This window comes from Cavia porcellus, unplaced genomic scaffold (genome assembly GCF_034190915.1).
Source record: "Cavia porcellus strain 051 isolate PalLab524CR breed Dunkin Hartley unplaced genomic scaffold, mCavPor4.1 scaffold_30, whole genome shotgun sequence".
NCBI classification, from domain to species: Eukaryota; Metazoa; Chordata; class Mammalia; order Rodentia; family Caviidae; genus Cavia; species Cavia porcellus.
The window spans coordinates 10,762,503-10,906,681 of record NW_026947513.1 but is presented as its reverse complement, the minus strand read 5'-3'; the positions used below and the strand labels follow the sequence as shown (position 1 = coordinate 10,906,681).

The 144,179-nt window shown below is 33.5% G+C and overlaps 1 non-coding gene across 1 annotated transcript; it reads right to left on the bottom strand.

Annotated features, from left to right (window-relative positions):
• Positions 1 to 71,222: 71,222 nt before the first annotated feature.
• Positions 71,223 to 71,404, bottom strand: LOC111756038 (U2 spliceosomal RNA). The gene has a single exon (XR_002790542.1). It is a non-coding gene; the product is annotated as a U2 spliceosomal RNA (small nuclear RNA).
• Positions 71,405 to 144,179: the final 72,775 nt, after the last annotated feature.

The window sequence follows — 144,179 nt, the reverse complement described above, 5'->3', positions numbered from 1 at the left end:
AAAGTACAAAAGCCTGAGCTAGATTACCCCTCTCATCTAGCCCGCCTGTGTGGCACCTGTTTCTTATCACCCCACTAAGTTCCCGCCTCACAGGGTAGTCTGCCTAGCTATTAATCCTATATATAGCCAGTGCCTCCACCCCCGAGAGAGAGACTGAAGCACGGAAGGAGCCGCGGGGAGCGGACCGGTAGAGGCTTCGGGAGAGACTGAAGCACGGAAGGAGCCGCGGAGAGCGGACCAGTAGAGGCTTCGGGGCAGACTGTATAAGGAGAGAATAAAGAAAAGCCTGACCACCGCCAGACCTTGTCGTGTGTCTTTCCTGCCGGCCGGGAGCGACATCGACATTTGGAGGCCCGCACGGGGATTGATCAACCCCGAGACGCGGCGGTGGACTGCATTCTCCTACACAGTGCTGCAGCTGCAGGACAGGAATCAGGACGAGAACCAATGTGGGTCCCAGAGAGGTTGACGCGACAAGTCCCTCGACTGAAGATCAGGCCTGTTCCACCAGAGGCCAACCGCAGACCCAACAACAAGATGAGCCCTAAAAGAACTGCAGGACAATCCCCTTTTTGGGGGCCTGGAACGGCTTGCTCCCCTATGTGCTACCCTTGTATACGCATGGCTCGCTCGCATGGCCTACGACCGCGTTTAAAAGTGACAGGCTTCCCACATTCTGCTCCCTAGACAACAACATGTAGCAGGGTGGGTGAGTCAATGACGGGTAAGAGCGTGCCTCCCCAGCACGACTCAACCTAAGCCAGGCCCTACCCCGTTCCGCTCGAAAGCCGCTGGATTGTTAGATAAATTTCTCTCCGAGGGGATTCGTGGAGAGAAATGAGTGCATGCCTATGTGCAACCAGGTTCCGTCCGGTTCATTCCTGGCCCTAGAAAAAAGGACGAGGGCCTCAGGGCCTTGGTGGACCCTGGGACGGCCGACCAGGGTCTACGCTAAGGACCTACGGTGGGCCTCAGTTCGGGGCATAGGCCTCTGCACTCTATCCAGGACGGGCTGCGATGCGCGTAGCCATCATTTAAAATAAAATAGGGGGAGATGTTGGGAGCCGTGGCACTGTCAAGTCATCAGACGCGGTGATTGCGAGGCCTGTGGGAAAGTACAAAAGCCTGAGCTAGATTACCCCTCTCATCGAGCCCGCCTGTGTGGCACCTGTTTCTTATCACCCCACTAAGTTCCCGCCTCACAGGGTAGTCTGCCTAGCTATTAATCCTATATATAGCCAGTGCCTCCACCCCCGAGAGAGAGACTGAAGCGCGGAAGGAGCCGCGGGGAGCGGACCGGTAGAGGCTTCGGGAGAGACTGAAGCACGGAAGGAGCCGCGGGGAGCGGACCGGTAGAGGCTTCGGGGGAGACTGAAGCACAAAAGGAGCCGCGGGGAGCGGACTGGTAGAGGCTTCGGGGCAGACTGAAGCACGGAAGGAGCCGCGGAGAGCGGACCGGTAGAGGCTTCGGGGCAGACTGTATAAGGAGAGAATAAAGAAAAGCCTGACCACCGCCAGACCTTGTCGTGTGTCTTTCCTGCCGGCCGGGAGCGACATCGACAGGACACATCTATATTAACTATTCAGTTTTCTTTTCACTATAGGTGTCCTTTTAAGTGAATTATTTTTCAGTAGACACAAAAAGTATAAAAGTGATATAATTTCTGGATTGAAAGGTAGATGGGGCATGTTTAAAACTCTGATGTGTTGATGCTGGGAATTTAGCTCAGCAGCATAAGTGCCTGCCTTCCAAGCACATGGTCGTGAGTTTAATCCCTGGTGCCGATAAAAAAAATAAAATTCTGATGTGTCTATCTCTGTTTCCTCCTACTCCCACAATCATGCACAGACAAAATTACTGTTTCCTTTATAACCATGGGAATCCTCCATTGAATCACATTCTAAAGTTGTAATTCACTGCATTCACTTACTGGGAACAGGTATCTTAGTTTAATATCTTCTACTCACAGGATGAATCCATGTACATCATTCACATATTTTGGCAACAAACTTATTATACATGTCAGTGGTAGGCTCTAAAGAATGATGGAATACCTACCTTGTATACTTTGAAGAACATCAAAAATAATCAAAGTTTTCCTAAACCATATAATTTTCCATAGTTCTGTAGCATTCTACATAGAGTATCCTTTTGCTTTTGTTGAGATTTGGAAAACATACTTGAGAACTTTTATATCCCTTTATTACTACTTGCTTAAATTTAACACATGATTAAAATTCACCAAGTATCATCATAACAGGAGCATAGTTATTGATGATAACATTCAGAAATTAATGATATGGATGACAGTTACAATCTTCACACTCTTTTACACAAAATTTGGTTAAATATTGATACAGATTTTAAAAATCAGAAGAATAATATGAAAAGATACCACGTACAATCAGCAACAAATAGGGATAAGAAAATATAGTTATTAGTGTATAATGTTATTGTGAAGATGCTTTCTTATTAATCAGTCTGGGAAAAATGATCCATGTGGTGTGAGTCTTCTCCTAAGAATTTATATTTGGTCAAATGCATACAAGTGTAAATGCTGGAACCTAAGCTACTCTGAGTCCCGTTATTGTCCCCCACAGTAATCCTAACAGATTTTCCCACATATTCTGTATGGACAGTAGGATAAATGAATGAAACCACCATTTGAGTCACCGTGAGTCTGTAACATCCTTCTCGTGCTACTATTTTTTTCTCTGGTCTCGGTTGAATTTCTCTGGCAATGCCATGCCCTCTTAGTTAGCAGCCCATTTACTTACTGAAGATTTGAATCCTCTATCTCAGAAAACAGTCTCTACTTCACTCCCAGATAAACAGTAGCCTCAGCCTATTTTTCATGTTTCTGGAGTTGTAACATATGTTAATTCTCTTTTCCACCAGAAAGGAAGCGTTATTGCTTATTTTCACTATCTGACACTAACAGTATGAAAGTATTTCCCTTAAAGGTGCTGGAATGAGATCAGTTTTTGTCTCTCCCTCCTTCCTCTTACCTCTTTATCTTTATATCTTCAGCTCTGCCTCTCCTCCATCTTTCCCACATACTCACACACATGAGTGTTTATTTGGTTTCCTAGAGTTTTGCGGCAAAAATAGACTGTCTATATTATCATACATTATCAGTTAATCCACAAAACATGAATTGAATGTTTATGGGAATATACTCCATATGTCAAAATTAAATCACTCGATCATTATGTTGTATAAGAACTTGTTCTGCCCAAGGAGTAGATAACTTAAAGAAAAATAGAAATAGACACAATTTTAGTTTTCAAAGATTAAAGGATTTGAATCACTACCTGTTAATAGGTTATTGAAGGAAATTTGGTTTTGGCAAAGCAGTACTGGAATGTTAACCTGGTTTTGCTTAAATCTTGATGAACTGGTAAGATCTGGTAAACAAAGAGAAAAGGTCATTGAAATGCATTGAGATAAGGCATGAATTCCATGGGAAGTAAAGTCCCCACTTTAGACAGCTGAGGTAAACAGAGGAAAAATAGATTTTATCTTTAATGCAAGACAGCAAGAATAAAATGCTGATCGTGCTGTTTATCTGAGCAAAGTTTTGACCAGTGTCTTTTTTTTATATGTCTCTTCTTTGTCTTACTTCTAATTTGTGAACAGTTTCTGAAGTATTATCTAAAAGCTCTTGAGCTACATAATTATCATAGGTTGTCCTAATTATTTTAGAATAGTAAAAGCATGATTTAAAAAAAAATTGTCATTGTTATTGTCTTGGATTTAACAAGATAAGAGTGCAGGAAGAGAGGAGCCAGACTGCTGAGCACAGTGTGAAATTTTTGCTATGAGGAAGCAACTTCCAAATTGCTTCACTCACCAGTTTTCAGTTCCTCTTGTGTTTAAAAATCATGCTGGTCAACAGGCAAACATTTTTCTTCTATCTGGACAGAGAGTCTATATGTAAGGTGAAGAGGAGCAAATGGAAAATGACGTGGTGGATCCCATCCAAAGCCCTCTTTTACTTACATGTCTTCTCAATTGTGAGTCACAACTTTTTTCTACATTTCTTTCTCTTCTGCCTTACTTCCCTTCTCCTTTCCTCTCTTTTTCTTTCTCCTACTTATTTGATTACTTCCAATATGACACTGAATTTCTTAATATTTAATATAAATACAATAATAAGGATTTAAAAATAAATGACTATAAAACAAATTGAAGAGTGTCGTATACCATACCTCCCTCTTTTATCTGGTCTTATTTTAATACAAAAAAGGAAACAACTGGTCTTTTTTCTCATTCAGTGATTTCTCTTTAACTGTTGAGATGATACCCTTGTTTATAGAGACAAAATTCTTATCTGAAACTCAACTAATTGTCACAATTATTTTTAGTCCCTTCTAAAGCTTGTGCATATTGCTTTTTATTTTTGTTCCCAATGTTTTTACCAATGTCTTGAAAACTTTTTTTTTTTTTTTTTAAGGATTTCAGCTAACGTGCAGCTGTGTTCTGTGAGTTACAAATTATTCCATCTCTATTTGGACCATCCTTAGAGTCTTCCCAGGGTCAGGACCACAAGCCGTTCTACCTGTTGCTCACGTTGGTACTTCAAAGGATGAGACCTAGGCTCCATTACTGTGGATCCCACAGGAACATAGAAATACTGATTCTGACTACTTGAAGACCGACATAGTATCTTCAACCCCTCGGGTGTCTGTGGAAACTGTTCCACAGCCATGTAACATCTGGTACTCCAAGCTGAAGCTTGTGCTCATGGAGGAGCTGCTCTGCTCATGGAGAGTGGATATGGCATCTGCATGAGGCCTGCACAGATCAAAAGCACACATACCCAAGTGTTCTTGAATTGGGTCAATGTACACTACATGTGCACCTGAAACTATTCCAAACTGGAGAAATCCAGCTATTTCATGTTCAGTATGTGCCTAACATCCTCCTCAAGCTTGCTTCTGGCACTGCCATTGAAATAAATTTGTGGGCTGGAGCGTCACTAGCATTATATTCAAACCTACACTTTCATTTATTTTACCAAATGTGATGCAATTTTTCTTTCTTTCTTTAGTGTTGCCATGGGGCTCAAAAGCTATGGGCTAAAAAAACGCAAAGTGTCTTCCACCAACAATGATGATGGATAGATCTCATGGGGTTCATGTATAGAATACCAAAATTAAACTAGTTGCGGTTAGTGTTTAAAAATATCGTATATGATGGTGAGGGGAAATCTGAGATTGAGTCTTATGGAGTTTGAAAATTTCATTTTGTTTTAATAAATTCAATTAAAACATCTTATTATCATCTTCAGTTAATTACGTGAATTCATCTTAACTCAACTCCAAAACTGAAATAATTCAGCAATAAGATAGTGTTTAAAAACTTTTTTTCCCTTTGTCATTACAAATTTTGCACCTGCTACTATAATACACCCTCAGTAAATCAATATGTAATATCTCTCAATATATAGGGCTAGACTAACAATTATTATTATTATTATTATTATTATTATACTTTTTGGGGGTACCAGGGGTACCTCACATTTGTGAAGCAGGCACTTTATGCCACTGAGCCAGCTCCCTGTCCCATAAAAATTAATTTTCAATGTCAGTACATAATTAAAGTTTATCCAAAGTATCATAACATGTTATCATGATTTTCTATAAAATACCAGAGAAATTGTTATTCCACAGGCATTCAGAAATGAACTGGGACAGCTTTCCATTCAAAACTGAATCAGTACATTCAAAGCCACACTCATTGACTACTTAGTACTCAGTTACATCCTACATACTGGATATGTAATACTTAATTAAGATTAAGGAAATAAAATGTGTTATTAGAATTTCCTTTCCCCATCAACATAAGTATATTTGACTACTCATTGTAGCACTAAACTGGACTATTCAACTATTTACAGTTCTATGCTTGGTTTTTCCTTAGTGTATTTTGAGTCTATCTCCATATGTCTATTTCATAAATTACATACATAAAAATATTGGCAAGAAGTGGAAGATACCCTTGGCATCTTCTACAAAAAAAAAATGGAAACACAAGACATTTTCTAGAGAAGATGTAAGAGAAAGTTGATAAAAATTGTTAACATTGACATTCTCTTAGAATGCTGAAATCCCACTAATTATAAAACAATTCATCAACCATTTCTGCTTAAAACATCTGGTTAATTGCATTCATCATTGCACTGGGACAGTAAACAAAGTTAAAAGAAACTATATAAAGTAAACCTTTCATTGAGATACTTAAAAGTGAATACTGACAGCATGATACATATTTAGTAATTAATCACATTTGTAAAACTTTGAGTGGTTCAACATGATTTTGAAGAAGATAGTCATCAACAGACTAAGGCAGTTTTCTGAAAAGATAACTATTGCTATATGGAATATGGACTGGTGGCAGAGAGATTACTTGAAAAGATACTTACTTGTAAAAGAAACCACAGATCAATTCCAGCAAATACATAATAAAGATCTGAGTTAAAGCACTATCAGTGGAAATGGAGAAGCAAAGTCTGATTCAAGAGATATTTATAAGGAAGGATTAATAAGTAAAAGATTGATTGTGCAAGATGTGGAGACCTCAGGCGTCAAGGCTGGCTCTGAAATTTCTATCCTGGGATAACAAATGTCTGTGATGCTATCTGAGATAGAAATACCAATCGAGATAGAAACATCTGCAAGATTTCAATGATGGCATGTTCACAGGTAGCTGTACTGTCCTCAAAGTGAGAATTCATCCTGCTAGTCCAATAAATTGAATCAGGGTGTGTCACTTATCGCAAAATGGTGGAAATGGTGCCAGTTTTTCCTCCTAAAGGAGGCAGAGTGATTTCATGCTTCTGAAGCATGAAGAAATCATAGAAGAGAAATTTTTCACAATCAGTTGATTTGAATCTTTTATAACTTATTTCTCTTACTTCCTTACACTGAGTGACTATATCTGCATTCTGAATTCCTAGAACCACCTACTTAGATTTACACATTCCTTTTTTTATAACTGTATGTGCTGATTAAGTCAACTCTATAGTGGTACAGTTATATGATTGTAATTATATAACAATTTCTTCAGAAAAGAACTTATTCATTTGAAGGATTGCTGACAAAAATAACAGAATAATTTATTAAATCATGATAGTAAAATAACCGAAATTATTAGAATATAAGAATAAAATAAAGCCTGGCTGCCCTCAAAGTACTGTGGAATTTCAGGAAGGCAGGTGGGCGCACACTGTCCCCAGAACCCAGCCTGTTTGGGACTCTCCCATCGTCTGGGTGCAGAGAAAGGGCTGGGTGGATCTGGGGCGCCTGCGTCAGCCTTCCCATGTGTCTGGAGGACTGTGGAATTCTAAGCAAGCAGGCCAGCATCACCAGTTCCAGAGGCCCTGCGGCCTGTGGTAAGTGCCCAGGGCACTCTGCCCCAAGCCCACCCTGTTCGGGACCCTTGAGCCTTCCAGGTGCAGTGAAGTGGCTAAGTGGGTCCAAGGTGCCTACATTCACCTCCTCATTTGGGCTGTGCTCGGAGAACTGTGGAATTTCAGGCAGGCAGGTGGGTGCACACTGTTGCTAGAGCCCAGGCTATCTAGAAATATGGAGTTCTAAGCAGGTAGAAGACTGCCACTGGTTCCGGAGGCCCAATGGCCTGGGGGAACTGGGTGCCAGTGTCCAGGAGCTACGAACATAGAAGTGGATTTCCAACAGACCCCGAGGAAGCATTCGAATAACACTTGAAACACAGAAATATAGGAAAATGATAAAACGAAAGACCAAATTAAAACTTCAAAACTCCAGCCCATCTCAAGAAACCCTAGGAACAATGCATATAGAGAAAATATATGCACTACACCTCAAATATCAGACATAATAGCTACTGAAATAAATAAGCAACTCTGGGAAGCTTTAAAGGAATTCAAAATTGAAACAATCTCCCAGGTAAAAGAAGAAATGAAAGAGATTCTGAATATATTTAAAGAAAACACAGTTTAAATATTGGAGAAACTAAACAAAAAGATAGAATCTCTAGATGAGCAAAATAAAAAACAAACAGAATACATAAAGCAGATGCACAGAGATATAAAGAAAATCAAAAACTCCACTGAAAGCCATAAATACTGCCTCAATGAAAGTGAAGATAGAATTTCAGACCTTGAGGACAGGATTGCAGCCAGTGAACAGGAAAGATCTTTTAAAAAAAACAAGGACTTAGGAAATAACAATTCAACAACTGCAAGATGGTGCAAAGAAAAAGAGCATAAGATTGATAGGGATTAATGAAAAAGAAGGGGACAACACTAAGGATGTCAAGAGGATATGTAGAGAAATAATAGCTGAAAATTTCCCAAGCATGAGATGAGAAACTGACATCAGGTTCATTGAACACTATAGAACCCCAAATGGTCATAAGCAAAATAAAATTACACCCAAACATACAATAATCACCATCCCAGAAATCCAACACAAGAATAGATTATTAAAAGCTGTCAGAGAGAAAAGACAGATCACTTATAAAGGAAAACCTATCAGAATCACAGCAGACTTCTCAGCACAAACAATAAGTCAAGAAGGGCATGCAATGAAGTATTCCAGATCTTAAAGCAAAATGATTTCCAACCTAGACTGACGTACCCTGCAAAACTATCATTCAAAATCAATGGTGAAAAACAATACTTCCATGACAAAGAACAGCTGAAGAACTTCATGAACACCAAGCCAACCCTGCAAAAAATATTGAAAGGCAGTTTAGATACACAAAGGAAAAAAAAAACACTAAGCAAAGTAGATAATTAAACAGAAAAGAAAGATGAAGATGCAACAGCAGAAAGATAACATGTCAACAATAAATCAGCATATAACAGTTATAACCATTAATGTAAATGGCCTCAATGCACCAATCAAAAGAAACAGACTGGCAGAATGGATCAAGAAACAAAATCCAACCATATGCTGTTTACAGAAAACCCATCTAACCCAGAAGGATCCTCACAGACTGAAAGTCAAAGGATAGAAAACAATACTTCATGCAACAGGAATCAAAAAAAAAAAAAAAAAAAAAAACACAGGAGTAGCCATTCTGTTTGCAGACAATGTGAACTTTAAACCAACAATGATCAGAAAGGACAAAGAAGGTCACTACATACTCGCTAGGGGAAAACTACAAGAGGAAGAGATAACTATCTTAAATATATATTCACCAAACTCCAGAGCACCCAGTTATATAAAACAACTATTAACAGAAATGAAAAATCAAATTATCAGTAATACAATTCTAACAGGAGACCTTAACACACCATTGACACCAAGAGACAGATCAACCAGACAGAAAATGAGCAAAGAATAAATAGAACTAAATCACACCTGTGAACAAATGGACTTGATAGACATATATAGAATGTTCCACCCAACAACATCAGAATACACATTCTTCTCAGCAGTACGTGGGTCATTCTCTAATATAGACCATATATTAGCTCACAGAACATATTTAAATAAATGCAAAAGAGTTGAAATCATGCCTTGCATGTTATCAAATCATACTGCATTGAAATAAGAAATTAGTGATAAAAGATATTGCAAAAATCCCACAAGCACATGGAAACTGAATAACACTATATAACACTTTGCTGCTTATTGGGAGGGTCACGGAGGAAATTAAAGAAGAAATTAAACAATACCTACAAGAAAATGAAAATACAGGTACAACTTACCGGAATCTGTGGGATGCAAAGAAAGCCGTCCTCAGAAGAAAATTAATTGCACTGAGTTCCACATCAGGAAAACAGAACGAATACAAATAAATAACCTGATGCTACACCTCAAACAGCTAAAAAAAGAAGAGCAAGTCAAGCCAAAGCCAAAAAAGAGAGGAAATTAATGCAATAGAGAGCAGAAATCAATGCAATAGACTAATAAAACAATCCAAAGAATCACCGAATCAAAGAGTTGGTTCTTTGAAAGAATAAATAAAATCGATAAGCCCCTAGCCAACCTTATTTTAAAAAGGGAAGAAAAGCTCAAATGCATGCATTAAAAAATAAAAAACGTGGAGCTGGGGATTTAGCTCAGTGGCATAAGCGCCTGAGTTGCAAGCAGGCAGTCGTGGGTTCGATCCCCAGTACCGATAAAAAGGAAAAAAAAAAAAAAACAAAGAAATAAAAAAGGTGAAATCACTACAGACTCTACAGAAATACAGAAGATCATCAACACCTATTTTGAAAACCTCTACTCTCAAAGGTTTGATAACACAGAAGAAACAGACAGATTCCTAGAAATATATGAAGTACCAAAGCTAGATCAAGAGGATGTAATCTGCTGAATAATCCAATCTCTATTAATGAAATTGAAAATGTAATTAAGTCCTTATCTACAAAGAAGAGCCCAGGCCCAGATGGATTCACTACAGAATTCTACAAGAAATACAAAGGAGACCTAATGCCGAAACTCCTCAAACTATTCAATGAAATTGAAAGGGAAGTAATCCTTCCTAAGTCATTTCTGGAAGCAAATATTGCTCTAGTACCAAAACCTGAGGAAGACCCAACTAAAAAAGAGAACTACAGACTAATCTCCCTAATGAACACAGATGCAAAAATCCTCAATAAATATTGGCAAATAGGAGGCAGCAAATCGTCAAGAAGATTTTACAAAGATGATTTTACACCAGGACCAAGTGGGATTCATCCCAGGCATGCAGGGTTGGTTCAACATATGTAAATCAATAAATGTAACCCACCATATCAATAGAGCCAAAAGTAAGAATCATATGATCATTTCTATAGATGCAGAAAAAGCCGTCGATAAGGTCCAACATTCATTTATGATAAGAACTGTACAGAAAATTGGAATTGGTCTTTACCTCAATATAATAAAAGACATCTATGACAAACCAACAGCCAGTATCATACTAAATGGCCAAAAATTGAAAGACTTTACTTTAAAATCAGGCACAAGACAAGAATTTCCTTTATCACCACTCCTATTTACTATAGTACTGGAAGTACTAGCCAGAGCAATTAGACAAGAGAGAGAAATAAAAGGGATAAAGATAGGAAAAGAAGATGTTAAATTATCATTGTTTGCAGATGACATGATACTCTATATAGAAGACCCCCTAAACTCCATTGAAAGACTGATATAATAAATAAATTCAGTAATATATCTGGATACATAATCAATACTCAGAAATCAATAGCATTCCTATACACTAACAACAAAAACTAGAGAGAGAAATAAGAGAAGCCACACTCTTCACACTAGCAACCAAAAAAAAAAATGAAATATTTAGGAATTACTCTTAAGAAAGAAGTGAAAGACCTATGCAGGGAAAATTATAATGCACTGAAAAAAGAAATTGAAGATGATCTCAGAAAATGGAAAGACATCCCTTGGTCATGAATAGGAAGAACAAACATTGTGAAAATGGGCATTCTCCCAAAACTGTTATACAGATTCAATGCAATCCCAATAAAAATACCATCAACATACCTTATAGATCAAGAAAAATCACTCCTAAAACTCATCTGGAACCAGAAGAGACCTAGAATAGCAAAGGCAATTCTAAGCAGCAAAGGCAAGGCAGGAGGCATCACAATCCCTAAAGCAACAGTAGTAAAATCAACATGGTACTGGAATCAAAACAGAGCCAAAGACCAATGGAATAGATTAGAAGATATCACCACAACTACAAATACACTCAACCACCTTATCTTTGATAAAGGAGCCAAGCAGGTTCACTGGAAGAATGACAGTCTCTTTAATAAATGGCGTTGGAAAAACTGGCACTCCACACTTGCCGAAAACGAAAACTAGACCCATGCCTATCACCATGTACTAAACTAAAATCTAAGTGGATCAAAGATCTGAATATTGAAACAGAAACACTAAAACTATTGGAAGACAAATTGGATAGAAACCTTAAAGACATAGGGGTAGGTAGAGAATTCATGAACAAGACTCAAACCACATGGGAAATACTTCCCAGAATCAATAACTGGGACCACTTCTTATTAAACCGTTTCTGCATGTCAAAAGAAATCTCCAGCATAGTGAAAAGAAAACCCACAAGCTGGGAAAAGAACTTAGTGAACTCACCCTCAGATAAGGGACTTTTGTCTAAATCATATAAAGAATTTAAAAAACTCAGACCCCCAAAATTCAAAGGTCCAATCCAGTGGGCATCTGAGATGAATACACGCCTCTCAGATGTTGAAATACAAATGGCAAATAAATACATGAAAAAATGTTCAGCATCATTGGTCATTAGAGAAATGCAAATTAAAACCACACTGAGTTTCCATCTCGCTCCTGAAAGAATGGCCGGGATCAAGAAAACCAACAACAACAAGTGCTGGAGAGGCTGTGTGGAAAAAGGAACTCTCTTACACTGTTGATGGGAGTGTAGACTGTACAACCTTTGTGGAGGTCAGTCTAGAGATTTCTCAAAAAGCTGGGATTGGAAGTCCCATTTGTTCCAGCTATTCCACTTCTAGGCATATTCCCAGAAGAACTGAAAGCATCATACCACAGTGATATATGTGCACCTATGTTTATAGCAGCACAATTTGTAATCGCCAGATCTTGGAAACAACCCAAGTGTCCATCAACTGAGGAATGGATAAAAAAAGTTGTGGTATTTCTATACAATGGAGTACTATTCAGCTATAAAGAAGGATCACATTGAGATATTTATCAATAAATGGATGCAGCTTGAGACCATACTCATAAGTGAAATAAATCAATCTCACATGTGTGAATACTAAATAGTTTCCCTAATATAAGAAATTATTCAACTATATAAAACTATGTGGTAATCATGATTCCCCAGTATGTGGCCTTGAAGCCTTATAAAGTTTTCACTTACCAATTGGAATGGCTTTATTGTGGGCTGCTTGATATTATGGCCTGTGATGAAATAAACAGCTATTTTAAAGAAAACAAGTCATCATAATAGCTAGTGCTGATTTACTATCATCTTATTTTGAACCCCTACCTAACTATGGCTCCATCGAATTTGTCATGATGTATCTTGCTGGATTTCATTATATGTGATAGTATAAACAAAAACTGTTATAGGCAAAGAGATAATATAGAAATCATTGTACGTTTTCTCTTAGCTGGTTCTAAATACCGTACAATGATTACTTGAATGGTTTTACACTGACTTGATATGTTTGATGCTATAGTATATGAATTTATATTGAAATATTTCAAGGAAAAAGACACTATGGTAACTACGATTAAGTCAGGTTATTTGGTGGTGAAGCACTAGGTTGCTGAAACAGTCAGTTTTGACCTGCGTTGTAACATTGTTATGTCCTCTTTTATCTCAATCTCTCCCTTATTCATTAAAAAATTATTTAGTTATTTTTATGATTTTTTTAACTAAGGGGAAAATTTGGAAACTTAGCAGGATATATTATAGTAACTTTTTTGATTTCCTATTAACTTGATTTGAAGTCCTGTAATACTCCCACTATCTTGTTTTGACTGATTAGACTCTGTTCTGTTCTGTATGATAGTATCAAGTTTGAGGGTATAGGCAACTACTTTGAAGGCAATAAGATTCACTATGATGCACATTCTGGTTTGACTATTATCTTCTTTGCAAGTCCTGTAATGTTTACAAGGTTTATGTTTTATTGATCTTGTTTTCTACGGTTTTATTCAACTTTATAATACCTAATGAGATAGACAATTCTTTTTAAGGAAGCAAGAGGAATTATGGTAAGCATTGCCGATAACCTTATACTCTGTTTTTACATCATGTGCTATGTCTATCCTTGGTTTTGACTGACAGCTTTGTTTTGCCATATTTGACTTTATTCTCTTCCAAAAAAAAGTAATAAGAACTAAGGAATAATAAAACCCAAAATGTGTAAATTTTGTTGTAAATAAGAGAGGGAAAAAAAGTGCTCTAAAGGATACAACTGCAAGTGTGTTTAGGGGTGTTAAATAGATGACCATATTAATTGTTTTGGTTGGATCATTGAACACAACTGTTTGTAGTCTCACTGTTTGAAAGTCCACTTTGTATGCTTTGATCCTGTGATTTGAGCAACTATCTCTAGGATGATAATATGTAATCTATTAACTGGTGATTTCTTATTTTTTTTTTGTAGTTCTGTATTACTTGTACCCTTACACTGTATTTTTTTTACTCTTTTTCCTTTTAAATAAAAAATTGTTAAAAAAGAATAAAATAAAGATATTTATGTACCTTTGTCACATATTTTACAACCTATGCTCTAGGTTTCAGAATTTACTGATATCAACTACAGTTTCAACATCTTGAACAGTTTCCTCATTATAAGTGAAACCTAATTTTCTCAGAAGCTGTAACACGTGGTGTTTTGGGTTATAACAAGTTGTTCCTCCAAAGCCTATGTGCTCATAGATGGAACTATTTGGAACCTACTAATCTAGAGTGTGCGATATAAGGATTAGGTATGTGACATTAAATTAGTTCACTATTGGAATCAGAATGATTTTGGTGTGGGCAAATATATTTACTGAAGATAGAGTCCCACTTTAGACAAGGATGACACCAGCCAAAATATTTGTAGCCTGTTTGGGATAAACGGAAAGGCAGTCTGATTTGGCTGCTTCTAATTTCTGTTTGCTGATCATCACTGCTTGCCACACCACGGATTGTTTCTCCAGAGATGCTGCTCTGCCGTGCCTCTCTACCTGGATCCATCTGACTGCAAATGAAACCTCTTCAAATTGCAAGTCAAAATAAACTTTTGCTGGTTTAGCTGTACTTTTTTTTTTCTCAATAACAAGAAGAGTAACTAAAATTGATGGAGTCTATTATATATCTAGGTTTTGGATTGGAAAGGTTTGTCTATTCCTCTTTTCCACTTTTAAATAATCCTTCCCTTCACCTTATCACTCTACAACTTTAAATTTATATCACAAGTTAAACATTTCACTTTGTGGAGTCATCTATCATCAATATCTGTACCTGTGATTGACAGTTTACTTATCTGAAAGATTTTTCTTTTAAACTCTAGGAGTCATTCCTAACTTCACACCACAGATTTTGTCCTAAGTAATAAAATCAGCTATGGCTGCTAGTCTTGCTGGTCAACTTCACTGGATTAAGAAATACATAATAGAAAAGTAAAACATATTTTGGGTGTCTTCAACAAGTGTTTGTACAGATGACTGGCCTATAGACAAGCAATCTGAATGGCAACCGTATTTCGGATGATACCATACAATAAGATTTACCCAGAGTGGAATAAAGGGAAAAGAAGGAGAAAGCTGGGGCACTTTTAAGAGCCCCAGTTCGCTTGAACGGGTGCATCTTTTGTTGCAGTTGCCTGTGAATCTAAGCCTTCCAGTGCAGATCCATACCAGACACCTTTCAGGAAGCTTCCAGGAAAAGGTCTCAGACTGGTGATGCATCTTGTTTAGCATCATTCAGCTTCATGAACTTGGCAGCTATCAGATCCTCGGCCTCTGTAGAGCACAGAAGGCTGCTATAGAAAACTCCATATATATGATATATATCATATTAGATTGATTCTGTCCCTTGAGAGAAGTCTAACCAATAATAACAAGACCAATAAAATTTTATGCTACTGGGAATATTTCTATCTGACCTGATTATATGGGGGGAAGATTGACAGAAGGTAAAATTGGAATCTGAAAGCTAATTCTAAAAGTATTTTCATTATCTCAAAGACTAAAAAAGTTATATAGCTATCACTTGTGCAGTGTTTTCTATAAACCAGGAACTATATTTTACATATATTAACTTATACTAACTTACTTTCAATTATAGCAAACCTATGGTTGCCTGCCTGGCAACCATGAGATCGTGAGTTTGATTCCTGGTACCAAAGGGGGGAAAAATCAATGAGGTGGCTGTTATCACAAAATGAGGACTTTTGTGTTCAGAGAGGTTGATCAGATCAACAAAGGCTATGTACATTTTTATATATTTGTTTGTGTGTTTTCTTTTTGAAGCAGGGGCTTACTATGCAGTTCAGGCTAGGCTTGAACTCATTTTGAAGCTCAGGTAGACCTCAAACTCACACTGAAGCTCTTGCCTCAGCCTCCCAAGTGCAGGGATTACAAGTGCACACCACCGTGTCAATGTAACTTTTAAATACTGCAAAGAAATGGATACTAGAATATATGCGTGTGGTGTTGCCTCTTTGTATTTGGGATGATAAAAATGCCTTTAGAATCAGCGTTCAGAAATAAGTTTTACCTTCTGTTATCCAGTCAGATTAAGACATTCCCACTAACATAAAATTATAGCAGTCTTCAGTACAAAATCTTATTTACTAATGGTTTACCATGTTACATAAGTAAAAACAAACACTATAAACTGGCCTTGAGTAACCATTAGTTACTCTAATGGTTTACTGCCTCACAGTTAAATTTAACCTCTTCCACATTCACTTACACTTTCCCTTTCGCTTACTCTGATCTAGTCTGCCAAATTGTTTGATTGTTGAATGCACTAGAGAGGCTTTTATTTTGGGATCTAGATTCATAGACTTCATGAAATTTCCTATCGCATAGAGCCACACAGCCCCATCTTTAAGTTTTTGTTGACAAGACATTTTCTCAGTGAGTCCATTATTGATATCTTATAGCACTATGGATGTTCCATGCAGAAAACACAATCTGATTTAAATGTTCAGGCAAAAAGGGAATTTTATCAGGAAAATAGTTTAGGGGGAAAAGACAGGGTTAATATCAGGAAATAAGCTTAGGCGAAATAATTGAAAGGCTAAGGAAAAACATTATAAGCTGTATTTCCAGAAATGGCTCCTAGATTTCAGCTGTCACTGGAGCTACCTGTAGACATGGATAGATCATAATTTTGATACATACAACTCCAGAATCATAATTGTCCTGAAAAGAACAAAATCCTCAGGAACACTATCCTCACTTCTTTCCATCCTAAAAAGCTTATTACTCATATTTATTTTGTTTTTGTATCCTGAATCATTTTCAAAGATGTTTATGAAATACAGTTTTAGACTTTTCAGATGCTAATGTATGATGGGACACAAATGAAGATGAAAATGCATGCTGTGTACAGTGGATTCAAGCAGTGGCAATACTTTAAAAATTAACCACTACCATCACTTTCACATTTGGTTTCCTAAAATATTTATTAAATATTATAGATTATATTTCTTATTTTAATTTTATTTATTTTCTATTTTTTCCCAATTGAGGTGTTTATTTTTATATATGATCAGAAACTTTCAATAATTACTTTCAAATAAAAAAACATAAGAAATACTTGTTGACTGCACACAAGTTACTTCCTAAATGTAAATCCAAAGGCCATTATAGTTCAAACCATAATAATGTGGTTTCCAAATCACAAGAGAATGTGACTCATAATATTAAATATTTATTCAGAGTATTATCTGAAATGCATACATTTACATTTATCAAAAATGTTTGTAAACTTTACTTGTTTTCTCTTATTCTATACCAAAAATATTATGGGAAAATTTATTCCACATTTACATTGGCATTCATGCAACTAACCCTGGCAGAACATCTCATTCTTGACCTACAACAAATCACATCGATTTTCCATTCATTAATCTTCAGAAAAGGTCTGCTTAAACTCCTTTGACTCTAGTTCCTAAAATTTATTATTGCCTCTTAAGCCTTTGGATACATATTTCAATCCTTTCAGAAGATCAAAGTACAGAGCGTCAATACAGCAAAATCATATGCCATGTTTGTAACAAGTCCAGGTCAGAAAACTTGAAATGCAGTCAACATGTGGAATGCAGTGTTGCATGAATTGAGCCTCATTTAAGTTTTTAAATACTGTAGAGCCACAAATAAAGGTGAAAATAACAGCTCCATATTGATGGTAGCATCCCACGCTGTAAAAATTATATGCACCTTTGATTTAATTTTTATTTAAGCAGTAGTCAGTACATTTATATTAATATTTGCAAGGGCCAGTGGAAAGGAAGTGGCAAGAATTTTTGTTTATTTGTTTCAAATTTTACATTGTTTTAGCAAAACATTAATATTTTTTTCAGAAGTATGAGCCTGTCTTTGAAGGTGGTGGTAAGGTTGACTACTAGTCTGGGACTGAAGAAAAGAAACACCTTGATCTATTTTGAGCCAAGAGACAAGAGACAGTGACTAAGATATTTTTTAAATTGTTAGTGTAACAGTACATTTCCTGTTACTATAATGAAGAATTTGAAACTGGGTATTTTACACAGAAAGTGATTTATTTTGCTGATATTTGTGGAAAGCAAAATCTGATTTGCAAGCATCAGCTCAGTTCCTGTGAAGCCCTCATGGCATTCAGGGCAGAGGCACATGAGACAGGGAGAAAACTTACAGTAAGATAAGAAAACAAAGATCAGGGATCCCAGAAAAACAGTGTTCATCACTTGTAAGGCTGATTCTGCAGTGATCTAATAAACCTTGACCAAACCCCACCTCTTTGAGGTCACACAGCCTACTAACATCATATCAAGGAAGACTAGGATTCCTGCACAGGAACCTTTGGGGGACGAAGCACCTTACAACAATAGCAGTCAGTAAACCAGCCATGGAAAATAAAATGTAATTTTAAAAAAATGAAATAGCAACTCAATTGCATTGCATTTCTAGTTTTAGCCAGGAAATTCTCAGAGAAATAAACGTCACTCAGAAAACCAATGAGATGCTACTTCTCAGTGAGTCTTCCTTTCCATATTGAAAAGTTGGAAGACTATCCCCTTCCTACTCACATTTGAATTTTTTTTCACTCAGTTAAGATGATTCTCAGTAATAAGCCAAGATAGGGTGTATTTCAGTATATGAAAGGATATATTCGTGGTTTATTTTGTATTTCACTTTCCACGATCATTTCTATGTGTTAACTTAGTTTATATAATAAATTAATTTTTTGTAAATAAACATCTATCTTTTAATACTTAAAAATAGTTTCCCTTGTTTATAGGATAACTTACTTTGATATACTTTGACATAATTTTTTTAACTCTAGTGGATTCTTCTTAAATAACTTTTAAATAGCCTTCACATTTTGACTTTTAAAAATTTCCAGGAATTTTACTTTTTACATAACATTTTAAAATATGTATGACTTAAGACTCAGAGACATGTAACTGGACATCAATTCACTAATTTTACTTTAGTAAGACTCAAGAATAAATGTAAAATTTTAATGCATCTTTTAACTTTACTAATTGTAAATTCATGCACTGTGATATAAATTAGTTTGAATATCAGAGCTTTGCAAGAAAAGATTTTATTATTTCCTTACAACAAATTTTAATGTAGCATTAGCCTTGAAAATTATATTTTTATTACTTTAGGACAACAATTTTTCAGGATGTATTTGCTATAAAAACAGACAATAATTTTGAGGCCCATACAATATCTGATGTATGCTTCTGTTAAATCTCAATGGTCAAGAGGATATTTTAAAATTCTCCTAGGCTAAACTCATAATAGGTTTCCAAGGTTTTCACTCATTGGCTTAAGTATACAATACCTGCAGACAGATACCAGCACACTGGCGCATACAGTTTATTTTGCTGCAGCTTACAAATGCTGATGCATTAAGTGGAGTTAGAAGCCACTCGGTTTCCAAAACTAAGGTTTTCCTATTTTTTTCTCCATTTTAAGTTCCTACATTTTAAACATTTTTTTCATTTTATTATCTTTTCTAAATGATTTGTTGGTACAATTTAGATAGACATAATGATCACATTCACATAGGCATTTTGTACATGGTATATCACACTGCCTCTTTTTCCCATTCTTCCTTTTCTCTCTCTTCCTTTCCTTATTTACAAAGATTTGTTTCCATTTAATCTTTTTTCTCATTTTTTTCTTCTCCTTTCACCTCCCCATTTCCTTTCCTTTGAGCAATTATTTCCTATTTCACAATATCTATTATACATTTTGGTTTTTATTCATATTTTGATTTTTATTTATACTTTCAGTTTCTCTCACAACAGAGAGACAATGTGACATATATATGTCTGTGTATATATATTTATATATATATATATGTGTGTGTGTGTGTGTGTGTGTGTACATATATATAGAATATATATATTCTTTATATAAAGAATTATATATATATAATTCTTTGTGGCTGATTAGTGTTCTATTGAATAAAAAAAAACACATCACTTTATCTATTCATTGGTTGAAGGGCATTTCAGTTGTTTCCAAGATTTATTTATTACAAACTCTGCTGCTACATACTTGGATATGCATATATCGATGTGTTGTGACGCTTTTAAATTACTGTGAGGTATCGTAAGTGAGCTGTTATCAGCCAGAAATGAGCTAGTATAGGATAGTATATGACAGGTAACCCTCATGGTTATCACAAGGAAAAACATACAAAAGATGCACAAAGCATAAACAATAAAAGCTTCCATAAAGCAACCAAAGAATAGCTATCAAAATACAATAAACCCTTATTTAATAAACACCTTGGCCATAAATGATGAAATTGTCATTTAAGAATATATAAAGCAAGTGATTAGATTTTAAAAGAATCATTTAATATGCTTCCTTAAAGAGCCTCATTTTACTTTTAAGGGAGTATATATACTGCAAATGGGAACGGAAGAAAACTACCAAGAAAATTTGAAATTGAAACAGTAGAAACAAGCAATACCCACCCTTCCTGTACTTTAAAACTCGACTAAATCAGAGTTTGACAGTGTACGATGTCCAATGAAAACTCAATAGGTTTCCAAGTGCCCAAAGAACTGTAAGTGCTGTAAGTCTCTAGGAACTTCCTTGCTCTGTCTGGAAATAAATTGCTTTCTAATCATAAAAATAAGACCATGTTCAATCTTCTGCATAGACAAACATGGAGTCAAACTGGTAAGCAAATGGCTTGAGCAGTTAAAGACAGCATAAAACATTCACAATATATACAAAAATGGCAAAACTCAAAATATCACTAGCAAAAGTGCATTTTTCATAAGGATTCCAAACTCGTTTCCCAGTAACCTTTATTTTTTGATAAGCACTAAAATGTTATTTTCTACAATTTTGCCTATTCTTGGTTCTTATCCCTGATTCCTCTACCTTCCCTCGTATCCTTCCATTTTTCTGAAAGATATAGCAGGTGAGATGGGGTAGTATTCTTCTCCGGATCTAACGATAGAAGCCTGTATCACTCGAAGTAGGAGACTACAACAGAAAGTCAGAGACTTTCTTTTTCCACATATTTTGCTGTTCACTCATTCAGAGATTTTTTTTCTGTCTTTGGAGAATTATCTCAAAGCTCTCTAGCAGCTATACACAATTAAAATTCCAATTTTGTTTTATCTCCAATTTTTTTTGACTCCTTTTACACTCAGAGCATGAACCACTATAATAACATAAAAAAATCTCAACAGGCTAAGATAAAATCTCACTTTTGGGCTTTACATCTATCTTTTCCCAGGAATAACATTCAAGGGAATGGTTGATCCACTGGTCCTTCCGAGAAAAGATGCGATTCATGCAGACTATGCCAAACATAACATAGCCAGGACCAAAATGAATTAGCAGTTCTTCAGGGAATTTTCATTTACTTTTTTTCCCTGAGAGGTTTAACTAACCAATGGATATAAATATCAAAATATTAGTTACTTTGTGTTTTGTTTAAAAGAGTAATGGAGAAAAATGCTGAAACTCCTAAAAAGAATGACAGATTCCACCTTATAAACTCAAATGCCCCGTGCTGGGAAGCAGTAGAAACTATCAAGTCTCAGGTAACCTTGTTATATGAGATCAATCTCCCTCTAGTGAAAAAATTCACTGTACAAATATGGGGTTTGGGAAATTGAATTTCAAAAGCTGCAGCATCCTTCATCATTTGGCTTTCTGATAGTGTCAGTAATGTGAAAGAGAGAATGTCCCATTTCCCTCAAGCTAAATATGTTTCTGAGTGAAAAAGCATGAGTATGAAATCTGATGTCACTGCAGACATTTCCAGAATAATGCAATAGGAAACCAAAACATCTTAGCATCATCCTTTGAATTTCAAAGGCATATTGCTACCTCCAACAACAGAGTGTTTCTTCTAAGGATAAAGCTATATGGTAGAAAATCTGTCAAGTCAACGAACAAGAACACAGAGCCAGGTGAGGTGGCGGGGCATGTTGCTATCTCAGCACTTGGGAGACTGAGGCAGGGGAATTGCAAGAGTTCAAAGACAATGTGAGTATACAGTGAGTTCAAAGTCATCCTAACCTATATAATAAGACCTTGTCTCAAAAAAATACCAGAACAAAACAAAAAATATCAGACCAAAACAAAACAAACAAACAAAAAAGACACAAACAAAAAACCCAGATTCATTAACTATGATGATCTCATAATGTAAGGTGACTTTAAATATGTTCAAAATGAATATGAAGCAGAGTAAGTTTGTTTTCAATTTTTTATTTCCTTTTTAACTGTATCGGTACCTCCCTTTTAGAGTTCATATAGAAATTACAATACAGAAAATTAGACCAATGTGGCTGATAGAAATTTGTGACTTCCTGTGAAGATTCTAACCTTCGGATTTTGTGAATTTTAAGGATATTATATCATTATTTACATATTAATAAACTGTGATAGACAAAATAATGATTCTCTAAAATGTCTACAATTTATTGCAGTAACATACCTTAAAAGGCAAAGAGGAATTAAATATTTAGAACGAATTAATTTGCTGGTGGGGTGAGCTAACAATAGCGAGGTTGTTGATCTCATGTAATCTAAAACTGAACAGAAGAGAAGAGAAGAAAGAAATGATGTCAAAAAGATTCTAACTCCTTTTTCTGGTTTTGGGATTACAAAAAAATCCAAAAGCCAAGGAATGCAGGTGGCCTCTGGAAACTAAAAAAGACATGACATCCAATTTGCATCATCAGTTTGTAGAAGGAACACATCTCTGTTGAAGCCTCGATTTTAATTCAAGCTGACTAATGTCCACATTTTGAATGACAATACTTTAAAACTGTAAATCTGTGTTATTTTAGGATAACGCTTTATGGTGTTTATTTTCTGTAATTGATATAGCAATGAGGTACTAACACATAATATTTATATTGACATATTGTTGTGTGTGATTATAAAGATAAATGACACCCAGGATCAATAAAAAGTAAATCCATTTATAGTAGGCTTGGATCACTTTTACTTGATCAAATGAACCCTTTTTAGATATTCACCTTTTTAGTCTACATGTAAATTCACAGATTCATAATGAGTTTACTGAATATTCATTGTGTGCCAGAAATCTGTGAAAGTACTTTAGATATTGAGATAAACAAGTATGTGACTAACCTGCTTTCTTAGAGGTTAATTTGTATCTGTTTTTTCAATCAGTGACAAAATGTTCTCATAATTCCACACAAAAATATGCAGACTTACCAAATCCAAGTTAATGCCTTACACCTGTAAACCACGGTATCAATTGGAAAACCCTCCTAGCTGGTTCACTTTGAAGATTTCGGCTCATGACTCAGGCCCCTTCTTGCTGGTCTCTTCACTTGAAATACTTTCAAATGTGGTTATAGGAGTAAGAGAAAGGAGGCATCGAAGATCCGGTGATGGATTTTCAGAGTCAGAGATAAAAGTGACACACAACTCCAGGAAGTCCCACTGATACTATCTCAGTAGTAGAGTAACAACTAACAGCAGGAAAGTAGAAAAAAATAATCATCCTGTAGACCTAAAAACATGAAATGAACTGGCCTGCCTATTATTGGTATTAGTTACAGAATTATTTCTGGGTTAGAGTCTCTCTGCTTCTCATATATAAAATGTGCTCATTCCTTCCCAAAATGGAAAACTCTGTGTACCTGCACTTATCATGAGCAAGTTAAATCTAGGATTTGCACTAATTCTCCATTCTTTCATCTTAGCTAATCATTCTAAAGCATAAAACAAATGTATATACTCAATTTGTTTTTCAAATAATGGAAGAAAGTACTGCATAAGTATCAGAAATTTATGGAGATGGAAAAGAAAACAAGACAAATATTTCCACTTCTGAATTATTTGGTCTTTGGCAAGGTTTTTATGTAAAAGTTTTAGTTAAAGCAACAGATGTAACTAAAATTAACCTATATCAAATGATATCAAGTATCACAGTTATTTTAACAAATATGGTTATAAATGCTTAGAGAGATTCTGGAAAGCCTCAGAGAAATACAGTTTATTTTTAATTTATTTTAATTAGTATTGTATTAGTATATCTAGTAGTATAAGGTCGATAATACACATATAGAAACATAACTAAGCACAAAATTTGTTAATAAAAAACTGCATATCAGGTCTGATTTGAAATTGGCCTGGATAGATGAGATCAATGCAAATTGAGGTAGTTAAATATCACCTGTCTGAAATTTACAAGATAATGTCTAAAAGGGAAGCCTGATTCAAAACCTAGCCTCATTATGGCCTTTTATAAAGGCCATGTGAGCAGAGAGAATTTGCTAAATCTGTTTTATTCAGTTCAGTGATCATATTAATTTCTACCGACATGTCTCTTACATGGAGGATCTCCTACAAGATGAGGATAATGAGTTGTTTTGTTTTGTTTTGTTTTGTTTTTTAATTCTAGGTTATATTAGGGTTTTACAGTAACCCACGATTAAATCTCACGTATATGTTTAATATACCTGTTATAGGTTGTATTTTAACCTCTGTGTTTTATAAAGTGACTGTAATGAGGTATGACCTGGAGAAGAAGATAAGACTGTGAAGGTGTTTTAAAGAGGGATGAGGTCTGCCTGAGGATGCCAGGAAGATCCAAATCACATGTTTAGTATCAGAGAAAATAGTGGCTAGGTTTTATCTTTGCTTGTGAATTTTTTTCAAGTTTCCAAATTGCCACTGTAAAACATTTAAACACAGAGTCTTGTAACATGAAAGAGCACTCTAATTAAAAAACAATATTTCCATGCTATTTTTTTTTCTTTTTTTTTTTTTAATTTTATTTAAGGAGAAAAGAAAAAAAAAGCAGGGAAAGGGTACAAGTTATACAGATTTACAGAAAAAAAAATGAACAGTAGGAAATCACTAGTTAATGGATTACATCTTGTCATCTTAGAAATAATTGTTCAAGTCACAAAATTAAAGCTTGTAAAGTGGACATTCCATCAATGATACTGCAAACAGTTCTGTTCATTGATCCAATAAAACTCTGTGATATCATTTTCTATCTTATATACTTAAATATACATGCAGTTATATAGTTTGGAGCACTTTCTTTTCCTCTCTTTTGTACCATGACTATTACACATTTTGGGTTTTATTGCTCCCACGGTTCTTATTACTTTTTTGGAAGAGAGTAAAACCAAATGTGACATAACAGAACAGAATCGGTCAAGTCAAAAGGGTGGACATAATAGATAATGTAAAAACATAATACAAGGTGATCAACAATGGTTACCATAATGCCTCCCGCTATCTCTAATAGAATTGCCTATATCGTTAGTTATAATACAATTGAACAAAACAGTAAAGAATAAAACTGACAAAACCAAAACATTGGAGACATTGTAGGTCTTCAAAAGTAGATAAAAGTCAACAAGAATGGGCGTCATAATGAATCTCATTATCTTTACAGCTGATGCCTAAACTTTCGAACCTGATACTATCCAACAAAACAGAATAGGGGGACATCAGTTAAAACCCAGATGGTGAGAGTAATACTGGGCTTTAAATCAAGGTAATGAAAAGTCAAAGTGGGTTACTATAATATATCCTGCTATTTTTTTCCTTTAATTAAAAGGATAAAGATAAAAAAGTAAATAATGGAGTGGAGATTGAGATAAAAGAGGGCATAACACCGAAACAGCGCAGATCAAAACATATCCATTTAAGCAGAATAGTGTTTCACCACCAGATAATCCTAACCTAAAAGTAGTTACCATATTGTCTCTTTCTTTGAAATCCTTGAGTACAACTTCGTATACTGTAGCATTAAGTATATCAAAACAATGTAAAACCATTCAAGAGAATGACAGCATTACAGAGTATTTAGAATCGACTAACAGAAAATGAACAATGGTTTCTGTATAATCTCCTTGTCTTTAAAAGGTTTTTGCTTATACTATCGTACATAATAAAATCCAATAAGATACAGCCTATTTAGACCATTGGAGACAGAAGGACAAAAGCTAGATGAGACTTCAAAACAAGATGATACTAAATCAGTATTACCTATTAAGATGTCATTTTCTCCAAAATAGCTGTTCCTATCATCCAATCTTCTCTGCCTCATTTCTGTTGAGCTCTTTTTCTGTCAGTAGCTGTCAGTTTGTCTTCTTCATTTTGTTCTCTGCTCCATTCGTTGTGGCCTCTCTGCTATTATTTCTGGATTCTTTGTATTTTTCTTTTTTTAGAATATCCTGCAATACTCTCTTTAGAGTTGAATTGGTGGTTGCAAATTCCCCCAGTTCCTCTTTATCCTGGAAGCACCTTGTTTTTCCATCAATTTCCAGGGACAGTTGTGCAGGATATCTCAATTTTGGCTGGAGATTATTATCTTTCAAAGCTTGAATTATTTCCCCCCACGCTCTTCGTGATTTGATGGTTTGTGCAGAGAAATCTGCTGTAATTCTGATGGGTATTCCCTTGTAAGTGGTCTGTTTCTTGTCTCTTACAGCTTTTAATATTCTGTTCTTGTATTGAATTTCTGGAATTTTTATTATTATATGCCTGGGTGTTGCTCTGTTTGGGTTGTAGGTAGCTGGGGTCCTGTATGCCTCATACATCTGAGTATCTTTACCTTTTGCTAAATTAGGAAAATTCTCCTGGATTATTTCTGTGAGTAGCTTTTGTAGTTCACTTGTTTGTGTCCCTACTTCTTCTTTTATGTTCTTAATCCTTAAGTTATGGATCCTCTTATCATCTTCTTGTCTTTGTATTATTGCTGTTTGTTTCTTTGTTATTTTTAAGAAGTTTTTCATTTCATTCTCCCATATTACAAGTCTGCCCTCCAGTTCAGATAGTCTGTCCTTAGTTTCTTTCAAGCTGTTATGCCAGTCTTCTATAGACTTCTTAGTATCGTGGTAGTGCCTTTGAACCTGCTTCACGTATTCTATGCTTTCTCTGTTTTCTCCATCAAACAATTCTCCCCTTTTTTTTCTGTTCTTCCATTCCACCACCTGTTTTTTCTTGGGTGGTACTTAGCATTTCTCTAACTATTCTGCCTACTTCTAGCTTCAGGTCGTTGATAACTTCATTCCTGAATTGGTCTATGAGGCTCTCTATATGGTGCCTTATGTATATTGGTGCGGTGTCTGCTATTGCCTGTTTCTCGGAATTGGGGGCCAAGGAGCCTTTCTTGTTGCTGCCTTTTCCCATGCTGCCTCTTCTTCTCTGTTCCTTATATATGCAAGCTTATATAAGAGGCCCAGCTTCTCTCCCAGTCAGCCACAGCCTGATCGAATTGTGCCAGTTAGGTGTTCCCGCTCACCGCTGCACACCAGGGAGTTACGGACCAGGCAGCCTACGCGTCTCCCCTCCCGGACACTGTCAGGCTTTGGGATCTGGGTTGGGACAGCCTACCAGGTCCGCCGGCAGCGTCACGCAGGCCAGGCACTTTTCACCAATCCCGCCCGAGAGGGGGATGTGTGGCTGGAGTCGCCACAGCGCCGTGCTCCCGCAGGACTGCTCGGGCCCAGAAAGTCCACTGCTGGAGTCAAACTGTGGTAGAGTGTCAGTTTCTCTCAGCTACCTCACCACAAGTCAGTGCACGCCTCCCTGCCGTTTGCAGGTTGCCGTTCTCAGAGCTTCTGCGTGTCTCTCTCCTTGCCGAGCCACTGTAGAGGCAGCCAGCCGCCGCACGGCGGGAAACCCAAATCGCGGCTTACAATGGCGCGGGGTCCAGCCTCCACACCAAGGCTTTTCTGTATCTGTTTTAGCACCAGGACTGCATTCCAAGTTGGTTTCTCTCAGCCCAGTTCGTTCCTGAGTCAGCAGAGCATATCTCCACCTGCTTATGTCTCCTTAGTCCGCACCATTCCTGGCTTCTGAGCCGAGTCTTTCAGAGAGCCTCCGGTAGTTTCTGTTATCTGTCCGCCATGTTCTCCCGGAAGTCTTTCCATGCTATTTTATATTTAAAATTTAATTTAATATTCTGAACAAACTCTCAGATCAGGATCCCTGTTTAAAATGCTCTGATTACACTAAAAGTTCAGTGTACGTCCAGACCATAGTCTGCTGCCATGAGATTTTTGTCTTCTGTCTCTTGCCTTCATGAGCACAATCCCGCCTCAAAGCTTTCACTGTTCGTCCCTGTATCTCAAGCTCAATTCCCATGATTTGTGAGTGTACTTGGTTTCATTATTGTAATCTTAGTAAAGTTTGTCTTTAGAAAGACTTTACCTTCCTGTTTTAACACACTCCTTTTTCACCATTTTGTTTACTATATGAAAATGATTGTCTGTCTTTCTAGTTACCATCTTACATACTTGCTGGTATAACCCACCTACAAATCACTCTGTCTTCTTACCCAACTTTCTTCACAATGGGAACATAACCTGCCAGGAAGTTTTCATCTACATCCTAAGCATCTATCAGTCAATAGACATAGGCTGCCTAAGGAGGTATATAGATGAATAATCAGAAATTGAAATGAAGCTCTGAAGTTCATGGAGATAATTGTTTTTGTCATATTAATTTAATTCCCTTTCCTGACTTCAATTTCTTCTTCTTCTATAACAGTTTGCTTCAGATTATTTAACATAAAGTAGATTTATTCTATCTTTCACTCAAACAAGGGAGCTCTAGAGATAAGAAAAATATTTTCCATATTGATGAGACTGGTGTTATGGACACATTCACACACAGATCATATTTAATGATTTATATTTTATAATAGAAAGCATAGTGAGAAGTTTTCTTTAACATTTCATGTGAGATATGTGTTAAAATAGTCTTTTGCAATGCCAGTCATGCTGAGTAAAAATTTCATATTGATATTATGGTTGTAAGTGACAGTATACTGCAAAGACCACTGAAAATGAAAATTTAATAGGGGGATAAAGTGAAAAGTCCCATTCGCTGGCTTTAATTTTGTATCACATATTTTCCTATCATTTCTGTCAATGAATCCTTAAAGGTTCTTATGGTCTAGTGCCTTAGGATATGATTTTATAGTTTATAAATAAATGGTGCACAGCCCAAAATAATAAAATATTGGTGAGAACAAGGAGATATGATAAACTATTTTGGCTTTAAAAAATCTGGCAGACAAGAAAATATATATTAGAAAGAAATAAATCTTGAATATAGTAAAATCAATTTAGAAAATGAATATGAAGTTAAATTCATTCTAAAATATTTGCTACTCTTTGTCTAAATAAAATGGTAATTACGCACTTTTGTCAGCTCTTCACAGGAACTGCAAACATTAATGCTAGGAAAGCTTAAAAATAATAAAAAGCTAATGTGTATAGTTAACAACTTATATAAAATATACATTGATACTGTTATAACCTAAGCCCCCCTAACTATCCTAAGGTCTGTTCTAAGGTATAAGCCCACCTGCTGCTTCCCCTCCCCTTCTCCCTTCAAATTTAACTAGGTTAAGTTTTAACTTCCTAAAGGCCATAAAACAAAGGCCTGAGGTAATAGCTCCTCTTCCCTACCCGGTAGCCCGTCACAAGTTGTGTTAATTGCATTAGAGTGTATTAGATTGTACATTCTTCACAAAAACAGCTTCATTTGTATCACAGTAATACCCATTTAACTTGGCCTTACTGTAAATGTGTGTTTTCCTTTCCCTCTGGGCAAAGGATTGATATGTTAATCAATGCTCTCCTCTGTAAAGAATTGTAAAATCTTACCTAAATGATATGTTAACCATTGTTGCCCTCTACAAATAGAACAATTGTGGTGCTAAAGTAAGGTAACTAAGGTTGTTAATTGCTGTTAGACCTCTCTATTCTTTGCTAAGGAAAACAAGATTTCTTCTTATCTAAACTTTGCTAGTATGCAGGGAGACTTGCATTTCTGCTTTGTAGTGCGTCACACCCCCATCCCCCTCCTTACATTGTGTGACCAGCAGCTGTTTGTGGATTTACAAGATAAAAAGTCCTGACTTTTAGCTGTGAGGGGCGCAGTCTCCAAATTGGCTCCCAGAGACTCCTCACCAGGCCTGGATTTTACCTAATAAAGCCTTTGCTTCCCAAATGTTAATTTCTTGCTTTCTTGGATTTTATACCCAGGGTCCGAGTTATCACAGAGACTTAAATGACAATGGGAATTTGAGTAGCATGATATGTGTTTGGTTATAAGCAACCTCTCTCACCACTGTAGCTTTTTCAGAATATGTAATGTGAAATTTAGGATTTTAGTGGATTTAACCTCAGTGTCAGAATCACATCATCATAAACATATAAATCACAGGAATAATACAGTGAAGCTGTAAAAGTACAAGGTACAATATTCCAGATTTTACTGTTTCTGACCAAATTCTGGCTAAATACTCAGGTTAAATACACTGGTTAAATTATCAAAATATTTTGTAGTTATCTCAAATTTTCCTTAATTTTTAAAATGAAAATTAAATTTCAAATTACCTTCAAACTATAGAGTTTTCAGTATATTTTCAAAATGCATTAGCAAGACCCGTAATAGGTTAAAGTTTTCCAATTTCGTTATGATTGAAGCATTCTGGAAATCAGGCTCTACTACCAGACAATAAATTGAATAAAGGCTTAAAGAGTTACAGGTCTCAGTAAATACTAAACAAATATAAATATAGATCTTCAATGATTTCTGCTATTTCTGCTAATAGCAGTATTCCAGATTGATCTCCATTTGAACTACAATCTTTCATAGCTTCAAACTGTTTTTACCTATTTTATTGTTTACTGTCTGCCAATGTCACTATTGTAATACAATATGAACAGCATCTGTTCTCTTTCAATACATTTAAAATGTTATTACGGGTCTAGGGACGTAGCTTAATGGTACAATTGCCTGTCTGGCAAAAGTGAGACCGTGATTTTCATTCTTGATACCAAAAGTAATTAAATAAAGAAATAAAATGTTATTATATTTTCAAAAGTGCTGCAGACAAATTATAACATTGAATTCCTACAAAATATTCTACCCATATCTTATCTAGAATATGCTGAGGGTCTTTTATAATTATTTGCAATTCTATAAGGCAATTAGACACCATAAAATCAGGTATATATCAATGGGAAGTTGAATTAGATTTTGTTTTGATCTAAGAGAAAAATAGGTAAAATATTGATACCAAATTGGATATCTTTTGTTGATATTCTTAAAAAGTGTAGGCACCCATATATGTATCTGATTTTAAAAATAATCATCCAAGTGATGGTGAGCAAGTAATTAAAATGGTTTACCCAGGAAGCCCTGATGTTTTTTCATTATCCCAGACTTCACCAAATATTTGCATTTTGAGAACATGAGGCTATTAGAAACTACCACAAATACAGAGGCTTAGACAACATAAACTACCTTACAACTTTGAATATCAGAAGTTCGAAGTGCTTAGCACTGAGTCAAAGTCAAGATGTCAACAAAATTGAGTTTCCTCTTTAGACACTAGAGGATAATTTATTAATTACCATTTCATATTGTAGATGCCACCAACATTCATTAGACCATGTTATTTTCCTTTTTCTTCAAAGCTAGAAAACACAACTTCAGTTCTTATCATATTATATCAGTCTGACTGCCTCGTTTACTTCTTTTTCAATTTTAGATATACTTGTGACTATATGAGACTAATTTGCATAACATAAACAACCTTCCTGTTTCAAGGTCAGTTAATTGGCCAGTTTAATCTCATCTCCTTTGCTGTGTTAGACAAGTTCTAAGTCTCACAAAGCATATATAATTTAAAGATATTAATTTCCCTATCATGACCCTGGCAAGTGTTTGATCATAGGCCCACTTGACACTTTGGATTCCACACTTGAGATACATGATTTGGGAAACGTATCAGGATTTGACAGGGAAGCCAATGCTAAGCACTTCAAGCTGTTTACTTTGTGTTAGAGCCAAGGAAAATGAAAGTGGTAATAGTAAAACAAATTGGTTGATGTATTATTAGAATTCCTCAGAATATTTGGCTCTTTTTAACCTATAATCAAAAATTTAACATTCTGTTTAACTGACTACTTTAAAGATGATTTTAGATCTTTTCAAATTAAACTTGATTTTAGTTATTCATTTTCCTCTTGTTCATATTTCAGTGGTTTCTTAAAATTTTTCATTGTCTTTTAGAGCAAATATCTTAACATTTGCCAAATAATGGAGAAAACATTTGGTGATTAGTCAGGGTGACAGCCAAACTTATTGAATTTAAGACTACATATATTTTAAGTCTAATTTCTTTGAGAAGTTAGATGTAAATAAGCTTATTACTTAGAACTTTTTGAATCTCTGAAAACATGAGTTGTTTCATTTACGTTTAGAGTAGAAGGCTAAATATAATAATTTTGAAAAATATATTCAGTATAGAGTAAATGTAATGTTACTTATTATTACTACTTGAATTTTGTAGAAAATATGCATATGCTTTTAATGTGGTTTGACAATAACCATGTTAAAGATTGATGGTCAAGTATCATAGTGAGCGTTTAAGTCAAATATAAAATTTACTTACATGAATTTGATTGAGCGTTGTTTGCTGATAATTATAAAAGCCAATACTAAGGCTGGGGATTTAGCTCAGTGGCATAAGCGCCTGCCTTGCAAGCGCATCGCCGTGAATTGGATCCTCGGAACAAAAAAAAAGGGCGAGGGGGCCAATAGTAAGCTAGTGCCATGAACTTAAAATAAATGTGATAGTGGTCAGCTATTAAGATGTAGTTTAAATCGAAGCACTATAGTGTGAATCACACTGCTGAATATTTCTTTATATTTTTAAAAGCAGACAATTAACTTTTAATTGTAAATTTTTAAGTTATTCATTTTTATTGAATGAATTTTTCAAAGAGCAAATAGCACAGAACTACATAAGATCCACACTTCAATATTTTATATACTTTATCTGAAAAAGATTTTGCTGGTACAGGAAAATATACTTCATGCAAACATATTTCTACTTGTTAAATAGTGAATAAAATATGAATATGAATAAAAACAGCACCAAAATCAACAGATGGAACTTAAGTCCTGCAGTGGAATAGTAAGTACAGTAGTCCATATTCTGAATACTAAGCGTAGAAAAACCATTAACAGGATCCTGGGTGGTCAGGGAAGATTCTCTCCTTTTAAAAATGAGACAGGAAATCAGATGCATGCTAAGGCTTCCTTCCAACAAATCAAGTTAATGCTGCAGCCTTAAAGGATGAAACTGTGCTCAAGTAAACTGACCACATCATAGAAACAAGCAAAATCTCTCAAAAGTATTTATACAATTTTTAATGTAAATTTTACAATTTTTGCCTTCATCACCAATTCTCATACGTAGTGAGAAAAAAAAAATTCCAAGTTTTCAAAAAAAAAAAAAAAATTAGAGAACTCAGTTAACAGTGATATTAGAATTTTTAAAAACAATCTTAAAATTAATCATCATAATTGCATTTTTTATTTTGATATATAGAGAGAAGATTAAACTTAAGAGAGACAAATATAAGACATGAAATAAAACCAAACCGAGCTTCTGGAGCTACTACAGTGTTGGAGAGGAAAAATAATGCACAGGTTGAATAGCAGTATAAATTCTGAAAAATACATTTATGGATATTATGACATACCAATAGTAGTAGCAAAATGAATCACAAAGAAGGGGGAAACAGAACACAATCACAGAGCAGCAGTGAGTATTGGGGTACGTTTCAGTGGTCTAATACGTGTGTACAGAAGAGAAAAACGGTAATTATTACAAGAAAAAACAATGTTTTAAAATTAGTGCATCAAATTTGTTCAAATTTATTGAAAACATCAATCAACAGTTCTAGAATCTTAGCAAATTGTGAGCCCTGGAAACAAGAAGAAAAATGGCATCAAGGCAAATCATATTAAAAGTTCTTCATATTAAAAGAAAAATTTTAAAAAATATATAAATTTTGAAACAACATATAAAAACATTACATTAAAGAAAGTTTAGAAAGGTAACAGACTCCTTCAAATGCGGTGCAAGACAGAAGGCAGTACGGTAAACATCTTTTTTAAGTACCAGACTTTTAACTCTGTAATATGTGTACATTTTTTAATGTTCAAGTAAAAATAAATAATTTTTTATACCAGGCAGAGTTGAACAACTTTGTCATGAGTCCCTTATACTACAAAGATAGATTCTTCAGAAAAGAAAAAAATATCCTCTGTAGTTTATATACATAATAGGATGATACCTTTCCACCAAATGAATGAAATCTTGTATACTGTAACATGTATTGAACTGGAAGACATCGTGTTAAGTGAAATAATACTGAAGACAAACACTGTATCATTTTACACATAAGTGGAAACCAAAAATGTTCACTTGTAGAAGTGGAGAGTGCGATAGCGGTCCCTCTAGATGAGGAAGGGAAGGGATGAGAGAGAGGATACCAAAATACAGTTAGCTGGAAGAAATGAGTGCTAGTGTTCTAAACTAGAGCAGAGGTAGTCTGAACATTACAAAATTTATATATTTATGGTATGTTTTAAAAAGAACAAGAAGACTGGATTTTAAAGCTGTCTAATACAAAAAAGTGATAATTGTTTCAGGAGGTGGAATGTTAATAACTCAGGTTTGGTCATTGCATATTGAAACCATATTTCAAGTGATCACAATGTATATGATTCAGAACAATATCCTGATAAATTTTAGTGGAAAAAATACAGAAAGAAAACAACCAAAATCATTTCACAGAAAAAGGGAAAGATTTGGAAAACACAATGTTTGTATGTCTCAAAAATTTATATAAGTTTTAAAATATTTTAACAACTAATGCTTCAAAATAAATATTATACAGTATTGTATATAGAACATGAATATTATTTTTGAGAAAACATAAGTTGACTTGTCAAAGCATCTATATTAATAAAATATTACCTAGATGAACACAGCAAGAAGTTGAATTTATATTCTTTAAACACTAAAGCAAAACTGAGTTTAAAAAAAGAGATAGCGTGTGAGATAGAGTAAAGGCATATGCTAACTACAATGATGATGGCAATCTTATAGATTTCGTATATTTAGGAAAAAAACAGTACATTAAGATCTGAAACTCTGAAAATTGAAATACAGTGTCTGAAAATGAGAAAATATTAGAAATTCATTAAAGAATATGCTTTGTTACTCAAGGCTGCCTCACACTGAAGAGTCTAAAAAGTACAGATTTTGATATTTTTTTCAGCTGACATGATAGCATGAAATTCACTTTTATCTATAGATCACAAACCACTGACACACTAACCAAAACATCTCAGAACCAGGAGCTCCTTGCGGAGTACTGGCTGGGTTTACACTGCCTGCCACATAGCTGTGCCATTGCTCTGTGATCAATCATAGTGTAAAAGTTTTAAGGATCTCATTACAACCAGGCACAAAGAATATATCTTTCTAGTGCCAATAATATTGATGCTTTGGCACAAAATGCTCCCAGGATTATTTTATATCCAAAGAAAAATAAAAATAAAAGGTTGATATACAATATATTTATGTGTGATCAAAGATCAGAATCTGGTAAAAAAAAAAAAACCTTCACTTTTGCAAAATACATCAGTTCCAGACCTATTGCAAAGATCTGTCACATCACAGTCCACCCCATGGACCCATTGGTGAGAGATTCCATTTTACTTCTATTTTGGTAAGTTTATCTGCCTGATGATATCTGAAGTCAACTGTAAAATCAAACTGAACTCATGGATTCCTAACTTTGAAGTCAGATGAAAACTATCAAAGTCACTTTTTTTGATAAACAATATGGTAAATATAATACAAACCATTCGCAAAATTCCAGAATAAACTAAATTAACTGGGATTGGATACAGTGTTAATTATTATATTTCCTGCACTGATTGGGAGTCAGTGCCACACAGGCACATCTCTCATTCAACACAACAGCTCAGACTAACTCTACGGCTGCTACACTGAATATCTATAGCACATAAAAAATGGAGATAAAATTTAGACTTGAAGCATGTGATTAATATTATAAAGACTATAAATAATAAAAGGCTGGTAAAGAAATTATGACTTAAACAGAAAACAAAAAGAAACTGGTGATCTAAATCCATGAAAATCAACAAATATATAAAATAGACAAATGCAGTGTAAATTACCTGAAACTCTCATTACCATGTAGTTTACAAATTGTATACATAAACAAGACACAATAACCTGTTGTCTGTAGGATAATTTAAATATAAAAATATAAATAATTTAATGGGGATGAAATTTAAAATATGCACTGTTAATAGCAATAAAAATGAAAATGGGTTGCTACATTAATACCAAAAGAAATACTTTCAGATAAAACAATATCTGATATAAAATGTTTATTTAGTAAAAATATGGACAAATTTGAGTAAAGAAAAAACTAACCTAAGTATTCATGAAATAATTGAAAAATATTCAATATTAATTAGGAAAATCACCCTAAAGTACATAAGTGGAAATATGAATTAATCTATAATTATAGTCAGATATTAAAAAGCCTTTTTGTAACTGATAAAATAAGTAAATAAAATTCCCCAAAGATATGTGACACTGTTAAGCTTTAACTTATTTGTGTTTATAAAATTCTCAGTAATTAATAGCAGAATACACCTACTTTCAAACATGAAAATAAAATTTAGTAAGCTATATCAACTTACCCCCCAAAATACGAATTTTAGAATGAATCAAGCCCTATGAAATCAGATCTCTAAATATGATGTTATTCTATTAAAAACTACTAACATACAAATATCTGGAGAAGCTCAAAACATCTTGAAAAAAATATCATTTATAAGCATTTTATGGGTTATATGAAATATCATCAAGAAAATTTAAACACAACTGAAACTAAATAAAATTAAATACAGTATAGCAAATCTATGAGACATTTGTAAAAAGTAAGTCTTTTAGAGAAATTTGTAATATTTAATGTGTATGTTAAAAAATTTTCAAGTTAATGTCCTCACTGACCTGTCAAAACCAGAAATAGAGACCTAAATTACACCTAAAATAAACATAGGGTGAGGAATAATGTCAGAATAGAAAATAATGAATGAGAAAGTAAAACAAAATTAATTAAACTATAAATGATATCCTTAAATTAATAAAATTAATATTTTTTCAGAAAATAAGTAGAAAAAGAGAAAATGACTTTCAGCATCACAAACTAAAAGATGACCAGTTAAAGTGCAAACTACAGGTACTAGGGAAAACATAATGAAACATCATGAAGAATTTTCTTCTAATAAATCAATAACTTTTATTTCATTTAAAAATACACATTGCCAAAGCTGATGCAACATAGCTTGTGGCCCAAAGAACCTAGTGATGAATTCCAAAAAATATTTAAAGAAAAAAATAGTGCCAATTCTACACAAATTTTAAAAATATTCAGTATGTGGAAATATTTACAAATCATTTCATGAATACAAAATTAAACTGACAACGAAGACAAAGATATTAGAAGAAAACTCCAATATTTCTCTCTAAAAAAGCTGAAAACACTAGTAAAGTTTTAAGCAAATTAGATACAACAGTGTATATATTAAAACACAATCATATATGTACCAGTATATATAATCATTTAAGTTTTATCTCAATAATGTAAAGAAATAGGTAAAATCTGTACTTTATCTATGCACAAAAAGTATAGTATATATTTATATATGTGTATTGAAGAAACTTTAATGTATAAATTAGACTCTCCATATATATTATATATCTATATCAATATAATATGTGTACATATATCTAGATTATAGATATAGATATAAACGAACACCTTAACAGATGTTGATAGGACATGTAATATAAACTTATAGTTGTTGACTATGAAATAATTATATCATTGAACATTGTGTCCTAAAACAGAGAAGAAGGCCAGGATATATATTCTGAATGCTTCTATTGAGGATAACCTACCAAGGTTCAGTCAGAAGATAAAGGAAGGGAAAATCATTCCATTTGGAAACAAAGATGTACCCATCTCCTGGGATATTTCATCCCTGATCTACAAATCTGCCTGTTTCTTTTCGTTATAGCCTCAGCTAAAATATCCCATGCCCAGGGATTTCTAACATGCAAGTTATAATAGCTTCTGGTCACTGTCCTCTGTGCTTCTTCTGCTTTATTTTTACATTAACAGTTTTTATTTTCTGGTATTTTCATATTGCAACTAAGTGTTAGAGAGCAGCAATTGCTCTTTTCAGCTTTGCATTTACAACTTGACAAAAGTTCCTGACCCACAGTAGGTAATCAATAGATCAACTAATTGAATTAAACAGTGTGATGAAATTTAGTGAAATAATGGAGGAAACTAGTGAAAATGGACAGCTTGTTTGAAATGTATTTACAATTATATCTTATTATAATCTTTAAGGTTTATTTTCAGTCTATTTTCTAATTCTCTTAATCTTAATAAAATATTAGCTCATTTAAATTTCTACTAACTCCAGTTTGGTTATACTACTAAACTTTGTAGCAATATGGGTCAAAAATAAATAAATCAGCAAATAATCCAGACTACTTCCCAGGGCTGTTTTATGGATTTTAATAATAAAGAACAATTATTATGATTAAAAATGATCTAACTAAATAACACAAATCAAGTCATTTTTTTTCTCTAGATAACTTCTTTCTTAAACTCACACAAATTTGTTAAGTAATAAATAATGTTGTGCCAGCTAATTTATAAAATGTTTATAAATCAGAGCTCTGACAAAAAATATTACCAGTTATCCTAAAATTAGAGAAGGCATATTAAGAATAATTCAGTTGTCTGTTTTCACCAGTATACTGATCATTTATTTGAGAATATGAAAGGACAGACTTCATTAATATATTAAAGTGTGTGCATTTATTAATTTAGGTTAAATGTAACAGATTATTTGATTCTTGCAAATTCTTTAATAGCTTATTTCCCTAGTGGTTGTCAGTTGTCATTTTATGTTAGTACTTCTAATACTGATGGAAATATTTTTCAAACCTCATTCTTTATCCAAAAGCAATTTAATTTAATTGGAAAACATACTGATCTAAATCATTATGTGAAAGGCAAATAGATTACATTTGAACAACTTCTTAGGAGGTGTCCCAATGTATAGAGTATGTGGACTCTGAGACAGAAAATCCTGCTCTTTGAAAATTGTGTTTTTCAGAGAGCCTAGGACCACAGCAGAGGCCCAGAAAGAGGTTAATATCATTGCTCCCAGCAGTTAAGTGCCCTTGCTGCTTCCAGCCACACTGGACTAGGCTCTGCTGGTTTCATGGGCCTAACTGGGCCGTGGCCAGCGACCTTCTCTCAATCTGGGGAGCTGAGGCTGCATGAGGTGAGTTCTAGCACACCGGTACAGAGTGGGGAGAGGTTAAGAACATGGCTCCCAGTGGTTAAGTACCTTTCCAGCTTTCATATACACTGGAATAGGCTCAGAAGGTTTCACGACACATTTAGATCATGTCCAGCAGCCTTTATTCAATTAGGGGAGCCAAGGACATTCGAGGTGGATTCTAGAACATAGGTGCTACCATAGGGAGAGCTATGGACCATCACCCACTGTGGTTAGGAGTTTTCCCAGCTTCCTGGAACACCACAGGTGGCATGGGAAGTCATGAGGGCATGACTGGACCACACTTAGCAACCTCCATTCAGTCCCAGGAGCCCAGGGCATAGGATACAATTTACAACATGCCCAGGGGAAGCTATGGAGCATCACTTGAAACATGGAAATATATGAAAATGACAAAATGAAAGACCAAAATGTAATCTCAAAATTCCAGCCCATCCCAAGGAAACCTAGGAGACATGTACATAGAAGAAAATATAAGCCATACATCTGAAATACTTGAAATAATAGCAATTGAAATAATAATAGCAATTGGGAAACTTTAAAGTAATTCAAATTAGAAATGATCCCCAAGGTAAAAGAAGAAATGGTAGAAGTAATGAAAGACATGCTAAACACATCTAAAGAAGACACAGAAAATTAGAGTAACAATGCAAAAAGATAGAATCCCTGGATGAACAAAACAAATAGAGTACATGAATCAGATTCAAAGATATATACAGGAAATCAAAAATTCCATTGAAAGTTGTCAAAACCACCTCAACGAAAGTGAAGATAGAATCTCAGACCTCAAAGTCAAGATTGCAGCTAGTGAACAGGAAAGCAAAGATCTCTTAAAAATAACAAGGAATCAGGAAATAACAATTCAACAGGTGCAAGATGATGCAAAGAAAAACAACATAAGTTTTATATGGATAAATGAAAAAGAAGGGGACAACACAAATGATATCAAGAGGCTATTTACAAAAGTTATAGTTGAAAATTTCCCAAACATGAGAATGGAAATTGACATATGGATTAGTGAAGCATATAGAACTCCAACTAGCTATAACCAAAATAAAACTACACCAAGACATATAATAATCACCATCTCAGAATTCCAACATAAGAACAGAATATTAAAAGCTATTAGAGAGAAAAGACAGATCACCTATAAAGGTAAACCTATCAGAATCACAGCAGACTTCTCAACACAAACAATGAATTCAAGAAGACAATGGAATAAATTATTTACGATATTAAAGGAAAACAACTTCCAACCTAGACTGATGTACCCTGCAAAACTGTCCTTCAAAATGGATGGCAAAATAAGATATTTCCATGACAAAGAACAGCTGAGGAACTTCATGATCACCAAACCAACACTGCAAAGAATACTAAAAGACATTCTAGAAACACATAGAAAAAGAAAAACACTAAACAAGGCAGACAATTATAAACAATGAAAAGGTAGAGATACAACAGCAGAAAACTAACATGTCAACTATAAACCAATACATAGCAGTTACCACCACTAATGTAAATGGTCTCAATTCACCAATTAAAAGAAACAGATTGGCAGAATGGATCAAGAAACAACATCAAACTATATGCTGTCTATAAGAAACCCATCTATCCCCAAAGGAAACTCATAGACTGAAAGTCAAAGGATGGAAAACAATACTACATGCAACAAGACTCCCCCCTGAAAAGCACCTGGGGTAGCTATTCAGTTTGCAGATAATGTTAACTTAAAACAAAGGATGATCTGAAGAGATAAAGAAGGTCACTACATACTACTTAGGGGAAAACCTAAAGAAAAAGAGATAACAATCTTAAATATATATGCACCAAAGTCCATATCACTCAGGTATATCAAGCAATTATTAAAAGAAGTGAAAAATCAATTATGCAATTGCACAATGTAACAGGAGACATTAACACACCATTGACACCAAGGGACACATCAGCCAGACAGAAAATCAGCAAGAAATAACAGAACTGAATCACACCTGTGAACAAATGGATTTGATAGACATATACAGAGTGTTCCATCCAACAACATCAGAATATACATTTTTCTCATAAGTACATTGGACATTATCTAAAATAGACCATAGACTAGCCAACAGAACATGCTTAAGTAAGTGCAAAAGAGTTAAAATTATCCCATGTATATTATCGGATCCTAGCACCATGAAACTAGAAATTAATGATAAAAGAAACTGCAAAAACCCCACAAACGGAAATTGCATAATACACTCTTGAGTGATCAGTGAGTTACAGAAAAAATTAAAGAAGAAATTGAACAATACCTACAAACAAATGAAAATACAAATAAAACTTACCAGAATGTGATGGATGCAATAAAAGTGGTCGCCAGAGGAAAATTTATTGCACTGAGTTCTCACATCAGGAAAAAAGAATAAAACCAAGTAAAAAGCCTGATGCTACACCTCAAACGTCTAGAAAAAAAAAAAAAAGAGCAAGTCAAGCCCAAAGCCAAAGAAGAGAGAAAATTATAAAAATCAGAGCAAAAATTAAAGCAATAGAGACTAAGAAAACATTCCAAAGAATCAATGAATCAGAGTTGGATCTTTGAAAGAATAAATACAATTGATGAGAACCTAGCCAACTTTATTTTAAAAAGGAAGAAAAAAATTTCATTTCATGCAATAAGGAATGAAAAAGCGAAATCACTACAGACTCTGTGAAAACACAGAAGATCACCAACACATATTTCGAAAACCTCTACTCCTGTAGGTTTGATAACACAGAAGTAATGAACAGACTCCGAAATATATGTAGTACCAAAGCTGGGTCAAGAAGATGTGAAACTTCTGAATAATTCAATTTCTACTGAATGAAATTGATAATGTCATTAAGTCCTTACCTACAAAGAAGAGCCCAGGCCCAGACAGATTAACTGTAGAATTCTACAAGAAATACAAAGAAAACTTACTGCCAACACTCCTCAAATTCTTCAATAAACAGAAAGGGAAGCAATTTTTCCTAAGTCATTCCTTGAAGCAAATATTACTCTAGTTCCAAAACCTGAGAAAGACCCAACTAAAAAAGAGAACTACAAGCCAATATCCCTAATGAACATAGATGCAAAAATTCTCAATAAAATCTTGGCTAACTGGATGTAGCAAATAATCAAGAAGATTATACCCCATGACCAAGTGTGATTCATCGCGGGCATGCAGGAATGGTTCAATATAGATAAATCAATAAATGTAGTCCACCATATAAATAGAGCCAAAAGTAAGTGTCACATGATCATTTCTACAGATGCAGAAAAAGCTTTTGCTAAGCTCCAAGACACATTCATTATAAGAACCTCACAGAAAATTTGAATAGATGGTCTTTACCTCAATGATAAATACCATCTACAACAAACCAACAGCCAGCTTCATACTAAATACCCCAAAACTGAAAGCTTTTACCCTAAAATCAGGAACAAGACAAGGATGTCTCTTATCAATGCTCCTATTCAACATATTAGTGGAACTACTAGCAAGACCAATTAGACAAGGGAGAGAAATAAAAGGAATAAAGACACAAAAGAAGTGAAATTATCATTATATACAGATGACATCATACTCTACATAGAAGATCCCCAAAACTCCATTGAAAGAGTCCTAGATATAATAAATAAATTCAGCAACAATGCTGGAAACATCAGTTCTCTAAAATCAATAGCATTCCTATACACTAACAACAAAATCACTGAGAGAGAAATAAGAAAAGCTACACCATTCACACTAGCTTCCAGAAAAATGAATTACTTATGAATTAATCTCAGGAAGGAAGTAAAAGTTCTATACAGAGAAAATTGTAATACCCTGAAAAAGAAATCGAAGTATATAAGAAGAATAAATATTGTTAACATGGCCATTCTCCCAAAACTGTTATATAGATTCAAAGCAATCCCAATAAAAATACCATCAACATCCCTCATAGATCTAGAGAAATCACTTCTAAAATTCATCTGGAACCAGAAAAGACCTGGAACAGAAAAGGTAATTCTAAGCAGCAAAGGCAGGGCAGGAGACATCACAATCCCTGACTTGAAGTTATGCTACAAAGCTACTGCAATGAAATCAACATGCTACTGGAATAAAACCGATTTGAAGATCAATGGAATGGATTATAAGATACAACCACAACTAGCAACCCACTCAACCACTTTATCGTTGATAAAAGGGCCAAACATGTTCACTGGAAGAATGACGGTCTCTTTAGTAAACGATGCTGGATAAACTGGCTCTCCATATGCCAAAAACTAAAACTAGACCCATGCCTATCGCCATGTACTAAACTAAACTCTAAGGGGACCAAAGATCTGAATATTAAAACAGAAACACTAAATCTGTTGAAAGACAAATTAATTAAAAATCTTGAAGACAGAGGTGGGTAGAGAATTCATGAACAGGAATCAAACTTTACAGGAAATACTACCCAGAATCAATAATTAGAATCACGTTTTATCAAAGTTTCTGCATGTCAAAAGAAATCTCTAGCATAGTGAAAAGACAACCTACAAACTGGGGAAAAAATCTTAGTGAACTGTCCCTCAGACAAAGGACTTCTGTCTAAAACATATAAAGAATGAAAAAAAATCAGACCCCGAAATTCAAAGACCCAATCCAAAAATGGGCATCTGAGTTGAACACACAATTCTCAAATGAAGAAATACAAATGGTAAATAAATACATGAAAAAAATGTGTATCATCATTAGTCATTAGAGAAATTCAAATTAAACCACACTGATACTCCATCTCACTCCTGAAAGAGAATGGTCAGGATCAAGAAAACTACTGACAACAAATGCTAGAGAGGCTATGGGGATAAAGGAACGCTTCTGCACTGTTGGTGGGAGTGTATACTGGTGCAATCATTGTGGAGATCAGTCTGGAGATTCCTCAAAAATCTGGGATTGGAAGCCCCTTTTCATCCAGCTATTTCACGTCTAGTCATATTCCCAAAAGAACTGGAGACATCACATTACAGTGAGATATGTGCGCCCATGTTTATAGCAGCACAATTTGGTGTAGCCATATCTTGGAAGTAACCTAAGTTTCCGTCAACGGAGAAATGGATAAAAAAGTTGTGGTATTTTTATACAATGGAGTACTATTCAGCTGTAAAGAATGATCACATTGAGATATTTATAATAAATGCATGCAACTTGAGACCATATTCATAAGTGAAATAACATTGTATACTCTCCCTAGTGTAAGAAATCGTAAGAGTACATAAGATTTTATGGTAATCATGATTCCCCATTTCATTGCTTTGAAGCCTTATAATATTTTCATTCATAGTTGGAATGGTTTTATTCTATTTTGTTTGATTTTATTATGTGTGATAGTATGAATAGTTATTTTGAAGAAAACAAGACACTATGGCAGCCATTGCTGATTTAATATCATCTTGCTTTGAAGTTCTAGTATGACTTTGTTCTTCTGTTTCCATTGATTCTATCATGTTGTGTCTTATTGGATGTTAATATGTATGATAGTATAAACAAATTTTCTATGGAAAATGAGATAAGACAGTAACCATTGTTCATTTTCTGTTTTTTTGGTTCTGAGTGCCCTGTAATGCTTCAATTCTTTTGAATGGTTGTATATTTTGTTATGTTTAGTACTATTATATGTGAAAGTATACTCAACTATTTCAAAGAAAGAGACATTATGGTAGCTACTGTTGTCTTGTTGGAAGTGCTGTGTTACTTACATTGTTCTGTTCTGACATGCTTTTTTCTGTCCTCTTTTGTCTTAATCTCCTTAAAATTAAAAATAATTTAAAATATTTAAAAAAATAAATTGTGTTTTTCTATATTCTCAGAGTGCTCGGGTTCAAATCCAGTTTCTCATGCATGTTAAGTATGTTCTCTAGAGCTAGGCATTTAGCTTAGTGGCATAAGCGCCTACCTGGCAATCACGAGGTCGTGAGTTCAGTCCCTAGTACCAGAAGTAAATAAAATTATATTCTCTACCAGTGAGGTTTTCCACAGTCTTGAGTATTTGTTTTTCTAAAATGTTTAAGATTTCAGGCACAGTTCCTAGCCTCACAGATGTTCAAAACTGAAAATATTTACAGAATTATGTATTACCAAATTCTATGTACAGAATATATCAGCCTTTACTTGTTGATGTACTCTCATTATATGCATTTATGTAGTCTATTAGCCTGTTACATCATGTTATTATAATTATTAAACTGTCTCTGTAGACATATGACACTATCTTTTAAAATAAAGACTTCAAAAAATAGCTCTTACACAAAACTGTGATCAGTGAATCCTATACCCATTTAGCTAGTGAGGAAAATAAATTCTAATGTTCCTGAGCTAAGGTCCATGTCTGTTAATGTTTCTAAGTCTATTCTGAATCACACAGTAGGGAATATACATGCATTCAGCCAATATCAAATTCTTAAGGCTTAGTTTTTGAAGTTTAAAATTCTGAAATTTATCCCTAAGCCTTTTTTCTTTGTATGAGAAAATAGTTTGGGATGGTTTGAAAATATTACCTATAAGTAATATATTTGCTAATAATGGATATGAACCTGAATTTATTCAGAGGAATGAGCAGAAGGTGTGTCTTCAACAAGGAGATGTAGTTGTACAGCAGAAATCCAGAAACTGAAAATATTTCTCTGCCCAGGTCTCCTATTTTCTTTAGTTTTTTATACTCCATTTTTTCTAAAATAAATAGTATAAATGCATAAGCATAAATAAAATCAACTAAAATTTATTATTTTTACTTGGAACCTTTTTTTCTTCTAGAAAGAGCACATATTTAATTATTTTACTGTTCTTTTACCCATAACAACTTTAATAGGGGAGTGCTCATAGGTTTTTATGAGTCCATAGATTACAGCAGGTTATGGCAAGAACTGCTCTTAATATCTAAAGGAATACAAGATTTAAAATAGGATAATTTACAAAGACATGGCAGCAACAATGGCAAAAAATTAAAAGTGGAAAAGTTAAATTACAGTTTGAAATTACAGTTTGAAAAAAAAAATAAGACATACTATATAAATATACTTACACCTCATTACCATGATACCTTACTGTATCATTGCACTAAATGTGATTGTTCACTTTAAATTCAAACTGTAACATTGCTTTTTCTGTGATATCCTTAGAGCCTATCACTGTTATGTCCAGCAAAGTGATCAGATCAAGATTGTATTAAGATCTACAGCAATGTAAGTCAACGCAATGTTAAGTACAATGTAAGTCAGATTCACTTATGAAAAAGCAAAGTTTGAACTTTATATCAGAATTGTTGAACTGATGTAGAACCAATTTTTAAAAATTACACTGGAAGACTTCAATTTTATTGCATATTTTTGATATGTTAAATACAATACATGCATTATGTATGTATATACCAAGTTTCTAGCTATACCATATAGTAAATGATTAAGTATTGTGATCTAAGTGCTGAATTTGATCTCTCATTTAATGGATTTTTTTTTACTATGGAATATTGTGTAAAAGTATCCTTCTGAATAATTGCCTAAGAAATATAAGTAACTAAGAAGCTTAAACAAAAGTTCAGAATGTTTGGAACATAGAATAAGTGTGCCTCTCTTTTGACATTTTCAAAGTAGCTCCTTAGTAAGCCTCTGTCAACAGGCAAGAGAACTTGTGTCATTTTTAATCTCAAGTAAATTTTTGTCATCATTGTTTCTATTTGCAATTTAGGAAATGATATAAAAAATCATTAAAAACCCAGTTATAAATCCTAAGCATCACCAATCTAGTAATTTATCTTCATAAAACTCGATTATTTTTGGAATAAAGATTTTAAATTTAGATATGTAGTTAGTTGTGCATATGTTGCAATTTTATGACTCTGTATTTGTAAGAATCACTGAGTTTCTTTGGTAACAGAGGTGGATTGTCAGCTGCAAAGACTTGTCTTCAAGAAGGGCAGTGGTAGGTCACCCACCAATTTCAGTGTAATAAACTTATGACTTTAAAATAAATGGATGTTTTTGGACTTCTGTATTTGACCTTAAAATATAGAACATCTCCTTCTTAAAGCAGAAATTGCAGACATAGGAACTCTAATAAATATTTATAAATAGCAATCAGAACTCATTTTGTAAGTTATTTACTCCATTGTGTAGAAATAGGTGAAACTGGATATTTGTTGCTAAGTTGAGCTTGAAGCATCTACTTTATCCCGGCAACACACTTTCCAAATCCACCTGCACTGTACTTTTTGAGGAAGGCAGGAAACTTCAGACAAAAGTAGAAAAGTAGGACGTGTGTGTGTGTGTGTGTGTGTGTGTGTGTGTGTGTGTGTGTATGTGTTGTTATCATTGTTTAAAAAGGAAAAAGCAAAATATAGAATTCCAGGTATCTACTCTCTTTAAGTCCCCTTCATATTTTATTTATGCTCCAACAGTTCAAAGAGTGAGTGCAAAAAACTTGAGAACAAGGTTGTGAGAAGGACGGTATATGGTTTTAGGCGCAGGACAGTTTCCACAGCTTGATGCAGCTCTGTGGAACAGTGTGTGGAAGGCTGTGCCCAAGAAGAGCTACTTGGGGTCTCCTTGTGGAGTGAGTCATAGCATAGTAAAGTTATTCTATTTTGTATGGACATTTTGGCACAAGGAGGCTATAAATATTTTAAAAGACCAGAGATGACACTGTCAAAGCATAAAGGACATTGCACGAAGTTCATGAGTTGAGAAACATAGTATTCAAGCCCACTGTAATGAAAAGAGCAGGATCAGAGTTATCTAAATTCAACTGAACTGGAATATTGGGATGGTTTTATAATGCTAAAATGAGAAGGACAAACAAGTCGTTTGCTCACATACTGATGCAGCTAATATTACCCAAAAGAAAAATCTATTTTCTGTATCTTTATGAAAGGAAGCAGTTTGATAACTTGGAGCAAGGAACTGACTTGCTAAAGTTAGATCTTTATCTTCCCACATAAATGGAAGGATAATGATGCTAATGCTACTGATACTTATATTTCAAAGAAGTGGTTGATAGGTTCTGAGAAAGTTGAACTTGTATGGCAAAAATGAAAAGAAGATTTAAAGACAGTATATTGCAAAAAAAGCAAAGAAGGAAATGAATTTCCTGATACAAATACGAAAATGGAGGTTGACACCTGCAGTCTGCAAGAAGACTGAATAAGGTTTCTTCCCACTGAGCAGAGTCCTCGGTGTAGACTATAATACTGCAAAATAGCAGGGAGAGTTTTAGCTTTGCTGGTGCCTTCGCTGGTGGTTGCCATACTAACACTGAGGAAGAACAGAAGAGAAATAGCATGTCCATCTGTTTGAACCAACAGACTAGTTACAGTCATGCAGTGAAACTCTACTTAAAGGGCGGAGAATAATCAACAATTAAGCCAGTGGAAACCAATGCCGATAGAAGTGTGTTTAGAAAAAAGGAAAGCTAGCTCATAGTCTGAGAGAGGCAAGACATGTAAAGCACACTGCTGCTATTACTCTGTCCAGTAGTCAGGCTATGAAAAGCCAAACTTTTCTTCGCAAATTTATGCATTTAATACCACCCCAGCTTCTCTTATTGAAATTCGTCTTATATACGTATTAGTTGTATTTACTTTATATAGGTCATGTAGCTGTTATTTCATGAACAAAATCTGCAAGTTGAGAAGTTTTGAAATTATTTAACAAATATTTAGTTTTCCTTTTCTTTTTTTTCCTAACTACAACATAAATTAGAAAAGACTGTGTCTTCTCTCTCTCTCTCTCTCTCTCTCTCTCTCTCTCTCTCTCTCTCTTCTCTCTCCCTCTCTCCTTCCTTCCCTCTCTCTCTCTTCTGCAGAAACAAGCATCCCCAAGCAAAACTAAGAGAAAAATGTTCATTGTTCTGCAAGGGAATGAACTTCCCTTACAGAAACATCTTTTTTGTTAAAAAACTGAGCAATCTCAAACAGATTTCTTTTTCCCTGGGAGGTTTCCTGTGTAATTAACATATTCTTTAAACCTCCAATTGGGAAGCTTAAAACAAATAATTTTTTAACTTACTTCACTACAACACTCATTGCTCTTACAGCAAGATTACTATTTTATAGAACCAGGGCTATGTAGACCAACATTTACAAAATGATGCACTTTAAATCCCTTAGCATTATTCCACGGAGAGAAAGTTACACATTTATTGTGAATGATAAAGTCAATACAGAAAATGTATTAGGAATGGATGAAATGTACTTACAACTGTCTCCAATGCTGAAGAAGGTAAAAGAATCAATGGGAAGGTGCTCATTTTTAAAAACAAGGAAGCAGAACGCCAAGCCCGATATAACCCTGATGGTTATTTCCCCATTCATGGACTTGTTTTCTTGTTTAGAGAAATTCTTAATTTGCACTACACACAACTAATTCATATTTATAACCCAATCAGTACTACATTTTATGCTCCTATTTAATTGTGTTTCTTCCATGCATATCTATTTCTATTCTTTAATCACTTTATTTACATTAAGTAGTTAAAATTAATTTGTTCATTTTTGCTTTACTTTAACAAGTTTGGGAAGAATTCCCATTGTCACAGCATAAGAAATCTTTTTACCAAAATAAACTTTATATTTAATTGATTCTAAAGCATATAATATTTCATATTTTAAAATTTTAGTGATTGGGTTATATCACAATTGATGCTATTGTACTATTGCTTTGACCTGGCAGCTGTCCAGGCATAGATGACTCTGAATGTGAGAACATCAAAACCATCTGCACCAAATATTCAAAAGGAGCATCAAAATTTTAGGAAAAAATAGAAAATAGCAAGGCTGTGATAAGACATAGAAATCAAAGATGGGAGGAATTGATGAACAAGGCATGTATAGTAACATATCAGGCTCACAGTCAAAAGAAGCCTAGAGCAAGTGTAGGACACATGTCAATGGCTGTCATAGATTTTATATATTCTTATAAAAATTATGCATCACTGTTTTCTTGAAAAGATGTTACTAGATGTCAAAATATACAAAAACATGAACATGAAGGTCAAGAGTTAAAAAGGCATTGAGAAGTTTGTATTTGGAAAGTAAAAGAAGGTTAGGGTCAGTCTACATTGCTACTTACATCTCTGTTAAAGTTATATATGAAAAACATCTTTAATTAAGTTGAAAATAGCTCTTTCAGAAAGTAAAATTGTGTGGTAAAATAGACCATTTCATAGTGTAGTGGCAGGATGTTTTGTTTATTTACATGGAGTATAGAATTGTCTGTTAAAACCAATGGCATTTAAAGGCAATCTAGTACTTAAAATTGTATTAACAGGTCAGCAAGAAGCATCATAACATACCATTTCCCTCATCCCTCTCCTCTACAAGAGGGTGCACAGAAGCAGGTCCCCTTTGCAGTGACCTCTCATCCGGCCACTCACAAAGAGTTAAGCCTGTTCTGTCAAGGGCTTTATATCCGTTCTCATTGCTGTTTAGTCAGACAATGATTCATATCCAAAGTCTCTTTAGAAAGGACTTCCTAGAAACCTTCTGACACTGCGTAACTTATTTAGCTGTCACAGATGTAAACTCTAAAATAAATAATTACCTGAAAGAAGAATGACAAGACTGAACATGGGAGGAGCTGAGAAAATATGCAGTTGCAACTGTAAACCCTTTTGAGTACTCCAATTAAAGCAAGGAACCTGGGAGTTTATTTGCTTCCAATTGTCTATTCTCAGTTATGAGATGTCTTTTGAAAGAGACATAACTAAGGGGAAGCAGTGCCCTGTGTTCAGGGCAAGTCACAATAAGGGACACAAGTGCACACTTTGGAGCCAGTACTTACATCCACTGAGTATACAGGCAGCTTAAAGAGGAGCACTGCAATATTAAAGCTTTCCTCAAGAAAGATGCCTCATGTCTGTTTTGAAGTTGAGAGTCACTTTCTGATTTTGGTTTTCAGTGTAAAATTATGCCCTCCTCTAATAGAAATTTCAATAAAAAGTATCTTATATAAACACTACTACAAAATAAAAAATAGTGCTATTACAAATTATTTCCTTGTACATATATTTTAAACTAATTAGATCAATGCAGAATATACTTGAATCTTATCATTGTTCTACATTTTATTCTCTTTACCCAGAATTACTGTCATTTTAGTTAATAAGAATGCTGTTGTCTCAATTTGTGAGAACACAACCTAAAATCTACATCTAATACTTGGAATGGCACTTGCCTTTCTTTTTGTCACTAATGACATTTTAGTAAGTGGTTTGGATCTACCTTCACACATTTGCAGTTGTCTATTGCTCTCACAGCAACATAAACTATCCTCAACCTCCTGTCTGACTTACTACACGACCTTCTTAATGGGTCTTTGTATTTTATCCATGCACATGGGCATCAATCCTGTACTAAAGACTGAGCCATCCCTTAAATATTTAAGCAGATCCAGACGATACACTGAGGAAAAGATGTGGAGGGTTCCGTATTTCACTGTGTGTAAGAACCAAGTTGTTATACTGGTGTGTAACTGTAGTCTTTTCTAAACTCGCAACTTTTAGCTCTTTTCTGGACATTACTTATTTCTTCACTCATTCTAGTGGAGCTGTACTCTACCCTTGCTGTCTTTCACCAAATTTTTTATTAGAAGCTAAAATGAAATGCTAGAGTGAAATGCTTATCACTAGCCTGACACACTCACCTGCAAAAGCCATTACCAAAAGGTCAGTAAATCAGTTCTTAGCACGCTATTTAAATTAAAATTTAAAATTAAATTTTAAATCCCCTTCCTAGCATGGCATATTTGATTCATCTATGTCTATTTGTTTTATTTTGTTTTATTTTCACATTCTTTCCTTGTTCCCATAATGTGACCATTCATATGTACTTAGATGAGAACAAATTATTCTTTTATTTTCTTTAAAGCAGAGTTGTTACTATGCAACAATATACAGAATTAATCTCTTCTTATATTAACTAATTATTTGTTATCTATTTTCTCTTGCTACAATGAAACACCCTAAAAGGAAGGAATTTTTCCTGATAAATCTGTAAATTTATAACATTAGTTGATATATATATTACATATTAAATGCATTATCTATAAAAATGAATTTCTTATGCTACCACTTGAGTCAAATGGGATGCTGCATTATTTTGTGTCTTATTTATTTTTTCTTTTAATTCAAAGGTGAAATTGTCACATTAAATAACTCTGATATAAATCACCAGCAAATCAATCTGTATATGGTTGGCAGTCCAGAAAAAATACATGTTTTTAATTTTAATTCATCATTCATCATTTCTTCTCTGGACTTTAAAATTTGGAACTGATTTTCTCTTTAAATTATTGCTATTTGTACCAGATGACTTGGGAATTTTTGTAAGAAAATCAAATATATATTCTTAGGCAAGAACATCAATAAAACTGATGTCTAAAACCTAAAGGTATAGATCTGTTGTGCGTAGATTGTTTCATTAATGATATTATCACTTGTAATCATTTACTACACTATTAGGCCAGAGTCTAGTTCTAGAAATTTCAAGGGAACACCCTCAGCCTGGGGGGAAAGACTGAAGTGTTCGAAGTAGTGGAAAAATAGGAAAACAATTTGTTTTCAATATGACCATGTCATGACTTGTGTCTAGATGTCCCCTCAAAGCCACATGTGGCCGTAGGTGGGGTGTTTTTAGAGATGACCGGATATAGAGTGACTGATGTTGGGATTTAGAATGTGATGCTCAGGGGCTGGGGATTTAGCTCAGTGCATAAGCACCTGCCTTGCAAGTGTGTGGTCATGAGTTCAATCCCTGGTACTGATTAAAAAAAAAAAATGTGATGCTCAGATTGATTCATGGTGTGATGCTAGGATTAAGGATGTTACATCCTGGGTATAAGCATTACCCATACGGCAGAGAGTTTGGATAGAAAATAAAGGAGAGAAAGAGAACTGTTGTGGCAAATTGTCAGTTGTTTTAATGTTTTGCTGCTTTGCTGCCTTCTGCCCACCATGAACAGTTTCTCCTCTGTGATGCTTCTCTGCTTCGCCACTCTACCGTGTAGCCAGTCAACCAAGAGCTCAAATGTCTACAAACTTTTCCTCCTTTAACTTAGGATGTCGAGTATTTTGTCTCAGCAAAGGCTAAAGTAACTAAAACATGCCACATTTGGGAAAAGTAAAATTCTCCTTACTCAAAAATCTGTCTTGAGGTAGTAACATAAGTCATATGGTCTTATAAAGAAAGAACAAAAGCAAGTGTTGTAGGTTTCTGAACTCAAATTCTTAGTCAAGCCAGGGTTGAGTTGATTATTATCTTAGGATCAGTCATGCAGAATTTGTTCGCAAGAAAATTGCTACCACCTGGCAGATATTTTGGCAAAATCTTGTCAAAAGGTGTTTATCAATGAAATATATTGTTCATGGAATCCAAGAAACTATAGGGGAAAGCTACTAAGAGCAAAACCAAGTTAGAGGGCAAGATGGAGTTAGTTAGGGTAAAGATTGGGCTCTCTTCTATGGCAATGATTGGGGACTTTTAAGCCTTTCTTCTGTGGTATGGAACAGGACACTATAACAGCTGGCAGCTGGCAGTATGTTGGTTATGATATTTCATTAAATTTTAAATTATCTTATTTACACTTATCAGCCTTGAGGGGAGGATTACCAACTATAGACCAACACTTCTTAAATGATAAATAAGTTTATTTGCAGAGTTGACTAACAATGTAACCTATGGTCTAGGATGCAAAAAAAGACAGACATAGTGCAGAAATGTGAAGTTCTTATCCTGTTTTTAGTACCCACTGTACATCTTCAGGCTTAAGTGAAGAGGTGATGTGTTCAAAAAAGCAACCTCTGAATATTTGTTACAATATTGCCTTATTTATTTTCTGTAAGATAACTCAATATAGTTGGGTGGGGTGTGTATGCTGGTTCGTATACTGATTTGCTACATAAAGGATGAGTGCATTTGTTCTTCATCCAGAAAATCAGAGTTGAGTGGAAAGAGGATGTTTGGAACCAAAAATTCATATGAAATGGGAAATTTCACAACTGATGCAATGCCACAGGTAGTAAAATAGGATTATGTAGGGATGTGAGACAAGGCTATGTATCAGGGAAAAAAGAGAAAAGCCTTAGGTACATCATAATAATTGTTAGCTTAACAAGTGGGCTGATGGCATTTTTAAAAAGAGAGAAAAATCAGATATCTAATAATCACTGAAAGAAGTTCAATAAGGCTGAAAAATATAATGTATCCACTACATATATATTGTCGTGGTAAGATGAAATTTGATCCAAAATTGTCTAATTGTGAAATGAATATTCTAAAAAATCACAAGGCATTTTTCTCCTTATAACAATAAAAATACCATTAAAGATAAAATTTTAAGCACCTCTTAATTATAAATCTTTTCTTTAAGCATGTAATTATTCCTCTGAACAAAACTTAACTAGCAATTGTTGACAACTGTCATGCCAGTAGTTCATTTTCTTCCTGTCAGCAAAATTTAGAGATAAGTTTGAACAATGCTATTTCATGTAAAATTTTAGTTTGTTAAAATTTCAGTATCAAATCTAGAAATACCTATGTTGAACTGAAAAAATAAACAATGACATAGAACCAGTTTCTACTCGTGTATTACTTAAAATCTCTAATATATTGCCAAGATATCAAGAAACAAGACACTTAAGTATCAGCATATGTTGATGTGTGTATGCTTGGATATTTTCCTCTTTTTATAAAAAACTTACCAGGAAAAAAACAATGTTGAGAAAATGAAATAAGAACCTGAACCACGGTGTTCATTATAACATATATAGTAATTTGGGTTAAAGATAGTTCTTAAATTTCAACCCTCTCCTTTAGCCATTATTTTGACAGTCAATATGAGGACTTTTGGAAGTAACGGAGGCTAATATTAGCCTGTTACTTAACTTTTTTGGGTAGTTGAACAAACAAATTTCTCAGATCAAATGCTTTGCCTCTAAAATTTTTGAACTGAAGGAGCTTTCCTTGAGCTCTTGTGACTCCCAAAAGTTTCTGGTATGAAAGAGATAGCAGCAGTCACTGGAGGGCAGCCACCAGGGATGAATTAGAAACCTACACAAGGCTACTCGATTCAACTCTTAAAAATGGTTCTGCGAGGTATCAAAAACAATTTGAAAACAACTTGGGATTCAGTTTCTATAGCCAAAAAATTCCTGTGCAAGAGAATCAGCCTAATCAAGACCCAGGGGGAGGGAAGGATAGTGCAAGGTTCATTGCCAAAGGCAGGGAAGAGATTAGCATTGTGACATCGCACCTGATGTGCAGAGATAAGAAGGGAAAAAATGGACAAGATACAGGAATTTTTCATGAAAGGCATGAACAGATAAAATAAAGTATGCAGTTGGCTAGCATAGTTTCCAACATATGCAGCATCAAGATGTATGTTTTATACAATGCATATGAATCACTTAGAATGGTGAAGCCTAGCAACTCTGCAGGTAATATGTAGGACAGGCCAGCAGGCTACATTCACATCCTAGACTTAAATATGAATTGCCCAGGGCAGCAGCTTGAAAATTCAGCCATGCTTTCTATGTTGGAATTGTGAGGAAAATTTCTTCTTTTTGACAAAGCCTCATTGTTTCTTTAAATCCTCACCCTCTCCACACTGAGGAGTTCTGTCGGCTTGGGTTCTACCTTCTCATACTTATATGCTCCATACTTACATGTTGGAACACATATGTAGCTTGACAGTAAATAGGAAGTTCATATTACTTATTCTCTGTGCCAGTTTTTTAAAAATTGGTCTACTTGAGACAAATGAATACTTTACTTGCTTCAACTATTATAAGAAATATGTGAGATAATTACCTTGTAAGGAGAAAAGTTTTACTGTGGCTCAAGGTTTTCAATCTACTCTGCCATCTGGATGCCCATTGCATGTAGGTGACTAGTAGAGGTTGTAAACGGAAGCAATGTACAGTGTGTGGTTGAGAAAAACCCCTCAACTCTTGCAAGAAACCGGAAGACAGGGAAAGATCCAACACTTTTCTTTGAAGGCACATTCCTAAGTATGTAAGAACTCCATGAATAACTAATAAGGGGGCCAAATACCTACATCTCTTTTGATCTAGTCTTTAATTAAAGGACTTTGGTGGACATCTGAGGTACAAATTATAGTATTTCCTGCTTAAAGTAATAGAGAACTTTTAATTTTTGCTAAGATGTCTGAAAACTCCTGAGTTGCAATGATTTTGTCCTTCAAAGTTTTCCTCTTGGGTTAAACACTGTCCATTTCATAAAAGGAATATAAGAGCCACAGATCTTGAGTTTAGTAATGAAGACACACAATTAGAAAATGCATAGTACTATAACAACATTTTCTTCTTCATAGTACCATAACAACATTTTCTTCTTTTTTAATGCCATGTAGCTGTAATATATAATCTACTATATGTGAATATATCATATCTGCATGTATATATAATCCACTGTCCACTATCAAACCTAGATTTCAAATCACAAGTGTGTTTTCGTCATCAACACTTATTACACAATCAAATGCTTACTTACTCCTTTTCTGTACTAGGATTCAAACTCAGGACCTCGTGTTTGCCAGCTGACACTGGTAAACTGAAGTTTATCCCTGCCCCTCGTTACTTAAACTTTTTCTCAATGAAATTAAGGCACAAGAATCTTTTTGCTGTAATAAGTGCATACTTGTGTTACTTTGAACTTTCAGCTTAGTTTCCCTTTATTTTTTTTCAGCTCAAGGAAATAGCAAAAAAGGAAATGAATAGCAATTTTTGCATCTAAATTATGACTAACCCTGAATTTCAGTATGTAATTACATCTTCATTCGTAAGCTGGATTTTAAGAAAAGACATGAGCAGCAACTTTATTTCTCTTGTTGTTTCAGTAAACAATTTATTCTACAAACTCTTAAAATCTCACTTAAATACTATATAATCACATGGTAATTGAAAACACATTAAAGTTGAAAACAGTAATAGTTGACAGCACCTTCCGGCACTATCTACTCGTACTAAGTGAGATCTTATTGTTCATACCATCATTGTCAGAGAAACTTAAAAACATACTAAATGGAAACTACTGACCAGGTTACCACAAATTGTTATTAATGAATCAAATGCTGAAAGAATAGATTTAAATATGATTCCAGAATTTGCACTGGATTAGTTATCTGTGAACACCTTTCCTAACCTGAGCATTACTGACATTTTAACAAGGATGAGTCTTTATTATATATTACTCTGACTTTATACAATGTCTAATAACATCACTGGCCTTTCCTCACCAGACAGCAAATGTACCCTTCATTTCTTTCACCTTCCAAGTTGTAACCATCAAAAAATCTGCATTCATTACTAAACTTACCCTAAGGAACACAATCAATCCATTTTAGAATCAATTCTTTAAGTTACCTACTAAAATAGCGTTAAATCATGCAGTCATTCTAGAAAAATATCATAAAATTATGAAATCGATGTATATGATTTACAAAAAAGATATGTAATTTAGGTATGTCTAATAAACAGCTTAGAACATACCAGGCAAATGTAAATTTTTTATAAATATTCAAACATAATCATAATAAGAAAATATGTATATAATATTATATATATCCCCTAGCATATAAAAAAAAAAAAGAGTTCAGGATACTGAACAAAAGGGACAATGCTTTATTCAGGTCATAAACAAGCCTAAAAGTATCTTAAGAATGAGAAAGTAGGGGGCTGGGGATTTAGCTCAGCTGCATAAGCGCCTGCCTTGCAAGCAGGCAGCTGTGAGTTCGATCCCCAGTACAGATAAAAAGGAAAAAGACCAAAAAAAAAAAAAAAAAAAGAGAAAGCAAAGTAACTTTCATTAGCAGTAGGGAAGGAGAAAAAGACAAAATATATGCTAAATATATCAAGTTAATTGCTATTGTAGGTTTGTGTGAAATCATTTTCTTCTTTATGCAGAAGGCAGTGGTTAAATAAAAAGTATTTCAATGACATGAAAACCATGTCTGTGATTATATTGCTAGAGTCTAAAAATTTTAATCATTAAGAAATTATGTGTCCTGACACTTTCCATCTATGAATTAGCGAGTTTGGTTTTCTATTATTTGAAGATTATTATTTATTTTGCCCTCCCCACCAGATAAGCTTAATTTGATGTCAGTAGTGGAGTCTAAACCTTATTTAGCACATTGTTTAAAGAGTTTATTTCATTCCTAAGAAGCATAATCACCAATCCAAACCAAAAGTCATTGAAACTATTTCTAGCTTCAGACACTTACTTGTCAGACACTTACTTTGAGAACAGTTTTCTTATGAATGAAGAATTCTTTGAAAAAGAAAATGCAGAACTTATATGTCCATGAAATAACATGAAAATAGTTATAAAGGTTTTAATAATATGGAGCAAAAATTAAAGAAAAAAAGAAAATATCATCTGTTTGTTTTTGCTATGGTCTCATTAAGTAGTACAGGCTGGACTTGAAGCTGTGACCCTCCTGGTACACCTCCTGTGTGCTGGAATTGGGGGTAGGTGACAAGAGCTAAAAAAAAGGTATGCAAGGAAAAAATTCAGAGAATATGTATTAAATGCAATGATTTCCTTTTATTTCCTGTATGTAATTCATAATCTTTTTATTTAATTTCATAAAAGATTTTTGATGATCATAGTGACATAGTTCAAGTTAATTATGACTTTGGTAATTAGTAAATAGACAACGGCACTATCTAACATACACGCACTGTTTAGCCTAGGATTACTCACAGGCAACACCAGCACTGGATACTATTTATTTTTCTAAAAAAGGCATTTCAGTCCTTTTCATTTCTTATTTTTTTTTGACAAAGACGAAAGATTTTTTAGGTCTCATAAAATCTAGTAATGTTCTCTTTTCACCAAAAATCAAGGATGAATTTGCCTTGGCATACAATAGTCACCACTATTTTTTTTTTTTTTTTTTTAAATTCGGACCAAAAAATTTAAAGGAGTAGGTGCAAAAGAACTCTGATGCTGGCATTTTAAAGAGACCAAACAGAAAAGTTTAGCTTGGTCAATAACTGTGTCAACACAAGTTAGTAAACCTTAGATCTATAAAATAAATCTCATGTTTGAAAAGATAAAGTTGAATAAATCCAGTAATATGAAAAATTCTCTGCATTTATTTTTGAGATCAGTTTTATAAAAAATAAAGATAAGATATAAGTAGGTGGACATAATGAAGCCTTAAGTTTTTTTTTTATGTCACTCTTTCACAGTAGATTTGACAGCTCAAAAAAAAAAAAAAAAAAAAAAAAAAAACTATTTAGAGTCACAGTGAGAAAATGAACAAGCCCTCCCCCCAGCTTAGAAGGACATCCTTCTGTCACATATGACTGAAGTGTATAAACAAAAGGAGTTGCACTAATATTCCATATTCATAAATGTACAAATAATATGTTATATACTTACTTTCAAGTAAGATATAAATTTAAGCCCCCTGTATAGTTTTGTTTGATTATGGGGAATTAATTATATTTGATGAGTTTTAAACATTAAAAAGTCTTTCAAAATTGATTAACTGGATACTTGAACTCTATTGCTTATTTAAGGAAATATCAGGTATGACTGTGATATTCAGAATGTAAAATTAAGATAGTTTGATCCCATCAAGTATTGGCATAACAAATTTTAAATTATTTGTGCTTCTGATACTCAGTGTTTCTCTGGCTCCTCCATGTCAGTGCCACACAGGAAATCGTAGAATGAAAATTCTCAGGACCCACTCTAGATCCACTGACCAAAAACTAGAGCTTGAGACTGGGGATTTGGATTTAAACACTTTTCCGGTGATTCAGATGCACACTGTAGTTGAAAACCCTTCTGTTACATAACACTTCACGTTATGCTAATTTCAAAAATATTTTAAAGGTTTCTGATACAAAGCATACATTACACAAGCCAGCATGCATTCCATCACTTTCAAACATAGTTGTGTTTCTTCCCTACAATGACTTAGATCATCATTTAAGCCAAGGAGTTCCACCCTTTTACTCAGATATTCTTGGGTTTTTCCAGCAGCAAGAAGCTACAGAGAAGGTGCCTCCACCTCCAGTGGAAAGGTCAAATGGATTCATGGCACACTTGGGCATCAATTTCACTGAGCTGATACCTGCCCAGAATATTGACAGAAAAGAATAATTTTCTTTTTCTCATGAAAAGAATAGCCCCCTTAGCCACCATGCTCTCTGGAAACAAGCAATATTAATTCCTCATGTGTAGCAAAATTAGGTGGTCAGCTGGAGAGAACCCTGAGCAAGCAAGATTCAGAGCTGGTCCCTCTTCTTGCCAGCTGAAGTGGACAGTAGCACTGACCCCTGCCTCCTAAAGTCTGGGTTCCTGATGCTTTTGCTCTCGTCCCTGAGTATCAGTAAGTTCCATGACATACACTTTCCACAAACATCTTTTACTTTTTTTTTTTTTTTTTTTTTTGTAAGGAGGATATCAAGAATCGAAGCATAAATATTTTTATGGTTCATCAAAATTAACCATAGTGATTTATTACAATCAAGACATGCTAATATCTCTTGTTATTAAAGCAGTAACAACAGCAAAGTACTTTACCTTCATGCATTACTTGAATCATTCAACCTTCATCTAACACATGTGGCTATTGCATCTCCTCATTCTGTCCTCCGGAAAGTTCCATTCATAGTAAAGAAGAAAATCCACTCTTCTGGATGAATAAAGGAGCAAAAATAAGGTTTATAAAAAATAAAAGAATGAGAACTTATTCTCCAACATGAAGAAAAATATATCATTATTAAACATATTCATAAAGAGTTCAAGTTAAAGAGAATTTTCCCTTTTCTTCTGATTTTTAATAATACATATTTGGAATAACGTTCACTTGAGCGAACTGGTATATGAACATAGCATGCTTTAATTGTTTTTCTGTCCCTTTCCCTTCATCTCTTTCTTCCTCTTAATGATACAGAAAGCCAAAAGCCTTTATTTTGAGGCACTTGTATTATCTGATTTGTTTTATAAAGATTCTTTCTTTACTTTTGGGATTAAAATGAACTTTGTTTTTAAGGATGATTGATGCTGGATAAATCACAGTTTGCTTATTAAATGGATGTCTTCTCAAACAAATGCAGGTAATTCCTAGATTGATACGCACATTTGTATAAAACTCTGAAGTTCATGTTATTTTTAATTTGACAGACCAGGTTTTATTAAACAAAGAAAAACAGACACTTTTCCTGTTAGCCGTTAAAAACAATAACATAGTAGTTGAAAACAGTAATAAACAGTAATAAAATGCTCTTGTAAATATTACCTAGTTTTTTTTTTTTTCAATAAGGTCATATTGCTATATAGAACTATTTATTTACTGGTATTATATTCAGGCATAGAGTACAAACAGAAAGGTATATGAAAATATAGGCTTTGCTTTACATGGCTGTTCAAACTGCTTTTCAAGACATACTTTAATTATAACATGAAGATGAAATATAATTCTGATAAATACTGGTTTTTTTGTCACTGGCATTTAAATTAAGAAATTTCAGTGTAGACTATTTGAATTTGTACTGTAAATATAAGAGAGCAAAGGAAAAGGTCAACATTACTCTTCAAACTGCTTCAAGAAATAGAAGATATTTTCATCATTTTCAAATTCTTAGAGATATGATGTATCTTCTTTGTGTTTGATTTGGCAAATATATTTACTCATATGATCATAATTAATAGCATAATTTAGTACTAAATACTAATATACAGGTAACACTAAACAATAACCACCAATGATTTTCTGGAAAGGGCCAGTTAAAAGTTCTGTGTGAGTTATGTAACTCTGCCATTGAGTAGATAGAAATAAATTTACTTTCAGTAATGTAAATTTGCATTACATTAAAACAACATCAGATTAATTAGTATTGCTCTTTCTTCAAAGCAGCATAAACTTGATTTACACTGTAAGTATGGTTATTGACTTTTCCATATAGCATTAAGAAGTAGTTAAGCAGCCTGCCTGAACTGAGAGATATATTATAGAATATATATCTGCTTATGAAATTTATTTGCTACCTTATTAGAATGAGATCAAATATTTTAAATATTCTCTCTTCTCCTAAAAATAAAAAACATAAAAATCTTAAAAATACAATTAATGACTAATCTTTTTTCTTTTTGAGTTTTAGTGACACAACTCTTTTCAATGTATGCATCTTGCATTACTGTCTTAAGAATTATTTACTATATATTTGTCCACCTTTCAGAAATACAAGGTAAAAAAATGTCAAAGATTATGTTGGTATAATTAGCAGGTGTATGTAAATGAATTTCTATAATTGTATATATTATCTTTTGAACAAAATTAGATTTTAAACAATAAAATCAAAATATTTGTTTGGGTGTGGTGGTGCATATATGTAATCAGGGAAGTTTAGGGAAGTTTAAGGGAAGAGGATGACAAGTTCTAATTTGGCCTGGGAAACTAAATAATTTAATGATCCCCTGTCTCAAAGGTAAAAAATATATATCAAAAACATAATTCATTGTGATTCCCCCTAGGGTTCAGTCCCTAGTCCCATCCTCCAAAAAGGAAGTATTTAATATTAACAAAATATTCACTCATAACCTTCAATTTGTGTAATATATATATATATATATATATATATATATATATATATGACTTTTTGGTCCATCATTAATGCGTTATTTGTCTATAATTATTATTGGTCTTAGCTATGACTGTAGAAGTGTTGCTGTTGAATATGAACTAATGCAAAAAATTAAATTCCCTTATTTACCTTTACTACTCTACATAAACCACTGTTACTACTAGTGATAATACTATTGTATAATTGTCCAAAGATTATTATTTTAGTATTATGGCCCAAATTATCATCTAGCAAGCTTATCCTATTCTTTAAGATTGATTCTTATCATCTATTTGCAGAGATGAAGGATATTTTCTATTTTTGTTCTGACATGTAATTTTGATAATGGATACTGACTTGAAGATCATATTGATATATCCTTTTGTCTTTCACTAATTGATACTACTTTGCAGGCCTGCGGCATATGTTCTTTTTTATTATTTTCTTCAAGTGAATTCTTTCTTTATCCTAGGATTATAATTTTCACCCAGAGTTTAAAAACAATTTAAGAAGCTAATTTAAACTATTTAATTTCTTATAGTGTCAGGCATCCTTTTCTTAACAAGATGCCTAACAGGTCTTTTCAAATTTAAATATGAGCATTGAGAATAAGAATGGTGTAATTCAGGGGCTGGAGATTTAGCTCAGTGGCATAAGTGCCTGCCCTGCAAGCAGGCAGTCCTGTGAGTTCCATCCCTGGTACCGATAAAAAGGAAAAAGACAAAAAACAAAAACAAAAACAAAAACAAAAAACTTTTCTCTGACATTTTAATACTTATGCTACCTATTGTATTTATGTTTCCTTTTCTTTCTTGATTCATATATACCTTCTAAAAGTTTAGAGTGCGTACTATTAAGGATAACTTCTTGTTAACTACTGGAAGTCACCAAAGTCTAATCCTTAAGATATTTCTGAGTCTACATGTGAAAGTGCTTCCCAAACCCCTTGCAGTGATGTGGCCTTGTGCCTAATTTTACCTTAACCCTCATAAACACAGGTCACAGGTTCCTAGCTGGGTGTGGAGGAGCAAAGGTTATCTGCTGTGCTTTCTCATGTTTGTACTCACTGTGGTCATGAAATCATAAAACAAAAGATCTTCTTGGAAAATGTCCGGAAAGACTACTTAAGATTTTAACTAAGTGAAAAATAAATGTTTATTGGGTTTATACTTTCCAATCTTTAACTACTCGTTAGCACATTATTTTCTACTTTATCATAACTAGTAAAATACAGGCACTGAAGGAAAAAATTTGAAAGAATTAAACCAGAATAAAGAAAGCAGTATTACCCTAAAACATGTGATACAAATGAATTAATGGCCTTATTCTTTACACACTACCTCACAATCTGCATTTGAGGTTAAGGTTGCTACATCCATTTTCCAAGCCATTAAATATAATTTCACAACTCAGTGTTTAATGACTGCAAATTATTATGTGGTGATGGTCTATTAAAATTTATTTAACCTATTTTCCATTCTTAAACAAATAAGTGATCTAGGATTTTCCCACTGTACAATGTAGTAAACAATATTATAGCTGTATCTTGAATATAAATACAATTACTTCTATAAAATAAATTCTTAGAAATACTTCATGGCTTAAATGTTATAAAATGCTAAAGTCTTACCATTTACTTGCTATAAAAATACTAATTTACACCACCACTGCATTTACAAGCAATTCTTTTCTGTTTAGTATCATTAGAAACTGTGTTCTAACCTGTTTTTGATACGCTATCTACAAAGTTTTGTTTTTATTAATGTTATGTACTGCTATATTAAATTATACTATGTCTGATGATATAGACAATTCTATTGACGATAACAAGAGGCAACACAGTAACCATTATAGAACACCTTGTACAGTGGTTTTATGTGTCTTTTTTGGTTCACGTGTTTATAGGAATGTTTTGTTTTGTCTTGCTTTGTTTTGTTTCTTCCTTTAATATAGAAAAGACAGAAATACATGTTAAGACTCATGCATGCCTAGAACCTATAAACATTTTACGAGAACTGATCTTATAACTCATGATGAAATGAACAAATATTTTGAAGAAAAAGAGACACCACAGTACTGATCCCATAGTGTCATGATGTGAAATCCAGCAATAGTATTATTCTGTGTTCAGAGTGATTTTAGCCTGCTATGATTTGTTTAATCTGAACATAAATGAAGACATGGATAACTGCATGTATGTTTAAGTGTATAGGATTGACAATCATATTATTAAGGTTTTTTTTGGATAGTTGAACAGAACCATTTGCATTCTCACTGTTTGAATTCCTACTCTGTATGTTTCACTTTTGTATCTTGAACAACTATTTGTAAGAGGACAATATGTAATCATCAACTAGTGACTTCTTACTGTTTATTTTTTCTTTGGAAGTATTTATTATTTCTGTTTTCTGTTTTGTTTAGTCTTTCTCTATATAAAATTTTTTAAAAATTGTGTTCTAAATTCTTAGTGCCATATCTTACAAAAGAAGCAGAATATGTCATTTTTTCTATATACTTAAGTGTTTTTACTCTATGTCCTCTATCATAAAAAAACTTGTCAACAATTTGTCAGAAATATCAGTGGTACTAGGCGTTGTGTTCAATTAGTCGCAACAGCTGCATGTGAAACACTGATTCTATCTAATCATTCCTAAAGCACAATGACAATAACATTAGTTTTGATAAGTGAGTGAAAATTTTAACTCAAAATCTTCAAGGAAACTTTCTTATAATTCATATTTTTATATAATGGTAAGTTCTAATTCATTTACAATTTCAGTTCCCTACTGAAAAAGGTACATTTCCTTAAATATCTAGCAAAACTATCAAGAGTATGATTCTTCTAAAAGTTATGGGAAATTATTTTATTTCTTGAATCTGAGTTCCACGCCTAGCATTATACTTTGTTTTTACTTTCTTGATTGGTCAACTCACATTGCATTCACAATTTCATTCAACATCTGTATAAAACCATTATTTTTTCTAGTTCTTTTGATATTTATAGAACCTTTTTGGGTGTCTTGATTGGATCAGGCTACTATATTGGATGGCATCCAATGTGATTATAAACTGAGTTATGTGATGTAAAATAACTTTCCATGAAAGTCTTCCCCTGAACTGAAAGGCTCATTAAATGTCACAAATTTTAATGCCACAGATACATAATATTCACAATTTTAATTACCTCTCCATTCATCTATATGCTTTTTAATCATTGTAAACACTAGATTTTATGTCATTAGCTGTATATCATTTGTCTTTCTATATACTTTTTCTAGCACACAGTTAACTACTTGTTAATAATTACTATTATCTGTGACTATCTTGTTTATCTATCTTTACTTTGCTGAAGTCAGAGGACCTGACACGTAATACTGTAAAATGTAATCACCGTACTCTGGTATAGAACATTAATATTTCTTGTTGCTCTATAATTATAAATTGGTACCAGTTTGCAGTCCTTCCCTCAATGCTCCTTTTTTTTTTATCTTTCTAACCTCTAGTGACTATTCCAATATTACCTATTTTTATGAAGTCAACCTTTTTTCTTTCACAGGTAAAAGGGAACATATAGTATTTGTATTTTGTTGTCTGGTTTATTTCACTTAACATAATGTAGGACAGAAATGATAGTATAATTTATGACAATTTTCTACATATTTTATAAAAAACTACAAGTGGGGAATCTCAAGTTTTCCGACATCAAGAATTGATAATATTTAAAAGAGATGAAAATGCTAAAATATCCTGATTGGACTATCACACATTACATACATGTACTGAACTATTATGCTGTATCTCATAATATGTACAATAAAATAATGTTTTGAATGAAAACATCTTATAAAATTATAGACAAGATGCCTGATCTGAAAGATACCAGAGCTTAGCTATAAAAAGACTTTTAGCTAAACATACATACAGCACACGTTGGTAAGGAAGATGCAAGATGATGTACAAGGGGGAAACTTGATACCGCAGAAGGGATTCCAACTCAAGAATGATACGCAATGAACTCATCTGTTCAAGTACAAGAAAAGCGGGGGCTCATAATTCGGCCTAGGTGGGAAGACATCAAGGGGTAAGTGAGGCTCTGAGACACTGCGTAGAGCTATGCAGTAAAGAGGGCATGTCAGACAGTAACACTGCAATTTTTATTGTTAATTTCAAGTTGAAGATATGCTTTCTTACTGAGGTATTTGGTTTTTACTCTAAAAACCTTACTGATTTATCTCTCATTCTCACTTTGCTTTGTTTTCAGATTGTGAATTTTACTGAGTTATTTCTAATATACTCCATCTACTCTCATTCTATTGCATATGATGTCACTGCACGGATTTACATTTGGGTTCAAGAAATGGAATTCTATTTTCTTCAGTGTTAATTAACCCATCTGAGATTTGAAGGAGTTTTTTATTACTAGTTAAATTAAACCCAACCCAAACTATGGAATATCTCTTTCAAATACCTACTGTTACGATTAAACAATCTGATTTATTAAACTCACTTTTGCCCTGTGAAAGGAATCATATGTATAACAATAATACTTCATCGATGCTTATGAAGGAGTACCATTAATTATAAGTCTCAGGGACCCTATAATTCTAAGACCCATTCACTTAACTGATATTTATTAACTTTTATAATAATATGTACATTAGATTATATTCCAAATAACATAGACAAGGCCTTCAAAAAAGTACTAGTTTAGCTTTTGTTAAGAGCTCTTCTTTTCCCTCCCCTCTCCATAATTCTTCATAATTTCATGAAATCTTGTCCAAAACAAATTTTATGGGCATTCTTTTTAACTAAAAATGAAAGTAAAACTGATAATTGTCATTACTACCACCAAACCAAAATTATTTAGTGCTTTAGCATCTGTGTTTTCACTAGAAGACCTGCTTTGGACTCAGCGACTGATAGCCAAATCATTGATTTCAGAAGCTGCCTTTATCATTTACTAGCCAAATTTTAGAGAAATGTCCTAGTTTTTAAAAATCCTAATTTTTTCAACTAAAATACTATCCATACTTATCACAAGAATAGACTTTTAATTATTTAATTAGACTTTCAATTAAAATCTGACATTTCATATTAAGAAAGAATACTCTGTCACACTTCCATCATACAATAAGAAAAATAATTTTAATTTTCTGATGATCATTGCCAAGTGTTTATCAACTTATATACAGAACACTGAAGATTCACAGTAAGGATACAAAGGACAAAAGGTTGCAGAGAAAGAAAAAAAAAGGTAATGTGCAGACAAATTCTATAATGCTCTGGAGGTCTCCTCTCCCTACCCTTTTTCCAAAAATTTGAATTTTATGCTTAGAATATTAATCTACTGATCAAATAGATTAGTGCTTTCTTGAAAATGTAAAATATTAATTTCAGGAACCCTCTGATAAGGGTGCCAATAATTTCTTACCATATGAATCAATATTCTGTAGTACAACCAGAGAGATAGGAATCAATACATATTAGTTTAATGTCAACACTAGACATGCAGTTTTAAAACTAGGAAATTGCTTTCTGTGGTAAAGTGACTTTTTCTTAAAGTGAAAGTTTCTCTCAGAGCCAAAGTTATTCCCCTTGTGACGGTTTTAGGTTTCACTTCCTCTTTTGAACTACTAAGTTTTTATTTAGTGCTTCAGATTTTTGCTACAGAACTTACTGAATAAAATTTGTACTCTTCCCTTCAAACAGTCCTTTCATCTTTACAGGATTCTCCTGTCTTGTATGGACATCACTTTTTAAAAATGAACTCATGATATTGTTTGTGAAATAGTAAATCAATTGGTTATTCAAGTATATTTTTTCCTTAAGATCAATTTAGTGTAATTAGTCACATATTTTAACTTAAAATTACTGACATATAGAATGCAAATTTCACATGAATTGTGACTAATCCTTTTGAAAAGAAGTAAAAATTCTGCTTTTAAATCGAGCATTTGCAGGATGCAATTTCTACTACCATTGTCTTTCTTCAAGAATTAACAAAATTGCAGAAGATATTACGTTTTCATTTGTCACTGATCCAGTGTTCTCTCTCTCTCTCTCTCTCTCTCTCTCTCTCTCTCTCTCTCTCTCTCTCTCTCTGTTTATAAAATCAGCTTTGTTTATAAAATCACTGGAAATGGTATTTTCAGTGGTACTACTTTGCTCTTTCTCTGCTCAGGGAATGTATTGCCCCACTCTATATAAGATTTTAAAAACCCGACAGCAATTGATAATGTCATTGATCTTCCTTCCTGCATCTTTAAAATTAGGAAAAATAATCTTCCAATTGGACGTAGTTATGGAGTGGAGCCCAGTGAATTTCCAGATGTGCTTTTGCCTGGTGAATCAAAAGTTACCACTGTGGAACCTAGCTCAGCGTAAGCCCTTTGAACTCTGTACCTGGCTCAGGAGTACCTGTTATTTGTCTGCGGAGGTTTTGCCCATGAGTCTGGGAACCAAATCCAAGTACATTTACAAAGATGACGTTTGTAGCTGGAGTGAGAGTGCTGTGCAGAAGGCAGTTAACTAGCGCTGGACAGTGGGAAGGAAGCTTGTCAATACTGGGAAAGCTCAAACAAATGTTCTGAAAACAGTGGAAGCTTGAGCATTGGAATTATAGACTACATTGATTCTCAGCACTGTTTGCCAAGGAATTAGGAAAAAAGTGACCAAGAGAAAAATAGGCTTACTTTGAGATAAGTGAAAGACTATAATTTGCGTGTATGCTTCAAACCTTTAGGTCAGGGAATATGGAATTAATAAAAAGTCTAAACATACATGTAAATATCAGATTAGAAATCAAGGTAACACATTGCTAAAGAATGTCCATTCTGGTTTTGTACCTCGACAATTTATAATACTAAATTTGACAAGTACATGTGAAGTTATGCTTTCTAAAAACAACTAAATTTGCTAATGTCTAACTATAGGTTGCAAGTGATGTATGAATAGGTTATAAATTGCATCTTAATTTACAATTTTGGCAATTCAGTTTTTCTGTTATTTCAGAGAAAATAATAATAATGTTTTCACAATCAAGGTTTTTCACAAAATTTTGTTGAAGCATAATAGCCTAACAAAAAATTTTAAAATAAAAGGCACCTAAAGTGAAAATACTACAATGTGGGCATTTATTAACAGATGTAAATTAAATTAAGTGTGTGTATTTCAAAAGACAGATATATTTTCATAATTTCATATTAAAAGGTAAAATATTGAACAATATAAAATAAACAAAATGTTTTTTAAATTAAAATAAATTTTACTTAGAAAGAATTTTCAAATGTTTTTCAAAAATAGTATTTACAAGCTAGTGGTACATTTCCGTTGTGATGTCATTTCTCTTATAATGCTCATTGCACGCTTTCATATATGCATAAAATTTTCTTAGGTTCTTTGTAACTGTTGGCGATTTCTCACTAATCTTTTGTTGTTTTTGTTGTATTCCAGGCTGGCACTGAATTCATCTCATTAATTTATAATTCCCATATTGAAACAGTAGAGAAAAAAGAAAACCAAAGTCTGGCATTCTTGGCTGAGATCACTTGGATTCCTGATATCTGAAAAGAAAGAATGATAATTATTTTTTAAAATATTTAATGCTTTGAGCCATGCAAATACCATCCAACAAAGTACTCATTGTATGACTCTGACAGCAGAAATAGACAATCTGTAAATTTCAAGACATTGGAAAATTCGTTGTCTGAAAGTTACAGTACAAGAGATGAAAAATGTTTGCTTAAGTATTCAATGGAATTAGGAGAAGCTCTCAGGTGGCAAACACAGGTTTCTGCGTCAAAATTTAGTGAAGATTTTTGAATATATAAGCCATATATACTCATTTATATGATCATAATATTTTATTAATAGTTTCAGAGTATTTTGAGTGATAGGCAATCCATACACCAGGTAACCTGCTTCCTTAAAATTTTTATATAGAAAATTCACCATCACTTCCTTTAGAAAATCCTATATCTCAAAATACAATTTTTTTCTCTGTTGTGTAAAGACATTCACTTAAGATTAAACAGTTAAGTTGCAACATTGTAAAAAAAAAAAAAAACCTTATCTTCCATGCAAATTAAGTTAATTAAACAGCGGTATAATGTGTTAGTTATATTAAAGTCAAAATGACTAAGTTGAATTTTCTGTGTCTCTTGGCGAAGTTCACTATCTGCTGGTGATACCGACATAAACATATTCATATTTTATATTTTAATCTGTAGCAAAACATGTAACAGTAAAAACATTCATTATCACTTCTGTAAAAGTATTGATGGCAGGTATTTTAAGAACAGATACCAAGGTTGATCTTAGCCAAAAGGCCAAGAAGCATGGCATGTAGTTTTAAAATACCACAAAATTCAAAGGGAAGATTGAACTTAGCTTTAATAGTTTTATCTAAAAGTGTTAGTGTGAATTTTCAAGTCATAATGGTGGAGGAACACAGTAAGGTCACTAAATATAAAATACTTCTAAAGCAAACTTTCCACATTTCACTCGCTACATAAATTTTTTAAACTTCCTTTATTTACAAAATAACTTTCTATATCACTTAGTTATGTTGATGGATTACCCTCCAAGAATCTGGGAAACTAGCAAAAGGAAAAAAAAAAAATTCAATAAAAATCTTCCCCAAACAGAACATTAAACAGAACATAAAACTCCAAAACTTTGTTTCATAATCCTATCCTTTATGCAAAGTAGTAACAAAAAATATCTGTATTTCTAGTCTATATTCATACATGAAAAAAACTTGAGAAATGCATATTTTGCATGGTTTAAATGAGTTGGGATTCAGCCCATTTATTTTTCTAGTACCTTAAAGGCAAGTAGATACCTAAAGGTGGGAAGAGAATATTTTGTGTGTGATGTACATGCTTATTTTGAAACAAGAAGAAAAAAATGGCCTCTCAAAAATCATATACATTTAATGAATCATTTTCTTTAATGGCACCTTATTACTTATCATAAACCAACAAACAATCAAACAAAATAAAACTTTAATGGATATTAATTTGGCCATGTAGGCAGAAAGACATTTTCCTACTATGTGAAGAGCTTCATGGGTTCTTAATAATTGTATTACATAATGGCTGGATTTTTAATGGTTATTTATTCAAAAACAAAATATAAAGAGCATGAATTATTTCTGTAACGTGCATTTACAAGAACAATATCATGAATCCATCTTCGATTTGAAGAATTTTTTTCATATTATCATGTTTCCTTAACTCTTATCCTACTTCAGATACTTAGTTTAGTAGCTATGATCTAAAGATGCCATCATTAAATACTCTGAGAGGGCCGTGAGTATATGCAACTATAAAGAAAAGGAAAACACTGTTTCAATTAGACATATGTAATAGTAAACATAAATACACACTGAAGCTACTTTCTATTGAGGTTTTAAATAAGGAATTCATTCACTTTATTAAAATAGCAATAATAAAACTCACTATTGTATAAAAGAACTCTGGAAAGACATAGTCCATTAAAAAGAGTAAATAATAGCCTTTCTTTCCTTATAGTGGTCTGGAAATGCAATAGTTATTAAATTATGTATAATTGTTCCCAATGTGTAGGGCCTAGTATTCATTTACATCAACTATCATATGTCTTGTTATTTTCTTTTAACCATCCAGTGGACTATACATTGACTTAATATTTATATTTGTGATTATTGTGCAAGGGTTTGGAATCTCTCGTGCCTCTCAAAAGTCAGGTTTCTGAACGGTGCCTGAAAATATAGTTCATCCTGTCTAATGGCACAGGAATTTCAGTATTGAATTCTATGTCTATTTTCTCATCATTTTATTATGAATTGAGCTGTAGCACTGGTGGATATTCTTCTGAGAAACTGTGCTAATTCTTGGAATCATTATGACAATTTCTAGATCTGTTCCCCATGATTTATTCTGGGAAAGAAAATAATGCGCTGTGCATAAAGATTATTTTTTTCTTTCACATTTGTAAGGCATGGAGTCATAATTTCCTGATGGTTATTACTGGAAACAACACTTACTACTTGGCCATTGTCATGACAAAAGAAAGGATAAAATGGTCCTTTAAGCTGTACTTTGCTTGTGGAAACTTGAGTCATGTTTTTGTGCAGCAATTATCCACCCAGCATTGTCCACACTTTCTAGCATAAGACATTTATTCCCTAGTCATTTTCCTTGCTGTATCTAGACATGGTAAGTTTTCCATAAAGTTTTTTTTTTTTTCAGAGTTATCAGATGACAGAGAAAAGAATTAAGGTTGCTGTGAAATTTAAATCTTTGGGTTAGAATTCAAAATTGCTATATAGTTACTGGTCCAGATCTGAACTTAGGAAATACTTACATACAGTCTCTCAACTCAATTTTCCTTGCTAAAAAGACCTAATAATAATTGAAAGGAATATGTCAAAGTTGAGAAGAAAGCACAATTTGCTGTTAGAAATAGGTTTCAATACTTCTTGGTTAAAGCTTGTTTCTGGCTTTTTCTCTTACTTGGAAACTGTGGGTAAATTATTTCGGCTATAGTTAAGTCATTGTAATGTCTTAGGAAGTGTCTTATGAGACAAAATACCCAACACTCAAAGTTAAAGAAGGGAAGGATTAGTTAGCTCAGAGTTTGTAGAGGCTCCAGTCCGTCTGTTAGCTCCAAGGCAGAGTGGAACGGCACAAAGGCATTTCAGAGAAGAAACAGTACTTGGCAGGGAGAAGATAGCAAAGCAAGCCAGGGCCATCCACAGATCTTTCTATCCCTTATATCTTACTCAAGGTACTTAGACAAGTACCACTCACCATCATTCTTTGTGCTAGGTCCTAGCATTGAACCATGAATCAGTCCCAGTGTCACACACTCTAGATCCAGTCACCTCTGAAAAAGCCCCACCTATGACTGCTTAAAACACAAACCACAACAAGAAGAAGCAAAATGAACACAAAAATTCTTGGTATTGTGTTTTTTCAAATATTGGAGTAGCATAAATCTGTTCTATCTGTACTTTCACATTATTTTAAATTACAAATCAGTTTCTGTTTTTTTTTTCAAAAGAGTATCTCTTGCCTCAAAGTCATAGTTATTGAATCTTCATAGAAGATGAAAAGAATTGTAGCTTGTAGAAGATGATATTTATACATTTACTAGTCAGAAGTCAAATAGATGCTGTCATTCATAATGTCACCCCCAGACTGAGAAAACAGCAAACATGAGAGAGGAAAGGAGAGGGAGAGAAAAAGCAGTAGAAAATGTTTTTGAGTGATCAGCGATGTATTGAATGTTTCTGTAAAAGTTGTAACAAATCTTGATTTGGGTGAAAGCATGTGGGGTCAATAGGAAATTATATTCAGATATTCAGAAATGATATATGTAAGGTATAAATACTTCTTTACTCATGGAAAATTTTTCTTTACTTCTTACGCACACTAAATATATTTGTAATTCCAGAGTTCTTCATTATATGTTGCTCCTTTGACCCTAGTCCAATAGGAGAATTTATAAAGACATTCCTTGCACAATAGTGTAATTAATCCAATTGACACGTGCTTGTAAGAACACTGAGGATGGAATATTTAGGGCAGAAAAGTACAATCTTAAACTAAGAGATTTATATAATCTTGGGCTCAGATGCCAGATTTAAAAAGCTAACATCACCTTTCATAATTGAAACCAAGGTTCTTTTGCAAAGAATCATTTATTAAAACTGAACTACTATTTCAATAAAGCATTAAGATTTGCTGCATAGAATGCCCCTTGGGCAGCACTCTGAAATAATAGAGAATTGCTATTCTAATCTACAATGGAACATTTTAATAAGTGTGATAAATGACTCAAAAAGAGCTTCTGATTTCAGTGTCAGTGGAATTAGAATCAAGCAAAAACTGGCCCTGGGTGATGGATGCAGAGGATTTTGTGGTAAACACTTTGCAATGTCAGAACAATGCTGGCTTATGGAACTCTCAGAGGCAAAATTCATGTTCATTTGTCAACTTTTTGCCTAAGGATAAAAATGCAGACAGAACACCAGTCTTACTTTTACAGGTAATATGCTCCCTTATATTCTCTAACCCTTGAAAATGACACAAAACAAAAGGTTTAAAAGATATAAAATAAAACATCTTACATTTAGAGATATAAAATTGCATTTACAGTCTTAGTAATAGACTGCATCAGAAAGATACAATAGACTCAAATTCAGTGAAATTCTTGACTTTTTTTCTCTGAGATAAATATAAATATTTGCTTTTCCTTTGAATATCTGAACTTTGTGATAATGTAAATCTACATCTATTTTTACAAGCAAATGCAAATATATTCTAGGATTTATAAATTCTTGATGCAATATTGAATTAATGTGTATGCTGAATTTTAAAAATCTAAAATTTCAAGTTACATTTTCTTCAATTATTTTCTTGCATTGATATTTTAAATGTTCCGAAGAAAACAATCTTGTGATACATGTTTTAAGTTTGCTAAGATAATATTCCCTTTGTTTTTTTTTTCAAAATTCAGCATACCCTGCAGAAGTATCATGCTGACACAGTCAAAATATTTTTGTTGATAGTATATTAAATTTGAATGGAATTTAAGAATAAATCTAAAGTGCTAAAGAAAAAATAGGGTCAATACAATGAAATATAAAAATGCTGTCTCCTCCTTTACTCTTGTTGTAAATAGAACCAGGGAATACTAGAAAATTCAAAGGAAAAGGAAAGTTATTTCATTTTATCAAATAATGTCCATAATATTAATAAAGTATTTTTGAAATATTATGAAATGTATATACAGATTTTTTAATTGTTTGGAAGGCAATGTGTCCCACACTGACATATACATAGAATTACCTAAATTCTTGATCAAAGGAAATATGTAATGTAGTAGGTCAGAAAGGCTGCATTTTTAACAAGGTTTTTGATAAATCTGTGTCTTACACTATAGAGGTAGCACCTCGGGAGGCCAAAAGCTAAGGATACCTCCATGAAGGACACAAGGAACCTGTGAGATTTTGAAGTGTGAGTACTGATTGTTCTATGTTGGTCATAAATAAATGAATGAAGTTTATTTGATATTCTTTGATGTAATTAATTATCATGGAGTGACAGAAAATTGATGTAATTGTCATAAGTATTGACTATTCAGACATTGGGGAGGGATTCTGTTTTCACTCTCAGTAACTATAGAATTGTTGATTATAATTCTTCACTTGTAAATCTAAGATACCATCACCAGTTATCTCAATCAAGTGTTTTTGATTCATATTAGTGATTATAAAAATTTATTACATGTTGAAAACAACTATGATTATGATGAAGCAAAAAAACTCTGAATTTGACTTAGATTTAGAATATTTGGACTTGAATTCCTGACCTTTTATTAAAGAATTAAACTAGGTATAAACTTTTAAATTATTTAAAGTTTCTGAACCTAATTTTATTATATGCAAAGTGTGAGTGTATATGTTTACATATGTGAATTTATATATTTCTGAAGACTGCTGAGATTTTAGGATAAGACTTTTTGAGAATATTCTATTAATTCTTAGATTATACAAGTTCTGTGTTCTACTTTTATAGATCCATTTTTTTATCTCACCCTTATCAGAATTTCCCAGAGAAACATTGACAAAATGTACGGAAAAAGGGAGCTGATAAGTTGTAAAGCTTTTATAATTCAACAAAAATGTAAACAAAAACAGCAGCATATAGAAAGAAAATTTCCCACTGTTTAATATTCATACAACAGTGCTAGAGTTTTCAGATCTCTTTTTGTTTTACAAAAACCATGTACTTTATTTGAAAAAAAAATAAAAAGAATCAATTCTCCACAAGGATACAAAATAAGAGAGACATTCAGTAAATAGTTTTAGAAGAGTAAGTTTGCAAATATTTTATTCATAATTCCAGTTCTTTGATGTGATGTGTTCTTAGCAGCATAGTTATAACCTTTATTCTTATGATTAGATGCAAAATTCGAGTATCGATGCTGGACTTGTTATTAGATGCATTGCAAGGAAACTGAACCAAAATGATGACAGAAAATTTTCTATGGAAACACAGACCTATTGAGTCCATGAAAATGTCTTTAAAGGTCTAAAAATAGCTGAGGTCAAAGTATATAATAAGGGAAAGAAAGAGAAGGAAGGATGAAGGTCAGAAATCAGGAGTTACAGCCTCTTTCATGTCACTGAAACAAAAGCATCATGCAAGGACTCTCTTCTGCATGCAGCCAAAGGCTCATGTGCCAGATTTAATTAATGGCTTGAAAAGTGAATATCCCATTCAGTCTATTAGATACAATAGGCACGAGTTATGAACACACAGTAAGGCCAAATATGTAGAGGTTTCTAAAGCAAAAGAGAAGAATCAGACATGGCAAACAAAATTGGCTGCACTAAGTAAGTCAGCATCAAAATTAAAATCAATACCTCTGGTTTCTTCACCAAAAAGTTACAACCCCAAAAATTCCAAGAACAAATGTCATTTTCTAGGAATCAATGCATCCACATGTAATAAGTTGAAACATCAAACCAAATCAGGAAATAACCTTAAACTTTATTGAGCCTTTAATTCACAGTTACTATTGTTTATATTATTGTAGACATTTACATATTCTACTGATCAAAATTGTCATGAAAAATCTAACTCCACACAAAGGAGTAGAGTTCAGCTCCATTCACTGAGCTATATTTCCATGGTAGGAAAAAACATAGTTAAAAACCTTACGTGGCATTTCCAGATCTTTCCAAAACAGGAAAGGCTTTTCTTGGGGATGACAGACAGATTGTTATTCAACAAATGTGGTTTTGTTTTAGCCCTTCATTGATCAATTTGATGCTGATATGTTTATGATAATTAGGATTATGATGTCATCATTAAATAACATCTGATATTTTTTTCTTAGTCACAATAAACAGAACTACAGGAAAATATTTTTGCAGAAGTTTTGAGTATCAGTTTGAAAATGTGTATAACAGCTTCAACTTTCAACTTAAGCAGTTCAAGTTGAATAATAGGAATGTTCTCTTCACAGTGACTTATGTAAGTTTGAGGCATACATACATAAAAAGTGTATTTCTTATAATATCACCCTTAACAGTGAAAAAAATTTTCAGTCATCCAATTGTGGTTGATTAGAAGATGAGATGATATCAGTTGTCAACCACATAAGAAATTGAAAATTAAAACCATGATATTTCTGATGCACACCTATTAGAATAGTTAAAATGCAAAAATCTATTGACTACACCAGTGCCAGTGATGAAGCAGAATGACAAGGGCTCCATAAAACCGAGCAGTCTTTTTTTTATAAATAAAATTGCAGCTTGAGAGATTGGCAATTTCTTACAAATTTTGATATTTTTTAACTAAAGGTCTGGCAATTGTACTCCTAGGTATTTATTGAAATAATTTGAAATGTCAAGACAAAAATTGTGTACATGAATATTTAGAGATAATTTTTTAAAATTTTATTTAAAAAAACAGTAAAAGGGTACAAGTAATACAGAATTTCAAATAAAATAAACAGTAAGAAATCACTAGTTAATAGATTACATACTGTCATCTTAGAAAGAGTTGTTCAAGTTACAAAATTAAAGCATACAAAGTGGACATTCAACCATGAGACTGCAAACAGTTGTGTTCAATGATCCAACAAAAACTTAGTAATATAGTCATCTATCTTACACACCTAAACACACTTGCTGTTGTATCGTTTAGAGCACTTTATTTTCCTCTCTTTTTTACAATAACAATTACACATTTTTGGTGTTATTACACCCACAGTTCTTATTACTTTTTGAGAAAATTTATTCATAATCGTCAGAAGTTGCAGGTAACAAAGTTATCCTTCAATAAATAATAGATGCACAAACTGGTGTATCTGTGCAACTGAATATTATTAAGTGCTAGCAGTTAAAAGTTGTCAAGTTATGAGCGGAGAGAGACAAAAATTAAATACAAATAGCGAAGGGAAAGAAGATAGTCTGGAAAGAATACATTTTACATGATTCTAATTGATATTCTTGCAAATGTGAGATTGCAGAAGCAATGAAAAGACTCAGTATTGCCATAAACATAGGAAGAAAGAAAGTGAATTTGTGAAGCACAGTGCTTTTTTTTAGTGTACTACAACTCTATTGAATGACATTATCATAATGGATTGTTTACATTGTATATTTATGGAAATCTATATGCCTATAAATATAAGCAGTAAAGTCTAACATATATTAACATCTATGTTATATTATATATCTAAAATAACACCCAAAGACCAGTATATTTATTGAGGAGATAATTCTGGAAGGTGATCGGTTCATGCGGGTGCTATACTCACTAATGAGATTAATCCATTCATGAGTTCACAGCTGAATGTGCTGTTAGGAATTTGGTCATGGTGGAGTTGTGCCATTGTGCACCTGACCAAGAAGAGTGTACTCTTTGCTCAAGTTGCTCATCTCTCTCTCTCTCTCTCTCTCTCTCTCTCTCTCTCTCTCTCTCTCTCTGTCTCTCTCTCTCTCTCTCTCTCTCCCTCTCTTTCTCTTTCTCTCTTTCTTTCGTGACCTTGAAGAATTGAGCACATTTTACACCAGGCCATTCCACAGTGTTTCTTTTGCCTTGGAACCAGCACTTCATACAAGGATTTTAAAACTTGAGCCCAAAAGAAATTGTGAGAATCAGATATTATATCATTACAATGGAGAATAACTAAAGCAAGGTCTAATATACAGTGTTCATTTTAGGTAATAATTCTTCACTGTTTCTTATTTTAATTTTTATTAGAATATGTTTACAGTCCATAATGATCATATTCACTGAGGAGAGTCATACACATACATAACTACTTCAACCTCTTGCGTCCCCTTTCCCTCCTCCTTATCTCATCCTCACACATCTTTTATCCCAATCCTGTGTTCTAAAGATCTATTTCCTATTATCAGTCTTTTCTTTTGCTTTGTGTTGTTTATGCTTTTATTTTGTCATGCGAGATAAACCATGTGATGCTTTAGCTTGTGTATCTGGTTTCTTTAATTAATGTTATGGTTTCAAAATTCCATTCATTTCCTGACAAATGGATCAAATTTATCTTTATTTATAGCAAAGAATTACTGCATTGGATATAGTGACTATATTTTTATCCATTAATCTGCTGATGGACATGTAGGTTATTTCCAATATTTAGATATTATCAGTGGATACATGTAACAACATAATATCATGTCATTAACTCCTGAATAGATGCCCATAAGAGATATGAATGTATCAAAAAGAATTTCCATGTTTACCATTTTGAGGAGCATGTACAGAGATTTTAATATAGTAGTAGTTCACATTCTCACCAACAACATAAAAGTTTTTTTTTTTTTCCCAAAATGATGCCAACATTTGTGTTCATATGTGTTTTAAATTTTTGAGGTTAGAAATTCCTTCTGGAGCAAAATAAAATCTTAGTGTTACTTTGATTTAGATTTCTGTAATGAGAAAAGTTATTAAAGGTTTTTTTGTGTGTACTTATAGCCATTTGTACTTTATCTTTTGAGATGTGTCCATTAATTTAGTTTTCCATATTTTGTTTGGGTCTTTGATTTTAGGGCATGTAGTTTTAGTTTTTATATATTCTATGTATTAGTTCTTTGCCTGAGCTGTTGCTGCCAATTTATTTTCTGTTTTACAACTTGTCACGTTATACTGTTCATTTTTATTGTGTAAGTTTTTTAACTCAATTTAATCATCTTTGTTGATTCCTGATGTTACTTTTTTTGAGACAAGATCTCACCATGCAATTCAGGCAAGCCTTGAACTCACTTTGTAGCCCAGGATGGTTTCAAACTTGCAACAATCTTCTTGCTTCAGCCCTCCAAGTGCTAGGATTACAGGCATGTGGCACCATGCCTGGTGACATTACTTGTTGTGCAATGGGAGCTCTATTCAGAAAATCTTTGCCTATTGACACATCTTCAAAACTTTTACTTATTTTATTTTACAGGATTCTAAGTGTTTCTGTTTTGATAATTATGTCTTTGATCCAGTTTGATTTTTAGTTCAATACATTCTTCTGCCTGTGTATAACCTGTTTTCCTGGTACCAAGAGGTTTTCTTTCACCAATGTATGCTTTTGGTCCCTTTGTCAAAGATCAGATGGCTGAATGTGCTTAGAGCAGTTCCTGAATCCTCCATTCTGTTCCACGGATTCATGTCTGCCTTCATGCCAGTACTGTTCTGTCTTTGTAGCTGTAGCTTTGTAATATTGTTTGGCATTAGAGATTGCAATGCTTGTTGCTTTTTCTTGTATCAAGGATTTCTATTCGTTATTTTAGGTTCCTTCTTTTTTTCCATGGGAATTATAGGGTTGTTTTCTCTAGTTGTGTGAGGAATGGTGTAGGTATTTTGATTAGGACAGCATTATATCTACATAACAGTTTGAAAATATGGCCATTTTGACAATATTGGTATTGCCTAAGCAGGAAGACAGGATATCTTTCAGTTTCTGATGTCTTAATAGACTCCTTTACTGAAAACATTTTAGTAGTATAGATTTTTAAAAATTGCTTTAAGGCTAATAGATCTTAAGTATTTATTTTTTCTTGAAACTATTGTGAAGGCTTTATTTTCTTATTGCTTTTTCATCAGGTTCATCCTTGGTGTACAGGAACCCTAGTGATTTTTGTGTGCTTTATTTTGTATTCTGCTACTTTGTTGAATTGAACTGTATTTATTCCAAGAGTTAGTGGTGGAAATTCTTTTGGATATTTTATGTAAAGTTTCATTTTCTCAGTAAACAAGGATGGTTTGATTCCTTTCTTTGCTGTATACATCCCCTTTTGTAGTTTTTCTGTGGTCTGATTGCTTTGAGTAATGTTTCAAGTATTATATTAAACATAAGTAATTAGAATGGACATTCTTTTCTTGTTTTATTGACTTTCATCTCTCTTGGGACATTTGTATACTGTTTACTTATTTTCATGTCTTGTATTTTCATTAAAAATCTGACATTTTAAATAATGTTTTTGTTATTATGAATTTTGGCTTTAGTTTTCTTCTGAAATTCAGGATGTGCTGTGATGTGTCTATTCGTTCCTTTCTCTTCAATGTAATTTACAGTAGTGAACCTGAAAATTTCACACTCCTATAGAAGTGACCACTGTAGATAATAATATCAATGCTTATATTTGTTTATTTACTTTAGTTCTTGTTTTTAGTAATAAGATTATCTCATTCCTGGTCACTGCTACTCTCATATGGTTTAGAGATCAGCCTAATTCAACAGTTATTGTGTTCAACTTCTCTAACTGCTAAAGCATCTGAAATCTGCTGAAATCATGGAAAGTAAAATAAAAAAAAGTCCTAAGTTCTAGTTGGATATAAGTCTGTGTCATCCTCTATTTCTGCTGGACATTATTTTTGGTTTTCAATGCATAGATATGAATTCTTAGCCTCAATCAAAGTGTGCACCCTGTTTAACTGTAGGATTGTCCTCTTCCTCTCTCTGTATTCTGCCATAGGTAATCTTGTCTCTGTTAGAATTGCAGCTTCTGACAAATGCAGTCATTGGTCCTCTTTCTGAAATTGTTTAATCCATTTCTGGAGTTGTTACTTCCATCAACAGTGCTCAGACTTGGCATTGGCCACTGTCCAAAATTAATCACTTTTGCTTTTGTTTGACATGCACAAATTTTATTGTCTTATCCCGGCAAAAGCTTTAGGTTTATATTATATAGTTTAGGTTTAGGTTTATATTAGGCTTTAGGTTTATATTAAATAGTTGAATATCCAGACTGGATCACCACAGATTACTATTGTTTCTAGTAGAAGTTCAAGATTTTCTCCAGAATAGATATTTTTCATAGAACTGATATTTGACAAATTTTTAGAGAAATGAAATGGTTGATTTTAACAATTTTCCCAGTTTACATTTGATATTTTCCAACAGGATTTTTAAGTGTTTGGCTGTAACAAGCTTTGTAAGACGCCAACATGCATTTTTAGAACTTGGTAAAGAGATTATTTGACTATATGTGGATGTAGATCTCCATGCAAGTTTATTTTTTTTTTAATCTTGCAAAGTATTTAATTTGAAGGTTTTACATAATGGGGAAAAATAACACTTTATGATTGGAGTTTTTGATGTATCTGAGTTAAATGAGCTAATGTGATGAATGAAGAGCAGGAAAAACCGGAAAAACCCAGAGAATAATAATGTAGAAATACTAACTCACTAACAAATAAAACAATTTTTTTTTATTGAAGAAAGTGAAAGACAACAATGACATATTAGAAAGACACAAATTTAAAGTTTTACTTTTTAAAATATGAATTTATCTCTACTCAATAGCTGTTCATTGAAATTTTATGGTAATGAAGTTGGATTTAGAAGCAGAAAGTGTATTTTAAAATGGTCACAAAATTCATGCTTTGTGATTACGCTGTTACAAAACAAGTGAAGGGCATTTGCAGCTGTAGTCTCCAATCAATTGCCTTTGAGTTAATCAAAAGGTAAATTAGCATGGCTGAGCCTGACCTAAGTAATTTAACAGTCTAAAAGCAGACTTTCCGGAGCAGAAATAGAGAAGTAAAAGAAGCACATTCCTTTTGACCTTTGAAAAACAACTTTCCATGTGATTTGGCAGAACACAACGGGAGACCTCTGAGATCTGAGGGATTCTGTGGGTCTGACCCTGACAAGGAAATTAATTTCATCAATAATTATTGAGCCTGGAATAAGCCTGTGAATATTAAATTTAATTATTTGATTCAATACTTGTGAGAACATGAGCAGAACATCAGCTAAGTTACACTGGGACTTCTCATTTCAAGATGTTAAAAACATGTTAAAAACAAACAGAATTTAAAAAGAAGTGATGTTTACAGTCACAGGTCTGTCGTAATAGTTTTATGCATCAAGAGAAAATTAATAAAGTGGAGATTACAGAGTGATGTTTTAATTGTGATCCTTTTTCACAGTGAGGTTTATTTTATTTATCCTCCATTTTTATTAGTCTGTGTGTGTCATACCTAATAAATAAATTCATCAGGGTGAATTGCTACGTATATGTACTGCATCTCAGTCTTTATTCCTTCCCTTCTCTCTTCCTGTCTTCCTCTCTAGATGCCTTTCCCATTTCCACAAAGTTTATCTCCTTTTTCTACAGTGTCTCTTTTATCTTGCTCCTTAAACTTTTTGTACTTCCGGTTTTCCATAAAAAGAGATAATATCTAACATTGTATCTGATTTATCTCACTTAGTGTTATAATCTCAAGGTGTATCCATTTTCCTAGAAATAATGCAAATTTATCCTCCTCTCTTGCCATGTGGTACTCTATGGTGTATATACACCATATTTTCTTTATCCAGTCATCTGGCAATAACCATGTACACTACCTCTATGACATCTACTATGGATTGTGCTGCTATAAACATGATTATGCATGTATTTCTGTAATATGATGTTTTCTTTAAGTGGAAGCTCTTTCAGTCAATTCAAGTGCTATTGCAAAGTGTCCTATCCTGGGTAGCTCACAGTAACAGAAACTTGTAACTCAGGAGGCTGAAAAATTAAATATAAAAGAGCTGCTAGATTTGGCATCTTGTAAGGACTCATCCGTCTTTTTCCTGTGTCCTCACATAACCCTAGGGACAAAGACTTTTAAGAGTATCTTAGGATGGCTCTCCTCACCTTCTAAAGAGTCCAGTCCTTTAATACTGTCGCATGAGGAATTTGGCTTTGGGCATATAGATATTTAGGAAATAAAGTTTCCCTCTACTCAACACTAAATGTCCTTTGGTGGCACACTTGTTCCTCACTGTTAGTCCCTGGTATCCCACTGGGTGCAATAGTGCTTTCACTATTGGGATGGACCTGTGTTCTGAGCAGAGCAAGTGGGAGTTCTGGGGTAACTAAGGAAATCATGGGGTAACAAAGCAAAGTTAGCTTTTTTCAGCTGGGGTTTTACATGCTAGTAATATAAAATTCTTGAACCTGGGAATTTTTGTTTTCCACTCAAGAGACAGACTGTATGTTCGACTGAAGTCAATAAAGATTCAAAATAATAAACATAAAGATTAGCTTGAGTGAGGAGAGCTGTTGTGTTTGTCTCTTCCTGACCATAAGACTAGCATGGAGAATGACAATTATGTTGGCCAATGACATAATAATAAATAAATAAATATAAATTTGTTTTACTTTAGACTGTCTATGATTTCATTGGCAAGTATAAGCAGTTTAATAAAAAATACTGAGTCGAAAAAGAAATTGAAAGTGAGTACAATTGACACTGATCATGTGACTTCATAAGCCAAATTAATACATTGACATACATGCTACTAACCTCCTATAAACACTCTTTTATTAAAGGAGTAGTTACTTTTTGCTGAACTAGTAAAGATTAATAGTATAATTATCTAGTGAGTATACATATATATAATCTTTTCATTTATCATCTTTTAATGTCTATATCTAATCTGAGCAACTACTTTGAAGATAACTGTATGTAATATATTAGCAATTATTAATCTCCTCTTACTTGTTTTGAAATTCTGTATAACCATTTTTATTTTTTTTTCTTTTTAAAATTAAAAAGGAGTAGTTACTGAAGGGTCTTTTACTATTTGATGTCCTTTGGTTCTTGAACATAATTTTGTTACAATTTTCCAGATTTAGTGTAAAATTTGAAACCTATTTCATTCCTAACATACAATAATGACAATATCTGTATATAAAAAAGTCTATTCCTTTAGTCAGCTCTATCCACAAAAACACATTTGTAGATGCTTTTTACTTTAACTGAAATTACTTGAAAATTTTGTTGGTGTTGATTCCATTATTCAAGAGAAGTGAACATTTGAATGTTTTGGGTTTTCAATAACAAAGAATTATAATCTAAGAAATATATCCCAGATTGTTTTGCTTTCATTGTCTTGATCTTGGATTGGTAATACATGCTAAAAGTTTTAATCTTTTTATCTGGATTTTATAACAGAAATGTAACATACTAGTTAAAAATGTGAGCTCGGGGCTGGGGATTTAGCTCAGCGGCATAAGCGCCTGTCTTGCAAGCAGGCAGTCGTGAGTTCGACCCCCGGTACTAATAAAAAGGAAAAAGACCCCCCCCCAATAAAAGTGAGCTCATACTTAAAAAATATATCAAAACATTAAAATTTCAGATGTGTATTTGCATGATTTATACATTTTATACAATGAACAATTCAGCAGATATTTATTTTTAGATTCTAGTGTTTTTTTTTTTTTTTTTTTTTTTTTTTGTACCAGGGATGCAACTCATGACCTCACACTTGCCAGGCAGGTGCTTGTGCCTCTGAGCTAAATCCTTGGCCCTGGTGCTTAATTTTTAAAAAATTTAAAACAACAATTCTGCAAAACTCTCCACTAGTACTTTTCACAAACCTTCATTTCATATCACAATTTAAAATATTTTTCCTTCAGCCATAAATATAACATTAAAATTATTTGCATTAAGAATTTACATTTAAATATCTTGCAAGATGATTCGGAGCTAAAATTCACTATAACTTTACTAAGTAGTAATAAGATGGAGAACATATTGTAGTCATGTAATTGAAAGTAAGTGCTAAGTCTTTACTTGAAATATTGTTGTACTGAGACTTTAAAATTGTAGAAAAAATTTAAAAGTTTCCATGGAAATTTAATTTGCTTGGAAGAAAAGCAAGAAAAAAAGTCAGTTAAAATTGTTATATTTAACTGCAAAATTTAAAAATAATTTTTACATTACCAGCCTTAACAATATATAAAATACATAGGAAAATTCAACTTATTTGAGTATCTCTAACTCATGTAGGCATGCACGAATGATAACCAAGTTAAATACTTCATACTTAACAATTATTAAAAAGTAAAAATTACTAATAATTTTTAGAATTAAAAGATTTAATTCTACATGCTTTCCCTAATTGCTCTTTATTTTACTAAAATATAGCTAATTATTATCATGTGCACTTGAAAGATGAGAAACCTGCATGTTTAGATATCAAGTGGTAGATAAGTTATGATATTTATGGAATAAATCCATTTCAATCATTGTGTTGGCATTGTAAAATTGTATTTACTGAATGAAAATTTTACTCATGTACAGATAATTTATTAAGTGAACAATATGTATTTCCTATTTTTAGCTTTGCACATGATGAAAATTTCATTCTTTGCTATTTTCAGTATTTTCTACAGTTCATTTATATAGCTTTTCAAACAGGAAAACAATTGCATTATTTCTTAAAAATAGGTAATCATGTTAATGCATAAAAAATGAATGATATCCTATTTTTATGCACATATCTCACAATAATTTGATGAAGTAGATTTTATTATTTGTATTATTATCACCATTTTATAGTTGACATGTTTAGTTACAGAGCCTTTAGTTGACCTACCTAAGATTATACCTAGTAAGTGACAGAGCAAGAATGTAGTGAGGATACTTTAAATTCCTTGTCAGATTCACAAATTTCCTTCCACAAGGATGACATGTTATCCATCTTCATCTCCAGTCCTTTTTTTTCCCCACAGAGGTTCTTTATCTTGAATACGTCCTTGTTTTTAAAAGATTTCTTTCTTATTTGCACAATGTGGCAGTTCTTGGTTTTCGAAGCAGTTTGATGCAAGATAGTTGATGAAGCCAGGTGCCTGAAGATGAGAATCATGGACACTTTCCTTTTTGCTGAACTCTGCATCCCCTATCAAGTTATCCTGGCACTGTAAGGAGGAAGAGTAATAACATCTGAATCTCACCCCACCAGTCAGCCTCCTTAATACACTCTTTAATACACTCTGCCTGTTCAGAGTTTCACTGAAGAATTTCCACTTCTAGAATCGTAAGCACAGGGTAAAGTAGTCTATTACCAGGTATTTTATATATATATGCGTGTTGTTTTTCTTTAGGTTACTTTTGCTTCAAATCAAAGGGCATTTCATACATTTTCATAAGAAATGAAGATATTAGTTCATATAAGAGGATTTTGAATTTGCAGCTAAGACACTTTAAAATTTCAAATCTTAGCAAGTCATTCATTCTGCCCTATAGTATGAATATAATAGCAAAGTTGCCAGGTGCCTTTGAGCTTTCAATTTCTTTAATACAATGTTGATTATGCTTATATGAGCTAGTTAACAGGAAGCTTGGCCTGACAATTGAAAGGTAATTTATAATAGAAAAATTTACATATTTTTACAGAATAGATAATAGATGTTTAATTCACTAAAATTCATTATCATTAATTAATACTAACCGCTACACACTGAAATAAAAACCATGTGTTTTATTTGTCATGGAAATTATTGCATTTTTAAATGAAGATAAATTTTAATTAATGTACAAGATGTTTCAGAAGATCAACTTAGAGGTTGTTCTTAAAAATATGAGTCTTTAAATAATAGCATTTTGTGTGAATATCTGTATGAATTTTCTCTAACAGTTAAGTTGAACTACACAATAAAACACCTGAAAAAAACATAACCAGAAATTTAATTTTTTTAATTTAACAATTTCATTTGAAGAAGAATGCTTTGGAGGGTTAAATTTGCCTATTAGTTGTCTTTACTTTCAATATGGATAAAAATTTTAATTAAATATCTAATTCCAAAATGACATGATAGTTTATTTTAGCCCAACTAGTAATTTTCTTGAAAGCTTAATATTAATGTCATCAAATTATCAACCTCAATATCTGAAATGGAAAAAAAAAATTAGCAAAAGTTAACTTTCTAAATTTGACCTAAAAAGAATTTAACTGTTTGAAAGAATGTAGAAAATGCAGTTTCGTAAAGATTTGCACTAATTCTTTATGGTGGTGAGATATAAGCCACTTTGATGATTATCATAAGTAATACAACATTCTTACACAGCTTTCTTCTTGTTCAACACTAATACTATATTCTACTTCAAGGGAGTGAGGCTGACATCAACATAAAGATCCTGGACAATTACGTATATGAATACTATCTTAGAGAAAGTAAGAAGTAACATATTAGATTACACTAATACTTTGTAAAATTTTCCCTTCAAACACTGTATCACGAATATTTGTGGAAAAGGGAAAGTTAAAATTGGTAAAAGACAGAAGCAGAAGAAAATAAGAATTTATGTTAAGCAACAGTGCCTATTGAGGCAAGTATTTATTTTCAGAAAACAGAAAAAAAAAAATGTGGGTGAATGTACATTGCAGAATAAAAATAAGAACTACCCCGGATATACCAAATACTGAATTGCTTTACGCCTGTATATTTACAAGGTAATCACGTACTGTAACAGAGAAAGACAGACCAAGTTTTAAATTGCAATATTTAACAAACAAGTCTAAGAACTCCCGCCATGTGCTGTGTCTGATAATGAGTCACCAAATACAGCCTACAGTCACCCTCAACCCTCCCCACACAAGAGAATGAATACCAGGAAGTGGAAATCAGCATGTACTGTTGGAAAAGACTGCTACTGTACTAATCTCTATGACCTGTTCTAACTTTATTACAGTACTCAAGAAGACCCATGATTATTTATTATGTTTCAACATCATTTAAATCTGACAAGTGAAATGACAGAGCACTGAAGAAAACATCAGAGATGCAGTACCTTGTCTTTTCTTTATTTTACAAATTAGAAAACGGAAAACCGGAAAAGAAACACAATTAAAAAAAAATAGAGATAAAGTGACTATACTCGTATGGTTCACATTTTGAAGTGATTTTAGAATTGCCAAAATAGTTGTCAAGACTGTTTAATCATTTCCCATATAACTTTCACTGGTATCTCCATTGTTATCATCTAACATATCCATGGTAAATATTTAAACAAATTAACATTTATAGAATTTATTATGTTTTAGCAACATTTAAATTATTGCTTGTGTCTAGATGTCCCTCCAAAGCCTCATGTATTCATAGGTGGGGGTTTTTCAGGGGTGACTGAATCTGCAGTGTGTAACACTGAGACTGATTCATGGTGTAGTGCTAGGCTCGGGGCACTAGGATTATGGATATGAGTGCTGTCTGCTCTGAGTAGTTTTGATAGGATATGAAGGATTGAAAGAGCAGTGGTCCAGTTTGGTTGTTTTGCTACTTTCTGTCCGTGAAATATCTCTCCTCTGTCAAGCCAACTTGACTTAGAATCAATAACAATCGACTGAAACCTCTACAAATTGTAAGATAAATAAATCTTTCCTGCTTTAACTTTGGTTGTCAGGCATTTTGTCTTAACAATGACAATTGTGACTATGAAACATTATAATACTTTACTTAAATTTCATTACTGTTTAAACTAATGTCCTCTTACTTAGATCCAGGAAACCACATTTTATTTAGTAATTATGTCTAAATCCCCCTCTGTCTTGGACAGGTTCACCATATATTCTTTTCATGACCTCAAATCTAAAGATGGGAGCTAGTCAAATATTCAGTAGAATGTTCTTTGGTTTGGGTTCATATAATATTTTCTTAAGATTAGACAACAGTTGTGAATTTCTGTGGAAAGACAAAGTGACAACCTCATTGTAAAGCACAAAGTGGAATATGATATCAACAATTTATGACCATTGGTAGATGCTAACCTTTCATTAAGGTGATATAAGCTAGTTTTCTTCAGAGTAAGATTACAGTTTTTCCTTCTCTATATATTATTTATTGGAAGCAAGTAATTGTATACAGGGCATGCTCAGGGAGAGGGAAATGAAATACCACAGTATCCAAAGAAAACTATCAACTTTTAACTGGGACTCAAACTCGGGATGCTGTGCCCCAGCCTGACTAATGACTATCTTGTAGGTCTGTAATAAAATTATCATAAAAATTAGTGGATATTTTGGGAAACATTCTTTCAGTTTTGAAAATACAGTGTTTGCCCTTAAAATTTTGTGTTATTTTCATTCCCTTTTGCAGTTGTAATGAAGATATTCATATAAAAAACAGAAGTTCCTCCTTTTATCCCTTTACCTAATCAGTTATTCATATCAATGTGGATTCATAAATGTTCCTTTGATTACTTAGATGATGATACATTACTGTGATTATTTTTAAAAATTTTTTTGTAGAAAAATACCTGTCGGTTGGTATAAAAGATAAATTCAACTAAGAAACTGAAGGACAAGAAAATGTATTATTAAAAAATACTCTGCTTATTTCATTCTTTAATACTAAAGACAGTTTTTGCTTTAAAAGACATATCTAGCAAAAAAGCATATATAAGTAACAAATATATATTTTGTTTTATCAATAATTATTTATGTTAGAAATGAGTTTGAATGGTTATTTTTTAAAATTTTTTGGTACTACAGATTATACTCATGACCTCACATTTACCAGGCAGACACTGCTGTGCTGAGTTATATTCCCGGCTGAATAGTTATTAAACTGATAAAATAATAGTTCAATCAATGACTATTACCTTGGTAGAAATATTCACTTATAGAATAACAAAACACATATTTTCTTTATATGCATCATCATAAGTCTTTATTTTATTATAAACTTATTTCTTTGTGTTTATTCTTATCACATCAGAATAGGGAAGAGATTCTTCCTGTTCAATTTCATACTGTATCTACCTACTTCCACTAAAGTAACTATTACCGTACTATACGTACTATTAACTATTATATGTGTGTGTGTGTGTGTGTGTGTGTGTGTGATATGTGTGTGTATAAGGCTTCAATGTTAAAATTGCCTAGACAACTTTTTTCATTTATGCTTCATATTCTCTATTCCATTGAATTTATAGATATGTCCCAGGACATTTCAGATTTCAGAAATCTAGGTTTCACAGCTTCTGAAATGTTTTTCATTTTTGTGATTTTATTCCCCATTCAATTCTCTTTACTTACACACATTCAGTTCACTCTCCAGTCTACATTATCATCACAAAAATTGTACTTTTTTTCCCTATGGATCAAGTGTCACCACCTACAAAATGTATGACTCAGAAAATGTCTAAATGTTCTTGTCTCATTATGTGCATTCTCTTGATGGTATATTTCATAAAAAAGCCTGCTTATTTTTCTGCTTTGCCTATCCAGTACTTAATAGGCAATATTACAGTAAACATGCTTGGATGTTTTCTGCAGTATGGACATAGGGTAATCCATACCATAGAAACAAATTTGGCATCCTATGTATCCATAAATTTTGAGAAAAATTGTCAAAGTTTTAAGAAAATCTTTTGAAGATACATTCAATTTCTAGGTCAAAATTTTCTGCACTTCTAGAAGAGTTAACCAGAGTCATGCTTGTTAAGAATTGTATGTATGTACGTCTGGAGTTAGAACTTCTCACATTCACTGATTAGAGAACTTATACTCTGCAATTATGTGAAGAAATAAAACTTAAAAGCAATGCTTCCTTCTAGGCTAACCTGAAGTACTGAAAGTTACTTTTGGTTCTGTGATCTATTTTAGTACTAACAACTATGTTATTTAATTTATTTTGCCATGCTTGTATCTTCATTTCTGACTTTTTCCACCTTCCTTGCACTTCAGAGCATACTTTGTTCCACATGAAGTGTAAAGTATGCAATTACATTGCGAAGGTAATAGTTCCTAAAACGTGCCCATCTGAATTTCTTGGACCAGTAAACACCTAGTATGACAAAGTGTAAGTGGCTTTAAAGATACAATTAAGGACATAAAGTAAAACCCCTTTTAGATTAAATTGCACTTGGTTATTTCGAGAGCTGTTGCAAAAGTGGTACTTTACTGTACACCAGGAGAGTACCAGAGTCACCAGCACAGTGATGTGACAAGATTCATTTGCACGTTTGGAACTTTGAGGACAGAAGACAGCTAAGAGCTGTGGAATGCAGGCAGCCTACAGAAGCCGTAAAAAGCAATGGACTACTTTTCACTGAAACTGCTTTACAGAAACGTGGTCTGGGACACCTTGATTTTAGGTCAGCGAGAAGCATTGTATACTGCTCTCCTCACAATGGTGACATATCAGTCATATTCTTTGAAAACACTCAGATTTTGGTATTTGTCTTGAAAATACCAAAAGTAGAATCATTATTTTCTAATTTTTGCTTTTCCAAATACTCTATTAATGTTTAATAAATGTGTAGCAACAGATGTAACATCTTTTAAGAGTAAGTATCCTTTTCCTTGAAAATTAAGCTACCTTCAAGATAACAATATGCAATATATTTACTAGTATTAATTTCCTATTTCTTTTTAAAAATTCTCTATAACTTTTATCCTTTTTGTTTTTGAAATAAACAATCAAAATAAGTTAAAATAAAAATTAAATGATATTTCGCTCAGGATATTGGTCAGTTAAACTGTTACAGTTTATCCACGCATGTACACATCCAGAAACTTTGCCACATTTTAGAAATGTTTTTCAATTTTATGCTGAAAAGTATTTTCTAAATGTAGTGAAATATGGTCACTGAGGCGAGACATTGCTAATTTATAATCTGAAACAGGAGTTAAAAATCTCTAAACCAAAATATAAAAATAGAAAATCTGCCCAGTATCTTTTTTAAGGGCAAATATTCTTCAAAACTAGTAAGAGCATTTTCCCCTTTCCTTTCTCTTCAAAAAAGAGATGATTTAACAGATCAGTAAAGTGTGGATTTTCTTTTCTCCTCACTACGAAAGATAGCAATAAAAATTGTGAGAAACTACACAGCCATGTTTATTTTGGCAGAAAAACACAGCAACAAATTGCAACAGAAATTGCTATTTCTGGTTTTCTAGAAGTAACTTGTCTGCTATCTAATCCCTTCCCACTCAAGCCTTAGATTCTTGTATCTGTTTCTCTATTTCATTATTCTTTTTCTTTGCTTCTGGCTGACAAAGGCTGTGGGCTGAAGGGGACTCACATCTCATGTTCTTCCTTTTCCTCCCAGCCAAGGTTGCACACCTGTATATTTTGATATATTGTTTCTTCCCAAGAAAATAGCCATGCCTGTAGGAACAAAATGTGATACAAAAAGCTAGTTTCGCTTCATACAAGAGTATCAAAATTGAAGGAAATGAACTAGGTAGAAAAAACAATAACAACACCGTATCCAATGGGATCAAATTTTTTAAAAGCATGATTTCTAGGTGGACTTTAATATATATATTTGATACAGGGTTTCACTATGCAGTTCTGACCCATCTTAAGCTAACTTTGTAGCTCAGTGTGGCCTAGAACTGTCAATGGCTTTCCTGCCTCAGCTTCCCAAGTGCTGGGATTATAGGCAGGCACCACCATGTCCAGCTTTAAATTATTAAAACCACAATATCTTTAAAAAATATAATATGATATGAAGACCATTAAGCTTTTGCTGTTACATTGTTATTATGTCAAGATCTTTGATACTCTAGAAAAAATTGTGGATGCATTCCCTATAAATCACACACAAGTACATTCACACACTCTGATTCATATACACATGACAGTGTTGCAGGCAAAGTACCAAGCTTTTGAAATCTCTCCTTTTCACCTGATGACTTTTAGGCAAACTCAGACTAAGATCTATTACTTTAAATAAATGCAAATTACTTTTTTTCTTCTAATTGTATTAGATAAAATAGTGTGTTCCATCTACAAAGTAACAAATTATTCTAAGAGTGGGTAAACCATCAGAACAAAAACAAGGCTGGGTATTGTGGTACACGTCTATAATTGCAGCACTTGCCAGGCTGAGGCAAGAGTATTGCTAATAGTCAGAGGCCCACCTGGGCTGCAAAGTTATTTCAAGGTCCTCCTGAATTGCATAGTGAGACAGTCTCAAAAAGGCAAAAAAAGAACAAAAAAATAAGAAAAGCAACTGCCTGATTAGAGTGTAACTATGACTTAAACTCTCATCACCAATATAATATTTTATTATATGAGGCCATCACAACTAAGATTAAATTACTGTCCACAAGCACCAACAAGTAGTTAAGTTCTGCTGTCTTAGATGAAAAAAAGTGAATTATTACACTGGCAATTTGAATTATGTGAGGGAGAGTACGAAGCCTAGAAATCTCAAAGTGCCACACACATTGTAAAAGGATGCAGCAAGTCTGAACAGTGGAATGAGAGCCTATGTTCTTGAAAACAAAGGATCTGGTAATAACAAAATCTCGAGGTTTGGGAACATAGCTCATGGCACCAGTACCTGTTATGATGGCAGGCAGGCGAACAGAAATACATTTCACCCAAAATATGTAGCGTGGGGATGGGAACAGCAGAGCATGGCATGGCACAGGCTCTGGAATCACTTTGACGTGGTTTAGCTCAGCTAGGTGAGCACTATTACATTCTGAGAAGGTAATTTAATCTTGCCAACTTTCAGGTTTTCTTATGTAAGAAAGATCAGTGTAAAAGCAAAACTTCTTAACAATTTTCTAAGAATAACTAGGAAAACATATATGAAGGAAAACACATACGAAGATAGTACCTTCTACTATGGGAGGCAGAAGGAATTGTAACCTTTGGTACATTACTACAGAGAATTATAAATTTATCTTTGTTAAAAAATAACCATATTTTTCATCAGTATACAATTATTGAGTTAATAATATATTTTTGAAAACATGGGTCTGAATAAATTCTTAATTTCATTCATTCAATCAATTAATATTTATTCAACATGTGTAATAATCCAAGCAGAATTCTAGGTACTAGAGATCAAGTTATAAAGAAAATAATGTGCCTGATCTCTCTCTCTCTTTAATTATATTACATTTATTAAGACATGTTTAAATTAAATATATGTAAAAATGGTTATGAGGGAGAAATTACTGAAGCATGCTGTGAAATTATTTGAAGTGAAAAAAACTTTTGAATGCTCACAAGCTATTGCTTACATTATTACTTAATATCATAAACAAATTATTGCTCTTTTCTTCCTCCAGTCTTCTCTTATTTAAAAGAGAAGTCTTCTCTTACTTAAAATCGTGCTTCTACATTTGCTTATGGATATTTGAATTTTCCTTCCAAGTCTTTCACTAAAATCCTAAAAAAAAAAAAAAAAAAAAAAAAAAAAAGAATTACAACTCCCAGTTGTAAATATTTTAAACTAAACAAATTTTAAAAATCTGGAAAAATCATGCAAAAATACATGAAATTTTTTTAAAAAGTAAATATCATTTTGTTGTTTATCCTCTAGCCTATGTTAACACGAAATGTTTGGAAAATCTAGTTGCAATAGTAGTCACAGTATGCGTTTTTATTTAATTTGCTTTGCACCGCAGGATTTACAAAAACTGAAGGAGAAAGTTGATATTTTAAATCTAGTTTTAAAGATACTAAGTGCTTGACAGAAGCAGAAGTTTAGCATTCCAATGGAAATTTGTGTTTCTGATATGAAAGTACATGCAGATTCAGACTCATCCCTGGGATTCAGGAAATCTGACTGTATTTCTATTATGCACTTGATTTTCTGTGCCCAGAACAGTTCTTACAGTTCTAAGAGCTATGTTTGCAAACTTGGTGTTTTTAGTGATAATGTATTTTCTTTCTTTTTTTTTTATCTTTCTTTCTTTCTTTTTCTTTCTCTTTTAACTAACTTCCCTCGTGATCACATTTCATTCAAAGTTAATAATCAGTTTCCTTCATCAATGATGTCAGTTGATGGATATTCAAAAATAATGTGCAAGTACACATTAGAAGTTCATGTGGGCAAATAAGGTCAGCTAAGTGTTTGCACATTCACACTGCGAATGAGGAATATTGAAGACAAGTTGCTTAGGGTAGTAAAATCTTCTATGGTTTTAAGCTTATAGATGTATAACATATGTGTTTTTTAAATTTTCTAAAATTACATATTATATATATATATATAATGAATGGATGCAATGTATAATAGAAGATATTTTCTTATAAAATATCATATTTCATACTAGCACATGTAAATACCCTTCATTAATTTTTTAATATGATAAACTTTCCTTTTTAGAGCAAAAAACTGAATGTAAAGTACAGAGAATTCACATATACTCCCTACGGCTCTCGCCCTCCACACCATCTCCCCAACTATGGATATTTGGCAACACACACTCCTCTTCATTTTGTACTTCATTTGAACCCAAGGCCTTCAGAATGAGCTACATCCCTAGCATTTAAGACAGGTGCTCACTTGGTTGATAAATTGCCCAGGCTGAGCTTAAACTCAGTCTTCCTGCTTCAGCTGCCCCGTGTAAGTAGACTGCAGGCATGCACCACACTCCCTAGCTATGTAGCAGTGGATGAGCCTCCATGGGCATGTTAGACCATCTGACACCAGCAGAATCACATTTGCATTACTTATTCCAAGTTTCTCAAGATGGCAATGCTATGCTTAAAAGTTAGAGATCTGTGGTTGTTAATGTTATATAGGAATTGGTCTAAGCTCCATTGCCAGTTGTATGGTCAAAGACTAGTGCAAATATAACTATACAGATATTTTTTTGATGTGATTAACATTTAAATTAATAAACTTTCATGAAAGCAGATTATTAGCCATGATGTGAGTGGGCAGCTTCAGTGAAGCATTAGAGCTAAAATTGAGGTTCAAAAGGCATTGCACTGACATATTGCCTGTATTTCTAGCCAGCCACTTACAAGCCACAAATAAATATTTCTGTAAACTCAGTACCTCTAATGTTTCTTTTTAATCGTTGATTAATAAGAAGCTATTTCTGATCATAATTCTTGAACACTGAACTTTAAGGAAGATTATTATTATATTTCAACTGTACTATGATAATTAATAAACCATCTGAAAAATATCAAAAACCAATCACAATTAATAATTGCCTCAGAAATAATACAATACTTAGAAATAAAATTAAACCAAAGTGTGAAATTTTTGTACACTTTAACATACAAAACGCTTATGAAGGAAAATGAAACAAATTTAATGGAAAGATGTTCCATTTTCAGGGACAGAAAGAAATGTTGCTAGAAAGTTAATGCTATGCAGGGGACTGTATTGATGTGGAATCAAAATATCAATGAAATTTTTCACAGGAATATCTCATCCACAAAAAGTCCTCAATATCATATGGAAGCACAAGGGACCACTAACATTCAAGCAATCTTGCACTATAAGAATAAAGACAGAAGCATCAAATTTCCAAATTTCCAAACATATTATAAAGTTACACTATTTAAAAGAGTATGAAACTGGCACAAAATTAAACATAGAACAACAGCATCTATATAAAAGGATTATATTGTCTATTATATTCTAGCAATGGTGAGGTCATGAATTTGGTTCCCAGTACCAAAAAACAAAAACAAAACAAACAAGCAAACAGGTTATTATATTCAACAAATGATATTAAGCAAACCAAACATTCATATGCAAAAATGAAATTAGATTATTTCATACCACACATAGTAATTCATTTAAAATGAATTAAACAAAATTATAAGACCTCAAACCATAAAACTGCTAGAAGAAAAACTAAGGATGAATCTTCTGAATGTTGACTTTGGCAGGAATTTCTTGACTGAGTGTCTAAACTTATTAAATTTTACCCTTCAAGTTCTGGGGAAATAGGTCAGTGTTAAAGTACTTGTTTACATTCAGGAAACTCCTGATTCATTACCCAATACTACATAAGTACTATCCATTATATTTGTGCAGTCCACCTTATAATAATTTTTATCAAAAAGCCTATTGGCACATGATTAGACTGAATTTTTCCAAAAAATTAGGGATCAAAAATGAAATTCTTCTTATGGGTGCCTCTTGTAATATTGTAAAAGTAAAGGTGAAAAATAGTGCAAAAATTATAACTTGAGCTGCATGATTATTATTTCAGAAAAGGAAATTAGATATCCTTACATAATGACAATAACAGTGGGCTAGAAATTACCATTAGATAGGTATCACTACAGCGATTGGAACCATCATGGGAATTAAATACCTGCACAATTCAGAAAATACCAGGTGGTTAAGTGCTCTTAAAAGAGAAAAGAGGCTTATAGATTTTTTTTTTCTGAAAAGTCTATGGTGGCAAGACAATATTTTTTGATAATCAAGGTGCTGTATGTTTTCCTCTTTCTCACAGTAAATGTCCTTTAAAAATCTTCAAATTTTATTGAAATTTCTTTATATGTACACAAGGACAAAAACATTTTTGGAGGCTTGCTTTCACCATACTAAAAATAATTTGATTAAATTCATAAATTTAGTATACTAACTCCTTGCATCCTATTCGCCAATACGTAAGCTGACTGACCCTAGCAAACATTCTTACCGCCATCTTTGTAGTCTTGTATCCCTTGTGATGTTCCAGTAAACATAAAGTAGGAAACGGCTGTTTCAGTCACATTTCAGGTTTTATTTTTCTACTTTTAGTGAAATCCATGTGTTCCAAATATCCTCTGCAAAACATTTTTCTCTTTGCACCATTTTTCTTTTTATCATTACAGCATTTAACTACTGAGAAATAACCCTCATTAATCATATGCTTTAAAATTCTTATAAATGTGGAAGAGGAATGAAAGCACTAAGCTCTTCTTGCTGACATGTAGATGAGCAGACCGAAAGTTCATTCTTCAGTTATTCATTTTTTGACCACTAAGGTGTGTTTGGGGTTTTCAATCCAATAAACTGTAAATTCTCCTTTTTAGTCTCTTGACTAAATGATGTTTCTTTTAATATCATGAAGCTCACATTACTAAAGTTACCCTTTCAACAGTTAATGTTCATCTCATATTACTTGTAATATGTTAAATCTTCACAACTAGGATTATGTTGAAAATGAATTATAGGCAGACAACAGATTCAGTAACTATCATTCATCTTCTCCAGAGAGCTCATTAACCTTTAAAGGTTTGTACATGATTTCATAATTATCTTGCAATTGGATTTTTATTTCTCTTCTATTTCATGTGGTTGCTTGTTTCTACAGCATGCTATGAAACTGACATCCACTCTTTCAGTTGGCAAAACAGTTGGAGACACAGAAAAAAAGAGATATACAAAGGAAAAAACTCTTTCTCCAACCATAATCCATGACTTCAGGCATGGCAGAAAAAATATTAGAGCTTCATATCAACATATATTAATAAAATTTTGAAATCATGTAAAATCACTGTATGTGCTTTGCATAATTGCTTTTCTAACTCTCAAAGAAAACCTAAATTTTTTATTTTGTTTGGTTTGGTTTTTAATAGGGTATATTCATGGTTCATTTCATCTATAAACTTTGCTTCAGCAACCAGGCATAATGTCTGCCTAGCAAACACAAGTCCTAAGTTTGATTCCCATCACACACACACACACACACACACACACACACACACACACACACAAATTGGCTTCAATGTGCATCTGTACATATTATTACTTACCTTAACCTTACTAATGAATAACACATGAATGTGCATATAATTTATTTAATTTTTATTTCCATTTACTTTTTTTAGAAAATGTTTCAAAACCTAAAAACACGAGGAAAAAAAACACACTAAGGTTTCCTTTCACTGAAAACACTTGTAAAACCCTCTGTAAAAACTCATTAAATATTAATGTCAAGTCCACCCAAATGAACAGCACCTGAGAATATATTAATCTCATCTGCTCTGGCTCAGATGTAGGTAGTGGTCTCCAGTTTCATCTGTTAATGACTTCACACACAGGACAGCATGGCTTGCATTTGAAATTGTCATGGATCTTTAAGAGGGGGGAATGTATGTGATGTCCTTCGGGTGCCTGAGTCATCCTTTGAAAGAGGTTAAGGGAAAATCCTTCTCTTCTTGCTCCTTCCTGGCTCCAGATAAGTGTACTTGCTCCCATGCATAAACACAGGGTACACTGCCCTCTCCAAAGACAAAAAAAAAAAAAAAAAAAAAAAAATGAAGGAAGCCCCTGATCTCCAAACCCACCAGCCACAATAAGCTTACCTTCTTTCATAAGTAGCCATGTCAAGGATTTTGTTATCACAATGTGAAGCTGCCTAATATGTCACCTATTATTTCTCTTTATAGAAACTTTATCTTCAAGAAACTGTCAATCAGACAACAGCGAGAACTCAGAAATAGTTTGTCTTCTAAAGACTAGCTAAATTCTGGGCATAAGGAAAATATACCCTATATTTTAATTGGTTTAACAACTCATTTAAATCAAATTTATCATGAATCATGTGACTAAAAGTTTCAATGTGACCCAATGCCCTTTGTGGTTATTTAAGCAAAGAGTATAAAGCGTAACTTGTCAAGATTCATGAAAGATGTAAGGCTTTTTCCATGTAATCATGTTGATTAGAAAGCTTCAATTTTAGCAGTTTCTCATTTATCAATTAAAACAAAAATATTCTAGACACATATACCTATATTTTGTCCCATAACATTAAATTTCGAAGTCTCTTTTTCTTCTTCATGTTCGTCCTGCTTTTCCTTCCCTCTTTGTTTTTCTCTATGCAATTTAATGATTTCTATTGAGTTCCGATCCACTATGCCAAATTCTTCTCAGAGCCAATATTTGTATAAAATTTAATAATCTTTTCTTCTCAAATGTATTTCTTGTACAGTGCATTTCAAAATGGACATTATAAAATATATTTCAGACCCCTTCTGCCAACTCATTGTTCACAGTTTGTATGTTATTAATATTTTATTTAACATTAACTGCTAACATATGAAAATGCGTATTTGGCCTGGAAAGTTGTCAAACGTTGTTGTCACATAAATAGAAAGGCGAAAGCAACAACAAGAAAAAAATCCAAATAAAAATATAATTTTAAAAAGTATAGATACAAGATCAATGTATATATAACTGCCATTTAGGAAAATAGATTATTTTCTGATTTCAGGGCTAGAATTTAATCTTTGATCTGGTTGAGATAATTCTTATTATTATGTCATCTTCAATCAAATGTATTCCATATTTTCTCTTCTATTATACCGTTCCCAAACCTTAACTCTTACATGCCTGCAGAACAGATGCATGAACAATTTTTGAATGTGTTAGGTAATATAAGAAATAATTCAATTAGAATAAGGAGGCAAGTGAAGGTAATGACCAAATGTAACTGATGATTGTTTTTTAAAAGTCAGTTTGAGCACAGACCATCACAGTATTTAAATGGTATGAAGAATCATAGCAGCCAGGTGTCTACAAGTCAAGGAGAAACTCTTGAAAAAGAGCTCATTACCAGAATCTTCCTCTGGAGCCAGCTCTCCTGAAACCTTGATCTTGAAGTTCAATCTCTGAGAAATGTGAGAAAATAAGTTTCTGTTGTCTAAGCCACCTCATCTTTCACATTCTACTATAGTAACACTTGAAAGCTAAATATGTATAAATAAAAGAAAATGATTCAAACTTATAAAGGTGATTATTGAAGGGCAAAATATAAATCTTTGGAGAGAAATCAAAGCTTGGTGATGTGAAAAAATTGTTTTCAGGAAAGTGGCAATAAACTTATTCTTCAAATTAAACAATATTTGCTTACTTCCATTGCACTATATGTTTTATTTTCTGTTAAGTTATATTCTATTTTCTTCTACTGCCTTATTTGTTTAAGGTTTAAAAGTCAAACAGAATTAGCTCTGTGTATTTTGGGCAGGAAAAGTTTTAAAAAGAGTTAAACACTTACAGGTCTTTTAGAGGTACTAGAATCAAGAACACTGAGAAGTAATATTTCCACAAGATCAAGAACTTTCAGGAGACACAGAAAAACTGACTTTTTCTCAGTTCAATTGAATTGTAATATATCTGATTAACTGAAGATGATAGACACTACCAAAATATGTCTTCTGTATCCAAAATTCTCATTTTCCAAAACAGTCCTTGTTTTTCTTATATGTCTATGATCTTTCATTTGGCAGAAACTGGAAAAAAATCTGGAAAAGTATATTTTCCTAGACTTTAATCTGTCATGATGGAAGTCTCTAGTATTTGTACTCAGGTGTACATCTTAACAATCAAATGACCCTACAGGTGCCCTGTCTTAGTTATTTTTTACTCGTTGCTGAGACAAAATACCTGAAGCCCAAGTTGGGAAAGTAAAGGTTTATTCCTTACAGTTTTTGGAGGTTTTAGTCCACACTCAGTTGGCTCCAAGGCAGGCAGGCATGGCTGGGCCGCAGTTCATGGCAGCTGCAAACAGCAAGCAGGAACCAGCAAAAGAGCAAGAAACACCTTCTTCCTGCCATTGCATCACATCCTGGCTCCACCCCTATGTGGGTGGAACACTGACACCATCAATCTAAGCACTAGACAATACACTGTCACAAATGCACAGTGCAAACTCATGAGGCCTGGGGGACACAGACATAAACCATGACATTCCACCCCTGGCCCCCAAGACTCATGTACATCCTTTATACAAAAGACATTTAGTTCACCTCCAAGAGTTGCCAAAATCCTAACAGTTTCAGCATTGCTGCATAGTCTAAGTCTCAAGTCTCCTCCATGATCTATGGCAAACCATTAACTGTAACCCCTGTACAAATGAAACAAGGTTAAACATTTTTCAAATGCAAAGGCACAAAATAAACATTATTATTCCAAAAATTACAAGCAAATGCAACACCCAGCAGGATGAACATTAAGTCCTAGAGTTCCAAACTCAGCATCTGAAGCAACTTGTTTACAAGCTCCAAAATGTTTGGGTGATTCCACCCCCGTGGCACTTCCAGGGATATCAGCTCCTGCAGCTTTTTTCTTAAATCTTCTCTGCTCGCTTTTTGCAGCTTCCCTTGGATCATCCACATTTTTGGCTTTTCCAAACTTCTGGGGTCTCCACTGCACCTTTGGCTTTATCTTTACATCTTCACAAATTGCCCTCTCAGGGGCATACTGCTTGGCCTCCCAGGCCCTTTGCAATCGAGGTGGAAGCTGTCTTACTCTCAGAATTTGTGCATTTTCCTTGCACCTAAAATCAGCACCCTGTGGATGCTGCCAAGGTCTGCTGCCAGCTGAAGCAGTAGCCAGGATTTTTTCTCCTTTGGGTGTAGGGGTCAGTTGCCTGGATTGCAGGGCTCTGCAATCTGACTGTGAGGAAAAGCTTTTCTATGTTGCCGCTATTCTGGAACCTCATGTGGCCTCTGTCACCATTCTGGAACATGGTTCTCTGGAGCCTTCTCCTCTGAGCAAATTCTTTCACCTTTGCAATCAGGCTGCAAAGGGTGGGGACCCACTTTCTGGGATGCCCTGGGGTGGTCTTTTTTATCTCTCTCTTTCCCCTCAACAATCAAAATCTCAACTCTGTCTTTACAATCTACAGCCTTCCTGGAATTTTCCTTCTGGCCAAACTCACAGCACTGTAAATTATCCTGTTGGATTTTTGCTTTTGATTTGCAACATAAAGCTGGCTAAAACGCCCCTAACAACACCCATGCCACCGCCTTAAGGTTTGATTGCTTTTTAATTTCTTTTTCAAGATTAATCAGTCCATTACCCTTTGTCTCAGTCTCAGGCAAGTCTCTGGGCAGGAGCAAAATGCAGGCAAACTTTCTGCCAAGCCATAACACACATCATGTGGAGTCCAACAACCAATGCAGTCTTTCTTCCCAGCAGAAACCTCCCAAGCCTGATCTTTACCATCAGGCTTTTTATTGGCCTTCTGGTGTCCTGAGCTCTGACCAGAATCTCCTCTACAGAACAGCCTAAGCTGCTCCAGCTCTGTGCATCCAGGCGTCATGTCCGAACCTTTCCAAATTCTGCCCACAAGCCATTTCCAAAGACTCTCAAAAAACATGGTCAGATATAGTCACAGCAAATGACCCCACTCTGGTACCAAATTCTGCCTTAGTTATGTTGCTGAGATAAAATACCTGAAGCCCAAGTTTGGAAAGGAAAAGTTTATTTCTTACAGTTTTTGGAGGTATCAGTCCACACTCAGTTGCCTCCAAGGAAGGCGGGCATGGCTGGGCCACAGTTCATGGCAGCGGCAAACAGCAAACAGGAACCAGCAAAAGAGAAAGACACACCTTCTTCCTGCCATTACATCACATCCTGGCTCCACCTCTATGTGGGTGGAGCACTGACACCATCAATCCAAGCACTAGACAATGAACCATCACAAATGCACAGTGCACACTCATGAGGCCTGGGGGACACAGATGTAAACCTTACATGGTCTAATACAGCATGGGCATCAGCAAAGCTTTCCTGCAGTCAGCACTGAAGGTCCAACTCCCAGCCACCAGGAAAGGTCTGACAACTTCTTGTACGTAGGATATTATAAAGTGATCATATAACTCTACGTTTTGGACTCATTACATCCCTTTTTCCTCTAACACTCCCAACCTCATCTCTAATTTTTCAGTTTAAAGAGTCATAAAAATCCATTGTATTGTCTGTTATCTTGACACATTATGCAAATCCCAGGACCACTAGATCATACTCAACATCAACTCTCTATGCATTTCTTTGGTTTCATTTGTATTGGAAGAAATTTCTGAAACAGCTTTAAATATGTCGTCTCTGTTTAGTCTACCTCAATGACTCTTATAATTATCTAACTCTCATAGTTCTTTCTTGCAAGTAATTTTCTGAGATTCCAAAAATAATATTTTTATAAATTTCATAGGCTGAATTGTGTCCCCCCTTTTTTTCTTATTTTTTAAATTTTATTTAAAAGAAAAAAGAGAAACAAAACAAAAGAAAGTGGTGTAAGGGTACAAGTAACACACAACTACAAAAAAAAAAAAAAGTAAGAAATCACCAGTTAATAGATTACACATTATCATCTTATAGATAGTTGCTCAAGAAACAGTATCAAAGGATACAAAGTGGACATGCAAACAGTTGTGTTCAATGATCCAACCAAAAACATTAATATGGTCAGCTATTTAACACCGCTAAACACACTTGCAGTTGTATCCTTTAGAGCACTTTTTCCCCCCTTTCTTTTTTACAACAAAATTTACACATTTTGGGTTTCATTATTCCTTAGTACTTATTACTTTTTTTTTTGGAAGAGAATAAAGTCAAATACGGCAAAACAAAGCTGTCAGTCAAAACCAAGGATAGACATAGTACATGATGTAAAAACAGAGTACAGGGGCTGGGGATTTAGCTCAGCAGCATAAGTGCCTGCCTTGCAAGCAGGCAGTCGTGAGTTCGATCCCCGGTACCGATAAAAAAAAAAAAAAAAAACAGAGTACAAGGTTATCAACAATGGTTACCATAATGCCTCTTGCTTCCTTAAAAAGAATTATCTGTCACATTAGGTATTATAAAGTTGAACAAAATAGTAGAGAACAGGCCAATAAAACTTAATCATTGTAAACATTACAGGACTTCAAAAGGAGATAATAGTCAAACCAGAATGGGCATCTTAGTGAATCTTATTGACTTCAAAGTGGTTGCCTATACGCTCAAACTTGATACTATCATACTGAACAGAACAGAGTCTAATCAGTCAAAACAAGATAGTGGGAGTATTACAGGACTTCAAATCAAGTTAATAGGAAATCAAAAATTTACTATAATATATCCTGCTAATTTTTAAAAATTTTCCCCTTAATTTAAAAAACCATAAAATATAACTAAATAATTTTTTTAATGAATAAGGGAGAGATTGAGATAAAAGAGGATATAACAACATAACAATACAGGTCAAAGCATTGACTGTTTCAGCAACCTAGTGCTTCACCACCAAAAACCCCGACTTAATAGTAGTTACCATAGTATCTGTCTTTTTCCTTGAAATATTGGAATATAACTTCATATATTATAGCTTCAAATATTTCCATAACAAGAAGCCCAGAATAAAGCCATTCCAATGAATAACTGAAAACTTTATAAGGCTTCAAGGCCACATAATGGGGAATCACGATGACCACACACTTTTATATATTTGAATCATTACTTACATTAGGAAACTATTCAGTATTCACACATGTAAGATTGATTTATTTCACTTATGAGTATGGTCTCAAGCTGCATCCATTTATTGATAAATATTTAATGTGATCCTTCTTAATAGCTGAGTAATACTCCATTGTATAGAAACACCACAACTTTTTTATCCATTCCTCAGTTGATAGACACTTGGGTTGTTTCCAAGATCTGGCGATTAAAAATTGTGCTGCTATAAACATAGGTACACATATATCACTGTGGTATGATGCTTTCAGTTCTTCTGGGAATATGCCTAGAAGTGGAATAGCTGGAATAAATGGGACTTCCAGTCCCAGCTTTTTGAGAAATCTCCAGACTGACCTCCACAAAGGTTGTACAGTCTACACTCCCATCAACAGTGTAGGAGAGTTCCTTTTTCCCCACAGTCTCTCCAGCATTTGTTGTTGTTGGTTTTCTTGATCCTGGCCATCTTTCAGGAGTGAGATGGAATCTCAGTGTGGTTTTAATTTGCATTTCTCTAATGACCAATGATGATGAACATTTTTTCATGTATTTATTTGCCATTTGTATTTCTTCATCTGAGAAGTGCGTATTCATCTCAGATGCCCATTTTTGGACTGGGTCTTTGAATTTTGGGGGTCTGAGTTTTTTTTTAATTCTTTATATGTTTCAGAAAAGAGTCCCTTGTCTGAGAGAGGTTCACTAAATATTTTTCCTAGTTTGTGGGTTTTCTTTTCACTATGCTGGGGATTTCTTTTGACATTCAGAAACTTTTTAATAAGAAGTGGTCCCAGTTATTGATTCTGGGAAGCATTTCCCATGTGGTTTGAGTCTTGTTCATGAATTCTCTACCTACCCCTATGTCTTCAAGGTTTCCACCCAATTTGTCTTCCAATACATTTAGTGTTCTGTTTTAATATTAAGATATTTGACCCATTTAGATTTAATTTAGTACATGGTGATAGGCATGGGTCTAGCTTTAGTTTTCAGCAAATGGAGAACCAGTTTTTCCAGCACCATTTATTAAAGAGACTGTCATTCTTCCAGTGAAACTGCTTGGCTCCTTTATTAAAGATAAGGTGGTTGAGTGTGTTTGTAGTTGTGGTTGTATATTCTAACCTATTCCATTGATCTTCATCTCTGTTTTGATTCCAGTACCATGTTGATTTTACTACTGTTGATTTGTAGTATAACTTCAAGTCAGGGATTGTGATGCCTCCTGCCTTGCCTTTGCTGCTTAGAATTGCTTTTGCTATTCTAGGTCTCTTCTGGTTGCAGATGAATTTTAGGAATGATTTCTCTAGATCTATAAGGTATGTTGATGGTATTTTTATTGGGATTGCATTGAATCTGTATAACAGTTTTGGGAGAATGGCCACTTTCACAATGTTTGTTCTTTCTATCCACGAGCAAGGGATGTATTTCCATTTTCTGAGATCATCTTCAATTTCTTTTTTCAGTATATTATAATTTTCCCTGTATAGGTCTTTCACTTCTTTTGTAAGAGTAATTCCTAAATATTTCATTTTTTTTTTTTTGCTTGCTAGTGTGAAGAGTGTGGTTTCTCTTATTTCCCTCTCTGTGATTTTGTTGTTAGTGTATAGGAATGTTATTGATTTCTGAGTACTGATTTTGTATCCAGCTATATTACTGAATTTATTATATCTAAGAGTATTTCAATGGAGTTTAGGGTCTTCTATGTAGAGTATCATGTCATCTGCAAACAATGATAATTTAACTTCTTCTTTTCCTATCTTTACCCCTTTTATTTCTCTCTCGTCTAATTGCTCTGGCTAGAACTTCCAGTACTATATTAAATAGGAGTGGTGATAAAGGACATCCTTGTCTTGTGCCTGACTGTAAAAGGCTTCCAATTTTCGGCCATTTAGTATGATGCTGGCTGTTGGTTTGTCATAAATGGCCTTTATTATATTGAGGTAAAGACCATCTATTCCAATTTTCTGTAAAGTTCTTATCAAGAATGAATGTTGGATCTTATCAAAGACTTTTTCTGCATCTATAGAAATGATCATGTGATTCTTACTTTTGGCTTTATTGATATGGTGGATTACCTTTATTGATTTACGTGTGGTGAACCATTCTTGCATTCCTGGGATGAATCCCACTTGGTCATAATCTTCTTGATGATTTGCTGCATCCTATTTGCCAATATTTTATTGAGGATTTTTGCATCTGTGTTCTTTCGGGAGATCAGTCTATAGTTCTCTTTTTTAGTTGGGTCTTTCTCAGGTTTTGGTACTAGAGTAATATTTGCTTCCAGGAATGACCTAGGAAGGATTGCTTCCCTTTCAATTTCATTGAATAGTTTGAGGAGTGTTGGCATTAGGTCTTCTTTGTATTTTCTTGTAGAATTCTGCAGTGAATCCATCTGGGCCTGGGCTCTTCTTTGTAGGTATGGACTTAATTACATTTTCAATTTCATTAACAGAGATTGGGTTATTCAGCAGTTTTACATCCTCTTGATCTAGCTTTGGTACTTCACATGTTTCTAAGAATCTATCTATTTCTTCTGTGTTATCAAACCTTTGAGAGTAGAGGTTTTGGAAATAGGTGTGGATGATCTTCTGTATTTATGTAGAGTCTGTAGTGATTTCATCTTTTTCATTTCTTATTGCATGAATTTGACCTATTTCTTCCCTTTTTAAAATAAGGTTGGCTATGGACTTATTGATTTTATTTATTTTTCAAAGAACCAACTCTTTGATTCATTGATTCTTTGGATTGTTTTCTTAGTCTCTATTACATTGATTTCTGCTCTGATTTTTATAATTTCCTCCCTTCTTTTGGCTTTGGGCTTGACTTGCTCTTCTTTTTCTAGCTGTTTGAGGTGTAGCATCAGGTTATTTACTTGTATTCGTTCTGTTTTCCTGATGTGGGAACTCAGTGCAATAAATTTTCCTCTGAGGATGGCTTTCATTGCATCCCACAGATTCCGGTAAGTTGTATCTGCATTTTCATTTTCTTGTAGGTATTGTTTAATTTCTTCTTATTTTCTTCTGTGACCCATTGATTACTCAAGAGTGTGTTGTTCAGTTTCCATGTGTTTGTGGGATTTTTGCAGTATCTTTTATCATTAATTTCTAATTTCAAAGTGCTATGATCCGATAACATGCAAGGCATGATTTCAGCTCTTTTGCATTAGTTTAAATATGTTCTGTGAGGTAATATATGGTCTATTTTAGAGAATGATCCATGTACTGCTGAGAAGAATGTGTATTCTGATGTTGTTGGGTGGAACAATCTGTATATGTCTATCAACTCCATTTGTTCACAGGTGTGATTCAGTTCTGTTATTTCTTTGCTCATTTTCTGTCTGGTTGATCTGTCCCTTGGTGCCAATGGCGTATTAAGGTTACAATACTCCTGTTACATTTATGTTACTGATAATTTGAGTTTTCATTTCTGTTAATAGTTGTTTTATATAACTGGGTGCTCTGGAGTTTGGTGCATATATATTTAAGATAGTTATCTCTTCCTCTTGGAGTTTTCCCCTAACAAATATGTAGTGACCTTCTTTGTCCTTTATGGTCATTGTTGGTTTAAAGTTCATGTTGTCTGCAAACAGAATGGCTACTCCTGCTTTTTTTTGGATTTCTGCTGCATGAAGTATTGTTTTCTATTCTTTGACTTTCAGTCTGTGAGTATCCTTCTGGGTAAGATGGGTTTCCTGTAAACAGCATATGGTTGGATTTTTTTTCTTGATTCATTCTGCTAGTCTGTTTCTTTTGATTGGTGCATTGAGACCATTCACGTTAATGGTTATAACTGTTAAATGCTGGTTTATTGTTGACACGTTATCTTTCTGCTGTTGCATCTTTATCTTTCTGTTCTGTTTAATTATCTACTTTGCTTAGTGGTTTTTTCCTTTGTGTATCTAAACTGTCTTTCAATATTTTTTGCAGGGTTGGCTTGGTGTTCATGAAGTTCTCCAGCTGTTTGTTGTCATGAAGTATCATATTTCACCATCAATTTTTAGTGATAGTTTTGCAGGGTACATCAGTCTAGGTTGGAAATCATTTTGCTTTAGGATCTGGACTACTTCACTCCATGGTTTTCTTGACTTTATTGTTTGTGCTGAAAAGTCTTCTGTGATATTGATAGGTTTTCCTTTATAAGTGATCTGTCTTTTCTCTCTGACAGCTTTTAATAATCTATTCTTGTGTTGGATTTCTGGCATGGTGATTATTATATGTCTGGGTGTAGTTTTATTTTGTTTATGACTATTTGAAGTTCTATATGCTTCACTGATCCTGATGTCGGTTTCTGATCTCATGCTTGGGAAATTTTCAGCTATTACTTCTCTAAATATCCTCTTAACATCCTTTATGTTGTCCCCTTCTTTTTCATTAATCCCTATCAATCTTATTTTATTTTTCTTTGCATCATCTTGCAGTTGTTGAATTGTTATTTCCTGATTCCTTGTTATTTTTAATAGATCTTTCCTTTCTTGTTCACTAGCTGCAATCCTGTCTTCAAGGTTTGAAATTCTATCTTCACTTTCATTGAGGCGGTTTTTACAGCTTTCAGTGGAGTTTTTTATTTCCTGTATATCTCTGTGCATCTGCATTTTGTATTCTGTTTGTTTCTTATATTGCTCATCTAGGGATTCTATCTTTTTGTTTAGTTCCTCCAAATTTTTAACTGTGCTTTCTTTAGATATATTCAGAATCTCATTTCTTTTATCATTTCTTCTTTTACCTGGGAGATTATTTTGAGTTTGAATTCCTTTAAAGCTTCCTGGAGTGGCTTGTTAATATCAGTAGCTTTATGTCCAATATTTGAGGTGAGTGGCATATATTTTCTTCTATATACATTGCTCCTAGGGTTTCTTGAGATGGGCTGTAGGTTTGAGGTTGTAATTTGGTCTTTCATTTTTTTATTTTCCTATATTTCTGTGTTTCAAGTGTTATTTGAAAGCTTCCTCAGGGTCTGTTGGAAATCCACTTCTATGTTCGCAGCTCCTGGGACTCTGGCACCCAGTTCCCCCAAGCCAATGGGTCTGTAGAACCAATGGCCCTCTTCTGCCTGTTTAGAACTCCGTAGTTCCAGATAAGCTGGGCTCTACCTGCTTTCTGAAAGCTCCACAGTTCTCCAAGTGCAGCTTGAATGGGGAGACGGATGTAGATGCCTCAAACCCACTTATCCACTTCACTGCAGCAGGAAGCCTGGAGGGTCCCAAACAGTCTGGGCTTGGAGCAGAGTGCACTGAGCACTTACCGCAGGCCGTGGGGCCTCTGGAACTGGTGATGATCGCCTGCTTGCTGAGATATTTACAGTCCTCCAGACACACAGGGAGGCGGAGGCAGGCCCCCCAGATCCGCCCAGCCCTTCCTCTGCACCCAGATGGTGAGGTGCAGGAGTCCCAAATAGGCTGGGCTCCGGGGATAATGTGCACCCGCCTGTGTCCTCCCCTTTTTATTTATCTCTTTACAAGTTTTTCTCTTCTTATTGTAATGTAAAAAATGTGGAAAATTGATGGTTTTCTTTAATTTTGTTATTTATGACTATGTCCTCAGTGTATAGAATAGTTTAACATGCAGTTAGAGTTCATAAAACATTTAACTTATGAAACATTGAAAGACTTGATTGATTGATTGACTGTCTTTTTGAAACACAGTTTCACTATGCAATTCATGTTGATCTTGAACTTAGTTTGTAGCCCAGGCTGGCCTCAAACTTGCAGCAGTCCTCCTGCCTCAGGCTCCTAAATGCTAGAACTTCAGGTGCGTGCCACCATGCCCAGCCTTCCAGTGCAAAGTTTAATAATCACAATTTTCAACAAGGTCATGATTTTTATACAAGTATTTCTATTAATTAGATAATTTGGACCCCCCAAAACCAGAAAATTATTTATCATTTCTGTTTCATATAATTGAATATTCTACATCTTTCACAGAATATTATGAAAATAAAGCCCTATATTCTTAATAAGTGTTGGATTCATTATCTGGATTCAAGTAATATATGATTGGACCTCTCACAGTACAATTGATAGTGTGAATAAAAGTCACTTATGGAATGTTTACTTGTTGGAGACCACTATGAAGCAGCTCTGAGCAGGATTTAAATTTTATTAATTGGCCTTCTATGTTTATCTGTGAGTCTGCCCTAGGCCTAGGCCCCTTGCCTCGCAAGGGGAGCTGTTTCATAGTAAGTGAACCTCTATGAATCACTGGTCCTGGCAAAGGCCTATAGTGGCCTGTGAGGCCAGAGAGACCTCAAAGGGCACGATAAGGGCACAGCTGTGGACACTTTGGCTCCAACCCCAATTAACAAGACAGAGACTGCAGCTGCAAAGATTACTCCTACAGTCTCACTCCTACCATGCCTTCATGATAAGACAGTGCTACTAAACTGTCTTGATTACTTGGAGATGTCCTTGAAGTGACCCCCAAGGTCGTGCTAATTGCCTGCACTTTCTCAGTTTCTCCGTCCTTTGTCCTTGGTCCTAAAATAAGTGCACTAGCCCAGAGAATCCTTTGTCTTTACCCTTGAAGCCTCAAGCTTAATTAAAGGGTTTTGACCCTCCCGGAGCCCTACAAATCATACAATTTCTCACTTTTTATTTTTTCTCCGCTGTACATTTGTACAGCAGATTGGGGATCTACAACAGAACCCCATATTTACTATGTGTTAGATTCATTGGGAAAGCTTCACAGATGACAAGGAAAGAAAAATCTTAGCATTCCATGGTAGCATTTGAAGGAAAAAGATAATTAGAAATATTACAGATATAAACATAGATGACAGTTAAATAGATACAAGAGTCAAAGAACTTGACCATGGGAAAATACTGTGGGACAGATGGTATGTGGATAGACAGAACTTGATTTGCTTTTTTATTAGCATATTCAAAAAACCTGACTTTGAGTAGAAAATGTTGAATAAATATTTGGAAAAAAATGGACAAGGTGACCAAGAAGAAGATAAAGGCTGAAACTGCCTACCAAGCTGAGTAAATGTGTGTTCATTTGTATCTTTTATGGTTTTGTGAAGAATAGAAATAAGGATATTTCAATTATAATGCTTGAAACAAGAGACATAATTCTGAACAAATGACTGAAGTCTATGTAACGGAGAATTTGAAACTAAAGATTATTAATGTGAACCTTAAAAACAAACCATAATTGGACAATTTTATCTAAAATTTTGAACCTCATCTAAAATACTTTTGGATACTTAATAAGTAAGTTTTAATGATAGTTTATGATATTAAATAAAGCATGTCTCACAGTATTGAGTCTGAAATACACTTAAATAAATTATATACAGATGATCACATATAACTTAAAATGAAACTATGCATGTGCAAAATAGTCACCATATTTAACAATATTATTGAGAACATGAATAAATCACATGAAGCAAAGATGGCAATGCAACAGTATTTAGGGGGAAAGATAATGTTATATGCATATCAAGAGAATTTTACATTGAAGGAAATTTTTAAACAATAATTTTCAAACAACTAAGAAACATAGACATTAAGGGAAATAACTAACAATATTATGAATTGTTTTAAAGGAGAATATATTTTCAAATTTAAAAACTTATAAAATGTAGAAACCTCAAAAAATCCAAAGATATTGCCCATGCACAATTATAAAAAATAAACATGAAAGAAAAAGAAAAAAACTGACTTGTAAAATATTTGTCTGTATAAACTGAAGTATGTGTAAGTCTCAAATACACTTTGGTAAAAAGAATACAGCGTTTTCATGGGCAACTCTTCGTTTGCTTATGTATCTAAATCTTTTCAGCTTCTTAATGGAAAGAAGTACAAGACAGCCATCTTTGTTTTCAAACAGTCCCACACTAAAGTTTCATACACTAAAATTTAAGACTCATATAGAACAGATTAGCAAATTAATTACTATATACCCTATGGTGAAATTAAACACTATTCTTGATCCCATAAGACCTGCCATTAAAACATTCCTCTATTTAAAACAATATTTCCTCTCGGGGGTTGGAATATTTTTCAGATGAACACTGGACTTCATCTCTCAAAAGTGAATACTTTCTAGTATTACCTGAAATAAAGCAGAATGATAAAGATGCAGATGTAATATTTACACCTTGGATAACAAAGGGAGTCTTGGACATTTGAGAAATTCTCTTTTTGAAAGATTTCTAATGAATTTCCATATATATATATATATATATTTAACATTTCAGGAAATAATAAGTATAATATTCTACAAATGAATATAGTTATTGAGCAAGCTTAGTATCATAACATAGTAAAATGTTTAATAAGCAAAAATTTAGTGTTTAATATTATTTTCATGGATTTTGGAAAGTATGAAAAAGATCTCTCTTTTAGTTTTGCAAAAATATTTCAAGACATATTGTGTCTACATGTAGAAATATTAAAATAACATATCAGTAAATGATCATACTGGTGATAGATTTCATTATAGCTAAAGAAATTTAAACTAATGCTATACATTATATATTGAAGTAACAGAAAAATGGGATAAATACACTTGTGGGGATTTTGTCTCGATGTCTCCCAAAACCTTACGGAGGCCTCGGTAGGGGTTCTGCAGAGGTGGCTGGATCGAGAAAGTGGAGTGATCACACAGGGGGATTTAGAGTGCGTAATTACTAAAAACTAGTCCAGTGAGTAGTTAGGCCCCTGCCCTGTCCTGGGCAGTCTAGATAATGTATAAAAGGGGCAGAAAAAAGCTGTCATTGTTGCTACCTTGCTGTTTGCTGCCCACTCTGCTTTGCCATGGACTGGTTTTCTTCTGCCATTTCACCTTGCCTTGGAGTAAGTCAACTATGAACTGAAACTTCTAAAAACAGTGAGTTAAATAAATCTTTCTCCTCCTAACTTGTAGGTGTTAACTGTCTTGTTTTAGGAACAAGAAAAGTAACTAAGACTCTCATTCTGTCTTACTCTCTCTCTCTCTCTCTCTCTCTCTCTCTCTCTCTCTATCTCTTTCTCTAAATAATTTCATATCACATGATATCTATGGAAATTATTTCATTGGAAAACTCTGATATAAAAGCAATAGTTAAGTTGGCTCCATTCCTACAAAGAATTTACATATACTTAAAAGTGTTTTCAAACATGCTTATGCTCTCTCTCTCTAACCTATCCTTAGGCAGTAGGCTCATTTTACTCTCAAGTTCTTATTGTGCTTTCAGTTGTATGGTGTATAATAAAAATGAGCTGATGAATTTATTCATCAACAACTACTCATTTATTTTTCCAGATATTGAAATGCATCAGTTTAAAAATATTCCCCGCCCTATTGGAGTTTACTTTTAACACAAGTCAGCACATTTTTTCTATAAATAGCTGTAAGTAAATTTTTCAATTTTCCATTTCTGTTGCAATTATTTAACTCAGTCATTATGTCACAAAAGAAGTAATAAATAATACATATTTGAGATGGCTTTATTCTAACCAAATTTTGTTTGCAAAAATTAAGAGTTTACACAGCCAGTGTCAGTCTAGGAGATAGAATTTGACAATCTCAGCTACCTCTGAATATTTTATGACATACTACATTATCACAAATCATAAAGAATTAGAGAGGGACAAAGTTAGAGGAATGGAGAATTTGAGTAGGTGACAAATACAGAGGACTTCAGATTGGCCAAGCTTTAGTAGTACAGTGAGAAGAGGGAAGAGGGGGTTAAAGAGGTGATCAAATCATTTTCACTGTGTGGACCTTTAGGTTTTAATGTTTATGCGCAGGCGATTATTTTTCTCTAAGAGAAATAGTGAACTCTCATATAATTACCTATAGAAATGATTATGTATAATGTTTCTTCATAATTTTATTATAACAATTATGCCTACTTACATTTATGAGGATATAAATTAAATATTATAAGTAAATAGTGCCATAACTAGTAAACACAAGCTTTTAATTAAAATAAAAATTTATTACTATGGGGGCTATTTTTTATAATTATCACCAATATCATACTGAGTATAAAAAAGGAAATCAGGTGACAATAGTAAGAGTACAAATGTAGGAGCTATGTAGGTGATAAGAAGGAAAAAAACTGATTTTTTTTCTTTCCCTTTGCCACTAGCTCCACTGGGAAGATGTTTGCAAAAATGGCACAACTATTTTCCATCTCTTATTTGTACTCATTTGAAACGTAGCTTTACATTCCCTTCCACTTATAATCAATCTCCTCCCCAGTGACTATGGATTGGCTTCATCAAGTTCTAGATGCAACAGAAAACAAAATAAAAATTCCTGTTATGACCTGGGTCTTAAAACATGTGCTTCTAACGTGTACTATTGTACTCCAGACAGAAATTATGGATAAATCATCTTTACCTGGTTGCAAAACAGCACACAGCTCTTATTGGCCTGTCATAGATGACTCACCACTCACACGCCTGGAACTGATGAGCAAACCCAGGTGATAACTGGAAATTATTTATATCAACAAAACTACCAATAGACTGAGGTGTGAAACTCATGGCTACCATTTTAAACTACTGAGGTTTGAAATAGTTTGTCTGTACCAAAGAAAAACAAGTGAAGTCCATTGGCATTTAGTACATTTCTTGAAAATGATGGATAAAAATTGGAGCTGAAGGAATTGGGAATAATTTGGATTATCAAAAAAGAAAAAGGATGCCAGGGCATCTTGGTTATATCTCACAAGATACCTGGCCATTTCAAAAATGTGCAGACGAGAAAGGCTTGTGAAATCAAAAGAAAACAAGCAGAAGACACGTGGAAGCGAGTGATTTTTCAGTCCTCTACATACAAGTCAGAGAAAAAAATGGTGCCTTGTTATTTTCAGGTAAAATAAATGGGTTTTGCATGTAGTAATTGATTAATATGACTTAATCTTCTTCCCTAATTATTGCTATGTCTGTTTTTATAATAATTTTGATACACTTTAAATATAAAATCCTGATATTCTCGTGAGATTTACATAAGGAAGATTAAACCATCCAGCAACAATTTGAGAAATTAATTACCTTACAGTGATTCATGAAAAGAATAATAATTAGTTTTTATGCACGGATTTATTTTTCAGGCTTCTGAATTTCCTAAGAAGGTTCACCAGATGTAATGATTTAAAAATGTAAAATTTTGATAGTGATCTTCAAAAAGTTTTCATGTTCCTATAAAAGTAATAATAACAACAAACATATAGTCTCTCACTGATTTCCTGGTCAGGAGTTCAGGCACTAAACATCTGTGCAATTTCTTGTGTTTCTCAGAATGTAAGCTTTCCCACAACAAATGTGTAGGTCTTTTATTAAAAATATATTATAAATGCTATAAGATTATTCACAAAATGAAAGTTTAAACAAGTAATTCAAGTCTTTATTTAACCAAGTCTTCATCTAACTCTACTTGAACATTTTAATGTCATTGGAGAAGAGGTTCTACTAAGGTGTCCTGTCAGAGCTTTTTGTCTGCATTATTTACTTAGACACCCAAGCACCAGAGCAGTGGTGGTGAACCTATGGCACCTGTGTTGCAGTGGGATGCTTGTATAATGGTAGTATCATTGAAAAATGAAAATGTTTCCCTATTGCTGACCAAGAGTTAAGTCTTTCACATCAATTACTGTGGGTGCCAGTGCTTTGAGCCTCTGCACCGTAATTCTTAGTTCCATCAGCTGTGTGTAAAGTACTGATTTAGCATAGAAGCAAACAGCAACCAGAAACACATCTGTGAGTTTTCTACATGAAAACTCAAGTCTTTCCTAGGACTTCAGAACCTGTCAACCTTAATGATCCAGGTGAAATTTTGTCTTGTGTGTATTCAGGACAGGTCCCCATTTCTAATTAGGCAGAAAAAGTTCTAGTCTTCAATTGGATGCTTAGCAGTGTGTGTGTGTGTGTGTGTGTGTGTGTGTGTGTGTCTGTGTGTGTCTGTGTGTGTCTGTGTGTGTGTTGTGTGTGTGTGTGTTTTCCTTTTCAAAAAAAGACACTATCAGTTAAGAAGTATGGGATTCATCTTGAAATAACCTGCTCACCTCCAAGTTCTGTTCTTATTCATCCTTCTGGTGGAAAGAAATTAAAATGATACTCCTCTAAGATATGTATTTTTCTTGAAAAATAAGTGTTTGATGCTTCAGTTGTTCAAATTATATGTGATATCTTTACTTTTTGTGATACACTAACCTGGTCAACTTGGAGATTCTAAACTCTGCAAAGATTCAGTGATAGACAGTGAACACATACTCTAGCACACCGCAAACAACATTTAGTTAAAAGTGTTTTCCTGAAAGTGCTCTAAAGGATATTACTGTATGTATGTTTAGGTGTGCATGATAGATAACCATACTACTAAGTTTTTGTTACTTCATCAAACAGAATGGTTTGTACTGTCGTTGTTTGGTTGTCTGCTTTTTGTGCTTTGATTTTGTGCCTTGAGCAAGTACTTCTGAGATAACAGTATGTAATTTATCAACTAGTGCTCTCTTACTTTTTTTTGAAATTCTGTATTATTTTTACCCTCTTTTCTGTTTTACTTTTTCTTTAAACAAAAAAACCTGTTTCCTTTTTTCTCTTAATAAAAAGAGATGAAAAAAGACTGACAAAGCTTATTCGAAAATTTCTTTGATTCAATTATTTAATATATTGATCTCATACAGGTCAACTGTCTCAACACATAAATGTAAATGGACAGTGTCTATTGATCAATTGTAAAAATATTTGTTACCTCTAGGTCAAAATTTGTCCATCCATTTTTTTCAATAGATAATTGTCTTATACTCTTCTAGATTCTGAATACTATTAAATATAAAATCTTAATCTTAATATTACTCACTAAATGAGATGTGCATATGTTACCTCACATCAAAATGTTATCAACTATACTTAAATCATAATTTGTGTGATCTATATAACACCAGTTTTAGAATATAAATGTAGATTAATTGCATGAGTCTGTAACACCTGCATTTTCAGGAGCATTACAAGTTTGAGACCAGCATGGACAATTTAGCAAGGCCTTATATTAATGTTAAAAAAAATAGCTAGGGAAATAATGCAATGGAAAGTTTGAAAAAATTGCAATATAGTTTCTTAGGCATATTTCATTAATATATCTGTTTAAAAATAAATCCCTGAAAAGAAGAATTTATAGGGTCACAGAGAATTAGTATAATTCATATGTAATTAAAATTTAGCTCAATATAGAGAAAATGTACTGGAAAGAAGTTGGATGTGTTTATACCTAGATCATGGATTAAAAATTAATGAATTTTTATTGACAGAAGATGAGTAGGCAGTGAGACCAATTAGAGAAGGTTTTAATGAGACTAATTGAGTTCGTACCTTTGCATAAGAATATTTTAAGATAAAATTTTCCTGCTAGGAATTGCATGTACATTTTCCATAATAAGTATTTCTGAAATATTTCCAAATCAATTTTTATTCTTAGTAATTAACTGTGTTACATTTTAAAATATTTTCTTACTGTTAAAATTGTGAACTAATCTGTAAGTTTAAAAGTGAGCAACCTATTTTTCAAGTATCTTAATCTAAATGAATAAGAGTGGATGTAGTTTGATAAATTCAAAAATTATTTGGAAATCTTACCAATATAAGAAGGTATTCGAATCAGTAATGATAATTGTGCTTTGTTATTAAGCCATGTGTCTAACATACCATTAAAACATAAATTTCTTTGCACCTCAGAAAATGAACAGACATATGAAACTTCCTTGTAAAATTTAAGTGTACTTCAGTGTGTGCTTATATGTATTGAGACATACTACTTGTGGAATGTGGAATTCTGACTCTACTAGGTGCTAAAAATAAAAAATACTAGAGTCACATTGTTATAGTCTAGCAGGGCAATGCAGATACAATAATGGAAAAGATCAGTGATGGAAAAGTCAGCACTGGTCCAAGTATTAGATAGTAGGAATCCATATAACAGAGATCTTAATCATTATCATCTCATTTGTTCCAAATTATTAAATCTTCTAAGCAGTCATTAGAAATACAATCCTGGTATCATACCAAGAAATAATTCAGATAAGGCTCCATTTGCAAATATAGAAGAAATTGTATCACTTATCAAAATTAATTCAATGCCATTAAATACATTATTTTCAATTCTTGTTGTAGGTTATACCTGAAAATATCTAAAAATACTAAACAATTTAAATTTGACATTAAAATATTTCACTAAAATCATTTATAGGTTTTGTATATTTTTGAGGCAGTGTCTTGGCTGTGCAGTTCAAGCTGAACTTGAGTTCACTTTGTGACCCAGGCTGGTCTAAAATTCAACAGTGATCCTCCTGCTTCAGCCTCCCCAGTGCCAGGATTACAGGCATGTGCCACCATGTCTGGCTCTATAGATATTTGTTGAGTAAAAATTGTCTGCTCTTCTAAGGTCTACGCCAAATATTTTAAATAGATAAATAACTAATATGACATCAATATCACGTACTACAATTATGATATGTATTGTTTGTTTATTGACAACTTTTTTAAAAATTTAAATTTCTGAGTTATTAATGATTAAGGATTTAAAAAAAATGTAAATTAAAAATACAGTCACTTTGTGAATTTAAAATCATATTGTAGGAATCAATCACCTTCCAAACTGGAAAAAAAAAAATCATTGTTCAAATTCACAGCATTATAATACTGCTTCTCCCCCATAACCCTCAAAATCTTAAAAAAAAAAAAAGGAAACAAAAGCAGAGAAAATATTGTTTTGCTTTTTACCAATATTTTAAAATGTCTTTTAATGGTCGTAAAAAAACAAGATGTGAGTCTTAATATGCTGCATAATGATGGCTTCTACTATGCTTCATACTCCTGGCATTTTACTTATAAGCAATAAAAATTCTATTTTAAATGAGAAAAAAACAGGAAAAAGAAGGAAGTCAATTGATAATTTTAAAAAGATAAATGAAGACTCACAAAAGTAAAATATGTCCCTAAGTTTATTTTTGAAACTTTAGTATCCATTAATTATTTGGTAAACATAAATTACAGGTCACACTTTATTAGCAAACATTATCATCTATGAGCTATCAGTTAATTTTATTTTTCACAAAATTTTTATCTATGTATAAGAAAGCAAAAATAATAGTAAGAAACTGCTTTGTTACATTAAAAATCAGTATAAGAGAATGGCAATTTTTTTTCTCTTTTCTTATTTTCCTCTCTTGGAGATTGAGTTGATAGTTTGAAAAAACAAAATGTAATTTTCATAAAACTCTTCTCCTGCACTTTTGTCACCCCTGAGCATAACCTCTTTGAAAGCCACAGGACAGTCAAATACAGCAAAGATACACGAGCACTTAGCAAGAAGCAAACCACCTGCATTCATTTTCATGTGATTAAATATTAAAATTTGTTGTGAGAATTTCATGTAGAAAGTATAGTACAAGCAAAATGCTTTGGTTCAAAGGTTTTTGATGTGTAAATTAGATAAACTGAGAAGCTTCATTAACCATGTCCTTGGAGATTTGTGTATCTGATTTTCAATTAGTCCACCTATGTTTACTAAGCATTTACTGCATATCTTGTACTGTACCAGGCACTTGGGATAAAAACAATTAAGACCCAGTTGTCTTCAACCAACAATCAGTAAGTAGATTTCTGCAAAATTCCTTTTCTCTACCCAGCATAGGTGTTTGATGTTCCTGATCTTTGTTGAAAACGGAGAAGTCTCTGTTGGAACCCTTTACTGCCTCTGAGTGTCCATCTGTAGAATTCAAGGTGGCCACTCTGCTTTGTGTTTGAACTGAAGCTAGGGGAGTCACCTTTCCCAAATACAAAGACAATGAAGTGGCAACAAGAATGGCTGGTGGTCAGAGTTTCCATTTCTCCATCCTCCTCCACCCTCCTCTTAATTGGCCCAAACTAAGAAGTAAAATCATGCTTTAGATTTCCTTGTGGGACCAAAATGAGGAGAATACTGACACTTTCTCTGAAATTACAAATGGACACAGATTGTGATGGTGTGATTAATATTTTTATTTCCACGATGTGATGGTACAAGAGCAATCTGCATTCAATGAAAAATAGCCTTAGGGTTTTGAATTGTACCTTCTTTGGACTTGTTATTCACAGAGGATAATCTTCCATGGTGCTTGGAGGCAGCATGCAGCTTCAACTTTCATCCAGCCATGAGATCATGAGGAGAAGGACCTGAGATATTCTGGAGTGTGCTGTGTTGCACACATTATGTATGGCAGGTTTTTATCTCAAATGCATTTTTGAAACAACGTATTTTCATTGAGGCTTTATCAGGACAAAAAAATCCATTGTAAGTCAAAAAGCATCTTACTTAATTGTCTGTGGAGAGCATTTCTTCCATAAGTTACATAAATATGAATACTAACATATGATCATCTGTTTCAGATGAGCAAAACTCAAGTGGAATTGGTATTTTCAAAGAAGTATAGGCTGTGCTCCACAAATCTTTGCCGTATAGTATCAGTAAACATTTTTAACTTTAGCCTCAAAAATTAGTTCAATAATTGAGCACAAAATGAATATATCTGGACCTGTTTAATTTTTGATATCAGCAAATGTGTAGTCCATAATAGAAAGGGACCCCAAATTTTTTTCAGAGTGGATCACTGCATGATTCTGTGATTAGTAATCCCAATTACCATGGTAAAATCCTCTTCTGCTAAGGACAATAGAAAAAAGATATTTACTACAATTTTTATAGAATAAGCTCTCTAATCAAGTCAAAAATAGGGCAGTATTTTTTGTTGATTTTAATTGTTGTTTTGTATTTAGAAAATGTCTTACTCAAAGTTACTTAAAACCTCTTGGTTACTTTATCTCAGAAAATAACTTCCATAATATAAACTTTAAGCACAGTTTAGTACTACTTTTTTGTATTTTGCTCATATGTGTATAAATCACAGAATTTAGAATTGTTAAAAGGCAAACAGAAATGAAGTTATATACTGAAATTAAATCAGTTAATTTTCATGAGTTTTTGAAAATTAATGCTATAAATGTATAATGCTTGTATATCTCTCACATGCTCAATCTATAAAATCTCTGTGTTGTTTGAAGCACAATTTTTAAGTTACTCCTGCATTTTAGAACTATATCACGGTAGGTCAGGGTGTTTTGCATGAAGATTGCAGAATGGCTTTGGAGATTATATTGCATGAAGAAGTAGATAACACAGCTGAGTCACAGCTGAACTGCCAAATATGTGTCCTTAAGCTGATCACCAACACCCATCCTTAGAACCAAAATGCCCTACGTACTCTCAATTTCTTTAAAATTGCATTTGTTGCCATTATACAGTATTCTATGATCTCTCATTCCCAGAGAGCTGAACTACTCCCTTTCATGCTGGAAACAACAAAGCAGAATGTGAGACAAAGATTTGGATGATAAGGACGGTGTGGCTTATTTGAGTGTAAGATGCAGGTTATAGAATTGAGGAGTAGAAAAGCAGGAGAGAGAAACAACAGCAGGCTGTGTGACTTAAGTGCCCTCTTATTTGGATTCCTGGGTAACAAATTCCTCTAGACTCTCTGAGAAGAATAAGAGGCTTTCAGGACAATCCATGCAAGGAAAGAAAAAGTGGAGCATTGATCTACTGGTTCTTAAGGAGTGGGGACTCATTGACTCTTGAAAATCATCAATCCATTTGTGCTTGTTTCTTTTAATAGTCTCCAGGTTATTGTCATATTCTGGGCTCCTCATGATGACAGCTAAGTAGCTTTCTCTGACTTTTGTTTGTAAAACAAAAAATACTCTAAGAAACAAACTGTATCTTGAATTTACGTGTAGTACTTTCAAGATGTGTGAACATGATAGTAACAATGGCTAGAATGAACAATGTAATATTGCAAGTAATCAATGTAGTACATAAGCAATATCTTAAACATAAAGACTGATCAAAGCATGTGGGGAATATTCAAATTAAAAATATATTACAGTAAAAGACACATTGCCACTAATCTCCCTCAAATTACTTCTTGCTAGGGACACATATATTACATCCCCCTTTGTACTTTCTAAGGAGTTGTGAAGTCCTGTCTCATGGGTTTCTTCAGAAGTGTAATCACAAATACGGTGAATGCTACTGCCAAGCCCTATTTAATGAGAAGCAGACACATAAAAACATTACCACATGTCTTTATCTGCTTTATCAATCACCTCTGGCACTGCTGGATTCTAATACTTCCCCAAAGTCCAGGAAAAGCACCTAAAGCAACTCACAAAAGAGGGCTTGCAGAACTGTTCAGGCAGGGAAGGAACGATGGGTAAGTGTGTTCCAAGAATCACAGAGGGTTGCTGGGGGGAAATTAATGACAATATATTTTTTTACTGTAATTATTTTTAAAATTGTTTTCAGTACCAGTTTTATATTCCTTGTACCTGCAGATCTCTTTTTATTGGATATATTTTCCTTTTAAAGGTTATGAATATACTCCAACTGTGTTTTAATACTTTGTGACATATCCAGTTTTCTTTTTGCATAGATCTTGGAATGTTGGTCAATGTATATAAAATGAAACATATTCTTTTTCACCTTTGATGTAATTTAATTTCAGGTGGACTAAAAACGAATGACTGAAATTTCATTTTGTATCTGAGAATAAAAATGAAAATATTTACTCAAAACTGAGAACAAGTTACTTATAAACATTTTAAATTTTGGAGCAATCTTCCTCAGGTTTTCTACATTTAAAATAATAAATTCTTCCAAATTTTGAAATTGACCCTCCCAATAGGCTTCATATTCACCTTTAGAAATGATGTTGAGAAATATAAATTTTATAAAATTATGTAGTTTTTAATTTTTATTTAAAATTGTCAAACCTTATGTGATTCACTCCTTTCAGCCATTTACCAAGATAACTGTTGAAGACAATTCATTTCTCTTCTGTTTAAATCTTAGCTTTGTGACCTCTTAATCATTCTTCTCTTTTTTTGTCTCCCTTGTATTATTACTACCGCTAACCGGATCTTTATAGTGTTTTCAATTTACAATAGTGTGTATTTCGTGGAAAGTATTACAGTTTAAACTTTTATAATCCTCTATTTAAAGAGTTTTCCTTATAAACCCTGGGTATTTTTGAGTACTAAAAAGTGATTTACATTTTAAAGCTGAGGGATAAAGATTTATTTTAATAAATAATTATTGAGATATTGATATATTTCATATACTCTGAACCAATATGTCTCATGTAGTAAAATATATTCAGTATGCTGACACGACTATTCAGATTATTTTTCTATATCAAATTTCTCTGTCCCGGTAGATCAGTAACCACACAGAGATATAAGATCTAATGTGAAATATTAATGGACCTTTTTTTTTTCAAGCTCAGAATACATTTATTGGAGAGAGTCTTTCTCACAGACAGAAGGGGTTCTCAGTGGGTTGCTCTATTTATGGACACTTAGAGCCTTAAAAATGCAACTGATTATTGTAGTAATTGAATATTTAATATTAATTTTTAGTAATTTATGTAAAAATACTAGCAATACTGATGTAAACCCATGACTGAAATCAGGAATTTGTGATTAATCATGCATAATTCCACTATTAACTGAAATATGTGGAGAACAGAAAGGATATAACAATTCTGGTTGTTAGAACCAACCAATTTTTATACAGGGATTGAGAATTTATGCTACTTTTCCTTTAGATGTTTTTGGTGGCAGTGCACAATCCATTCTGCTTCTTGGTTTTCTTCTGATCTAGAGAAAAAAAGAGAAGAGTGATAAAATACCAACATGCTCTAAAGAATTTTCTAACTTAAAGAGTAGAATTGTAGAATTAAATGTAAGATATCTGTCTATAAATTTTTCAAATAAAAAGGGCCACTTACTAAAAAAGTAAAACAGATTAATGTTTTTAAGCTTGTATTTTCGAAGTTACGAAAGATCCAATGAAAACTTGAGTGGTTATAGAGGAATTATACAAACAACTATATAAATAATTATGCCAAATAAAACAATATGTTTCGTCTACTATAGAAAAGTACTTGAGACAAACTTATGATGGACAAACATTTTCTGGCTCATGGTTCTCATGGCTGTAAAGTCCAAAGTTGAGTGGCCGAGTAGAGTCTGGCAAGGGGTTTTGTGTTGCACTGACTCACAAACAACGAAACTCACAAACTCAGATCGCTTACAATTGGTGTAAATCTAATCACGTGAATGGAGTTCTCAAGGCTTAAAAGTTCCATCTCTAAATGCTACCCCTTTGTTGATCAAGTTTCCCACACATAAAATTCTATGACCAGTGTTTATCAATAATGAACCACATAGCTAAATCCACAGCTGATCTTGATTGCATTTCTAATAATCTAGATGTAACTCTAGTTAATTTATGAAGATCATCAATAGATTGTGTGAGGAAGTCCAATTTATTGTTTCTGGGATTATTCACAAAGACATTTCTCTTCTCAAATCCTATTTTTTCATTCATATATTCACTGGGACACCAAATACTTTGAAGAGGTTAGCAAAACAAATGGAGAAACCTAAAGGTGTGTAGAACTCACCCCTGCCTTCCACATACACACAGTAAACCACATATTCAGTGAGAAACACATTACTGTCATAAGCTACAGAAATATCAGAGTTTCCTTGTTACTACAAACCATTTACCTTTTGACCTGATACACTTCATGCATGGTAGCATTAAACTTTGAAAATTTGCTCAGTCTCTACTACTAAATTTCTACACGTCCAAATATCTTCCATAGACTGTTTAAAATCACTCAGCAGGGTGAATATGAGGGAAATCACATCTTTATAAACTCTTTTTAACCATTTCTCATCTAATTATGTAACCGAGAAAGTGAAGACAAACACATAGAGATTATATATCCAAAAGACTTGCTTGGAGACGTGAGCAGAAAAGGTCACACATAATCACATAGGCAAGGCAAAGGATGATACTTCAGAGAGCGTTTACCATTCGATTTTGAGAGGATGCATAATCAGATCATGTCTCCTACAGGAACGGCTGAAGAGTCAAATATGGCTAATAATTTTATAGACCTCTCGGTTTGAAGGTAGAGATCCATGAATTTAGCTGTATTAAAAGGCATATCTACCTGGTAATAACAGAGCAGATGCACAAAATTTAAAGAACACTGGAATATAAATCAAATAAAATAGCCTAAAATAGAGTTCTTATGATTTATAAGAAAATTCTTACATTCCAGTTTTCAAAAAACATGAAAGAAAAAAAGAAAGAAAGAAAGAGAATTAATTCAGACTTAATTCAAAAGATAGCATAAACCCAAAGGCAAGAACATTTTAAGAAACAGTCTTTTACTAGATCCCATACCGAACTAAAGTAAATTAAAATTTGGAAGATATAAAATTTAATATTGAATTTAGTACATTCAATTTAAATAATTAAAACATTTATCACCTATAAGGTAATGTAAATGCATCATAAACAAGGTTTATATTTGAAACTATAATTTTAATCCAGTAAAATCTCACTAAATTTATATGCCTTAAATTTTCAAAAGCTGATTAAATTAGAAAAGCCAAAGAACGGAGAATAAAAGCTTGTGAGTAAAATCAATATTCAAAATTTAATATATTTGATGATTTAGCTCTAAAAACATATAGTTTAAAAGTGAGAAGATTATAATAGCTTTCCATGGTGATTAGTATAGCTAGATATATTTAAAGTTAATTTAGAGTTTCAGAAAATACTGTAGAATAGTTTAGCACTATTAGGGTACTTTTTATTTGACCTTCAATAAATCATATGATATAACATGTGAAGTTTTTAAAATGAAGATAAAAGAGAGAAGAAATATAAAGGTAATTTTGAATAGGAAAAATCTCATACTTCTATGACAATCATTCCTTATTCAATTGAAAAAACTGACCATGACTGTGACCATTTGTCAAGTAAACTTTTGCATCAGTCAATATTTTTATTCTACACAATTATATTTTGTATCAATGTGCAGAAACAGAAAGTTGCAAGTACAAAGGTATTCAAGAGAATTTCTCTTGTAACATTAGATTTTGTGTTCTTTGAAGAAAAATGATAAAATTCTTTGTTTCTGTGCCATGATTTTTAATGAAAGAATTCTGCTAGATGACCATATTACTAAGTTTTGTTGGATGATTGAACACAACTGTTTGCAGTCTCACTGTTTGAATGTCCACTTTGTATGCTTTAATTTTGTAACTTAGACAACTATTTCTAAGATGACAATATGTAACCTATTAACTAGTGATTTCTTACTGTTTATTTTTTTGAAAATCTGTATTACTTGTACCCTTTTACTGTTTTTTTTCTTTAAATAAAATAAAAAAATTCTGACTTAAATTTTATTAAAGTTTATTTTCTCTTTTCAACAAGATTTGTAAAGAAAAAAAAAAAAAAAAAAAGTGCACCAAAAGCCACGGATATCCATTATGGTAACATGTCTTGGCAGCTACTGGTTTACACAATGTTCTTATAATGAAAATGTGAAAACACCATGCAAACGACACAAATGAATAGTCTACTTGCAAAGGTAACAAAAAATATATATTACTTTCATATTACCCATAAGCCAGCTACATTTTTCTTTTTAAAGGTCAATCAATGACAGCCTGAACTTTTTCTTTTTCAGTACTGAAAAGCAGCAATAAATTGCTCTCAGTCTACATGGTGGGAATGTATACTCTTGGATAAGTTTTAATTCCAAAATCATAGAAAGTGACCTTCTTTATAATATCACTATTGTTTGTCTAGTTTCAAAGATAGTCTTTGTGACAGTATTCTGAAATTTTCACAATTCTGATGTATCTTGTTAAGTGTCAGTCTCAGTCTGAATTTGCATTAAAGCAGATTTTGCTAGAGGAATTTTGATTTAAGAATCCACAAAAAAATCAAATGTGACAGAGGAGTCCACATAAGCTAAGTCAAGTCCTAAAGATTTTTTTTTTTAATTAAGGTAAGTAAGCCTTAAGGAAATTGAATAAAGAAAATAAATACCTAGTACATTTAAACTTTATCAAAGAGATTTTAGAATATTCACTTTCCAATTTGCAGAAAGACTCATTTCTCTTATTTCTTTGTCACATTGCATATCCTTTCAAATAACATTTGATGAATGTAATTTGTAAGATTGATATTGTCCAATCAACACTATCTAGAAACACATTGCAAAGGAAATTGCAAACTACTGAGGTCAGAGTTGATAAAGAGTTTACACAGGTAATTTAACTTATTTATCAGCGGACTTATTGTTCTTAAAGAAAAGAATGTGGTCTGAAATCACAACTAATCCTGTGTAAGTTAATTTCCCCTAAGGGAAATTGCTTTGGGGTGATTTTGATCAGGCCCTGTAAAAGCAGAATTCAGTGACTGTGTATCAGAATTGTGTGGACCTCTGACTCTAAACATTGGGGGTGGGGAACGAACCTAAGGTGATAAATAAAACTGTCTGATTTTTCTTCCACAAAATGTAAAAACTGCTGGTTAAAAATGATAATGTAGTCAGTATTATATTTAGATTGTTCATTTTTCATATGTTCTGGAAATATGTGAATAGGAGTTTTTTTCTTGATTTAATTGCATAATCACACTTTTCATCTCTTCAGAAAACTGGCTTACAATTTGTCCCAAATTCAATATGTTACTTTTCTTGAGAACATTGCAGCCTGGAGTGGAGGACACAAGAGTGGAAATTTTCTGTGACAGATACATTTATGTTTCAGTCTTAACTCAAATATTTCAAGCCCTGTGAAATTTGGCAAGGTATTCAATTGCCCTGAGACTCAGTTTCTTTACCTAATAATAGTGTTTGGAAACTAAATTGCCTAACGAAAACTAAATGTTTATATATTAATAGAAAATTATATATATATATATATATATATATGCATATATATTAACATCTTCAATTAATAGTTAAAAAATAGTATCACATCAATATTTTATATTACAAATTTATTGTTCTTGCATACAGAATTAATCATGGAATCAAAGCTTACTATAGAGTACTTATCTCATAAATACTTTCCTGTTAGATAACTATTCAGCTTACTTCCTCATTTTCTATAGGGTTATTTTTTTTTAGTTTTAAACAGGGTCATATCGTTTAGTTCAGGCTGCTTTTGAATTTACTATGCAGCCCAGTCTTCCCTTGAACTCATGGCCATCTTCCTGCCTCAACCTCCTGAGTGCTGGGATAACAGGTACATGCCACTGAGCACACATAGGATTTTTTTTTTTTATAAAGTATCCTTAACAGTAAGAATTTCCTTACCACACTATTAAAAATTATAGCCACTGCACTTCTCACATATGTTTTATAAATTATGTTGACTCATATTCAGCTATTACCTAAGATACTAAATATTTTACTTATATTGTTGTGTATACTTATTTGTTCTCTTGCAATTATAATGGTCATACAAATAATTGATGATTTTACTTTTTCTGTTATTATTCTAATGAATTTTTAAGACCCAGAACAAGTTTGTGTGTACTTATTTTTTGTGTGTATTTTATTTAGACAAGTCATAATTGTCTAAATAAAAAAAATGATAACTGAAAGGCACGGTAGGTCACAAATCGAAGGCCAATTTGAAGGGTTGGAAGCCAAATTCCTCATTAATTTATATTGGTATGCCAAAGCTAAGCAAGAGGTTTTTCAACTTTAATTCAGAATTTTTTTCTGAGAACTGAAGATTCCACACATCTTGAATAGTCTCTGAGATTCCTCATTCCTTGTAAAACTAATTTCTGCTGGTATTTGTTAGTACTTGGACCTCACTTTGAATGGCATTATTATAATGTATTACAGATTTCACAAAGCTACTAAAAAGAAAGATAATAATTATTTTTAAAATAAATATTGTAAATAGGGAAGGAAAGATGAGTTGAAGGGAGAAGAAGGCACGGGAAATATAGAGAAATCACAATATATCATGTCCAGGTGCAAGTAACCTATGATGAATAAGATCTTGGTGTATATCTAAAGTGTACCAATATATTGAATTATATTAAAATAAAAATTATGAAACTCAGAGAAAACTTTGTCACCTAAAAAAAATGGAGCTTTATACTTAAGTGATATATTATTGCATTTTTCATGAAATAGAAACACTTATTGAACATTTTTAGACATTGAGGAAATCTCCGGATGCAAAGAGAATGCAACAGCTTGCTGCCCAGATAGCCCTTCTGATGCTGGAAGGCACGGGGATGGTGTCAAGCTCCTATCTATCACCGCACAACAGGCAAATGCGTATTCAAGTCAATTTCCACAATTAATAGTGGAAATCTCAATCCATATAAATTAGATAGTGATATAAATTATATATAACAATATCTCACTATATTATTCCTTTGTGTATATGAATCACCTTAGTAAAACAGAAGTGAAAATTTACTGCCCGGGTAAGAAATAAAACCATAAGTTGTAAGATAATTATTATTATTAATTTTTATTATTGTCATCATTTTCATCATTGCCATTGCAATGTTGGCGATTGAAGCCAGAGCTTTGTACATACAAAAAAGTACTCTACCACTGAGCTAATACCCAGTCCTTTATTTTATTTGCAGACTTTTCCAGTAAACAATAATTACATTCCTGTTGGAGAGCCAGTACATTCTCATAACATGTCTTAACTGTTTTTCATCTCCGTCATCTGTTTTTCCTCTGTCCTTCATCTCTTGATGTCCTTCCCATCCATAAAGATCTATCTCTGTACTTCATATTACCTATTTTTATGTTGCTCCTTTTTTATATTTTGGGTTTCTCATCTAAGAGGAACCATGTAATATTCAACGTGTCTGATTTACTTCACTTAGCATTACAATCTCAAGGTGCATTAATTTTCCTTCAGATGATTCAAGGTTTTCCTTCTCTGGTGCACAGTGATACACCACTGTGTGTAAACACATTTTCTTTATCCATTCATCTGATGATACATATTGACCAACAGTCCGTTTTTATTTTATTTTGAGGTAGAGTTTCACTAAGTCATTCAAGCACAACTTGCTCTCAAGATTCTCACCTTTAAAACATTTCCATCATATAATCCTCTAAAACTTTAAAATAACAAAATAATTAATGAAATATTGCATTTGAACTGACAACATAAAACAAATATGTGTGAGTTCATGTTGACACAAATAATTGATTGGATAGATCAATATATGAAGATAAAGGGCAGATTTTTATAAAGAGAATTTTCTCTTTATAAAATGTATTAGTTCTCACCCCTTCACCAAGTAGCACTGCAATCTTTTCTCCTTGAATGTAGAGTGAATTTTAGGACTTTTTTTTTCAAATTATGTGCCATGGCAAGAAGACATATAGTAGTTTTATAGGGGAAAATCAGAGATCGTAATGTACCATGTCATCAAGGTTTTTATCAGCAGCTTTCATTTCATACGTATTCTCAATATAGAAAGAAAATACTTCATTCTCCAAATTAACAATGCAGCTTTATACAGAAAATGAGTAATAGTCTACAAAATGAGTTACCATTATACTTGAAAGTTCTCAAGATCATGTAAGGCCCGGAAGACTGAAGAAATGCAATAAATAGAAGAAGAGCAAATAATTCTGAGTCTTAGCTGGGAATGATAATGAAATTGTACATAGAAAAGTTGCTAAAATCTGAATAAAGCATTTGGTATGGTTAATACAAATAAACTGATATTATTTTCTTTGTTTTCATTGAGATACACTGGGCACATAAGATGTTAAACTTAAAATTTTTGAAGGATGATATGAACTTTATTGTTTGCATTTTTTCTGTAACTGTAATTCCAAAATAGCTGAAAGTGAACATATATAAGTAGTGAAATAGCAAAAACTCCATCTAAAACACTACTAAATTCTTTAGTTCATATTCTTCATTCTGAAAAGTAATCCTCTTTAACTAGCAGATAAATGTAGTTTTGCAAACTAAATGAAGCAAACCTCCCAAAATATTTACCATCATATTGTTTATCATCTTTCATTCCTAAAACTTAGTCAAAATAACCACTTACAAAGTAAATACTCAGTTCATGATAGGCACATCAGGTAGCATGATAACCTTGGTCCCATGGTCATGGGTCCAGTTTCCACGAAAGCCCAGCAGAAGGCCAAAGGCTGTTTCTAAATAGCAGAAATAATTGTCTGAAAATGATGGCAAAGTCTTGCTCCAAAATCCGAAAGGCCTGCACTGTGTTTCACCTATGGGCTCTACCTGAGACTCCAAATAGTGCCCCTGACACTTCAAGTGCCATATGATCTGCTGGTTTGTATGGCCCTTGTGGCAGGCCAGGGAGCACAGTAGAACCTGTTGCAGAACCCTTTCTTGTTCTGGGCCCCACAGAGAAAGGTTTGAAAGAGTTAAAAAGCTCTGTCTCTGCACTGAGGAGCTATGGGATCCAGTCAAAGGCCTGGGGTTCTGTGCCGTGTCCATCACGAGTCTGTACCAGTAGTCTGAAAAGTCTGATTTGGAAGCTAGGCGATGATGTCCAAGGCAAAGGGTCCTCTGAAGAAGACAGAAGCAAACCCTCTTTCTTCATGCTACTTCTATAGAGCTCTGGGAACAATCCTTTCTAGGTCTTCCAAGCCCATAACAATGCTGAGCCAATTCAGTTGGGCGTTATTTATTCAAATTGACACAATCAATCAACTACCACAACCATGAAAATGTAATTTCTCATTTCATCACAGAAGAAGCATAGGCATTAACATGTGTGGAGTAATTACCAAGAACCAAGTACTATGTTAAATAAATTTTTATTTAATCTTTGTGACAAACATAAATTGGTATATCCCTATTATTCTGATGAGAAAAGAGCAAAATAACTTGGGCTAATTTAGAACAGTGGCATAGAAAGGAGCTGGATATTTAATTTGTCCTGGTTAATTTTAAAACTTATGTTTCTAGTGGTAAATTTCTTTCATGGGCAATTTCCTTTATGCATGGGAACAAAGTAATTAGGCTAAATGAAAATTAAAAACATGCAAAACCATTACCAGCTTATAGAATACCTTCTTAACAAAGGCCTATTTATATTTTTAATTTGTGTTTAAATTTTTAATGGTCAATATAGCCTAAGGAAGAAGAATCAAATTATTTTATATAAGCTTTTTTTTACTGATGAAATAGACTTTCTGCTCCATTAAATTTGTTTCAGAGATTCTTAATATTTCTCATTGTCTTTGTTTCATCCTATTAAAATGATAGCTTTGGGGACTTGCTTTCTTGCAATTTACTGAAATATTTTCTTTTAAAAATCTAATTATAACCTCCATAAAAAATAAAGAATACATACCAGTAGTCATAAAGATGTTTAAAGGACAATAAAATTTTTATAGACTGTGAAAGGTAATTTTTTCCTGAAATAGCATGCTTTATCTTATAGATACGCTGTTAAGCAAGTAATTTGTGTGGAAGGTGTACCAAAACTAATAAAATTAATTTAAAAGTATGGGAAGTAATTTAACAATCATACTGAGGTATTTCGAGAATGCATACATGTTTTGGTAGTTTCTATACAAGATTGAAGCAAGAGCAGAGAGGATGTCTAGAGAAGTAGTGGCTTAGTAGATGAAGTTCTCAAGGACTGTTAATGATTATTTTCCAAGCATTTCTTCCCTGGTAAGAAAATCAAAGTCCTGTGGGGCCTACTGCTCACAGAAAGCAGCTCCTCAGTTGTCAACAAGAGTCATGTCTTTCTTGGATGCTCAAATTCTCAAAACAAACTATGAGGAAAACTTTTTATTGATGATTTGTAATTTTTTTTATCGCAAGAGGAAACATATATATGCAGTTGACATGTATTTTTCACATTTCCAGTTAGTTTAAAATTGATCATTTGTCTCCTACAATTATTATGGGCCTTCCAAGGTAAGTGGGACACTATTAATTGAAATACCCACTTGTTAACTTATCCTGTATGCCAACATCAGGAGAAAGCTGAATTGCTCTTTCATAAAAGTAATAATGATAAAATAATTCACAACCATCAAATATGCAGGAAAAAAGATGAAAATTAAAGGAAATAAAAAGGATTTAAAAGCATGCAAAAAATACAAAATACTAGATAATAAAAGTGACTAAAAGATTGTTATGCCTTCATTGATAAGATTATCATAAACTCCCCTTCTCTGCTTTGTGGATAAAAACTACGTAAGATAGCATTGGTCATCTGTTTTATGGTTAACTGATTTAAGAACCCCCAAAATCTGTGAAGTTTCATGATTAAGGAACAAGGGTACTAAGAACCATAAGGAGAAAAGACAATATATAATTTATAAAAATGACAGGTTCAAGAGTCACCCATCTTCAATGAATAGAGTTTAATTATCAGGTCACCTGGGTCATCCTGACCTTTTTCACTGTTAAATGCATAAAATAAGAGAGTCCTTGATCCTTTCTTCAGATGATTTCTGGGCATCTTTCTATTTTTGTCTCAATACAGGTGATGTGGACAGTTTAAACTCCAGGAAATATATTCACTGGAAAATGGGAAAATGTATAATTTAAAACTCTGCACATTTAAATAGTTTGATTCATAGCTGATGTTTCCTGTATTCTTTCCATAGGACAAACTTTAAAGCTCTTAAAATACACTATTCTGTTCTGCTTCTCTTTTTTACTAAATAAACCAGAGTGACAATATTTTTTAATAAATCACTGCATTCTCAGTTCAATGAGGACAGTGAACAACCTCAACTTGAAAAAGTTAATTCTACTTTGCTTCAGTTTTGCTAACTCAAACTTTGTAGAATGTCAAGGAATTTGTTTTGTGAATTGCAGCAGAATAAATGGCGGTGTCAGGGAAGTGCGTATAAAGTGATGTTTTGTGCCACGCATTATCAACACACTGGGGGCCACAAACCATTAGAGACTTGAGATCGCTCCTCCAGGGACAGTCTCTGCATCCTCCTGCCTTGTGCTTGATGCAGAAAACAGGGCTGACTCTTTGCTGCATCAAGTACAAGGGTTAAGGCTCATAGTTTTAAGTGTCTCTGGGCTCTGAGAGGAACAAGCAGAATATGTGACAAGGACAATCCACACAACTATCAGTGCAAAAGCAGAGAAAAGTGCCTCCCAGCAGCTATCCAATGTTCAAATGCTTTCACAGGAAGACAGAATGACTGCCTTAGAGTCACCCAAAGAAACCATGACAAGCAGCTGGAAGCACACCCACAGCTCGGCCTGTTAAATGACAATATACTTTTATCTTTTTCCTTTTCTGTCATTCTCATCAAAATACTTGAAGGAGATGAATCTTAAAGAAAAAGGAGACAGGTGGTGTCTTAAACAGATCAAAGACAGGCTGCCCTCCTCCTCAGCCTATTCAATTAACCTGCTCTCTACTTTCATAACAGTCAAGATTTAAATGTGTTTACGATTAGTAGACAGCATCTTGTTTTCTTACCCTCATGTTATACTTTCTGTCTTGATGTCACCCCTAACGACTCATGCAGTCATAGCGGTGGGCTTTTCTGAGGTGACTGAATCTAGAGTTTATCATTAATTCCTGTCCAGTGCTGGGACTAAGAGTGTGAGTGCTACACTCATTCTAGACAGGTAGAAGGGGCAAAAAGAGCCTAGCTCCCTTCTTCCCTTACTTTCCCTATCAGTCAGGGTTTACTAGAGAAACAGGTGTAACGCAAGACACATATTTATGAGAAAATTACAAGACTGATTTACAATGGTCACCCACAGAGTTGAACAAGGAAGTGTGCAGAGGGTGTCTGGACACTGGAGACTGAAAGGTCTGGACCTCACTGCAGGATTCTGTAGGAGTCCATATCAGGACCCCCACAGGTCTGTGACTGAAGACTGAAGGGTTTTCACTGAAAGACTGACTATGTCAGAAGGTTAACAGGTCCAAGGGGGAAGCTGAAGAGGGTGCTCTAGAAGCCAGGAGACGATATCAAAGCTGAAGGCGAGACTAGAGTTCCTCCAAAGAACAGAAGCCAACGTGACAAGCTTCTCCAGGAGAATCAGTAGCGCACCATCTTCCTCTCCAGATCTCTTTTTGCTGCTGGCAGCAATCCTCAGGTAGATCCTGCACACCCAGCACCACACCGATTCATTTCAGCTGTGTTGCGAGTCAACCATTAGTTAATCCACCACACTTGCTTTTGCTGTCTTCTCCTGTCACGGGCTGTTTCTGTTCTGTGATGCTCCTCTGCCAAGCAACACTGCCTTAGAGTCCGCCGACTGTGGACTGCAACCCCTACAAACTATGAGTTAAATCAACTTTTTCTCCCTTACTTTTGGGCACTGGGAATTTTGTCTCACTAATGAGAATGTAATTAAGACACCTCTTTTTCCCATTCAAGGATTAGTTTTCTTCATGTTGTAGTTCAAACACATATTTGATTTTTTCTCTTCTCAGTCACCCCAATGTGGCCGTCCTAGCCATCACAGGGTACTCCTGACCACATCCTCATGAGCACTGCCCTACAGCATAGGATGAAGCAGAATCAGATGTGCTACCAACAGGTCAACTTGCACTTTGTGGTCCTGTCTCTTTATTCTTGGAAAGAAAGCATCTGGTACATTTTCTATTGAGTTTTTTGAAGGGTTAGCATAATTTAATAAATGTGAAGAAACACGAACACTTAAAATTATAAACAATACAACATTTTTAATGTCTTAAGGTATACACTTTTAGTTAGAACAGTGATTTAAGAAATAAAATATTAGAATTATATTTTATAAATGAAGCTTTGGTGGTAGAGAAATTATTGAAATAGAAAATTATAGCAATGAAGCTAAAGAAAATGTGATAGAAAAGTATATTTACATGTCACTAATATTTCACCCAATGGGTATTATGAAGTTATTACTGTTTTAATGTTTACTTCACAAAAACTACAAAATCTACTCTCAGAAACATGCACATGTACATTCTGGTGTGAGATGTATTTTCAGATATTTTCCTAGAAGAAGTAAAAACATCATACTGCAGTGATTTATGTGCACCCATGTTTATAGCAGCATACTTTGTAATAGCTAAACCTTAGAAACAACCCAAATGCCCATCAGTCATGAAATGCATAAAAATAATGTGGTATTTTTATATAATAGAGTACTACTCAGCTATAAAGAAGGATAAGCTTGAGGTTTTTACAGGAAAATGGATGTAATTTGAGAACATATTCACAAGTGAGGTAAATGAGACTGTCATCGGTAAACATGTTTTGCCTCCCTAGTATAAAAAAAACTGGAAGAGCAAATAGTATCCAAAATGTACAATAGATATTGTGAAAATGAAAGCAGAAGAAACTACTCAGCAGGAAAGAACAACTGGGAGGAGGGAAAGGAGGAAAAAAGAAGGGAAAAGACGACATATATATATATATATATATACATATATATCAGATAATTATAATATAAATCTCTATTAGTTTATCAAAAAGAACAGTTTGTGTTTTCATTCTTTTTTCATGCCTATATTTTGTAATTTGAGGAAATACTTAGAAAATAACATTATGTAAAACATTAACCTTTGTTAATCTCCTAATAGATTATTTTGAATTTCTGTATCATTGTTTTTGTTTGTTCATTTTAAGATTTAAAAAAAATTAAAAAGTACACACATAATGAATTTTAAATATTATCTGAAACTTTTTTTCTATTGTAATAGAAGAGGAAAAAGTCTTTTTACTATGAGAAAGGAGAAAAAATAATCTAAGACGATTCAAATAATAAAAGCATCATTGTCGTTAGTTGATAATAGAGTCACTTAAAATATTAGTATGGACACAAGGGTTTTTATACAATTTCTCTTTATCCATGGCTTGTCAGTTTGTACTGTGACAGCTTTTTTTAGACATCACCATGCCTGCATCAATATCCAGAAAAGTATTAATAATCGATCATACTGAATGAAAGAATAATGCACTTTTTTTTTCATTTCTTATGCCAAGGGAAAAATTCTTTCCTATAACCTTTTCCCTTATCCCAAAAATCTTCATATCGTTTTCAGTTGCTTGGATTGGCTTACGTATCCAGTGTCTAATCAAGCCATTAGAACGGGAATTAAATTTATCTTTAACAAGTCAGGTTGCACCATATGGAAGTGTTCTAAAAATTTCAACAAAATTGAGGTACTGCCAAAGAGAAGCAAGTAAGGAATGACCGTTAACCTTGAACTGGATCCAATTATTAGTTACTGATAAGTTATATAAGGACTGTTGTGGGCCCAAATTTAAGAAATCTTCTGAAGAAACTGACATTGGGATCACTGGAGTACAAATTTGGACAGAATGTGAAGCAAAATATACATTTATGACAAGCAGAGTTAGAAAAAATGGATCACTGGGATGATTAATACTATATTCACCCCCAATATAAGAGCAAGTCTCCTGTTACTTTTTTGCTCCGAAAGGCTCAATAAGGCTTATTTTCAGGGGATGTATTTTTTCATGTACATCCATCTATTTATATTCATTTTATAATGCATAAAATTCTACATTTATTCAAATACAGTCACATCATCTTATTCTGCATCATCACTGTAATTCTACAAACCACAAACTTCTGGTGAGTCCATTGCCTGTATAATCCTTGGTCCTGATCTTTCCAGCTTTCCAACAGAGTTTTCCTTAAATGAGCACTTCTCGTCCATGCAGCCTTGTCATAGTTCATCGGCAGCACAGCTACCAGGACTTTATCCCATGAATTCTTCACCTAAATTTAGATCACTTGGGCTTCATAGAGCTTCCATTACATCAGGTGTTAGGTTGAAGACCTATGACATAGGAGTGGTAATGAAAAGGGTAATTGTCAAGAAAGAAGGTTCACACAAAAGCAATAAAAAATTTCAGGCTCCAAATTCAGAAAATGCTTGTTTATTTTACATGAGTGTATTAAGTACATCCATCACAACACAGAGTGGACTGAATGATAAAGATACCTACTAAACACTACTATGACCATTCATTATCACGTGCACTCTTTTTTTTTATTTAAAGAGAAAAAGAAAAAAAAACAGAAAAATGGTACAAATAATACAAAATTAAAAAAAAAACAGTAAGAAATCACTAGTTAATAGATTACATAGTCTCATCTTAGAAATAGTTGTTCAAGTTACAAAATTGAAGCATATAAACTGGACTTTCAAACAATGAGAGTGCAAACAGTCTTGTTTAATGATCAAAAAAATTCAGTAATATGGTTATCTATTTTATACACTTAAACATATATGCAATAATAATCTTTAGAGCACTTTCTTTTCTTTTGTACAATGACAATTACACATTTTGGGTTTTATTACTCCCACAGTTCTTATTACTTTTTTTGAAGAGAGTAAAACCAAATGCAACATATCAGAACAGAGTCAGTCAAATCAAAAGGATGGACGTAATAGATAATGTAAAAACAAAATACAAGGTGATCAACAATGGTTTCCATATTGCTTCTTGCTATTTTAAGAATTGCCAGTTACAATAAAATTGAACAAAACAGTAAAGAATAAAACCAAAGCATTGGAGACATTACAGGACTTTAAAAGAAGATAATAGTCAACCAGAATGGGCATCATAATGAATCTTATTGTCTTCACAGTTGTTGCCTATACTTTCGAACTTGGTACTATCAAGCAAAGCAGAATAGGGGAAAAATCAGTCAAAACAAGATGGTGAGGGCAATACAGGGTTTCAAATCAAGTTAATAGGAAATCAAAGTAGGCTACTATAATGTATCCTGCTATTTTTTATTTATTTTTCCCTTAATTAATAAGATAAAAAGAAAAGAAAAGTAAATAATTTTTAAAAAGGGGGAGACTGCGATAAAAGAGGGCATAACAACAGAACAGCGCAGGTCAAAGCATAACCATTTAAGCAGAATAATGTTTCAACACAAGATATCCTGACATAAAAATAGTTTCCATAGTGTCTCTTTCCTTGAAATCTTTGAGTATAACTTCATATACCAAACATATCAAGACACTATAAAACCATTCAAGAGAATGACATTATTACAGGTATTTAGAACCAATTAACAGAAAATGAACAATGGTTTCTGTATAATTTCCTTGTCTACAAAAGTTTTTACTTATATTATCATATATAATAAAATCCAATAAGATACAACCTTTTAAGACTGATGGAGGCAGAAGAATACAAGTTTGATGGGATTTCAAAACAAAATGATACTAAATCAGCACTAGCTATTATGATGTCTTGTTTTCTCCAAAATAGCTGTTCCTACCATCCGCTCTTCTCTGCCTCATTTCTGTTGAGCTCTTTTTCTGTCAGTAGCTGTCAGTTTGTCTTCTTCATTTTGTTCTCTGCTCCATTCGTTGTGGCCTCTCTGCCACTATTTCTGGAATCTTGGTAATTTTCCTTTTTTAGAATATCCTGCAATATTTTCTGTAAAGTTGAATTGGTGGTTGCAAATTCCCCTAGTTCCTCTTTATCCTGGAAGCACCTTGTTTTTCCATCAATTTCTAGGGACAGTTGTGCAGGATATATCCATCTTGGCTGGAGGTTATTATCTTTCAAAGCTTGAATTATTTCCCCCCACACTCTTCGTGATTTGATGGTTTGTTCCGAGAAGTCTGCTGTAATTCTGATGGGTGTTGCCTTGTAAGTGATCTGTTTCTTGTCTCTGATGACTTTTAATATTCTGTTCTTATATTGGATTTCTGGAATTTTGATTATTATATGCCTGGGTGTAGCTCTGTTTGGGTTGTAGGTGGCTGGGGTCCTGTATGCCTCATACATCTGAGTATCTTTACCATTTGCTAAATTAGGGAAATTCTCTTGGATTATTTCTGTGAATAGCTTTTGTAGTCCATTTTTTTTTGTGTCCCTACGTCTTCTTTTATGTTCTTAATTCTTAAGTTATAGATCCTCTTATCACCTTCTAGCCTTTGTATTTTTGCTATTTTTTTTTGTTATTTTTAAGAAGTTTTTCATTTCATGCTCCCATATTACAAATCTGCGCTCCAGTTCAGATAATCTATCCTTCGTTTCTTTCAAGCTGTTATGCCAGTTTTCCATAGAGTTTTTAGTCTCCTGGTAATCTCTTTGAACCTGTTTCACGTATTTTATGTTTTCTCTGTTTTCTCCATCAAACAATTCTCCCTTTTTTTCTGTTCTTCCATTTCACCATCTGTTTTTTCTTGGGCGGTGTTTAGCATTTCTCTAACTATTCTACTTATATCTTGCTTCAGGACGTTAATAACTTCATTCCTGAACTTGTCTATGAGGCTCTGGAGATAGCACTTTATGTCTGTTGGTGCCGTGCCTGATATTCATGTTTCTCAGGATTGGAGGCCGAGGACCCTTTCTTGTTGCTCCCTCTTCCCATATTTTTTGTTCCTTTTATACAAGTGAATATAGGAGGCACAGTTTCTTTCTTTGTCAGTTACAGTTTGTTTGAATTGCGCTGGCTAGGTGTTCCCACCCACTGCAGTTTACTAGGGAGACAGAGACCTGGGCAGCCTATGCTGGGCCTGCCTCTCCAGGTCAACCTACCAAAGGCTTCACTGCTAGGGTGCACCTCCAGGTGCTGGGATCTGGTTTGGGCTAGCCTACTGGGTCTTAGCGGCGTCACGCAGGCCAGGAACTGCCCACCAATCCCGCTTGAGAGGGGAATATGTGACTGAAGTCACTGCAACAACCTGTTCCGGCTAGTCTGCCTGGTCCGGATACGTCCTTTGTTGAAGCCTCCTACTCTAATGGAAGGGTCCCCAATTTGGTCACTCACCGCAGGTCGATGCAGGGCTCCCGGCCAGTCCTGCTCTCAACTCCATTCACAGCTTCCCACTCCCAGAGCTTTCGCGCCCCTCTCCTTGCCACGCCAATTGGGACGCAGCAGCGACTGCAGGAAATTCAAATCTTTATTTGTTCATTGTGTCGGTACTCTGATAGATCATTCAACAGTTAACCTTGAGTTTATTTGCATATTTATTTCTCCTCCAAAGGTAACACTTTCAGTGCAGGAAGTCCTTGATTTACAAACAGTCAGGTTGCAAGCTCTCATGAACATAAACAAACCTTGAATTAGAAACATTCATAGATGCCAACAAATCACAGAAGTGGTTCACGTGTCTGTGGACATTGTCACAGCTATGTTACTGTGCATTTATATACAGTACGAAAGTGTTCAGTACAGTCAGGGACTTACTGTATAAGTGTGTGTTCATTTTATTAATGCTTTATATTGTAAATCTGTGTCAAAGCTTTGTAGGACTCACTTTGTCTGGTTTATCAGTGTTCTTCCAGAAGTCATTCATAAGTCCAGGACTTATTGTTTTTACAAATTATTTAATTATAGTATATAATCATTTATTTTAAGTATCAGTCTCAATAATATTATGTTTAATTATATATTAACTATATATCATTATTTTATAATTCAATATGTCTTTGGAGTGTCCTATCAGTTGTAGTAAATGTCTCCCTAAGGCTGACAATCTTAAGTGGGTTTATTTTGGGGATGTGGTTTATG